The following is a 144,179-nucleotide window of genomic DNA, read 5'->3' as shown; positions in this document are numbered from 1 at the left end:
GGCAACAGCGTTGCGGTAAGCTTTTAGCCACAATAAAATTTTAACTGAAAACGTAGAGGCACCACAAAGGAATCTCAAATGATACTGGTAACAGAACTCTAGTAATGACACTAGAGTAGGGGGGGGGGGGGGGGGGGGGGCTCGAGGTAGGTAATGACACTATAGAGGGCTAGGGCCCCGGAAGGCACCCTCCCCACCCTCCAGAAAACTCCCGTGGAGGCTCGGGCTCCGCAGCCTCCCTTGTAGTCATTGGCTGGCTTCGGAAACCATTCACTGTAAAATTGTAGAACGTCTAGTTATATAGTACTTAGACCACACGTAAATTGTGCACAGTATAGCTGGTATTGTTTTGTTCTCATTTACCTACAGCATCAGAAGTGCCTCATTTTTTGTTAGGTAAGGAGATTTTATTCTTAAGTTTAGCACCAAGTTGTTCGCATTAGGAAAATAAATTCATTTCATTCGTGCAATAATCCAGGCACCATCGTTGCTTCCTTCTCAATCCTTTGTTTTGATGTCATTCGTTCAGTTTACAGCCGTCGTATCAGCGGGGTTGTGTGGCGTGAAAACGCTAACCACTACCATTCTTCATTTCAAAAATATACACACAATCGAGCGTTTTCTACGCATCCTAATTGTTCTCTCAATTGTAACATCAATGCTCTGCATCGATGTAAAACTCTCATCAATAAAACTTGCCTATTTCGTTGAAATGTTGTCGGTTTAATGTACTAGCCAATGAACGAAATGTTTTTCTTTATCGAACCTAACCATTTTATAAATATAAACAGCACCGGATTGGCTGCTTATAAAGTTTTTTTTTACAGCCTGAGGTTCACATTAAACGTATAAAACATAAATAACACTTTGGATCCACCGAATTATCCAATAACCCATCGATTCTTCATTGAAAGCGTTAGAAAAGCGTTCATATGTTACTCATTGTATTGGCAATATTATTACTTTCTCGGGTATCTGGTATTGGTAACTATTGTTGTGAATAATTCGCAGGTTGCAGTACTTTTCGATTTACTTGGTATTAGCTTTACTACGACCGCAATTATGCGGATGCTCTCACTGCACTCGCACTTTCGGTGCTGGCGCCATTGTTATGTTCCACTCAGTTATGTTCCACTCCAGGTCAGAGGTACTGCAAAAGACACTGACTGTTTTTAACTACAGAAACGACCCGGTGCAGAGGACGAATCATAAATTCTACAGCAGGCCACTCAAACGCCGTGATGTTGGAGCCAAGCAGAGTGGGACGGGGGTATCCTGTTAGTGTCCACCTTGCGGACTTTTAATTTCGGCTGCTGCTGAAGTGCTTGTATACATGCACCGGGGTCATGCGGGAATGAGACAGTCGCCCCAAGCTTGGCTCCTCGCTAGCAGAGGTGCAGATAACGAGGGACAGCCGAAGTGAACGGTCCATTGGATGAACTCTTGCAGAATGACCCCCCCTCCCCTCCTCCGAGGACAGCATTCTGTAGTTTAATGCTGGCAGGTGCGTTATGCACGCCTGTACAATGAGTACACTAGCGTTTCTGCTGAGCTGCTGTGTGTTAGCAAAGGTCTGAGCAAAATTGACACCAAACGTCACGCTAACGTGACCTATGGTTCCTCTAGGCGCTTTCTAATGCCGAGCGATCCACGTTGGTCTCACCTCGCGCACCATCGAGGTGCGATTCTCCACATCACGCCGGGTAGCTTCCAGGTCGATGTTCCTTGTACCAGAGTCCTTCCATGTTTTTCTGGTCACGAAACTCCGCCGTCACGCTATGGGAGAGGTTCATATACTGCCCAAAAATGCCGCGACGCGGCGCCACTGTGCCACAGAGGGCATCGTTCGCGTACCGAAACGCGTGCGCTGTGCGAGGCGAGCCGAGTGATCGAGTGCGTTCTGTGCATTTGCTGCGTAATTTTTCGAATTCTGGGCTGTTTAGTTGAAGTGGCGGGGTGGGACAACGATGCTGAACACGTGTTGCAAGTAACTGCTGAAGAAGTAGAATGGTGGTATCTCTAACAAGCCATTTAAAAAAATTGCTGCATTTGTGATGCGGCTACTTGTGTTCGTTTGAGAGTTGTTTTGCCATGTGTTATAAAATGCTTATATTTTAGACTTTCTTGTTGCTAGAAACAATCGATTATGCATTCTGTATTTATTGCCATTCGTTTGCTCGTGTTTTTTTCCTGCCCCCCAATGCATATCTCTCACGTTTGATGTTATTTCTTTATGCTTATTATATCAGTGTCATGCTTTTAACATACTTCTTGCATTGTGAATGGTGGACCATTCGTGACCGGACGCCTCCGTGCTGTCTGTATTTCTGTCCGCTTATTTTAATGATAAATGAATGATCGTGCTTGTATGTTGTTTTTGCACCAACACGTTCTATTTCCTTTCTTAATCGAATTATAAAGTTTTTAACATATTGTAAATAGTTGCGCATTAAGAACCAAAATACCTAGTCTTGTCGTTTCTGCGTCGAAACCACGAGCAGCGTGAATAAGTGCTGGGCTTACTGACGCTTCTAAACAGCTGTTTGCTAAGGCAATTGCCTAATTACAATACAGCTAGTTTCAACTGCGCAGGTCCTAACACTTTACGTTCGCCTCAATCCGTTGCTAAAAGCCGCACCGAAGACATTTAGTAGCGAAGTTTGTCTTGTTATAATCCTACCTAAATCTGATTCAGAAATGGCATCGCTTTGCAGAGAAATATTAAGCGCACGGAGCAGCTCAATTTCCTTTTCTTTGTCATTAAGTATTCTACGGTAGCAGCCCTTTGCAATAACAATTTCATTTTTTTGATCTCCTTATAAGATACTGCCCACAGTCACAGTCCTTCTCTGCCACAGTTAAACAGAAAGTGAACAGCTGTGCTCGGCGAACAATCTCGCGCTATGCGCAACGAGGAGGCGCTTACTTAGTGGTAAGCGGCGGTGCAACAGCCCATATGTTTGCGTCTGGTGAAAAGTGGGACCACTGGCGCTTTGTTGCGAATGCACGGAGTTTATTCTCAGCCAAATATTAAAAAGCGGAGACCACCAAAGTGCTGAGGCGAAAGGCGATGATGTAGAAATGTGAGCCGAGACCAGCCGGCCGTGTACAGCGGACGCTTTTCGACGGGGCCGAAAGGCAAAACACCAGTTTATTTAAATTCAGGTGCATTTTAGAGACATTTAGTAGCGAAGTCTGTCTTGCATTACTCCTACCTAAATGTAATTCAGAAATTGCATCGCTTTGCAGACCTTTAGGTGCATTTAAAGACATTTAGTAGCGAAGTTTGTCTTGCATTAATCCTACATAAATCTCATTCGGATGTTTATTAACGTTTATTTAAATTCAGGTGCACTTTAAAGGATCCCAGGTGGTCAAAATTAATCCTGAGTCCCCCAATACGGCATGCCGCATAATCGTATCGTGCTTTTGGCTCTTAAAATCCCAGATGTGTTATTTTTTCTTTAACTATTACTACCTGAGATCGCCGCAAGCTCCATGTTATAAGCGGCTTTTTTTTTTCGTCCCGGGCGCTCATATCATGGCAGAAGACGCGCTCAGGCAGTAATTCAAGCATATTAAATGTTAAAAATAGTTACGTGAAACTAAAGCGATGGCTGAGGAAGTTGAGAAAGCTAGAATACCGAGGCTGCTCCACACACAACCACAGCGGTAGCGGTGTTCGCATGCCCTCTCATGCACGGTTGCGCCTCTAGCGGCGGGTGCTGGCGCTATATGAAACTGAGGCGGCAGTTTCGTGACCAGAAAAAAAAATGGAAGGACTCTGCTTGTACCCAGCAGAAGTGACCTTCGTGCCGTGTCGCAGCCACATGTCGCGCCTGCGTATAGTCTGATAACAATTGATGCAATTTAAGCGCGACGCTTAATTTGCCTGTACATGTCAATGATTTGCCCTCAAGCAATGCTGCCACTTTATGACGCAATATTCATCGAGGGTCCCGGTAAAGTCGAGTACTCTGGTAGTTTCGTCCTTATAGTATACGAATGAAAGAATTACGCCTTTTCAAAATACAGACAAGCCTAACTGGTTGCTTCACGACACCCAGGAGCCCAAGATATACCAGTCAAACGGTTGGGGCGCTTTCCGAATATTCTACCGATGTGTGGCCCAGCGAGGAGAGTCAACCCACCAGTACACTGGAACTCTTTAGCCTTTTCGGCTTGCTGTTAGCAGCCACGTGCGGTATTCTCCTGATCATCATCGTCTTCTACAACAGCATGTCCTACGACGCCAGCAGCACGGTAAGAGCAGCGCATGAATTTACCTTTAAATTTCGTTTCGTTCCAAAGGTCAGAGCGGTTTCTTGGTCAGTAAAGATGGCAGCCAGCTAACGTTAATAAATGCTCGCCGCATCACTGATGTCAATCCACAAAATTATATAAAAGGGTAGCGCTTGAACCGGTAATTACTAAACAAATAAGTATACATCATTTCAGGGAGTGGCAATTGCAAGCCTACAGGGTAACGCATGGTAGCCACAAAATATATTGAACAACGTCCATGACATTTCATGATTTTATGCTGAACTATGTTCTGTTCAGATTACCAAGTGAAAATCATTTTAAAACATTTAGCATATCTGAATTGAATATAGGTAAATCAAGAATAAAGGGGGCATGATAACCAGTTTTCGAGCTGCAATGATGCATTGCATAGTAAACGAATCGCGTCGAAGAACAAGCTGGAGAAATGTTAGCGCATTTCGTGCAGCAGAAAATTTGTATGCGAAACTTATTGCTGCAGCTGAAGCACGCATTCATCTGGCGACAAAGGCTGGTGCCAAAGTCAATCGCACCACTACCCTGTTGATAACGGTGGCGAATTTCGGTGAGAGTGCTCCTATGTATACTGAAAGCTATACTATACTGGTCGTGATGCGTTATTTTCTTAATATGCGTTACAGTGATCAGCACGAGATAGCTTCTGCAGGAACTTTCCAATTTCTGGTACTTGTGTACTGTGATCAAGTGTAAAAATTGTGGGCACAATCCAACCACAACGCCCTTGTTGCCTGTTAGGGTGCTAGACTGTGAATAGCGAGGCGTCTGGGGTGGTTTCCCTCTGTTTTGCAGCAGTCGACACCGCGCTAGCCCCGCATTTTTAGACGTCGCACACCACATAACGTATTCTCGGTCGCTGTCGATGGGAGATGCTTAAAGGCAGAGAATATAAATTCAAACTTTTAGTTAAAATTACGCTGCAAGCCAAGGTTTTCTTTCGAATTATAGCAACCCTTCTACTGCCAGATACAACGATAAACTGATAGCAGTAAAATGACCATGGTCATGGACCGTTTAATTGGACAGAAACCCACACCGCTTACGAATGCCTTTGTAAAGCAGTCCCTGTGCCTCGACGAGCTGGGGACAAAGACAAATAAATTAGCTATAGCAAGTCGCGTCACAATACTCGGATATAAAGGCTAGAAGAAAAGAAAGTTTCAAAGGAGCATAACGTTCAAAAACAGAGGAAGGCGTCAGTTTGTAGACGTCTTAACTATCACAGTGCATTGCAAATAAGTATTAGTGCAAATAAATAGTGTAGCGAGGCACACTTTCCAATTTTTTTCAAGGTTACTCGTTACTAAGAGGGGTACTTAACGTGATGAACCAGTTAAGGTATCTCAAAGCAATGGTGGTGCGAAGATCGCCATGGCTCACCATCGGCTCCTGGATTTTAAAGCTTCCCTAGTCCCGTTGTGTTCATTTCACACCCAAGAAGATCAATTGTATTTTGTCAATTGTTCTTTCAGTAAATAAGATACACGCGCTAAACGTGAGTATATTGGCTGAAAGTGGTTGACGAAGAGTGCTTCTGAAGTTACCGTTCCCGGTGCTGAACATGGGATGCCGTAACATGTTTGTACAAGGTAGGCTGTGAGATGCAGTGAACAGAATACTTTGTAAGCAATTATATATAATGTTGTGTTAGTTTCTATATTGTTCTACTACCAAGGCTAATCAACTTGCTTCGCAATGCAATCTTCAACTGCAGGAATGGAGATGTATAGCTTCGTTTGCTCGATGGCTTGCTTCTTTGTTTCAACATTCTACTGCCCCGAAGGTCTATTGCAGGAGTGGGAAGCATGAGTTACAATGCAAAAATCATGGCTCACAAAAAAAGAAAAGAATTCAGAAGGTGATAATGATCGGACATAATCAAGTAAGAGGTTCTCGCGTTCCTACATGAGCACAACTACTTCAAATAAGCATGTCAGTGCTGCAGTGGAAAGGTTATGTATTCAACACATATCTCATACAGATGTAGATTTAGCGGGTGTGAGATAGTTGCCGGCGGCAGGTAGTCGTGGAGGTATTTCTTATAATAAATAATTTTGCTGTCACGTAACAGGAACTAACGGTGTAGTTTTGTTATCTCTTCTTGCCAGGTTGAGGAGGCAACAATCCGCCATTTCTCTTTTCCGGCGGTTTCCTACCCGAAAAGTAGCTCGCGGTTGGCTACCAGCCCCCAAGCAAAGCAACCTGTCCAGAAAGTTATAACGACCACTGCCGTTTCGACGCAGCCTGGCAGCAGTGAAAGCAGCGTCAGCAGTACAGTTGGTGGTAGTACACACGAGATTTTCACTCCCGTGTGTAATACTACCAACTGCAGCATCATCGCGCAGACGCTGCAGTCTAAGCTGGACAATAGCGTGGACCCGTGCCAAGACTTCTACCGCTATGTGTGCGGCACGTTCAATGAAAACAACCAGGTTGCTCAGGTAAGAAACTATGGAATCTCCCGTTACCTCTCTTTGTCAAGACATACCTACTCGCTCAACAAGACAACGTAGTCAAACAACTCCCAAAAGCCAAAATAGGCACTGTATGGGTCGTACAGGGTTTGGACTTGCGCACCCATAATCTTCAAGAGCTCAAAGCATTTTGCATCGGCATGAAATCATTCAAACATGTCCTACATTAATGTTTTGGGGTAGTCGACAGACGAGTGGCAAGAAAAATTGCGTGGGAGTCTTCGTGTGGCGGGCCACTTTGCTGGTCTGGCAAGCGAGGCACGTGCGAGCCAACTGGCGAAGATTGTTTTATTGCTCGGCCAGCCAAACCGCTGTGTAACGGGGCGCGGCGTAGTTCGGGGGCTGGGATGATGTCATGAAGACTTAAAACCGCACGACGAAAGGCAGCCGGCATGAAGGGGCGAGGTACAGCCGACTGACACATCGCACTGATGGTCTGAGCCAGGTGCAATTTGGTAAAAAACGGGTAAAAAACGCCGCGTTTGCGACTCACGGTCTTCCGTGTGCGCCCTAGCTATACGTTCTCAGCAGATGGACGAGTGCCGAGGGATGTAATGCATGAAAATGCGTCAGCTGCCCCGTTGTCGGTGCCTTTGATGAGTCAGATATCCGTTGTGATAGCTCATATACATGCGTTGTGATAGCCGAACCTATGCAAGTGACACGTAGCTTACAAAACCAAGATAACGTTGTTTCTCGTTGCTTGCAGATACACGGAAAACCTTTTCGCATTAATTCTTGTTACACAATCAGTCTGCATTATTATTGAAGTTTTCAAATATTAGAATTAGATGATGAGTGTCAATGAGGAAATTATAGAGCTCCAAGACAAGCGCCCGATACAAGCTTTCTGTCTCTCAATACGTGCTACAGAAAGGTGCTTTTCCGAGCGTGAAAGAAGCCCGCGATATGGCCGCACGACTGGCCAATCGAATCCCGTCGCTGTGTACACGAGCGTACATTGCCACTTGTGTGGAACCGCCTTCCCAATTGTCTGTTCGACATGTGGTAATTTCTCTTTTTCCATGATTAATTCGCCACCTAGTAAAGTGAATTTCCTGGCACGTGAATTCACATTGACAGATAGTATTATCTGCACACTGCCAAATTATTATTCATTGAACCGTATACTCGTGAATTTGTGTGCTTTGTTTGTCTTCTTTTGTCTGTGATGTTATGTACAACCTTCTCCCATTAAGAATGCTTCCAAAGGTCTTGACATAATTATAAGTTCTATGATACATAAATAGTAAATTCAAATTTTGCCTTTAACAACGGATTCCTAGCTCCTCCAGCAGCTATACTACACAATACTAAAATGCCAACTGCGAGAACCTTAGAAGTAGACTTGGTCCTTATTATGACAATGGTTGCCAAACCATTCGACTCTAGCGAATTCTGTTTTCTTCTTGCGCAGCTTTCGCTCAAGATTACACAGGCCACCTTGTCACATCTCAACATTACTACAGTCCGATCCACTCGTCAGACTTCGTGGGAGAAAGTGGCTGGGCTGTTCAGGGCCTGCCTGTCTCTGGCACATAACAACCGCAGTCAGGTACACGGAAATTATATCCTATGACTAAGCCGAAAATTCATGTCAGCTGATATTTGACCTATTTCTGTGTTTACAAAAATATTCTACGAAACGGTCACTGGAATCAGCATGCCCAGGAAAAATCTTTTTCAAAGACAACGAATCGTAGTTATTAAAATCATACGCACGTGTTCTCCTTTACTTTTAAGCAGCACTGTTTGGGTTGGCGATAATGTATATATGTAACTTGTTAAAAGAGTGTTCGTATCGAAATTCTTGTTGACTGATATTTTGCGCAGTGTTTACTCATTTGTTCCTAGCGACGATGCAACCAATGCTGTAAGCTACAAGATTGAAATTTATTTTCGCCTTTCGTTTGTTTCTAGCTGGTCTGTGATAATTAGATGTTACATTTTACAAGTTTAAGCAAAATACAGGGGAGTTCGGTTTTAAACACATTTATTCAAATGGTCTCTCAATACTTAGGCGACACATTTGATCAGCTGTGGTAACTCTTAACTAGTCGAAGGAAACGCTTGGAGGCTATTCGGTCCTACGAGTTTTGAGGTTCATTTCTAGAGGAATCATAAACTGTGCGAAATACATGCGCTGGACATTTTCTACGCATGGTGATGAATTTAATCTAAAGTATAAAACATGCTGAGACTGCAGCAAAGTTATTCATCGAGGCACCTAGTACGAGCCCGTATGTCGCTTCCACTGCTAACCGAAATTAAATTATGGGATTTTACGGGCCAAAACCAGTTTCTGATTATGAGGCACGCTATATGGAATGTGGAAATTTCGACTACCTGTGGTTCTTTACCGTGCACTGAAATCTAAATACACGGGTGTTTTCGCATTTCGACCCCATCGACATGCGGCCGCCGTGGCCGGGATTCAATCCGGCGACCTCGGGCTCAACAGCACAGCACCATAGCCACTGAGCAACCACGGCAGGTCCTTCCACTACTGCGTAGAAAGTTCTTATGTGTAAAAATAATTTATTGACTAAATTGGATCACTGAACAGCATTTTATCCGTTGCCCACATGTGTCCGAATAACATATTTTAACAGTATCGAAGCAAAAGCCAGTGCGCTGCAAATAATATTGGCCTTATTTGTAGTTGCTTGCGTCTTCTCCAAAAAAAAGGAAATTGCGCTATCACCCGAAACGAAATGCACTGAGTACGACGGAATAGTATTAGGCATTTGGGCTAAGTAAGGCTACGGGTTTCACAGGCAGTATATACTGAAGTAAACACTGTGTAACTAATAAAATGGGTGCAGTGCTAAGGTGGCAAAGACGAACGCCAGCAGCACACTTGCTTGTGACACCGGTGTGACTAGGTGTCCTGGCAGCAAGAAAAGAGCGCGGTTTCCTCTATGCAAGCGCGCCGTGCTCGTTCTGCCTTCCCCATTTCAACGGTTTCGCGCCTCTAAATCTCGGCTGTGCACGTGACCTTAACACTGACTCGGGTGTGTGGGAAGACGTCGAGCAGGCAGTCAACACGCTTATTGGCCCAAGCGTTTCTCGTGACGCATATCAATTATTATTCGAGCTACAGTGCACGTGGTTTGCGCGTGTTCATTACAGCGCGTGCACATCGCCGCGGGAAGGGCTGCGAGGGCCGCGCTTACGCGCCGCACCTGATACCGCACTGCCGCAGCGGCTGTTGCGTGAACGTACCTCGAGTGTCTGTATAATTTCCATCGCTATCAGATGTTTCGAAATCCTTGAAAAGGGGGTGATTAAATTGCCACATTGACATCATTTGTGCATGACTAGCGCTCAGCAACTGAAAAGCGGGGCCGCTTCAGAAGGGCCGCTGAAGGGACAGTGGAATCATGTGCAAAGTGCGACACAACGGCAATCGCTTTCATCACGTAGCACGTTTTATAAGGCCGGTGCCCACAGCGCGCCTCTCCCCCGCCCATCTGAAAAAGAAAATAAAACGCAAGCAACCATGCGCGTCACTCATTGAGTTTGAATCGCTGAACATAGTACATTGGTGCGTGCTTCACGATTTCCGGTCATCGCAACTGCAACCTTACAATGGAACTAAAATGAATGGTAACTAGCCGCACTATAACTTATTTCTTTTCTTCATGAACCATTTAGTATGAAAACACATTTCATTTTGCTCTTCATGTCATGTCGCTAACTAGGCCCCTGAGTAATAAAAATGACTGTGTCTAAATGTGTCTAAAAAGTCGAAATGGGAAAAATAATTTTTTTCTGTTATTTATTGCCCGGTGTTTAAAAAAAATAAGCTGCGGCTCCCTTAACACTAGCTTCAAGTTATCTAAACGTTATGCTATCTTTCAATGTCGAATAGAAACATGAGGCAAAGATGAAATGTTATTTTTTCCGCAGCTATTCTCAGCTTGACAATATGCAGAGCTGCACTTTCACATTTGCAATATCACATCCCTCGTCTGCCTGTTAGCTAGTGCATCAAGGTAATATTGGGCACTCTGCTCTGTTTCTTGAGAACAATATATATTTGCCAGTCCTGCGTTTCCCGTTGGTACTAGATCCCTTCAAACCATCACTGCAGTGTTGTTTTTTTCGTGGAAAAGGTAAAAACTAATCCAGCTTACCATATTGCGACAGAAGTGCCTGATGTCACCTCTTAAAAACAGTACAAGTGTACTGGTGCATAATGGTAATACCATTCTGTATCGTATAACACAGCTCTGTCTGTGTGAAATGAGCTGGAGCTTGATTCCAGCTGGTTCGTTGCGGCATTCACGGCAGGAGAGCACACACTGGCTAAAGGCCTCACTTTTCTTGTTCCCCTTGATCCGATGAACCTGAATTTTCGGGCTTTTCATGGTTCGGATTAGTCTCGATCTACCTTCTGCTGCTTTAATGCAATGCGCTATCCTAGCGCATTGCCGCGGTTTACTTGGGGACGGTGTTCGAGAAGTGGTTTGTGGGGCGCCAGTGAAAGGTGCATGTGAACGCGGCTGCACTGTGGACCAGAACATGCGTGAACGTTTTCGTCACCTGAATAGCAAACGAATAGACATGGCTTTTTCTGACTCTCCTTCAGTTTAACATTGACGTACCTCAAAGGGGAAGCCGGTTACCGCGGACATTAGCCGACATAAAATATAGACAAAGAATTCAGTTTTGGAAGGATGTTCCAAAGATGTGCAAGGAGAGTGCATCCATCTAGTCGTTCGTCTATGGCGGTGATGTTTTGTAACGCGATATGAAGAAAAGCAAAATGCTTGAACCAGTATTTTCGTTTTGTTTACACTCCAGCGATAGCGGCCTGCAAACATGAGAAGCGCACATCTCAGGAATGGATTATACGAAAAAAATATCGTTATCAGCACACACGGTCTTCAGATGCTCCTAAAGAGGCTAGGTAACTCGAAGAGGGGTGGTCTGGAGGGCGTAACATGTTTTCGACGATATCCGCATCAGAAGAGTCATGGTATCAAAAATCTATTTGTGATAAATCTCTGCTTAAGGCGTGTATTCCACCACAGTAGAGAAAGGCAATAGCAGTCTGTGCAAAGTCCCTAACTACCGACCAATATGTCTTACTTGAGTCGCATCCGAAATTCTGAAAATAGATTATGCATCGGCGCTCTAAAGCACATAAATCAATATTAAATGTTCACGGCTCGTCAGTATCTCCTTCTCGAAGGCTGATGCTGGACCATGCAAGTGACCGAATTCACGCAAGACGTCGCGTCTGCATAAGACAATAGAAATTAGGTTGATAACACATTCTTAGACTTCAACAAGGCAAGGGAGACGGTAATGCTTGCCTTAGTTCTAAATAAATGACACCATATATTATTAATTTTCAAGTAATATCGTAAGTAGATGATTATTTAGCATCACGTCGCTACTTGGTCGTTGTTAATGGCGTCCAGTCTAGTTGAACAGAAGCAACTTAAGGCGTCCCACAAGGGAAGGTTCCAGGACTGTTGTTGTCGTTACTATACAATAATGATACAGCTGAGGGTATCGAATCACAAATTAAGCTTATTGCAGAACATTTGTAATATGTGAGAAAATCACTAATGCCCAGGAGAAAATTTGATTGCGAGAACTTATAACAAAATTATTCAATGGTACTCGCGATGTTCTAGTACATATAAACAGCTTGAATAAAGTTCACTCCATAAAGGCAAGCTTCTACTACTAATTACCTCATTTATGATATTGCAATAACTAAGGTTTCAGAATTTATGTATCTAGCACTTCAAGCTTAAGTTCAATTGGCAGTGTCATGTTGACGGCGTATTAGGCAAAGCAGCTATGAAGCTATATTTCTTTGCTAAAATGCCACGACATTTACATAGACTTACCGTAACTTACTTCATAAGACATACTTGAGATACGTCAATGAATGCGCGCGCTAGGACACCATTCAATTAGAGAGGGCGCAGAAATTAGAAGATTGCTTCCTCTCCTTACAATGTGACAGAAACTTCAGTGCTACCTCCATAAAATAGGCCCAAATTGGGACCCTTAGACAATTGTCGTCGTGTACTTCCCATGAATGTTTTCCAGAATATTTAGTATGCTACTGTTAACATCCAGGAGGTAACTACTAGAGGGAACGATATTGCCACTCTGAGCGGCTTGATTACATGTTTCAAGTAAGAGAATAATCCTGTAAAACAGAATTGTTTCGTATGTCCTTCTTTCCAAAGCTGATTCGCGATTAGAATGGGTTGAATCCTTCTTTTCATTGATTTTTTCTGATGATGATTTTTGCTCTCAGGTAAAATAACTGATTCGATAATCTGTATTTTCTGCTTGCTGTAATTGCATTTTACAGTTTGGAGTGTTCTTTCAATTTGTCGTTCATAGATGTTAATGCTTTGGATGATTTTTGCCAACATTTTTCTCAGTTTATTGTGTGTTTCTTGTTCTTTGTGTGCAGTTCTGTTGTGTCGCGTTGTCTGCTAATGTAATGTTCTCCGTCACCCTGTACCGGAAGATTTATATGAACTGAAATGGTCTTCCAGCTGGAATGCCTTTTTTTTTAGTGGGTACAGCTTACAAAAAATATAAATGCAATGCAGCATACGAGAACTGACCTCAACAAGAGTTCGTGTGATGAGACGTGTGGTGGTTTCGGGAAAAAATCATGTCGAAAGTTACGTTTGACAACAACGGGTGACTTCGTTTCCTAATACCACACCGCAATCTGGGCTTTATGTTGAGGTGCTCTCATTTTTTATATTTATTCAATACCTAAAAGAAAATTTAATCAAAAACGCCTTCTGAATTGCTTAAATGATGCCACAAACCACAGGTTTGTATGTATCATAGTTTCTTTTCATCTTGAAATCAGGAATGTTTAATATGGACACCCTGCGTATTCCGGTTCCTTCTGGAGGTTATAATGATTGGTTTTAATGATTATATAGTTATAATGATATAATGAGAGGAGTGTGCGCTCGAGTACTATTCTGGATGAAGCATCACCTCATCCGCAGCTTGCGAATTCACGTCTTGCAGACCTCAGACCTGGTGGAGTGGATGATTTCCCTGAACCTGGACCTGAAAAATGAGGCAAAGCTGGAAAGGGTAGATGCTGTGGACATGATGATGCGCTGCAGCCTTGACTTTGGAATCCAGGTCATCTTGTCGATTACATTCCACAGTGCTTGGTTCATCAACGATAAGCGTGCTATGCAGGTACGTGCAAGTCATAGCTCTTTCGATCTTTTCTTTGCCTACACAGAAACTGCTCCGTCATCCGAATATTATTAAGCTGGCGGAGAGTTAGTCCTCTTAGCTTCGTTTTCGTGTTGTTCACTGATTCTCTTTTGAAATAAAACACACTGCCAATTTCCACCTGCATTTTATACGGCTTCGTTGCGTCATCATGTGCTTGCTTGACAGTCTGTACTTGTTTCGGCGAACCTTGCGATGCATGTTCCTGAAAGCGAGAGTAGTCGCACCCATTGGTTCTTGTAGTTACTATGCCAGCCGTACTGCAGCAGCAGTGTGGTAAGTAATTCGGCTATAGGCTCCGTCCGCACGCTGCGCACTCTGTAAGTGAATCGGTTATTGTTGTACAATACCCTGAATACTCTGGCACTCTCTTCTGGGCCTATTCAATATCAATCAGCTGCCCGGAAAAGCAATGCAACCAAGGTTACTGAGGCTAATGCAGGGTGATGTTTCGTGAGGCCTGTAAGTTTCAGGCGCAGATTTTTTTACTCACTCGCCAATAAAGGCAGCGGATAAGCCGCAACTGTGGTCAATTATAATTTTATACTATCTCTCTATCTCTCACTCTATTGCCTTCAGCTTCTTAGTATCAGCAAGAAGAACTGTTGATAACATTTACTCGGAGACGAACACCATATAAGAGACATTTGCTCGTGCAGTTAGACAAAAAGGACTTGCCGAACGCGCTTCGCTAAACGAACAGAGTCACTTAACAAGTGAATACTTTTTCTGTTGAGGGAAGTCTTGTCTATGATCTTGGAAAAGTATTCGCTCCACTAGTCCCGCCGTGAATCTTGAAATAGCTACCTGTAAAGAAAAGCCCCAGCGATATATATATATATATATACAAAGAGAGAGGAAAGTACGGCATGAAAAGCACCTGCACAGCTTTAAAGGCACCGTATCAAAAGCAGAGGGCGCGCTGGCTGCACTGACTAGAACATATACTGCGAATCATAAATCATTACCATTGTCCATTATAAATGATTATCAATGACACGCTTTTGACACGCAGATGTGTTCAGGATACAATATCTAGAAACATGACCCTCACGTAAGTGCCAGCAGTTACGATGACTATGTGTAGTGAAGACAAGATGACGTACACATGCAGATACAAAGGCGTGACGTTTAGCACATGGCATCTCTAAGTGCAACCTTGAATTATCTAAATATTGACGTGTTAAGCGTACAACTTCGAGCCACAGCCACATATGTCAAAAAAGCCACATGTAAAAAAAGAGAAAAACGTTGAAATCATATATGTACACTGCGTGGGAAGTGTATATTTGTGCTCAATCTAAAGTTATAGAGTTTTCCTTTGTATTAATTTATTCCGGATGAGACATATTAAATTCGTGAATCAATTAGGATTCGCGAAGCTCGCAGTCATGAGTGGTGCGGAATCCAGACTCGAGTATTGTTACTTTGAGATTGTTCTTTGAGTGGCCAGGCATGTTGACATGTTTCGGGAGTGGTAGATTTTGTTGCTATTTGGCATGCGACCCATGGTTGTTAAAACGCATCCTGAAAGGTGTTTCATTCGGGCCTATGTATTGCATGTAGCAAGTGCTGCACTGGAGCAAGTACACTACATTACATGAATGACAGTTGAAGCTGCATTTAATGGTGAACATGAATTGACTGTCTATGCTGGTGGCAGCCACCTTAGGCGTTATATGAGCGCGGGCTTAGCAGCGTGGTTTATTACGGCGGCTGCAACAGGTCGGGTTAGTAGTGGCGATTTTTGACGACGCTAGTATGCCGGTCGTCGCCAAGCTCGCGCAAAAACTCTACAGACAAGATATGGCAGGGTCCACACCACACTATACACAGATGCCGCGCAGTACCCCCAAAAAGCAGCCATGACGGCCAGCGTTGTCGACTATAACCTACAAGAGGTGGTCTCGATGACGGTCCGCACTGCCAGCGCCCTCGTAGCGGAGGAGACAGCCATCGCCTTGGCCATCACCTCTAGTCCAACCAACGAGTACGTCACAATTATTACTGACTCCCAGGGAGCTTGCCGTAGATACGCTAGAGGCAGAATATCTTCAATCGCCCACTGACTTCAAGCCTCCCAATTCCCGGACGTTGAAATAGTGTGGACTCCAGGACACGAGTCCCTCCATGGAAATCAGCGTGCGCACGCTCTAGCCCGAGCTCATGCCTCTCGGGCGCCACAAGAGAGGGATACAGCCGCATCCACGGAGCCCGTACCTTTACAATACAATGCCACACTACAACACCACAGATTGAACAGACGACAATACCCGCCTCCACACAAGACCCTCTCACATGAAGATGCCGTAACATGGCGACAACTACAAGCCAACACATACCCCATTTAAGCACACTACACGCAATACACCCTACACTATATTCATACAAATGTCCCCTTTGTAATGATACGCCTGCCTATATCACACCACATGGGCGTGCCCCAACGTGAAGGCGGGCCCGCAAATACCCAACCCCACACCCGAGCAGTTGGAGGCCGTGCTGACTAGTTCGGACCCTCGTAACCAGCAGCAACTGGTGCGATGGGCCCGGGAGACAGCAAGAGCTGCAGGAGCCCTGGACTAAGGGCGTCTCCCGCACAAGCAGAAAGACACCTGCTTGTCCTTTTTTTAATAAATGTTGCTCCTCCTAGTATGTCATCTATGTTTTTCAAACGTCTATACACGACACGAGGTGGCTGAGGAAAAACGGCTTTTAACCTGTCGCTTTTGGTGAGAATGTTGCAGTGTTTGCGGAGTATGCCTAAAACCTTAGGGTTAGATGGGGAGTGTGTGAGTATCATATCAGCCGACTGGGAGCCACTGGGCTTCTTTGTGTCTTTAAGAAAGCCCATCCGGTCATGCCTTGCCGCTCGGTGTATCGCGTCATCGATCATCTTTTCTTGATATTTACGGTTGAGAAGCTTCTTTTTCAGTTCCTGGCAACAAGAATTAAAATCACCTGCTATGGAACATATGCGCTTAAAGAGCTGTGCCTGGCTATATGAAATCGCATATAGCCCACACACACACACACACACACACACACACACACACACACACACACACCTACACACACACACACACACACACACACACACACACACATATATATATATATATATATATATATATATATATATATATATATATGAGTAGCGTGGTGTCAGCTACTCGAAGCGAGGATAGTAAAGCATCGATTAGTATAGTGAGTTAATTCAGAGCCTCCGATGGCCTGCTTTGCTGCCGCTGATAAATTTCGCCCAGAAACCCTATGGCAGGCTCACGTCAAGCCGCACTAGATTGAATTTCGAATAGCCTAGAGCTCATTCAATTTATTCATAGATCAGGAAGTCCGCATAACTCACGTGAGTGCGAGCACAGTTAGTCCCCACTTTTTTTTTTCCCTGAACAAGCACTATTTTAGAAGAAAAATGCGCTGGCTATACCAGCCTCAGTGGTGTGCGAAGTTTCATTGTCCATTTAGGCAATCAAAGTGTCACAAACGTTTTCACTAGCCATTTGAGATAAAGTACCTGTTGCAATAGTTCAACTGGAGGTCGAAAGTAAAAAACTAATGGTAATTGAGCCAGAATCATGATGCTAGCTCCATTTGCTTGTTACATATAGGACAAACATGTTCCTTGATATTTCCATGAATTACTCAGGAATGTTTTTGTCAAGGTTCAGCTGCAATACTGCACGTGCCATAAAGCTTTAGGAAAGGACCACATATTTTGCAGCACAATTCGCAGGATGATATCGCCATAACTTCCCTTCTTATTCCTAATAGGTAACTTCCCAGATTTAGTACAAAACTATAGTTGGGGGACCAACTCCGACTTCTTTGTCTACGTACAAGTAAGGCACATAAATGGTTCTATCAGAGAAGCTGTGAAACAATGTCAACGAATGTTGTTGTGTTTAAAATGGAATGATAAATTGTAGCAACTGAGGAAAGCAGAATTTCGAATTAGGACATTCACTCACTTACAAGAAGTGGCCGAAACTCGGTAGATGTTAATAAACTGATACGCAAGGTTCACGGACTCGTAATTGTGCTTTAAAAATACACATTGTAGTTCTGTCAACTGACATTTAGAGCAATAAAATGCTTGAGGTTGGTCATATAAGCATTCAGCTCGCGTAAAGCTGTTGCATTGTTTAGTACGGTTTCCCTAATGTCCTACTCTAAATTTACTGGAGTACATTAAAGTAGTGTGATGCAGTAAATTTATTCGTCCGCTTGATGTGTAATATTCAGCGTGATTTACAGAATTGCGATATCGTTCTTGTTACAGAGTCAAGCAACTGTAAACTTGGTTGTTGTGTTCCCTGAACTTTCACAGTTTAGGAAACATTTCTAAAAAAATTGAAGGCCCATATGAAGTTGACTTCCTTCTGTCGCAAGATCTAACCTATCCTGGTCAGCATCGATGGAGTAATTGGCGATTACAATAATTTATCTATTCCCATGTGTTTAAATAGAAACCATCTTCTCTTATAGCAGCTATTGGAAAGTTGACACTCATGTTAGTCATGAAGGAGGCAATAAGTGGAACGTGTTACGGAGCTAACCTAACCCGCACAAGTTAAAGTTGTACTATTGCCCACCTCTTCAAGTTTCTCACCTGAAAGCCAAGAATAGCCATACTTGCCATCTTTAGTTTGCTTTTTGTTTGTTTGATTTGTTCAAAGTAACTAAAATTCGAGGTGCGAAAGGGATCTATATTTATCGTCATCAGGCTGCATAAAGAAATGTACGCCAGACACTATACGCTTCATGCAGATTACGATGCAAATCTTTATCACATAGGACCGAGCTTTGCCCGCCATGGTTGCTTATCAGCTATGGTGTTTGACTGCTAAGCACGAGGTCGCGGAATCGAATCCCGGACATGGCGACCGCATTTCGGTGGGGGCGAAACGTGAAAACACCTGTGCACGTAGATTTAGTTGCACGTTAAAGAACTCCAGATGGTCCGAATTTCTGCAGTCCCCCACTACGGCGCGCCTCATAATCAGATGGTAGTTTTGGCATTGAAAACCTCTCAATTTTTTAGGTACCAAGCCATGCTTTTTTGTAAACTGGCGGATTTCAGCCGCAGCGAAACTGCGTCGTGCAAGATGAATTGAAATCGGGTTTACTTGGCGTTTACTTATCTTGGTTGCTTAGCCACTAAATTGAACATTTGGACGTCCACTCTTGCCATCCTGTTCTGCTAGACGCCTAGGAGACAACGATGAAGTGCGTTGATGTGTAGTGCGGAACGTATGCTAGTAAGGCCATCTCTAATGTGCGGCAAGAATACCAGAAAACGAGGCGTTTATTTTGGTTGGTTACAGCCACATGAATGCCACCAGAGTGGGGGAAAGAATAAATTATATCCTTATGGTAAATGTAATTGTATAAATATACATTCAAACGCAATGTGCCAGCGCGGCGTGAAATACCTAAGAGGTTCTGGTCGCCCAATCCATATGCAGCTCGGTTTCAGCGAAGAGGACGCAGCGTGGATTTTCTCGCGCTACAGTGTACCCAAGAAGAAGAAATTGGATGACTACATCGAGCTACTCGGCCTCTATGGCGTGACCAGCCCTGGCGATCAACTACTTGCAGCCAAGATCATGGAATACGAAAAGCAACGTAAGCAACGCATGCTCGCGTGTTGTAGCTACGGAAAAAATAACCAGGCGAAAGACTTGGACTCTGTGGAAAGCATTGCGTCAGCACATTATCTCCAGACATACTCCGCTTTTTTCTTGAAATGTACAAGAAAAGATTATGTTTCAATGGCACTGCAGTGCGGTTCAGTTGCGCAACTTGTTTATCATTCTTTTTTTCACTATGCATAGCAGTGAAGCGCAAGCTTAGTGTAAAGATTTGAATTTCGATTTTTGTAAATACGCTTTTGCAGCGCCACTATACACACAAAAGGTAGAAGATATCACAGGCAAAACATTGAGCTATATGTCGGACAGAATGTATAAAACTACATATCCTCTGCTATACCCGTTACTGTCCGTACCAATGAATAAAAAGTATTGGAAAAATTCGCGGCTTTCAGCGCCATTGTATATATAAGCGAATTTACTGTATCCGGCCTGCACCAACTCGTGTCATTAATATCTTCTGCTTTGACGCCGCCAAAGCGAAATTTTCCTTCTCGTGTTAGCGTCCTCAACGCCAATTATTGCTTGCTTTTTGAAATGATGTGTTTGCTCAGCTTATCGGGCTTTTGACGCATATTTCTGCTGCGTATTCACAGACACTTTGTTCTGTTTTTGGTTGTCGTATGTTGTGTTTTTCATCTTCTCTGTTGCTGGATCTGTTCAACGCTGCATTTCGCGACGTTATTGAGAATTGCCCTTCGCCCATTTCGCTGTGGCGCTTCCCATTCCAGACTGCTGCCGCGTTGAGCTCCGATAACATTCACAAAATGTCGCCTGTTCCTATAGCACTGTCACATCACTCAAGAATATCTTCACATAACCTTTATCTCTCGAATGTTTGTGCGGCAGCCAACGACTACTTGTACCTTTCCTTTTTTTTCTTTTTTTGATGAAATTGTTTAACACAAATCGAAATTAGCATTACTGCTTTAATGGAGACGCTACTTCCACAGCACATATTCGAAACGTTTTGCGGTATTTGTGCTCCCTGAAAAGTGAATGGCTGCGCTGCCACGAGGCTTCAGTGGTCATGGGGGCCGACATTCGGCAGCACGTGCCCATTGGTCTCAGAGGCCATAGTACGCGCAGGACTTTTTTTATGCTCAGTATTTCGAATCATGTGCTACCAGCACCTACTCGATTGCACTGGAAGAATGGGAGTTTCTTGAGAAACTCTGCGCTTTGTGAAGCACGAAGGACAACCACTGAAGCGCGATGCCTCCGTCAGAGGGCAGTTGGCGCGGTGTTCTTGTTGATGGAGTTGATAAGAGCAGCTTGAACTCGAAGCAGTTTCAGAAAGTGGCGTAATACTCACATCCATAATTTTCATATGCACTTCCAAGCGCGTGCATTTTCTGTGTCAAAACTTTGATAGGGTCACAGAATCTATTCAACCCAATATTAAAGCTTCAGGTTTATTTCAAGAAAGTTAATACAGATTGTAGGCAAACACTGCATGGAATTGTGTCGAATTGAATTGTTAACTCGTTATCGTTACACTTCATGCTGCTTGCGCCCTCTCAGAAGTAGTAAAATGCAATGGTGGACTAGAAAGAAATTTGAACTCTGGGGCATGCAGCCTGAGAGCAATGTCGCATTTCGTAACATGAGCAAATATTCGCGCTTTGTGAACTGGTTATCTAACTAGGATCCAGCCACAGGAAGCCTTACCTGTCGGGTCCGGCTGCGACAGAGCGCGCTAATTCCGAAATGGCGAATGCTCCGAGTATAGAATTTCTTTTTTTATTTCGCCTGTAAAGCTTTACACAGCAGCATCTATGTAGCTTTTAATGTAGCCGGCATTTAAAAATTCTGTACAAAATTCTGAGCGGCATCTGTGCATTTGATTTGTTTATTTCGCTTTCCATTTCACTTTTTATGCACTATAATATATTCATATTTGAATGTAACTTAGGTTTTGCATATGTGGCCAAAGCTGTTCTGCGTTTCTTCCTCTTTTGCTCATTTGGTGTGCTCGCTCACCATTGTATAATGCCTTCTAGTTAGCTCTTAGTTTGTGAAAATATTTTAATTGATAGAAGATAGCACTAGCTCTATTCTAAATAAAATGTTCTTACATGCCACGGCTACTGTTCTTATAAGTAACAATTAAGATTTGCTCCTGGTAGAAACTTCATGATATTACTAGGACTCTCAGTAATCAAGTACCTAATGAAAAAGCGTGACCGCTGTTTCAAAATATTTGAGGGTATTTATTTGTGAATAAGCTGGTTATCGTAAACATCCTTTGTAGCAATTTTCGAGACGTACGTGCTAATCATCAGTGCTTTTGTCATGGGGATCTGATGGTGGTCAGCTGCATCAATTCACCTTTGCAGAGTTGTGTAAAGGTTGCGACGCTCCTCCGTTCCAGCCTGCATGACACAGCGACTGGACTAATTATAGGCATTTTCTCTTATTTTTTCTGCAGTACAAAGAACCACCCTAAAGTCAACTCCCCATGAAGCCCGTATTCTGCACGTAACCATCAGTAGCATGGGTGAAATGACGAAGCCATACGTGAAAGCAGGTATGTAGCCCATAGTTTCGCTTTTCACCACTCTCATCAAGCACACTCCTCTGTCAAACAAGCGCATCCGTATAAGACTAGGCCATTAGTTAAGATGTTTAACATGCGGAGGTGTATGTCCGAATTCGTCGACAAACGGCCTTGCCGAATCGTCAGCCAAGACACCGGAGAAAAGTGACTGCGCAACCGCCAACCAATCCACAATTCCTCTCCTTGATACAAAATTAACCTGGGGCCTCCACAAGGCTTTCGTGGGAAAACATGTGCCCTTAAGACCACATACTTGTCGAACCTCCAAAATTCCGCTTGCTTTCTAGGCGCAACATCACATATTTTTGATGGCCTTGCCGTGCGGACAGACGAGTTCTTGACGCGCAAGCTAACACATACATAACGAATTGGTTTTTACTACCTCTACAAGTGTGGCGGCGGCCGCATTGTCCCCTGCAGAATTAGGCACTGTAGCAATAAGCGGTAGCTAAATATTCTTAATAGAACAAATACACGCCTTCAAGCAAATCATTCCTGTATTAAAGCAAAGCTTTCGTTTCTTCTTTTCCGATCTTTTGGTGTGCCTGCATGATAGGCTTGCCATCGAGCAAGAGCGCATTCACGCAGCTTTCATCCGCCTCACCCCTCCACCGTCGAACTACCGGTTTTTGTTTGAAGAAAAGGTCTTCTCTGCTTCTCTCAGAAAACGAGATGCCAACAAAATTCATGGATGCCCTATGTCTCCGCTAAAAACCTATTAATTAAAAGATGAAGAAATCGTCGCTAAATGTTCCGATTCTTCAAAGCAGGAGCTGGCAACTGCCAAGGTTAGCAGGAGTACTGCACCATTATAGGATAATTTCAGGCTTGTTCAGAACGAATATAGAGTGAGGTACCCAACGCTGTACAAAAGTATACTGCAAAAGGCGTTAGCATAAACAGCTTTGTAGAAAGAATTTAACTTTTTCATGAGAGATTCGCTTTAGATAGGTTTAAAATGTGCGTTGTTTCTCAATAATTTATGCTTTCCTCTACATTAAATGCTCCTTTATTTGAGTGGTGTACGAGATCTATGGAATCTGGCCCGGAGCTGTGCGTTCTCATTCATGCCGTGATTACACTGCCGATTTGGTGATACGAAGGAGGCTGCGTTGATGGCTGTTCGTTGACATATACTTGACATCAACCACGACTCCAGCGGCGTTCATCCCCACTACACAAAAGTCACCGTGAATGTACCCCTAGCACATTTGCGGTAAATGACATAAAGTGACAATAGCTCTTTTGCGGCGGGCACACACAGTTACACACTACCAAGAAACAAAAAAAGATTGCGCTGCACAGAGTTACGCAGTAGCATTGAGATATGGGGCGGTGTTATGAAGTAGCAATCTCGACAGAAATCTCGAAGCGAAGAGCGGTAAGTGTAACTTATCGCTATCTGTTATCTTTACTGAAGCATTGTATTGCACTTGTGGCGCGCTCTCTAAAGAAAGGCTGAGGTAGTGTGAAGAAAACGCCAAAGGTATATTAAAGGGACCTTGTAACACCTTTCCAGTAATAATGCAATGGCCTCACAATTAAGACGCCTCGCAAGCATCATGCCACATAAATTTTCGGAATACTTCAAGTATCAGTCTACTTATCGCAGAAATGGCCGGCTTTCTCTTCTCGTCCCCACTGGCGCATCAGAAAGTACAGAGCGCAGAAGACAAGAGGCCAAATTCCTGCCTAATGCTGAGTGTCTCGGCGGCGAAAGGACTCGCTGCCATACGCTCTGGCGCCTGTGGTCGACGATGCTACGCACCACGAGACACAGCTATAACGGATGACTCGTGCAGCCGACGCATCTACGTGAAACTATCACGCGCACACTGGCAGTGCAACGACGAGTGGTTTTTCGATCTTTTGGAGATCAGATAAATATATATTTTTCATTTATTTTACTCCAAATGCAGTTACATGTTAGCGAGATTGTTCTCACGTTAACAGAATCAAGCATTAGTGGCTGATGGTTTCAGCTGCTTCCGATCACGCTGCATGACGACATTGCAGAAGAGAGAGCAAGCTATTTATTTTTCTCTTCTCTGCATGACATTGCAAATGCGCTGCTGCATGCACTGCAATAATTATTAGCCGATATGTTCCAAGGTGCCCTTTGTACAGATAATCAACCCTTCTTTTACGATATATTGAATGCTCTTTTGGACCCTTCAAGAAGTCATAAATTAGTCGCGCGTTTAGGGAATTTCCCTTGCAATGCTTAGGCTGTCGTACATGACCCATCAATCATGAACACCGAGAAATCGGAACCAGTGCTATCTTTTCGGTGACCCCTCAAATGTAAGCATCGCGTCACTGGCGCTTTCATCAAGAGAGTTGTTGTATATACGCAACCGGCGTAGTGGAGTAGTCATGACACAACAAAATAACACTTTTGTTATGTTTGATGTTTATTAATTAGCTGTCTGTGTAAACATTAGCTTGCTTCAAATTGAACTGGAGCTAGACTTAAGCTCCTGGGATCACCCAGTTCTGTTAGGGTCGACCTCAGGAAGTACACATGTACACATATGACACATATGTACACATGTACACATATGAAAGCGCACAAATATGGCTTCCAAGATACCACACAGGCGAAGCATACATGAGAAATGTGCTCCAAGAAAGGTACTACTTACCAATTACCGTGCAATAACGGAATACACATATCCTTGAAAAGAAATTCGTTAGTTTTGGTCAGATTGGTGACGAGTGCGAATTCTTTCGCTCGAGCACGCTATCGAGCACAGCTATCGCCCACACTGAGATCTGAACTCGCCAACACTTTACCGCTTTCTGTCCGCACACATGTATGTGAAACTGCTATCAACACTTTGATGAGCACAGTGTTCATCTAAGTATCTTATGCTCTTGGTGATGTCAACTCAATCACAGTGAGCTAGACGCAAGGCCATCAGAGCAACGAAAGCGCAAAGATGCACGCAACGGTTCATTTATTCCTAGCACAGACCATGGGGCCAAAACAAAGGCTTATCAGAACGCGAACGCATACATGTAAATGACGGCCTAAAGCGAGCAAACACACGCGCATGCAATTTATAGGTGAACTTTTCAGTTGCGCCTCTGTGGATCCTTAAGGAGCTGCATTGTATGGCGATTGATGGCGGCGTACGCGCCCCCTTTTATAGCGGGTGCTGAATAAAAGGTGTTGATTGTTAATGATACCCAAAATGAGCGTTGTGTTTTTCTTCCCTTGCCATGCGTATATAACATTGATTAAGAATTTTATGTATCCTGAACTAAACCAACCTGTGCCTCGTTTTAATCAAGAAGTGCTTTTTTTTTCATCACAGTTGTTCCCTCCTCACATATAACAGCCCTTGCTAATGTCGGTGAATATTCGTTCTGGACCGTTTTTCGCGCACTTCCTCGCGATCCATTTGGATCGACCTTGGCGGAGTTCTCTTCATCAATCACATAACGAAAGAGACGTGTCAGTGACACGGCTCTTTGCCATTTTCTTGATAACATACGCTTCCAGGGCCTCTCGTTCCGCTGCATCTTCCCTTTTGCCGAGAATCCTAACATTCCTAAATCGTGTCTAGCACCAACAATTACTTACATGCGTGCAAAATTGCATACAATCCCAGCTTCTCACATTATGCGCATGCTCTCTCATGTGATCATTGTAGCAGCGCGATCGATTTCACCGAAGCACACCTTGCTGCAAGACAGCGCTATCTCGTGCACTACTTCCATGGAACATTTTACAAAGGGTTGGCCGTGCTCCTTGCCACATTCTTTTTTGACACTGCTTACGTTGCAGTTACAGCGAAACAAGTCTGAAGGCTTCACTGGGGCACAAAATACAACCGGAACACCGTGCCCGCCCGTCAGCTAGATTTAATTGTGGCTTTGCATGTGCAAATAGGGCACCACTTCACGGCCGCTTTAATGTAAACCTATTCCCATCTTCTCGTTTCCGTTTCTGCAATGAGCCCAACACAACTGGTCAACATTCTTTCCAACCGTCTCCAATTTCTTTGTTTGTTCCGCAATGGAAGGAAAGCTGCAAAGGCCCCCGTAAGACGTGTATACACTAATTGTGGATTATTAGACCGAAAAAAAAATAATAATCTCGGACTCTACGCGTCTTCACCAACAGCCCTCCGTAACCGATCATAAGCTTTCGGTCAGCGCCCACTTCGCCTGTCTCTCAGGCAGCGTCACAAAACCGCAAGAACTGCGTCAAAGCGGCGAGTATGCGTTAATTATGCATTTATGCGCCGAACAAAACTGAACTTATTTCGGAATTGCTGCGGACCACACCTGTCCAAAATGAATATAAGATGGCTGTCCACCTATCACTCTGGCCATGGATACTCGTAGCTGCCGGGGAAAATGCATTGATTTGTGTCTATAAAAATTTCGCTTGCGAGTTTAACACTGTTGAACCCTTCCAGCACGTACACACCATCACTCTGCCAAATTTTGTTCGCTGACAATCCTTTATAGCTGCATCTTTACCTTTAGGTGGAAAGCCCCCGCTATTTCCTACCAGATAAAAAAAGCTAAGCAAGAAGAAGCGAGTAGGTCTAAGATACTGGCATCACCCTCCTTATCAGGTTACCTACTTTCACCGCACTAGCCAGGTCCAACCGAAATACTTTCCACTTCAGTTTGGTCCTCGCCTCTGGTCAGCCAATTAGATCAGACAAACATGTTAAGTAAGGCAGTGCTTTTTCTTTGAAAATAAACAGGTATGACCTATAAACGAAAAAAGCGTTTGATTGGTCTGTCCAAACAACGCTGTCAGTCACCACCCGATGATTGCGTGATGGCTACGTAAATTTGACGTCAGGAGGTTAGATTAAACACAGATTGGAATAGTTTTAAGTCATGAGGCCCCTGTTCCCAATTTCGTAGAATGAGGTTTGCTCTCCATCGCTACACGTGGACATTTGTAGGAGTGTTTATCCAAGTGCGAAGAGGACCGTATGAGGGAAGCCAGCTGATAAAAGCCTACTAAACTCAATGTTAAAAGAGGAAACCGCCTAATGCGGCTGCGGTTTGTAAAACGCGGACTCAAGTCAAAGTGAAGCTGTCCCATTTTTACAGTTGTTGAATGCGCTAAATTTCAAAGCAGCAGATCTTTTTTTTTTCTTGCGCACGCGCTATACCTCCACCGCACATGTCGCTTCAAGAACTCGAAGTTTACAACTAAAAACTGAATGCGCCTCTCGATCAGAATTTCATGTCTGAAGAGTAGGCACTGGCTGTGGTCACGAAGAGCAGCTCAAACCACGTCAGCCATAGCCTTTTTCTTCGAATTGCACACTTTAAAAGATATCGAAAAATCTTCCATATGTCTGAAAGCCGTTCAAGTGCAGTCGTGGGTTAATTTCTTTTCTATAACTTGATTAAGGTAAGCCCGAGAAATATTTTTTAACTGGGCACCGCGCAGAAGCCAACCTTTGTGCTGCAGGTGAAAGTTCGGCTGACTGCAAAGACGAAAGAAAAGGGGCTGCATAGTTACTAATAAGCGATTCACTCATCAGTCATGAGCAATATCATCATCATCATCATGATGATTTTTCTTTTAACCACTGGATACAAAGTGAAAAATGAAGAGTCGGAAAAAAAAAACAAATTTCTTCGGCTTCAAAAAGCTCCGGTCTCCCAGACAGGCACAGTAGCGGCTGGTGTAGCAATACACTCACGCATAAAGTGTGGATATAACAGTATTTTCAACACAAGTACATGTAGATACTTTCATGCTATAGAAACTAGTTATAATACAGTTGCGTAAAATAACTCCCAGTATACAATTGTAATCTGTTATCTGCCCTATTATTATTTACCACAGACTGAATCTCACATATTACAAGAATTCAAAAGCAGTACACATACATACATACATGCATGCATGTACACACACACACACACACATATATATATATATATATATATATATATATATATATATATATATATATATACACTTGAAGATAACAAATTTTAGAGAAGTGCACAAGCAACACCAGTTACCACCAGGAAACGTTGTTTTTTTAGAAATAATTTTACATACTTGCAAATGCATATGAGCATCTATGTTAAATAAAATAGAAAATCAAAATCTGCATATAGGCTGCTGCTTTCCCGACAGACACGCCGGCAACGTAGCCGAGGGCGTCATCACACCTCGAATTTTAAAAACGCGAAGACGCCCTTTGCAGCATTCAGTTGAATACGCAAGCACTGTCAGGTGGCCCAGGCATAATCACTGCAGCGGAAAACTGGATTCTAGAAACAGTTGTTACAAGTGTGAACGTATAGACAAAACGAGAGTATATGATAAGTTCTGCAGAACTATTAGAGCAGTCAACAATACACATCTGTGAGAATTAATTCAATATTTTAGTTTTGTTTAGATATAACACATCAACATTCTGTTGGTTGAAATAGTTAAGTATGTAGGGTAGTGTATGTTTAAGGAGTTGACAGCCATAATTAGTAAGTGAGAATCCTGTACTTGAAGAAAAAATAACTTTTTTTTATGTTTTGTGATAAATGATCTATGTTTTTTTTTCTTTTATTAGCATGTGGCCAGAACTGCGAACATAGTAAACACTGAAAAAATCGTAAGAAGTTTTGAACCGTCGATAGGAAACCACGACACGCATACAGCACTACGTGGTTTACTGTTAATTGGAGAGATACGCTCTGTGAAGAGTAAAAACGATGGTGCAATAAAGTAAATAATCTAGGCAAGCTAAACACAGGCAGGATATTTTTTTTTTCACTAAATTATGCGGTCACAAAGGCAGTGCTCTCAAAAGATGGAGTCTCCGCAATAAACTGAAGTAAATATTTTGCAAGTTTCTTAAGCTATATATTCTGCCATATGCCAAAGATTCGCAAACGCCACCTCGACGATATCTCTGTCCTTGAATCTCCAGAGAAGTGGTCTACCGTCTTTGCTAAGTACACCAGCAAAATCTACAGCGGCAGCGATACTGTTGTGTACCAGGAAGACGTCTTGCCCATTCTCGTAAAGCTCATCAAGTCGAAAGCTGTGGGGTTCACAGGGCTTCGCAACCTGATCGCCTGGAGCCTATTCCGGCAGATGGTGCAATACACGGAACCGAGGTACTTTGCACCCACAAAGTCCATGAGCGACACCTGCTACGATCGTGTCCTCAAGGTCATGAAGCTGGCGGCCGTGAACCCTTACCTCCGAGCAAGTACGCCTGCCTACTTGCGTTCTACGCCAACACATTTCTTTTGCGGTGAATTTTCACTGAACTATCTACAGGGGAAATTCGCCAGAAATTTAAAAACCTATCTTGATCTGATATCGTTAAAACAAAATGTGACGTGACGAGGTTTACGCATATGCGAGTAATACGTGGAGCCAAGCGGAGCGAAAGAAAAAACAGAACAAATGGGTTAAGTATCAACCACCTCGAGAGAGTGGTCTTGCGTGAGACAGGCGTGATGTATGACATTTCATTTTCATGTGGAGGATGCTAGGTTAGACAGATTACTTATTTGGTTGTCGCGTAATATTGTAGATAAATTTATTTTGTTTATTTGATATTATTTTATTTAGCCATTCGGAATGTGTAACTTTTCGGTCAATCCTTCAAAATGGCTATATGCCAATTTGACGCAAATATTTGTTTTAAATTTATTTGTGCGTCTGTAGTGCTGCCGTGCACATATTTCTGTCATCGCCAATCCACCCTTACCAAGCAACAAACATTTCTTACCTACTCACGCCCTTGCTCTGTAGACATGTCGCACGGTGCATCAGAATGATTTTTATTTTCTTGAAATTAGGCGCGCCTCCTACGTGGCCTAGGGCATAAATATAACGGCGGTGCGACTCTTTCGCCAATTGCGTTCGCATTCCACACAATGCACAACGGCGCCTACGGCATACCTTGTCGTTATTTTCGCGCTTGTAACAAAGGACTTTTCGGCGTTTCCAGCAAGTGGCTGCCGTGGCGCGGTCAGTCCCAGCGGTCGTCGCTGCTGTTGGAACAGCCAGGGCAGCTGTAATTAGACAATTTAGAGTGCTCGAAAATGCAGCTGAGAGGGTCGAGCGGCGCTGTGTTTCCCAGCTGAAGCGCAAAATAGCGAAAAGTAGACTGAGGGCGCTGTAAGCGAACTGAATATAGCGACGCGCGCACTGCAGCTGGTTCAGTTAAAGGGCGTCTCTGCCCTAGGCCGGTATAGCGTACAGCTATTGCAATCTGTTGGTATGTCAACATGGGCAAGGGCTACGCCATTTTGACATATCACGAAGGGTAACGGCGGATTCAGAATAAAACAGATTGAAATAGTTTTACATGATATGGGAAGTTAAGACGCTTTGGCATCGCCCTAGTCTATTATACTAAAAGGGCTTTGAAAAAGTCACACTTTCGAGTGAAACACAAAGCATCGATAGCGACAGCAAACTAGGAGACAGCTATAAAAATAGGGATAGTAGTTTTACCGGCCTTATAAACTTGTAAACATTCTCTTACAAAATTAACAAACATGGTGACACGTGCGCACAAACAAACGTGAACACATCTCACTAGATCACCGGGCGCACTCATTCTTAAAACGCTGCAGTGAGGAAGTGCGGCAGCAGCAACGAGCGAAATGGCCTACTTGCTGCCTCTCGCTTCGACGCGTACTGAGCGACGAAAACACAGCGCCCACGAAGCTATCATCATTCGCAACGTGCGCTGTCTCCATCGCAGATCGCATTAAACAAAAGGCCTGCCCGGTCATGCCAGACGAAGCAGCCGCCAGAGCAGTACGCACCCCCCACCCCCATTCTCCTCCCCCTGGTGCTTTGCACGCGACGGAACACAGCGCGCATTCTCCCCGCGTTTTTTTCTCGCGCGCGCGAGATTAAGCCGCCATCTGCGGCTCACCGTCGCACGACACAGCACGCGGCGCGGGGCAATGATGTTGTCATCCTTGGGCTTTATAAAGAACACCACGGCGATTTCGACGACCGCGACATACATGGGCCTGGTGTGCCCATGTAATTGGTGAACCACAGTAGTAGATAATTCTCGCTTCTCCGTACAGTCTCCTGGTGAAGCCCATTTCCAGGCAATTCACCTACACTGCCGAGACATAAAACAAAACGGTATTTATAAAAAAAACGTCTTGGGCGACTTTTCGAAATTTCGGACATACTAAGGCTGAATTCATGTTTTTGTGATCATTACAACAAATTATAAATCTACAGGCAGTACAGGCATAATTCGCATGTACTCTACGGTTGAAGTACCGGCGTATTCTGCGTCCAAACTCAGCTTAAGACGTTGCATAAGGCAGCTGTAGAAATGTGCTTATGCTGGGTTATTCTGGGTCGTCGTGGCCTTGAAGTGCGCTGCTTCGAGGCCACGAACTTGAGACTAACCGAACTTCAGACTGACCTGTTACATATTACTCCAAACTGCAATGTTTACTGTTCAAAGCTGCACCAAAATACTATTTTGTCCACTCCAAACTGCTGCAAAATGAAATTTTACTTGCTCAAAAAATTACTCTAAAATGGCTTTGGGCAGTCCCACCCCTATAATGTAGAAGTTCACGTGAGAGCAACACAACTAAAACAGAGGCCGCAAGCTGTATAGCGCACGATGAACCGCTTCACTAGAGATTTGATGCAAATATAGATCAACATATCAGTTGAAAACTGCAGCGATTTTTTTTTGCACAGTATCTCGCACGATACGCAGCTGCAAGTGTCCTTTGACACTGCTGTTTACAATGAAAACTCATTTATCGCAGGTTGAACTACCTAATTTCCCCCTGACATTGACTGTAGAATTTATGGCCTCCAAATTAGGTAATATCCTGCCGGGGCTTTCAAAACAGCTCATCTGGACTGAAAACTATATCATAGCGTTCAAAATGCTATAAAATGCAATATAGTATAATATTTTTCAGTGTATTGTTACGTGATAAATCATACAGAATAAAATAATTTATTGCGGCACTATATTTCTTTAAAATTGAATTTTGCAGCTCACAAGGAATTGACAGAGTGATCTCCCTAACAAGGTTTCTTTCTTCTCTTTCATTTATCGAGAAAATTTCAATTGGTTTTTGAAGCAGTATTTCAGGTGTGTAATTCGTAGGGCACCTAATTTATTTTCTTTAATATTGTGCAAGAAATCTCTACCCTGCACCCGCCTAAAGCCGCCCATACATAAGAATGAGGGGACCGTAAGTGCTTGATTTATTTTTAGTTTCCAACAGGCAACAAGAACCAAAGAAAGTATGAAAGATTATGACTGGCTAGCGCTGAGTCACAGTGTACACGCATTTACTCCTCACGACCAGCTGTCACCCCGGAAATGCTCATTGAGGCTGAAGAAATGATGGTCGCAATTCTCGGCGCCTTCCGAACGCTCCTGGTGTCATCGACGTGGCTCAAGGGCACGGCACGAGTGGCTGCAATTCGAAAGCTGTTCTACTTGCAGTACCACATCGGGGGCCCGAGCAGCCGACAGCATGACGCCGCCCACGTAGAAAAGCTTTACGGTGAGTGGTCCTCTCTTCTTTTTGTGTGTTTTAGAGAGAGACAGGGACGATGGAGACGTTTCCTAGGAAGCCACTTTGCGCGAAGTTCAGGATCTGTGGAGCATGCTGTCTTCCAATTCAATAATGAATAACGGTACCAGACTTCAAACACTGCAAACACAACAGGTTCGATGCTCACCGCTAAAGCTCATCAATTATATATCATTAAAGATTTCCTTCGCTCCCTATTGGGCGCAAGATATAAGGAAATATTAAGACACACAGTAAAGCATGTGACTGTTTTCACATATGCACAACCGATGTCCATGTGCTCGTCCTTACACTAATTGTGCGGCTATATCAATTTTATCCAAAGCTTCCACTTTTTAAAATAATTATAATAATATTATTTGGGGTTTTTCGTGCCAAAACCACTTTCTGATTATGAGGCACGTTCCACTTTTTTTTTTAGCAGACTTGATACACATTGGTGGGTTTATACGTAAAGATCGAGCGCGAACGTACAAGCAACGCATCACGAACAAGATAGAATTTATTGACAGGAAATAGAGAGAGGTCGACCTGAGCTAATGTGCTCTAGCCTGCTACTCTGCCCTGGGGAGGAGGGTAGGGGAGTGAAAGTATTGGGATGGGCGGTGATTATAGGAGAGCTGGTGAGTGCTTATGTATGTTAGACAGTGGCCTTACTAGAGCCACTCATCTAGCTTGGTGTCTTCCTGAAAGATCAACAGTGTATTTGACGCCCCCATTGAAGCTGCAGTGTCAGACCATGCGGCGAGGATAGCGTGCTCCCACAGCGGTTGCCTGCGAACGCTTGCTTGGAAACTTTCTAACGAGCTGCGTTCCATAATTCTGGACGATAGCACACAGTTGGCCTTGTGCCTGGTGGAGCAATGAAAATTGCTGCTGATAATGCGAGTTCCTGCTTCAGCAAGAAAGAGCCATTTTGTTAACAGCAAGATGGTTTTATCAGTGCGAGGTACTTATCGAATTCCGTTGCAATGCGTGGTTGGAGCTGACAAACAGCAAAGCTAAAGCGATGTCAAAAAGCGAGACACATGATCTTTATTTTTTGTAGCCAAGCTTCCCAGCTCACGCACTTTAATAACTCGGCATTGTACAGCGTCACTATTGGCGATTTTGCCGCTCTTTTCGCAGTCCTTGTTGTATTTATTTTAACACAGAATCTGAGTTATAACCTTAGAATGTCAGGCGTCTTACATCAGGATGGGTATACTACAAACAGTATCCAAATAATCATACTCTACAAATCTTGACATTCGCTTCAGTCACGTATACATGAATCACAGCATGACATCAAGAAACCAGATTACCGGAAGAAGCCTTAATCTTGCAGTGTACAAAGACAAATTATTTTCAAATATAATGATTACGACAGTGGCGATCAGCGAAAGAAAAAGAGCAAAGCAACCATCTTCCTTCATTATTACGATAGTGACACTATTAATCTGTTAAAGTAGTTACACTTGCCTTTTCTTACTGGCTTCCTTGTACTCCTCTCACATAGGCTATATCTTTGGAACCTTTGCCTAGGCGATACACGTCTTCATTAAAAAAAATTATGAGGTTTCCGTGACAAAACCACTTTCTGATTATGAGGCACGCCGTAGTGGAGGACTCCGGAAATTTCGACCACCTGGGGTTCTTTAACGTGCACCTAAATCTAAGTACACGGGTGTTTTCGCATTTCGCCCCCATCGAAATGCGGCCGCCGTGGCCAGGATTCGATCCCGCGACCTCGTGCTCAGCAGCCTTACACCATAGCCACTGAGCAACCACGGTGGGTGCACGTCTTCATTGTTTCTTTGTTCATGGATGACACGACGGTTGTAGTGTTAGCGAAACGACTGACCAGCACTATTATACATAAGCAATCATCCGTCGGCCGTCTAGGGAATCTTCAAGGTGTAGTCCTCGCTTGGAAAAGAAGACATCTCTTCTTCAGATCTCTTCCTAACGAAAGCAAGGCTTTCCCAAACGCTAACTCTGGCCTGGGGCCTCAACTCCAGTCTCCCGGACGGCATAATAAATTTTGCCATCGTACAAAATTCGTTTCAGTGTTATGCAATCAAATTAAGGTAATGAAGCTGCGACTTGAAAGACGTAGAACACGATAGTAGAATAAATTTACTTGCATGAAATTTTTAACCATGCTTTATTCTAGTACTTATAAATAAGCGATTACCTTCAGAGTTAAAACGAAATTTATGTAAGATACTGTTTCTGTTACTTAAAAAAAAATATTGTCGCAGTACAACGCGGACAGTAGACAGGGCGATGTTCAAGGGCCGCAGGACAACTTGTTCAAATACAAAACAGGCCAGAGACACCTGTTCTTCGTCCTCGCCGAATCTCACTGACCCACTAGATGAAGTCCGTTAATGTCCCTATCTTCGTTGTCGTCTGCATAGAAGTATAGACGCATCATTGGTCCCTCACTGAAAGAGCATCGTACGGATTCTAGACCAGAAATACCACTTGCGGAAGTAAGGGTCTCTCGCGTAGTTATTCGCTCACATACGGCTTCACGCGGACAACGTGCACAAGTTAAGGACGGGGCGTGCGGCACCGCGTACACTTCGGACTATCGGGGACGACCTCGTACGTGACGTCACTGAGTCGGCGCAATGCTCGATATGGTCCGAAGTATCGCCTTAACAGCTTCTCGGAGAGGCCTCGTTTCCGTATGGGTGTCCAAACCCACACTCTGTCGCCGACGTCTTAGATTACTATTCGACGGTGAAGCTCAGAGCGCCCTGCGTCGTAGTCTTGCTGCTGGGAGATCCGCAAGCGCGCTAGTTCCCGAGCCTCTTGAGCGCGTTGCGAAAACACAGCGGCGTCCCTATTAGTGTTGTCAAAGTCATGTGGAAGCATAGCATACAACATCGTTTGTACATCCCGCCCATGAAAAAAAGGGTGAACGGAGTCATGCGCACCGTCCCTTGTTTCGCCGTGTTACATGCAAAGGTGATTTACGGTAGGATGTTGTCCCAATTTTTGTGTTCAACACCCACGTGCATGGAGAGCATGTCTTCAATTGCCTTGTTTAAACGTTCTGTTAGTCCATTGGTTTGTGGATGGTAGGCGGATGATTTCCGATGCGCCGTTCCACTTAGCACCAAGACGTCATTTAAAAGCGCAGCCGTGAATGCGGTTCCTGGGTCTTTTATTACGACGGTTGGTGCGCCGTGTCGCAACACATTGTGCTCAATGAAAAAGCGTGCCACCTCGGGCGCTGTGCTTCTGTGGATCGCCTTTGTTTCAGTGTAACGTGTGAGATAGTGGGTTGCTAGGATAACAAAGCGGTTCCCTGCTGTAGAAGTAGGAAGCGGACCCAAGATATCCATTCCAAATTGGTCAAATGGTCTTCGAGGAGCCTGGACGGGTTGCAGGAGGCCGGCTGATTTCGACGGAAGCGACTTGCGTCTCAGGCAGTCGAGGCAAGTGCGGACGTGATGTTTCACGGTGGTGTTAAGTCTCGGCCAGTAGTACCTCTGCTGCACTCTGGCCAACGTTCTCGTGTAGCCCAAGTGACCAGACGTCACCTCGTTGTGACAGGCTTGAAGTACTTCCGTACGAAGAGCTGCAGGAATGACGAGCAGATAGGGGGACGCGGTCGAAGGAAATTTCATTTGTCGAGGACGTTGGCCTGCAAACAAAATGACTGCAGGCCTCTTGCGAAAGCTCTAGGCGGTTTCGAAGATTTGCCCTCTAAGTAATTGATGAGTTGAAGCAACTCAGGGTCGTTCCGTTGTTGTTGAGCGATGGTGGATGTGTCCAGAACACAAATAAATGTTGAGTCTTCTCCGGGTGGAGCAGACCACTCTATCGGCGATCGAGACAGGCAGTCGGCATCCGTATGGCGTGTGCCCTACTTGTACTTGACAGTCATGTCAAACTCTTGCAGCCATAGGCTCCAACGCGCAAGTCGCCCCGAAGGGTCTTTAAGGTTTGTCAACCAACACAGTGAATGGTGGTTGCTCATAATGGTGAAGTGGCGGCCATACAAATATGGGCGAAATTTCATAACCACCTATGCTGCGGCGAAGCATTCCTTCTCAGTTGGAGAGTAATTAGCCTCTGTGCGTGAGAGTGTTCTGCTTGCATAGGCAAGTACTCTTTCTGCGTCGTCCTGTAGCTGCACAAGAACAGCTCCCAAGCCAACATGGCATTAGTGTGGAGCAATGTAGGGGCGATCTCATCAAAGTGAGCAAGCGCTGGAGGTGTCTGGAGACGTTCCCGCAAGTCATTGAATGCCCCTTGCTCTTCGCCGCCCCATACAAAAGCACCATCGTCTCTCGTCAGGCGGGTTAACGGCGACACAATGCGAGCAAAGTCCGCAAGAAACCACCGGTAATAGGCACAAAGGCCCAGGAAGCGCCTGACAGCCTTTTGATCGAATGGTACGGGAAATGGTGCTACGGCGGCAATTTTCTCAGGATCTGGGCGAACACCTGCGTGGCTAACGACGTGAGCAAGAAACTGTAGTTCCCCGAAGCCAAAGTGGCACTTCTCTGGCTTCAGAGTGAGGCCGGCGGACCGGATGGACTGCAGAACCGCTTCAAGGCGTTCGACGTGTTCTTCAAAAGTTGCGGAGAACACAATGATGTCGTCCAGGTACACTAAGCATGTTTTCCACTTCAGACCCAAACGCACAGTATCCAAGACGCGTTGGAATGTAGCAGGGGCAGAGCACAAGCCGAAAGGCAAGTCTTTAAATTCGTATAGGCCGTCTGGCGTCACAAAAACAGTTTTTTCACCGTCTCTCGGATCTACCTCGATCTGCCAATATCCGCTTGTTAAGTCCATTGCAGAGATGTAACGCGCGCGACGAAGGCGGTCGAGTGAATCATCTATACGGGGAAGCGGGTACACGTCTTTTTCTGTCACTTGATTTAGCTTTCGGTAGTCCCCGCAGAACCGCAACCTGCCGTCTTTTTTCTTAACTAGAACGGCAGGAGATGCCCAGGGACTCGATGGTTGAATCATGCCGTCTTCCAGCATTTTTGTCACTTGTTGTATCGCTTCACGTTCTCTGGGAGCCACACGATAAGGATTTTGGTGAATTGGTCTTGCCGAATCCTCTCTAATTATCCGATGCTTCGTTAGAGGCGTCCGTTCAAAGCTGGACGTCGACGCAAAGCAGTAATTGAACTTCGACAATAGCGTGAGAAGCCACTCTCGTTCGTGCTGCGACAAAGCAGTGCTGCGTCAACTGCAGAAGCTTGGTCTTGCGTAGGTGCTTCTTCGAGTAGCGAACAGCAGTCGGGAACATCCGCAACACCAACAAAATAAGCCACAGCCGTGCCCTTTGGAAGGCACCGCCGCTCTGTACTAAAATTGGTTAGCAACAAGTTAGTGCGCCCGTCGGTGAAATTACCGATTCCTCGTGCGATCGAATACCGTCAGTAAGCAACAACGTGGTTATTTGGTCGGCAACTCCCTCGCAATGAAACGGTGCGTCACATGCTAACAAAACAAGAGTACATGATCGAGGTGGGATGACGACGTCGTCTTCTGCTAGACGAAAGGAGTTGCGTTGCGGCGATAGGCAATGGACTAAACCAGGGCTCTTATAAAACGTACCAATGCGATCCGGAATGTTATTTACGGCGCCATATTCTTTCAGAAAATCCATCCCAGTTGTCAAATCTTTACAGCACGCACGAAGAACGTTAAAGTGGCCACGAAAGAAGAATCCCGGATGGTAATTCTAGCAGTACATCTTCCGATAGGCATGAGTAATTGCCCACCAGTCGTCCTTTTGTGTGGTCCCGTCCATGTCGTCTTTACTTTCTTCAGGCGGAGGACGAATTCCAGACTCATTATAGAGAAGTCGGCACCAGTGTCCGACTTACGCTGTCGCCGGCTGTCCATCCACCAAAACATCAATGTCGGCGCCCACAATTTCTTCGGTGCCGGGGTTTATCAGCTTCACGTCGTTCTGCGACGAGCGTGTCGGGGGTTTTTTATTGTCTTGCGGTGAACCTGCAACCCCACGCCCAGAGGTTGCCGCCTTCAGTTTCCCCCGTGTGGGCTGGGCGAACTTCGTCCTCGGAGGTAAGTAAAAGTACGTCTAGTAGGGGAAGACATCTGATGTGGAGAGGTTGACGAGCGCGAACGACGGCTGACATCGGACTGAACATGCGGCACAGATTCGTCATTCGGGTGTGCTATGGAGGTTCCTGAAAAGCAGTTTCGCCGCAGCGGAGCATGGTCCAAATGATGTGTCGCGATGCCAGCAATGATGCCGCGTTGCTGGACTGGGCGCTTATCGACGGTGCGCCATGCGTCGGTACTCCGAAATGCGGCCGTCCCGTAGTGTCATTTTTCGCCTTTGACCAAGCCGCTGTGAACGGCGCCTGGTGGTATGACTGTAGCTGCGTAACGGATGCGCGCATCGAAGCCTCCTCTTGCGGCGGCGACCAAAGAGCGACCGTCGGAGGATGGTGGTACGGCGGTGTGGTTGTAACGTGTGGCGGACATCGGACAGCGGCTGCGTAGGTCATGCGACGCAGGTGATCTTGAAGATCGGCTGCCGTAACGCCTGCCTGATTTCGTCACGCACCACTCCAGCGATTGACGCTACGGGTCTATCCACTGTCGGCGTCAGAATCTTTTGAATTTCTTCTCTGACGAGTTCTCTAATCCATTCCCGCAAGGGGTTCTGATACTCACCAGTCACTGCGGCGGCATTGATTGTGGTGCTGGTGGACAGTCGATCGTACTGTCTGCATCTCTGATGAAGGGCCCGCTCAATAGCCGTAGGCTCTTTGATAAAGTCAGCAATGGCGACTGGTGGATTCCGCACAGGTCCCGCGAACAAGTGTTTTTTTACACCTCACATGAGGTAGCGCAACTTCCTTTCTTCGGTCATGTTTGGGTCGGTTCTACCAAAGAGGCAGGCCACGTCCTCGGCGAACATTGTGATCGATTCATTAGGTTGTTGTACCCGTAACTCCATCGTCTGCTGGTCACGGTCGCGTCGGTCGGGACTCGTAAAAGTATCCGTGATTTTCTGACGAAAGCTTTCCATGTCGTTAGGCAAGCTTCGCGGTTTTCGTACCAGGTACGGCCACTGTCGTCAAGGGCGAAATCGACGTGCGAGAACTTTTGCTGCTCAGTCCACTGATTAATCTGTGCGACGCGTTCATATTTGTCAAGCCAGTCTGCAATATCTTCGAAGACTGTTTCGAGATAGCGATCGGGAACCAGAGGATAGAGAACGGCTACCTGCTGCAGACTGGAAAACCGGCTGCTTTCAGGTGCTTACTCTAGGTTGTTTTCGGCCATTGCGAGATGTGTCGAGCTCCTGGAGAGAGGTGGTTGAAGGGGGGAGAACTCCGGGGCAAGCCCTATCAGTCGACGACTAAAGCGCTGCACGGGTGTCGTAAATGGCGATAACGCGTCCGGGCTAGAGGAACGACTCCCAGAAGGACTACCGAGCATCAGGCGCTGTCAGTACCCAGCAAGATTTAAAGCGTTATATTCAGTATTTATTTTTTATTGCAATAGCGTTTACATGGACCCTCAAGGCAAACTTCTGCCGTCAGAGTCAGCGGCGCACTGACATTCCTTACGAAATGCAAGTGCGATAAAATCACGGCCACTCGCCGTATGCTCTATGTGCGAGGGAAAGCATGCGAGCGTCAAGATAGTAACATGGTAAATTGATGCGGCCGCGTCTTCTCGTGGACATCACAGGAAGGCAGGAATAGTGCGCGCCAACATTTAGCTTGATAAAGGGGGACAGGCAGAACAGCGCGCTTATCCGCTTCTACTCCGGTCACGGCTGCGCATGGAATGGCTGAGCGCGGCCGCGTGTCTTGTGTCATGGACGCGGTCGGCGGTTTGGTCGATGGTTAGCCGAAGCGAGATAGCTGATCGCTCCGTGTGCGCTGGGCTCAAGGGCGCCTGGTTTGTGTCGAAGCAAGAGGCAGCACGAAGGGCAACGCGCTCAGCCCTCCTGCCGCTCGTCATGGCACCAGTGTTCTGATAGCGCGTTCCGCAGTCATCGAATCAGAAGTGTTCTTGTTTTTTGCCAGTGCGCACGTGAGGTCGTTCTTCCTAATTTGGTTCGTAAGTAAGTGTTCACAGGAGGCTGTTGGAAAGCTACGAACTCTACTGACTATACCTGTCCAATAAATTGCCATCCCAATCAATCGTTCGAATTTCATGCATAATAGCGACTTTTTGTGCATGAGCATATCGCTGTTTATTCAAAGAATCAGCAGTTGTGTCACATTTATGGGCAGTTGTAACGAGTCCGAACGCAGTTCGGAGAGTGCATTAACAGCTTAGACGAAGGGAATATGACACTTCTGAAAATAATATCGTTTCAATAAAAGAGCGTAGCATTGGTAAGACATATGAAAATGCTAGTCCAACTTGCAACCCACGAGCAATATGTTGTTTAACGCTAAATAATATATACTTTCATTGGAATAACTTAAATATTTTATACAGAAGAAATACACACATAGGCACCTATAACACAAGACTATTCCGAATCTTCTATATTTCTGCGATCAGCCCTTCACGATTGGTTAAAACTTTCTGGAATTACCGCAGCTTCGCCACTCTGTCAAGCTACGTCAAGAAAACCGTGTATCAGATGGGGAATCTGATTTGACGTGGGCACACGAATTATACATTAGCCCGAACTAACGAAGAATAATCATTTCTGATTCCACAGAATCTCAACGGCCATAATATGGTGAACGGCCGTTGAATGGACGAAATATAAAAAAGAGCGAGGTCGAATGCAGCGAGACCAAAATTGTCAATAATGAACCTGCCAAATTCGTTCAATCTGAACCAAAGAAATTTTGGCGTAGGATAGGATAGGAATAACTTTAATAAAGTGCCGGCAAACGACGATTTAACGCCTCGTGACGCTGGCCAAGCGTCGACCCGGGGATACCCTACTCGGCACTAGCCCAGTTGGGCCTGTTTGTAGTGGGTCATGTCGCTAGTGCTTTTCGAGCGCACCCTGGGCCTGCTGGACTGCCCATAGTTGTGAGTGCTTGTCTGCCGACTTCAGTGCACCTTGAAGTTCGGGCGGGTAAGTCCTGGAGGTAGCTGCCATCGGGAATCTGGCACAGTCCCACATGATGTGTCATTGGTCCGCCGGACCCACTGCACAAACACCGCACGGCCCACTCAAATAGAGCTCTGGGTGAAGCACGTGCATCATTGCGGGGGAGAGGAGTGACGCGGTCTGTATTTGCCTTAGAATTACGGCCTCCTCCCGACTGAGTGCCGGGCGGGGAGGCGACATTGTCAGTAGAGCTAAGCGGTAACACTTGGTTACTTCGGCATAGCTGGTCAATCCGACCTTGGTTTCGAACCATCACACGGAACGGTCACTCTCGGGGGCGCTGAAGGTAAGCGCTCGCGCCGCCGAATGGGCCGTCTCGTTGGGGTTCTGTGAAGATGCACACTCGCCGGCGTGCGCCGGCAACCACTTGATATGAATGATGCTGCCGCGGTCTTGAAGTTGGAGCTTGCCGATGATGGCGGCCGCCGGCGCGCATATTCGCCGCTTGGCAAAGTTGCCCTCGGCATTCCTCGAGTCGCTGAGCACGCTGCGACACTCGGCCTCGGTGATCGTCACAGCGCTCGAAACCTCCTCAGCGTCTGTGGCGTTTGTGCACCGCACGTTCGCTGCCGTTGTCTTGGTGCTGGTAGCCGCAGCAACGATAACTGCCGCGAAGCCTTCCCGCTTGTATTCCGCTGCGTGCACGTACCGGGCGTGCGGGTCTTGGGCGTGTTGTTGGGTGAGGGCCTTGGCGCGCGCCTGTCGCCATTCTTGGTTGTACTCTGGGTGCATGTACTTCGGGATGGGGTCCACGTCTATGTGGGCCCGCGCCTTATCTGTGATCTCGCGGGGCTGGCGGCTGGGAGCTTGGCGGTTGTAAACCAGGGACGTCAGCATACAGCGGCCCATCTTGGTGGTAGAGAGGCGCTCGGTTTATGCGGTGAGCTGCGCCTCGGCTATTTCTTCTAGGTTGTTATGGACGCCGAGCTGCAGGAGCCGAGCCGTACTCGTGCTCTCCATTAAGCCTAGCGCCGCCTTGTAGGCCCGTCTGATCAGCGTGTTGATCTTGGTCCTGTCAGTGACGTGCCAGTTGAGGTAGGCCGCAACGTAGGCGATGTGACTGATCAGAAACGACTGGACAAGGCGTAAGAGACTGTCTTCACGCATGCGCGCTTGTCGTGTAGAGACACGGTGTATGAGCCGGATGGCGTCCATTGCCTTGGTGGTAATCTTGTTGGTGGTCTCGTCGTTGCGGCCGCTCTTGTTGAGCAGCAGGCCCAGGACCCTGATCTTGGGAACTTCGGGGATGCGTTGCCCCGATGCAGTCACAATCTTGATGTGGTCAGACTTATTTAATTGAAAGGAATGAAAGGACAGACAAAATTAACGCCAATCATAATCTCATAAAAAAACTGAGGGTTATCTCTGATACTTTATAAATCATTTTCAGTCGGTTTTCACTGAGACCGATAACAATGGGCCGACCGAGCGCTTTTCTGGCTAAGAGTGTGATTTAATGTGAACGCATGAGGGTGTATTGATCATGTTGCTTAATTTGAGAGATAAGAAAGCTGTAGGGCCAGATGGAATTCTCAATGCATTTCTTAGACGTTACGCTGAACACCTATCACAGCCAGTAGCGAACCTCTTTAGTCAGTCTATTTCGACTGGTGAGGTTCGGGCTGATTGGCATAAAGCTACGGTTGTTCCTATACGTAAAAAAGAAAATCCGTTACTGGTTTCGAACTACAGGCCAGTTTCTATTACCTTTTCCCGCTTTAAATTGCTTGAATATGGGGTCGCTACATATATATAAACATTTTTAACACATAAGAAAGTTCTGACATGCCATCAACACGGTTTTTGTAAAAGATTATTCACAATTACTCAGGTTACTGCAATTCTGCATGATTTTTCGAGTGTTCTGGATTTGGCAGGACAGGTTGACGTACTGTTTTTAGATTTCTGCAAGGCATTCGATAAAGTGCCTCATAGGAAAATGTTGTAAAAACTGCAGCAAATAGGGCTTACAGGGTATACTGTACAGTGTGTCCACTGTATCCACTGCTTACATCTGTAATAGTGTAAAGTTTGTTCCGATAAAAAAATATGTGTCCACAGTGCTGCATGTCAGTTCTGGTGTTCCCCAGGGAAGTGTCCTTGGTCCGCTCTTATTTATAATTTATGTGAATTACTTGGTCGATGTTGTTCTCCAGGATGAAAGCATACAAATATTTGCGGATGATTGTATTTTGTTAAAGAATATCCTCTAGAGCCTATCAAAATGTGTTACAGACAACCCCTATATCCATTGAAGATTGGTGTAGTAAGTGCAATATGTTTCTGAATTCTGAGAAAGCTGTTCTCTTACGCATTACGAGAAAGAAACATTCCGTCACTTCCACCTACGTTCTTCGTGATAATCAAGTGGCGCAAGCACGTAGGTATAAATATTTAGGCATTGCTCTCCGTAGCAACCTTAGTTGGACACCATGCATAACAAATATTTGCACTAATGTGCTTCGCAAATGGTGGTTTTTATGGAGAAAGGTAAAAGATGCTCCCCCTAGGATTAAACTTTTGGCTTACAAAACTTTCATCCTGCCTAAACTTGAATATGCTGCACTCATGTGGGAACCTTTTAAAAAAAGAAGGATACTATGGTTCTTGAAAAGGTACAATGTAAGGCAATCACATTTACTTTTAACAAGTATCGACGACTCGACCACTCGGGCAATAACATTACATTCCTTTGTTAAAAAAGAAAAGAAAGGTCACTTGTATAATGTTTTTGACCAAAATCATCTCGGGAAAAATTGCACTAGGTGTACCATGTTGTTTCCAACCAGCCTATGCTAAGATAACCCATGGTAAACATAATCAATTAGATATTTCAAAAGTTATTAGTTAATCAAGAGTTATTTTACCAGAACAGTTAAAGACTGCAACTTCTTGTGCTTCTTGTGCTTGTGCTTCAACCAAAGCAAGAAGCGGTGGCTTCCCCTCGCATAGATATTGGACGGTGTCAACGACGGTTGTAATGGGGGAGTTTTTCCAATAAAATATTTGCTCTGAAAGTGCGGAGGTTGTGCTGACGTAAATATTATAGCAGGGGTTTAGGCGACATCGTTCGTGAACAACGCGTATAACTTCCTGTAAAATCAGTTCGCACCTCGGAAGCTCTCAAAACGTAATCACTTTGCTCTCGCGGCAAGCTACAGCTGCCTCTCCACTTAATTACCTTAATAGAATATAATAGACACCAGCCTATCCTCAATGCACACTGCACCCCTTCTTGTTCTTGCCAATATCATAATCATTCTCTGTACACTTGTAATTGTAATATTCTGGTTTGTCAGGTTTCTTTACTATCCTCTTACAGTCGGCCCTTACTGGGGGAGGTAAACTACAGAATAGGCAGTAAAGCACTCCTACACGAAGTACGCAATGTTTCACAGCGTTTTACGGTGTGCGTGCCATGCAGCTTTAATTCGAATATAAAATGTCAATGCCGAACACATGGTCAAACTGCAGTTGCGGAGCATTTGAGCCAGGACATTTCACAGGTTTACGCTTTGTTTTTACTGACAGAATATGAATAAGTGGTTGGGTTTCACACTCGAAAGCAAAACATGAGCTACCAGAGATGGCCTAATGGAAATTTCTAAATTATTTGGTCAATTGGGGCACTAAGAACGCTGGCAATTGTTTACTATTCATTTCTTTTACATGGGAACTTGAGCTGAAATGTACATCGTACGTCGTGCTCAGTTGCAGTTACAGCGTGCCGTGGGAAACACTGAGGTGCATTTTACCTAAAAAGTGGAGTATTGCACTTCCAATAACAGTTCTTATTGTTATTAGCGGCGGCGCACAAACTACGTTTTAACATAAAGGGATAATAGGGTCAAAATAGGCATCAAGGAAGTGATAACCAGGAGAAAATCGAGCCTTCCGGCCATGCACTTTAATAGATTTCAGGCACCTACAGATATAATCATGATATATGTACAAACTATGTCATAATTGAACTCTTGTGTTGCATTTATTTATCGCGTTGCACAGCTCCACTACCCGACGTGGACCGCAACCGATTCTTCACGTCATGGAGGAAAGCTCTATCCTTTGCACGCCATCAAATGTGGGCAGATCAAACGTCGTGGCAGTTCGACGAGACTGAGGTGAACGCCCACTACAAAAAAAATTTGAACATCGTGATCATACCGACGGCGATACTGCAGCAGCCTCTATTTTTCTTCGACAGTGCACCCGCCCTGAACTATGGTGGAATTGGGACGGTAAGCAGCATGGAGTGTTTAACCATCACAAAATTAAATCACGAGTCCTAGCTTGGCTAAGAATATGTTCTCGCAGAATCCAGGATTCCTGGGGAAATTTTTTCGCTAGACACTGAACTACGTGCTTAATCGAGGGAGTCATGTACAAATACGTATCAGAGATACTATGAAGATCCTAGATTTGCTGTGCAACTATTGCATTTGCTCTGTGAAACTACGTTTCTGCAGGGAAATTCCATGCAGTTACGATGTTTCGACACAAAAAGCCTACGCTTACTTGCGCTGTGGTTGCCTACGTCTCAAGCCACGCGTCCCCTCACCTTGTCCGAGGAAAAGTACTGCCAGGTTGTTTAGGCGATGCTGAAATATTGCAACAACCAGAACTCCTTGCGATGGCATACTTTCGCCTGAACCACTCCTAGACTCGCCACAGATATTTATCTTCACTCACGGGGATGGTAGTGTTTTCCTGAAGGAAACATGCGATGACCACATTTCAGAGCGTTAAAGCGATGGGTGGGAGCTATAGGACGAAATGCTATGCCCAATGATTTAAATATATAGTTTTTATATGCCGATATTCTATCCGATATATCAAACTATTCAGAATATTACTAAGTTTGAATTTCCTCCAGCCTTTATTGCACGTGTCAAGCGGAAAATTTTCAAAACCCCTTCGTACTGCCTGACGCGGTGGAGAATGAGGTTGTAGAAATCGGACAACACCGTGAACAAGGAGCGGACCGAACCACTCGGAAGCACACTGCCTACCTTGTTCCAGTTATGACCCCTCGTCTGAGCACGATCAGGCAACTGCCTCTCCCTGGGAACACTCTCTTCATGTTATCACACAGAACAACTTCGAGTGGATTCTCAAATACAATATTTTGTCGAGTATTGGAGGGACAGCACCTATTTCGTGCCCATGAGCGTTAGGCGTGTGCTGTATTTCATATGCACGAACAACAACCATCCTCTTAAAGAAGAGTCACAGTTTTACCAGAAACGCGAAGCATGTATTCCAATAGCAAATTATCACACAGCTATACGCAATAAGGATAGTAGTAAGGATAGCCCCATGCACTGCCTCCGCCGAGGTAAAATACACGCCCTGCTCCTTGCGCGGGAATGAAGACGGTGAGATTTCTCTTCACCTTCCTCCATTGCACCCGCGAGATTGATCCACCAGTATCAGGTCATCCTCACAGGCTTTTACTACGGCGCGCGGCCAGGATGTTATCACACGTGGACTTCATTCGGAAGATGACGCGGATGCATGAAATGTGTCTGAAGTGTTGATACATTTCATTCGTACTACAATACAAAAAGTAGTCTCACCAATGCTGGCTAACGACCTTCTCGTTGCGCTTTCACCATGGCAGATAGTGGTGCTACAAGCCCTTCGTAAAGATGCTATTACCAGATGCCTCGGGTTTCTCGCGTACATTCGCTGCGATACGTGACAGGTATTACTGAGGGCTACTTTTCGCTGACATCACCCATGCCTTAAATATTTTTTTATTATTATGTCCTTCCATCGGCCTTCTTTGCTAGGAAAACCAGTTTCAAAGGTCGTAACCGGAAACGCATACTTCATGTACAGTAGTGAAAGAAATACGCGTGATATTTTGCGTATGGTTCCTGCGAGGAAAATTGCGGAGATTGTTCGTGTAGAGTTGTGCCAGACTGCTCGCCTAAGGCAACAGGACCTTGAGCATGCTCTGTAATTGTACTTTATTCGCCCCGGATATATCACCCACAATGTTTGCGTATTCCTAGAATATTTCACAAGAATACATTAATATTAGCCAGCAGTAAAAATTCGTGCCCACTGATGAGCGAAAATTTAATGAGAGATGGGGAGGTCACCCGAACAGATATGGCATGCTACTACAGGCCTAATATAAAATAAGAAATCGAAATCGGCAGAAACACACTCGCCGAAAAAGAACTTGCACTCGTATCCACTCATAAAGAAACTCTGAAAGGGGCAGCACTGAGCATCGCGTAATCAGAAATTCAATAATTTCTGGCGTTTTATGCCCAAACAACCGTACGATTATGACTTACGATGTAATGGGAGACTCCGAAATATTTTGACCAACTGGGGTTCTTTACCGTGCACGAGATGCGCGAAAGATTGAGATATTTGCATTGCGCCATCACCAAAATGCGGCCAAGATTCTGGACAGGATTAAATCCTGTCCGAGGGCCAGGATTTTATCCCGTGCCCTCGGGCTTAGCAGCGCAGCACCAGAGTCACTACGTCCACAGGGAGGGTGATCGGGCAATGAACAAGGTGGAAAGTTGAGCTTGATGGCACCGGCATTGAGCAACATGTTATTCACTTCTGTGGGCAGCCGAAAGGACAGGAATGGGTAGCAATTTGATTATTGACGGGGCCAGGAAGCTCCACTTTACTCCTTCAGTTCTACTAGAATGGTATATTAGAAGAAAAAAGACTGAACATCTTCAGCATCATTGTGGCATGATTTTCTCATCATCAAGGCATTTATCGCATGTAGATTCAGATCAACAATATTCACGCAGTCCCTTTGTACTCCAAACAAACATTAAAGAGCAAGCACTGGAAAAAACTGCCGAGTAGGCCGACCAAGTTATGCATAATTTATTTCTCCCTAATATAACCCGTATATAGCACTCACGCTTCAATGAATATATGAACACTTTATTCCTTTCCATGTCTTCAATTTGATAAAGTTATCCGCAGACTTCATCGCACGGGCCATAACCACCTCTCGACGCCTGACAGACACACTGCTTGCATATGTTTCACAAACATTCAGAACCATTTTTCTTGTTCCATCTTTTTGCAAAGATGCATCTTTTCAAAAGCAAAAATTTAGTTTGCCTAACGAGGAGCCCTATAACGTAAAACTATTCCAATATGTTTTTATTCCAATCTCCTGACGTCGAATTCGCGTGGACACTGACGCATGCAGCGGGCGGTTGCCGGCAGAGTTGTCTGAACAGACCAATCAAACGCTCTCCTCGTTCATAGGAGGTCACTTTTGTTTGATTGAAAAACGAATAACATTGCCTACACTGAGCGGCTTGTCGTATCTAATTGACTGACAAGAGGCGAAAAGAATGCTCAAGTGGAGAGGGATTCGGTGGGGCAGAGCCAGTGCACTGAAAAGCGATAACAAGATAAAGAGGGTGGTGCCGGCGTCTGCGATTGGTCCGCTTTCCTTACTTAGCTTGTGGTGGTCGAAAATCGCGTTGGCATGCAACGGAAGCTTAAGAATGACCCTAAAACGGATCCTGAGCAGAGAAGAGTAGGCCGAATGAGATCGTAAACTTACCGAAAGTGCTCGAAAACCTTACGCGGCCACGCAAGAAGTTTTATTATACGCAAATAAACCCATGCTCTCCGGCAGGTGCAAGTAGCCAGCGCCTGAGCTATCGGCGGCAGCCATTTTTTATTCCTTTTGGAACGGGCCAGGGCCGCTATTTTGTAGCGATGCCTTATGCCTTACTCTATGCTATTCTTATCATCCACCACACACGACCGCCTGATCCCGTTGATAATGTGGGCATACCGTCGCTCTGACGACTGGCCAAGCGCGAAAAGCCTGAAAAAGCATAGAATCATAAAAGGCATCGCTACAAAATACCGGCCCAGCCTGGAGCTATTCAGAAGAAAATTCACTTTTTTTCGGCATATTAGACAGTTTTAGTTACACACACGTAGAGGCTTTGGGTACGTAGAGCTTCTACGTGCCATCAGTGTGCATGCGTAAAACGTAGCGGGCGCGCGCGCGTCTCACGGACGTACGTGAGATTCAATTCTTTGCGTGCGTTTCTTGCGCACGTAGACAGCTTCGCGCGGGAGTTCCGCGAGATCACGAACAAGTGATGGCGGGCTGCGCGCGTGCAGACGGCTTGCATTGAAACACGGCGACAGGATCGAATTGGCTACCGCCGTGTTCACATTTCCCGATAGATGGAGCTACGGGGTCTCTCTTGGCATGTGTTGCGTACGTGTAGCTAAAAGTGTTTCAGAGGGCGTGCACGTAAGGTACGTAGGCTTTTCACGTTTGCGTACGTGAAGCCTCTACGTACGTGTAACTAAAACTGAAACGCTTTTAGCTACACGTACGCAACGCACACCAAGAGAGACCCCGTAGCTCCATCTATCGGGAAATGTGAACACGGCGGTAGCCAATTCGATCCTGTCGCCGTGTTTCAAAGCAAACCGTCTGCGCGCGCGCAGCCCGCTATCGCTTGTTCGTGATCTCGCGGAACTGCCGCGCGAAGCTGTCTACGTGCGCAAGAAACGCACGCAAAGAATTGACTCTCACGTACGTCCGTGCGACGCGCGCGCGCCCGCTACGTTTTACGCATGCGCACTGCTGACACGTAGAAGCTCTACGTACGCAATGCCTCTACGTACGTGTAACTAAAACTGTATATTAATGCATCTTTAATGCGTAGACGTTACTTTGACGGGGTGAGTTTTCGCGTTTTTGTGACGTCGCGTGACAGGCAGGTGAAGAGGGTGCAGCCCCAAAACTTTTGACCAATAGCCGGAGGGTAATGGCGGAAAGGCGTCGAATCAGGAATAACTGTTCTTCTTTTTTCGGTCAGATCATTCATAATCAGTGTGTACACATCATATCAGAAGGGGAGGTATCGCGGTTTTCGTGACGTCGCGTGACAGACAGGTGAAGTGGGGGTGGTCTAAAAACGTTTTTGTCCAATCACGGAGCGCTGATAGCAGAAATGGAAACGTTTGGAATAGTTTTACTGTATAGCGTCCCAGATTTCCACAATGTACCCCTTCGTTTAAGTCGCGTCTAATCTATGTCCATTTCCTAACTAAACTTCACAAGTATCTTGCTTCCGATGCTAAACAAATGTGTCTTACATATGTATTCCTTGGTTTTGCCGGTAAGCGGTGAATAGCCGCAGCGCCACCACTTCGCAAACGTCCATAGGGAGAGGAGTTGGCATGAAATCGATGTCAATGACTTTGACGGCACATTAGTACGTTCCGCTTCCGGAATTTATGAAAATTACAAGTTTAGCTTGTGTTAGGCACACTGAAAATAGTTTTTCGATCTCTTAGAAGTTCTGATGTCGAATACGACAGTCTACGGTAAATGGACGCACGGATGAACTGATGCTGCTGTCATTACGCATATGAATTTTTTCTTTTTTATGTGTTTCTTTAGGAATATGTGCGTTTTTTTTTTTAAAGGGCCTACTTCTAGAACAACAGGCCCATTTGATAGCCGTGCACAACAAAGCGGGGTGCATGTCTCAATGGGCGCAGTTATCAAAACTGCGACCTCGTTGACACTGCATATTACGGAGTAGTTATCTTAACATTTTAAGATTCATCAACTTCGCGATTTTAAACACTGTCCGCTGCAACTTTAAACCAAAAGAGATAATGTGTACACGTCGTTTATCGTCACTAAGCACCGATGAGCCCTGTATTTATATTGATCAAATCCATTATTGGGTGTCACCTGTAGACCTCCGTAGTTCATAGCTTGTGCTTGGTCAAGTTGGTGATGATGTATCTCCTTGTGCAAAGCACACGAGGTTGCGAATTTCGTAAATTCTGATTTCATTTTTGATTGCTCTTGTCATGATTTGAGCGGATTCCCTGTGACGAAGGCTGCGCGACTGAATGACACTGAATCCGAGCCATCGTCTATGACCTAATGAAATGAGAAAGATTATGGAACTTCGTAATGTATCCCCTCAGAATCCTTTATTTTCTGAAGCCTCGAGCAACAACTGGTTTACAAAAGAGAAGTAACAAAGTTGGTTTATAAAGCAAAGCGACACGGCTAAAACATGAAAAGCGGAAGTGGTTCACGTCAAAGCCTTCCCAAGTTCTGCGCTCTGTTGTTCATTGTCGACTCTATCACTCTCCTTTTGTTCACATAATAACAAATAATTTCTTCCCCTTGCAGATAATGGCCCACGAAATTATGCATGGATACGACGCCGATGGCACTAATTACGACGGAAAGGAAAATTTTAAACCCTGGGGAACGGAGGAGTTCGCAGCAGCATACACGAGCAAAACGGACTGCATACGACGCTCACATGAATCTGTCGTGAGTAGATGCGTTTCCATCTTTTAAATACCACATGATTTTTTTACACTCTCCTCAAAACGTGTCTATATCAAACGAATTTATGCTGCACAAGGAGCCAATAGCTTGTTCTGCAAGAGCCTTAATGTTACCATAGGAATTACGGCGATACCCACACTTGGTGACGACTGCATGAAGCATATTTCTCTACAAATAAATATTATGGCTCCTGGTCAGTGCTCGCGTGTGTCATCTGCATTTGCGTTGATCTAAACTTATTTTGCTTCGTCCATGTTTTGGAAGTGTCTTGCACATAATGATTTCTGCCCGAAATCTGAAAATCCCGTCACAAATGTCATTTGATTGGCTTCCTTGCCCTGGAGTGGCAAGTACAAATACTAACTCGTTACTCAACGGAATAAAAGAAAACACGTACATGCGACTATTGTCGGAATCGTAGAGGATTTGAAAACTTCGGTTCCAATTCTGCAGTTGCACTACGCGCAGCGCCGCCTTCTCACGACTACTATAGACCAGGTGTACTCGAGACTCCCTTCACAAGCAAAGATGCTTAGCTCAGCGCCATTTTAGGCACTGACCAAAAATAAATGAGAGTATCACTGTAGCTCCTCAAGTCAACAAGTCTCTGCAGCAGTTCTCAGGATCGCTTAGTATATTCGTATGTATGTGCGCAAATATATTGCTATTTGTCTGTCTTGCCTTCTCCTTTTCGTGTCTATTCCTTCACCCCTACAAATTGTAGCAAACCATACGTGGACCAGAATAACTTGACTTAATTACACTCTTCTCTCTTTCCATCCCACTATGGTGTCTCTCAAAGGCCGCGAAAGCCGTTAGTACGCTAAACCCCAGTCTTTCTTTTTGTTTTACCCCAACGACAAAAGGAGTCGAGCTGGTAAACTTACTCGCACACCGACCATTTTTTCAACATTACTTGCAGGCAAACATGACGCACCCGCAGGAGAAACTGGTCGACACGATGAAGTCGGAGAACTTGGCCGACTTTGTGGGCACCATGACTGCGTACAAGGCTTACTATTTGTTGCCAGATCACAAGCGGACGATGCGGCTGCCCGGCCTTGACATAACGGCCGAGCGTCTTTTTTTTATCAACAGCTGCGTCAAATTGTGCGAAAAAAAGCCCACGGCAGCGGGGCGGTACGCGTCATCCGCTTCCCGCTGCATCGTGCCGCTCATGAACATGCCCGAATTCGCGGCCGCGTTCGGCTGCGCAATAGGGACCCCCATGAACCCCCGGGTGAAGTGCACTTTCTGGTAGCGAAAAGCGCACGCGGCAGCCACGTGGAGCATTTCGCGCCACGGTCCTGACTATTTTTGTTTACCCTGACGTCACTGCTATAAACCTGGCATTACTGTCGCAAAGCTACAGCAAAAACCGTGCAGCTTTACGTTTTTTTTTTTCGTCCTGCGTTACACTCATCGCAAACGGGGCGCACAGAATAAATTTCGCTCTGTATGAGCTCATGCGCTTTCTGAACCGAGAAGTGACCTAACTCGTTCTTTGTGAAAACTTGCCCATATTGGACAACCGACACAAAATGCGACGATGACATGGTAGGCACATGAGCCCGCGCTCATGTAAGCCTACATCACTACACCCATATCTCATTTCACATTTCATGCACGATGTTATCGTTAAGATGAACGGAAAGCTGAACGAAGGGAGGAAAAGAAAAGGCCACTGAGCCTTGTAATCAGATCTCGAGGCTGCCTGCAGAAACTTATGGAACGGTACGAACACGCTCCATTGGATACCATACCAGAGCAGATTTTTCGATATAAACAATACCTACGCATACTCGCAGTTTCTCTCTAAGACGTGCCTCATAAACATATCATGGCTTTCGCAGGTAAAGCGGCATAGTTTAATTTCATTTGCAACTTCGCTTCGCACCGGCGAGGTTGAGCGGAGCATTGAAAGGGCCCTATTTTGCCCGCTATTTATTGCAACGTTTCTTCTACTTTCGTTGTCCGCAAATATTGCCCGTTGTCGTTCAATAAGCAACAATGCAAGCAACGAACAAAGTTGTTCACTGCTTTCTAGTTGCTTTTTACTGCGTGCATTGCGGAATATCTTCTCAATGCCAAGCATTCGTTGTGAACATTCAGACATTTCGAATCTATCTATCTATCTATCTATCTATCTATCTATCTATCTATCTATCTATCTATCTATCTATCTATCTATCTATCTATCTATCTATCTATCTATCTATCTATCTATCTATCTATCTATCTATCTATCTATCTATCTATCTATCTATCTATCTATCTGTCTGTCTGTCTGTCTGTCTGTCTGTCTGTCTGTCTGTCTGTCTGTCTGTCTGTCTGTCTGTCTGTCTGTCTGTCTGTCTGTCTGTCTGTCTGTCTGTCTGTCTGTCTGTCTGTCTATCTATCTATCTATCTATCTATCTATCTATCTATCTATCTATCTATCTATCTATCTATCTATCTATCTATCTATCTATCTATCTATCTATCTATCTATCTATGTCTTTCCGCATCGTCATGTTATCGCGGTCGTTTCTTTCACTAACAGGCATGCGGTGGCATGACATGCATGCATACAAAACATGAATAACAAGTCATGACAGCAATGAGATGCCATATTTGTCATGGCGTGTATATTTTGACGTAAATGATATGAATAAAATGACACCGTCGTCGTCGTTTCTTTGACTCGAAATACAGGTGGTTTCTTTTTAGACAATACAGCTTTTCTATAAAAAGGCAATAAGAGCAGCAAGCATGGCATTCTGCAGTCTATAGGTGAAGCAGAACTACTTTGCCGCTAATAACATGATCTTCAGACGACTAATTATTACGAATACGTTATTTACCTTGTCTTAGTACTGCCTCATTGGCAGCTTAAATAGGGACATTGACGACAGTTACATTTCAATGCACCATCATTTTCCTTGTTGGGGACACTAAAGGTCCCCAGCAAGGAAAACAGCGTACGTTGACTACGTCGACGTACGCTGTTCAAATTCCTTTCCGAAAACCTCGAAACCCTTATTCTGTGCCAAGACTTCGTTTACGCGAAGGGTCTATCGGAAGGTATGGTATGAAGAACTTTATTTAGGTCCTGAGGGATCAGTCTGGGACTGATGCGGGCCGCTCCCACGTCGGTACAGAGAGGCCGAGCCCCTCTGCCATCACACGGGCCCTCTGGACAGCCCTGAATTGGTCCTCCAGCACTTCACTGTGCAGCATTCGCTGCCACCACTGTTCACCTCGAGAAGGTCCGAATAGCTTTTCCAAATTCAAATCTACCACCATCCAACCGGGGGAGTGGTGACGTTGCATAAGCGATCACCGCCCTTTACTGACGTCAGTGAGTAAACCATGGCCCACAAGACGGCCGCACCAAGCCAAAACAGAACGGCGGATTCCCCGCTGCAACTGCCTTTTGATCAAGTGGCGTAGACCGTTCGGGTATCCCGCGAGGTCACATGGACGTTGACTTCTCTGCTACTTGCAGTTTGTGTGAGTTTGGCGAGCCAGCAAAACCAGTGCAGCAGTGTGCTATCGGGGAAAGTACTGGAACGCGAAAGCGTGGGTGGTGCACAGTTGAGCGAAAACAAAACATTTCGAGCGCCCGCGTCGTTGTCAACGGTAATTTCAATGAGTTCTTTCTAAACATGAAATGGAACTGGACTATCGCATTTTATTTCATCTTATAACACAATACGAGGATGTTTTTTTGCAGCGAGTGGTTTAGTACAAGTGACATAATTTAACTGAGGAGTTCTTCCGTTATTGAGCTTGAATATCCAATCATTTACCTCGGTTTCTCAATTGTTTAGACTCTGTTCGCGATAATATTGACGCCTTGGAGATTCTCGAGCACTAATCGATCACCTTAGCCTAACTTCGTATTTCCCTTTAGTGTCACTTAATCTTGAATGTTATTCGAAATATTTATCGTCGAGTTTCAACGGTCAGTCCAAACAATGCTGAAACCGAGCGCCGCGGGAACGCATGAAATCCGACACCGCTATAATATCAGACCGAAACATTGCAAAAGTGGACCGAAACGCTTGCAAAAGTTGCAAACCAAACATATTGGCCTGCCGCAGCAGCTACTGATGCGGCATGCTTCGCTTGACAAGCGTGTGCGGCTGTGTGTCGAATCGCGATTTGGTGCGGCATCTTCTCTTTGAAACTTCGCCTCGGATTTCTTTATGCGGTGTTGCCATCTGACGCACGGTGTGACGCCCTAAGTCTCGATATTTATGCAATTGCTGACGATCACGTTCTGACACGGCTGTTATTCATGTGATGCATCTCATTTTATTCATGTCATGGATATCCTTACATATATATTTTTTTAGAAAATGAAACTGACATGACATGAATGACATGCGACCAAATTAGATGACTAAATAGATTGAATGACGCGCCATGCATTTCGTTACCTTGATGCATTTAAGCTATGCCTGCCATGGCGAATGTGTTAAAATGACATGTCACGTCATGTATGCAACAAAATTATTTTAATAAATGCCATCATCTATATATGTGTCAAGCCATGGCATGATTCCCACGTATGTCGCGTCACGCATGCCAATTATGCGTGCGGGCACGGCATGACTTTATCATGGCATGAGCTTATGCCACCCCAGTGTGTAGTAACTTAGACCATTGGCTATATGCTCGCAATTGTGATGCCCTGATGGTTGTTGGATCGCCATTCCAGCTTTGTAATCCGACACTGGACTCTTATAATTCGCGCCATCTGTGATTTGAGTCAGGTGGCAAGCGTAAGAAGATCCCAGCCTCTCGGCAGCAGAGCGTCGATTGGTGGTTGCATCCCTTCAAACAGAGGTTCAAAAGCAATGTTCGCTCGGACGTTGATTTCCAAACGCCGGACAGAAACGCGCCACCCCCTGGCCCGTCTCAAAGCTTGTACCGGACTATCAAGGGCGTTCATGTCGTTACCAGGCTCCTTAATAAAACATCGGGCCAGGCTATTTTCTGGCGCACAGTGTCCGAGTACAAAAACACTGCATCGAATTCCACTATGATAGCGCGATCACGGCTCGTCAAAGGCGAGCAAAGTCCGGATGGCAGTATAAGGATTCGGGATTCTCCTGGTGCTGCAGTATCGCCGTCAAGTCACGAGTTTGTGTCTTCTGATACCGCGTGCGGCCGTCAGTGAGCATTTAGTTTCTACGTTTCTCACCCGTCTCGCACCTGCATACCCTGCGTTGGCGTCAATTGGATAGCTCATAGAAATTGTGCAGTCGTCGATACCGTCGTCGTCGTCTTGCTACTGCAGTCACGCCGATGCGCTCGCATTCAATATAGTTCAGTGTACCCGTATCACACACACAAATACTATCGTAACGAACAATTAAGGGAGTCCAGATACAACTATTTATTGTGCCCTGGGGTAAATAAAAAGCACTGCCGCGTTCTAAACGGGAGATCAGGAAAGCCTTCTTCTTCTCTCTCGAGCGTCGCTTCACCTCGTCTTCTTCTTGTAGACGCCGACAACGGCCACCTGCGATGCGAGTGCGTGCGGCGAAAACACGTTCCATTATTTCGTCGTCTTTTCCTTCAATACGCCGTTGTCGTCTTGAGGGGGCGCACGAACCTGCGCGCGTTGTTTAAATGTTTCTGCCTCGTATCACTATGCTTACGCAAACATATTCGTCAGCCTGGTAACGCTTTGCGGAACCCCAGACAATGCCGCACAGCCGTTTGCCTGCAAGATGCATTGCATTTGCAGACATCGATTAGCAGTGGCAAGTAGACAGGAACGTCAAAGTTTCGCCACACTTTGCACATAACAGCTCCCAAATTTTAACCAAATTTGAATTTCGTACCTTCTATAGCTGTTTTAAGACGGTGCGAATCATTGGGGGTAACTACAGTCTGACTGTCTAGAACGCTTGTAAATGGAATTTTTTACTGATGGTGGAACTGTCTATAAGCAATCCGCATTTATCGCTTGTCACTCACGATTTGCTACCTGTTTCAACGGAATCTAAACAACGACCATGCATAGTTCTCCTCAGGGACCATAAAAACCAGCTACGTGACTCGTACAACGATTCAATATTGAGAGAATAGTATTCCGTAAATATTTTGAAAGCGCGCGTTTAGCCTACATAGCTCACACTTTCGGTACACATGGCCCATTGATTGGCTTTTTTGCTGTAAACATTAACTTTTTGGTGTTTTTTGTATCCTCTCAAAGAAGCGTTTTTTTATGAGCGTTTCACATAACCCATATAAATGTGACAAAAAGCAACGTTTTGGCAAGTTTTTTTTGGCTGTTATTTAACGCGTGCACATGAAAATTTATCTGCATAATGCACCTAGCCTTCCTCTAATGCACCAAGAGCTAAACTTTGTGAGTTTTCTTGTCAGAAAACCTCGCAAATAAGCGTATTTTAACGCTTCTGTGTGGAAGAATGATACATTTTTGTGGACTAATTGGTTCCTACTTGAATTATTAACCTGCTGCTCAAGATGCTCCGTTCATGTGCATATTGCCCAGCTCGGAAACAGTTCTCTGTGGAGGGTCTGGGTTAGGCTCCCAACAAGGCTAAGTTATCTTGTCTTGCTCTTTTCCTCCCGTTTACGTTAAATATTCTTCACTTTACGGAAGAAAAGAACGACTGATTTCCACGATGCTTTTTGCCTGGCGTATAACTGTACACTTTGATATGGTCATAACTAAAAAAAATTGGGCACTAACTCGATGTCCATTTTCGAAATTGTGCCATGATAGTAGCATTACCAGCATCATCATAAACCATTCAGTGCTATGCACTGTATGATTAGTAGCACACCTGGTATGCACCACCTTCAGACGAACCACGTGACTTGCATATCATTACCAGATATCTCCTAAGTAAAGGTTAAATAAATTCAGTAAATGTTTTACACAGTATGTGGCCAATTAAACTGTTTCATTTATGAAGAGAATAATTTTTTGTGAGCAATCACACAAGCGTAAGCACAACGAAATGTTCTGCATGAATATATCAATAAATAAACTACAAAATCCTTCGGCTATATATCCCGCGCAAAAAAAGGAGGATCACTAGAACGTGTCATTGTTGGATTGGCAGGTTTATCCGCAATGACAACATGCTCTGCAGCTTGCCTAGAACTTGCATTGTAAGTGATGCCCATAAGATGCGCCCAGCGTTTTAATAATATCACACAAGTAACACACAGGCCGTCACAGGCATTGACTTGCTGTGTAAGATATCAATATCAGAAATATTTTGTTACGAAAACAATATATTTTCTTGCGCTTGCAATAACCACAAGCTCCAGCGTCGCTTTTTGCTGTTCGTTTGAATTACGACCTTGGTGCCCACCATCGTCGAGATAAGCCAGATAAGCCATAAGCTGCGAGATAAGCCAGATACCTAAACGACAAGGCTCATTACGTTTAAATACATTTTTTCACATTTACAACAAATGCGTGAGCCGAAGTTTTCTTTCTTACGTGCCAAGGGACATGATACTCGTGTAAATGTTTAACAAATTAAGCAACTATATTAGGTGAAACGCTTCTTTTCATGCATTTCATGCATGAAAAGCATTTCAGTTCACATTTACTTCTGCCCTTAGCTTCAGACTGTGGTGTACGTAAGAATAGAAATAAAATATTACTAAAGAACATAAATTCATATCGCTATATAGTCGCACGAGAGCACTCATAGGAAAATAGTAATAATAATGAAATCATGGCTTCATTCTCACCCATAATCTTTTGTAGTTTCTTTTATGAAAAATCGCAGGTTCATTCCTTTCGAAACCGCAGTGGAATACTATTAGTCAAATGAATCCCCCAAATGATGTGAGCTTACAGATCTCTTATTTGGTAAGCTGAGGTATATGTAGGACTTTCCCTGTTCTTTTCCTTCACTGCTCAATTCATGTTCTTTTTTTTCTCTTGCACGAGTATGCATAGTGCCTATACCGAAGGCAGTTTCTGGGCAGCGTCTCCTAAGTCTTTGTTGATTTGTTTACTTTATTTTAAATAGGAATAGCAGTAGGAAGTGGCAACACTGCCAAGAAGCATATTGTCACGTTGTAGTGACACTTACGAGCCAGACAACGAAGCACTAGTTAAACATTGGGACACTAATTGAGCGCTTTATTTGGACGACTTGCGCTCAGAAAAATAAGTGGCACTCAAAGCGCAGGGATACCAGCCATCGCAGTCATTCGTTGACGAAGGCTGACATGCGAGCCTAGGCTTTTATTCACGACTCATCGTAGACGGTCGAGTAATATTTGATGCCTTCGCGCGTTTCCGAATGTACACTAATATTAGCGTTGGGCATGTCATCTGATTCGACAGGATTTTTGCTCTACGGTATCGGCGACAACGATCGAAAGAGTTCCCATATATTAAAGCCCGTTCTCCACCGAGCTGTGGAGAACGAGCTTTAACAGCTCGTTCAGCACCGAGCTTTAACAGCTTTAACAGCACAGAGCTTTAACAGCTCCACCGAGCTGTTAAAGCCCGTTCTCCACCGAGCACGCGACACATGCACAATCAAGTATTGGCTTCTTTTATCTACACAAAAATAACAAAGTAAGGCGCAGATGTAGTATGGTTGCAATGACATAAGCGATAATGTGATAAGACGTTTTCGTTTTATGTGGTTTTGTCAACCGATTACCTACGCTGAACGAACTGAAAGACATGGCACGTCAAAACTGCGAGTTGAGCCCCTATGTAAACGTACAATACAATTCTGTATTATAGTAATTTGTTTAAAGAAGTTTTGAACTTGCGGTTCATGCAAAAGCATTCCTGGGGGGGGGGGGGGGGACCTACCTTACCACGTACACAAAGCTACAAATGAACAAATGACAAAAAAGGCATTTGCTAATTAAACTATTTTGTGTTTTTTGTGTTGTTGCGGGGCAAAAGCTTAGTATGAAATTAAATATAGGCATCCAAGCACGTTTCATGGGCATGCTGCTATAACGAAATACCCTTTTTCTTGGAATGTTTCAAATCGCACATAACTGAATATTCCTCAACAAATTTCATTGCTCAATCCAGGCTACATTAATACCGAGCGCACCGGAAGTGCAGAACACACCGGCTCAACCTGCAGCGAATTCAGAAAGTTCGTCAAAGAAACTACGTGCTTTCTTACCATAAACATGGTTCGTGCACTCGCCCGTGTGGACACTGTGTCAAACAAAGCAAGGTGCACGCAACCTGCTCGACCTTCAATAATCAGCAACTTGAAATTAGTGATGATGTTAAAAGTCAGTAAATAGGTTTATTACTAGTGCGCCATTCAAGGTTCCTATTCCCATTTTCTTTTTATAGCTGTGCGATCACCAGAACAAGGCCGCGGCTACCTGGAATAGAGTGGTCACCCATATTCGGGCATCAGCAGCTTGGTCTCTCTAAAAAAGGTTTGTTCACCCAATCTGCGCGATGGATCCAAAATATGTCACCCACTCAGTGACTGGTTCTACGCTTTGTATCTATCTGTTTAAAACCACACATGGTTTTCATTGAACCACAAGAGAAAACGCGAAAACATCACGTTCCGCATTAGAAGAGCATCACCACTGCAATATACTAGCCTAATGAACACGGCCAAAAATAAATTAAGCGAGACGATATTACGTGTTGCCGTTCCCGCAATAAAAGTTGCAGTATCGGCGAATCAAACGTCGCCTGCATTTCTCCGTTATACTAAGTGTCAGGACGAATCACGCATAATTGCGAAAGGAAAGTGCTAATCAGCACTCGTAGAACATTGGCTCGGAATCGGCTTGAAATAGCAGTTGACAAAGACAGTGCGCCCAGTCGTAATTTCCAACACGCTATGCAAGTGGCGAACGAGGATCACTTGAAATACCATGACGCTGCATAAGGCATGTGCCCATATTGATCTCTTGCAAGCCCCAATATGCAAAAGCAGGTCTGCTGAATTGCTCGTGCCGTAGTATTCCGCTACCTCCCACAGTAATATGTTATTTCATTCTTTCCATGCATTTCAATACGTCAAAAGCCAAGTTCGTAAGCAAAAAAAAAAAAACTCAAGAACTGTTACGTTTGCACTTTCTTGCAGAAATAACTACGTCTCTTTGCATAGCTTACTGGTTGGAAACTGTAACGTGAACGGGACAGATCACATTATTTATATAACGCATTTCAGTCAAGCCAACCGAGCACCTCACAGATGGCTGCACAATTCCTGGAGGCCCGGCGCATTGTAAACAAAGACGCAGCAACATGAAGCGGCAGCACCTGTAATGTCAGCGCTATTAAATTAGGTCATGTTCTATGATTTACTTAAACAGTGGCGATTTGCCTACCTATTTCCTATTTTCAGAGTACGCGTTGAGGATGGCGTAACGAGATCGCTTCTAATGAAACTTCTATTGAGTTCATTAGTAAACACACGCAGAATTAAAGTTCATAAGAAAATTGTGCCTTTATAATACTTGAGCAACTATTATTGCGAATAACTTTAAATGTAACTATATGTAGTAAAGTGGAACAATCCAATCAAAATACAGCCATACGGCAACTTGTCAGGCGGCTACTGCCAAAAGTCGCACTTGTTGGGCGGGTTCATAGGTGTCCCACGCCCGCAGGCGAACGCGTCCGAGAACTCCACCATGTTCATCAAGGGTACTATGCAGCGGGAGCGTCCTGGAGCATAACGGAGAGATGGGGGGTGGTTGTATTCACACCACTTGATGCAGTTACTTATGAAGAACAAGCGCTCGGCCGTCACGTTGAGGTCTGGGAGCGTGATGTAGCGCTGGAGACCCGGCAGTGAAGTTTAGGCTGTGTACCCAATCCTTGTGCCGACCAAGTCGCATATATTCTCCGAGTCCAAAGTGTCGTTCACCGTCGCTTGTCGGGCAGTAATTCTTTTCTGCGAAAGGCCATGAAAGGAGATGTCACAAAATTTGAGCCTAATTTTGATGCTCTGTTGATTAGTTCGCAAGCTGACACGTTATCTTCATTTGATTCGTGTAGGCAACAAGGGCGCTTTTATGCTGAGCCACAATATTCGGGTGCTCCTGCCAAGAGTGGATGCTAGATAATTTGAGGATTGTCTGAAGAATTATACGATAAAGAACACCGATTTCATACATGGTAAAAGTAAGGCTGAGTCCACTGAAAAGCCTATGTCACCCTCAAAGCAAATTCCAGGAGTGATGCTTGTTTCGACATATGCAGATATATGCAACAGAAAACATTTCCTGTAGTAATTTTTATAGGAGCCATTGGAGCCCTTTGTAGGCATATAGTGTTTGTATCACAGTTGCAAGTACATTTTTGCAAAATAATTTTTGGTATAGACAAAACTGCTATATCTGTTTTATAAGTATGACAGGAAAATTTCACACCATGGGTCATTATGAAATCACGTTTTGCTACGCTGGTGCAGCTAAGTGTAACGTTGAAATATCTTTTGATACGCCAAATATGTAGTGTCTGGCGGACACTTGGAGTCACAGTGCACTATGTGTTACTTATAGGTGGCTTCTCACAGAGAAGTTCTCTACTTACATATTTTTGTCAAGCCGTAGAATCTTCTTGAGGTGACCTACGCCATATTGTTAGGGTCTAAGAGTCTATGGGAGCTGGACGAATGCACTCCACCTAACCCATTTAAAGGCCGGTAGTGTACGATACCACGGTATAATATATTGGACCAGAAATAGGTAAATCTTTGCTACTTGTCATTACAAAAGGAAATCTCGAACTTACTTTTCAGTAAATATGGCAAGGAAGAACCTTTTTGAGCCGTACTTCCCAAAATGTAAACAAAACAGAAGCTAAACAAAACGCCTAAATTTAAGTTTAGGGCAGAACGAATAATTGTTCTTATTTCCCAGTATTCAGATTTATGTGAAGTGTATAACAGCTGTGTCTTACCAGTACTCACGTACGGGGCAGAAACTTGGAGGCTTACGACAAGGGTCCTACTTAAGTTGAGGACGAGGCAACGAGCTATGGAAAGAAGAGTGATAGGTGTAACGTTAGGGATAAGAAAAGAGCAGATTGGGTGAGGGAACCAGCTCGAGTTAATTACATCTTAGTTGAAATCAAGAAAAATAAATGGGCATGGGCAGGACATTTATTGATGAGGGAAGATAACCGATGGTCATTAATTCTTACGGACTGGATTCCAAGGGACGGGAAGCGTAGCAGGGGGAGGCAGAAGGTTAGGTGGTCGGATGAGATTAAGAAGTTTGCAGGGACGACGTGGCCACAATTAGTACTTGCCCGGTGTAGTTGGAGAAGTATGGGAGAGACCTTTGCCTTGCAGTGGGCGTAACCAGGCTGATGATGATGATGAGATTTATGTGACCCGTGGACAGGCTGTCATTGTAAGGGGAACTGTCATCATATTGCTCAACGTGGCATTGTCTGTGGTGATACGCAATATCTCAAACTTGAATCTCAATTGCTTTCGACTTGCAGGCTTGGCTTCCAAGTCTACCACCGAATTCACGTTGCCTTGAAAGACACTTGGTATTACCACAAGGAACAATGTTGTCTTGAGCTCTCTTGAAAACAAAATCCTCCATTTAATTTCCATGGCATCAATTTTTCACATTGAAGCTGCAGATCACGCCAAACTGTTTACTGCATCACAAAAGCCTAATGCACTTCGACAAACTGTGAGTGAAGATAAAGACCATGGGACACGATGCTCACCGTGATGCACATCACACTGAGAGGAACTTTTCAAACCATTAGTATTCTGCCAGTTACTTCGCTCAGGCCGCATCCTCGGCGACATGTACCAGTCTCCCCACCGTGTTTGACTTCAATAACAACATTGCAATTGGAAGTGCAAGTGGAAAGGCACCTAGTATCTTTCAATTCGTAAGACGCGAGTACGTATAAAACGTTTGGAAACAGCTTTATTAGGGAAATCTAACACCCTCTCTGCGAATTTATTTTTCTCTACACGCACTCACTAAGCGTTTCTATTATGAATGAAGGTGAGCAGTCAAGCTTTGATAAAAAAGACATCTATGACCTAAATTATTCCTAGGTATGCAGGGTGCCTAGAAATTTCTCTCCTGTTCTCGCCGTTCATAACAGCGGTCTGTGAATGCACCAACGTGGTGCATCATACCGCTGTACTTGACAGACGTCTACATAATACGGAGCTGTAATACCAAAACTGCACCTATACTTGAAATCCGGCCATATGGACTGCGTTTCTTGCTCATCTACACAACTATTACTATATACCGCATATGCAAATAGTTGTTTAGACTGAAGACAACATTAAATGTCCTTGCCACCATTAAAAACTCCTTAGCTTCCTGTAACAAAATTAAACGAGGATAAAAACTTGCTTCATGTGCGCCTTCAATAAAATTTATGCAGCATGAAATCATTTTAGAATACAGAGACAGCACATGTTTGTAAGGACAAGAGATTCAAATAAAAATGAATGAAAAAGTACAGTTTTAATAAATAATATCCACCAGGAAGCAAGTCAAAACAATAAAGCATGCAGTTCCATTCTAGCGAATCCCGGGCTTCAGATATGGACCAAGAACAGCAAAGCACTGAATCAGACATTATTAAAGTTGATTTTATTGGCCACCACTAAATTCGGCCACGAGGCAAATAAAAGGACGAATTACTAGTGTGAAACACTATATATCACGTTGAACTGGCTGATGTATCAGAATTCATTACAATAAAATAAATGAGAGTCGATTGTTCATAACAAACTATTCTGTAAGCGGCAAACGTCGGAGGAAGCCTCAAATCAGAAAGAGGTTTGCTTGATATTTTTAGAAAGGCGACGCATCTAGTCAAAGGAAATGTAGAATGTCATTAGCCAATATTTTATTTTTAGGGCCACCAAAAGAAACTATAATATGTAGTTCTCTCAGCAATCTTTAGATGCGATTAGATATTCTTGCAAAGAAGCCACTGAAGTTACAAATGTAATTACATATTCATCAGGTTACAAGGAATTTGCAGAAAGGGGTAACGTTTTTAACATACCCGGTATTTGACACTAAGGTGAAGACGCAGAGTAGGCCTACGCATGTGCAACGCATATCGCTTTAAACTCAGAATATGAGAACGCATAACAAGAAAAAGTAGAAACGCAAACTTTGACGGCGAAGATAAGGTTCTTTCATCATAAAAGTACATTTCCAGGCTCTGCAAGGATTCGTAAAGACAACAGTTACTGAGCATTTATGCAAGAAAGCCTTTCGCTCACATAGAATTTGAGCAAGCTTATGATGATGGCTTTTTTTAGCTGTTGAAGGTACACGAGGAATGTCGCTAATATATCAAACTATTCTGCAAACACCCCAACTTCTTTATTGCAGTGTCTGTCCGTCATAAGTATTGTGGTCGTACACTCCAAATCCCAACTTCACTCGAAAGACGTGAATGTGGGTTACCAATTTCTTTTTTTTTATATATATTTTATATGGCCTACATATGGACTAGAATATATGGACTAGAATCAAAAGATTCCTGGCTTTCTCGCAATAGAGATTAGATGTAAGCATGCAATGGGAACCGGCAAAGCAGATTGGTTGGAAACTATAGTAGCCACTGTCTTCAAACGGGTGCAGCGCGTGTTCGCAACGCCACAACCTATCAACGACACCGCACCACACCACATCACGCCTTACCGTGCACTGGTACATATGGACGCTCCCAAGGTATAGCAAGAAAACCGATTGAAGGCGATGCGACCGGTAGCAAAAGACGCCAGGGAAACGGAGCGCACGGCCCAGCAAGAAGAAAATCGCCTGAAGGAGGCGCCACGCAGCGTGGCGCCATCTCTCGAGACGACGCAAAGCACATGCCGCGCAGCTAAGGGACCGCTACGGCTCAAAAGAGCACAGGCAACCCTGTATCAGCGCCAAAGATCACAATGAAGTGTATGGTGCCCTGTATCTGTCGTTTGAATGCCGCTATTCGAAGTGACAACTAAACCTTTAGCCAACTAGAAGTGACAGATAGCTTGAGTGATATTTTGAACAGACACTATGAAGAACTCGCAAGCAATACATTTTTTTGTAAATTGTTTGGGAAGTCAATAGCGTATGGAATGGGGTCCTGTCCAAAAAGTCGGTGGCCAGAGACTGTATTTTCCTACATTTTGAGTGGTCGCCCGGATAATCCCGTTTTGTTCTCGCGACTACCCGATGTTCCCCTTTGGGTGCCGGATAAGGGCAGTCGCTTACGAGACAAAGTCACTCGAAGGTCACTGACAACGCGAGCTCAAAGCATTTCATGCTTAATATTGCACAGCGAACATTACATCGGTGTCCTTCGAAAACAGAAGAAGCCACCGGATTTTGAAATCCTCGCTTTTCAGCACAGTGGCTAATTTATCTTTATTGTTCGCCACCCTGGGTATCGGTTCTGGTAGGTTTTCATTGGCTGAAACTGCGCTAAGGTGCACGAAATAACTACACATTGCGCACTATTCCAGGTAACTGCATCCTAAACACCACTTGTGATAACTACCGCAAAGCAACAAATTCTGTCATTTTGGAACGCCGTAGACTCGAGAACGTGAAAACGTCACGTCACCTACACGGAGAGCGAAAACATTACAGCGCACATCGTCGTGTCATAAGAGCGGCATGTATTTCAAAAGTGTACAGCTATGCTAACGTTGAGGCTATGTTGCCCTTGAGTGCTCGAACACATTTGCTGCAGCGTTATATGCCAAATCTGCGTTTTCTTGGCACTAACCACTGAAAAAATATATGTTACAAGATAATAATTTAGGCGCCATCACTGTAGCGTAGCTAGAGGTCCCAATGTTGCGGTGCACTCTGCTGTCTTCAATTTAGCATGGCAACTAATTGCCGCTCCCTTAGTCGGTTATTTCGTTTTTCTTGCCTGCATTCACTATTCTTTGCAAATGCCCTAAAATAGCGGGCTAACCCACGCTCTCGGGTTGTGAACTCACGAGCGGACGAAGTCGGGAAGAATGCGGGGGGGGGGGGGGGGCGGGGGCAGAGGCAGCTGGCGGCGTTTTTACAGGCAACAATTTTTACGTGCATCAAATTTCAGAATGTTTGTTGCAACGTGTATCCGTTTACAACAAGACAAGTACAGTATAGAAGCCTAACTGACGCGGCTCCCTAGGCAGATCGAAATACCGGGAACAGATTAGGCCTAAAGGCCTAAATAGCACTACAACGACGACAAATACGAAACCGCCTTTTGGTTCCTGAGTATGCACTAAAGACTTTGCAAAAGATGACAAAGAAAAGAATTTCGAAACGAACTTCCAGGCATTATATATAGCGAATTTGTTCGCTTTATTGCTTTGCCGTAGAAAAAAAGAAAAGTTGGGATATTCCACCATCTCGGCTGCACTCTAAAAACTAAGAGAGTGCCGGGCACTCCCTTTGAGGGAGTAGCGGCTTGTCCCATATTTCACTCTCTTTTCGAGAGTAGATCGACCCTCTTTGAGAGAGAGTAGGTCAACTCCTGTTGACAGAGTTTTGTTACTCCGCCGCAAGGGATTGCTAGTACTCTTCTGCAGAGTGATAATACTCTTCCCACAGGGAGTGCTAGTACTCTTCCGCAGAGTGGTAATACTCTCACCGTAGGGGTAATGGCACTCCACCAGACCGAGTACTTCTACTCCCTCAAACATAGTGCAACTACTCTTCCCAATACCCTCTTAGCGAAGTCCTGGCCACGCATGCAGGCAGGAAATCAGATCAAATTAGGGTCGCTGATACACCGTTCTCTGGGCGGCTCCTCAGACTCAGTGGCCCAATTCCAAGCGGCCTTCAGAATAGGCGTGAGCAATGTTATGCAGGATTTTAAAGTCATTTTTCCTGGCTATTTGCTGCCTACCATGAGTCGTGACGGCTCGTAATCGGCCTATGCGTATGTGTCCCGAACGCCACTGCGGAGAAAAAAAGGCTAATTCACATTTAATCCGCAAATATTTTCGCATATTTCACAATCAGGAGACACATAATCTAATTAGAACACAATAGTCGACGGAATCACACACTTATGGAGAACCACATTGCTCTATACATCACGTGGATTCGAACCCACGTACACTCGCATCTATACAATTCAAAGCACACATCCTAACCATTATACCACAAAGCCACCACGCTCAGTCGTGTTGTTTTAGAGCTTATATACATAACAAATGTATTTGAGGAATCGGCTGCGGTGGTTGGAGTTTCTCTGCAGTGTGCTGTGCTGTTGTGTACTGGAATACGTTTGCGTTTGCATCATTTCCATTCCTTGCTACGACTAACGGAGGAATACAACGTAGACGACGACGTGAGAACTATTCACGGCTTGTCGTCACCCCAGGAAAATAACAAATGTGCCGTTCAGCTCACGATCGAGTGCTTTTCCAGTCCATGCATTATATGTTCTCCGAAATTACGCGGATACAAAGTATCGTGCCAACCATCCACGTATGTGAATTTAAGTCGCGCGTATACTGGTGAGCATTTCTGTTTATTTTTTCCGCCAGTTCCATTCGTATGTGGTCAACTGCGATGCCAGTACCAGGCATTTCGACGTGCCTCACGCTGCCGTGTAGGCGTTCTTTTCAGGTGCATTAGTTTAGAGTTTGGTTCAGTCCGCTGTGAGCTGTTGTCCTGCATTAGCAGCGGATCGTTAGCGTTTTGAAGAGCACGCATTCCAGCATTTGGAGACTGCTTATGCCGATAGCCGCGTCACATGCATTGGCACGCATGTTTAAATGAGTAATGTGTCCACTTGTTACGCGTGCACTGCTCGTATCCTGTGGCAGTGCTCGTTCTAAAAGCTTCGAAGACCATCTACATTCATACGTGTGTTCAATATATATGCACAGGATAGACTTGCCGGCTAGTTGGTTGAGCATTTTAGAAGAAACAGCGCAACACAAGGACGACGCAAAAACATGGACAACACCACGAAGCGCTGGTGTGGTCGATGCTTTTTTTCGTCCTGGTGTTAGCGCTGTTTCTTCTTCCACGATACACGCACACCACAGGTACGCGAAAGTTTAGGAGTATAGGGCGTTAACTTTGTTTTCCCCGTTTCCTCTCGGTGTCAATGGCACAATGCGTTGCCCGAAATAGCGCACGCTTACCCCCATATTCAGAAATGCATCATAACTTGAAGCCCATGCTTGACTTGATCTAAATGACGCAAGTCGTGAACGCACCAAAAGAAAGGCAGTGAGCGTCTGGGGGACGTTCGCACCAGGCGTCGTTTATATAAAGTCAAGCATGGGCTTTGTATTAATATACATTTCTGAATACGGGGGTTAGTCATCTACTTCTCACAGAAAATGTCGAAGAAACGCCCACCAAAACCAGGCACATTCGTAAACCTAACTAGGCAATACGAAGCTCCATAGAAAAAGAGTGGTATTAAAAGCTTTCAGTATTTTTCTTTACTCCAAAATGGTTGCGCTCTCGTGGTTTCAATGTACAGAGATGATGCAGCGTTAGCTAAAAAGCATGAATTTCCGAACTCCATGCCAAAATAAGCTTGTAAAATTATTTAGGTGCTAGAAACCAGGGTTTGTAGCGATCCTGGAAAACCCTTTATTTCTAAAATGCCATTTTCAAGGCATTGAAAAGCCTGGAATTTTTAGAAGTACTGGAAAGTCCTTAAATTTGTACACTTGGCTAGACATAGCAGACATTGCCAAGTGTTTTTTTTCCCCTTCTGTGACATTCTTCGCATGTCACAGAGAATTGTCTGTGGAGGTAATAGAAGGAAAGCGACATCCTTAAAGTTCAAATTACAAAGGAGCTGCAGATACCAGTTTTAGGCACATGGAACCGGCGACAAATGTACTTGGAGGAGCAGAAGCAGGAAGCTCAACGGTTGAGGCATTCAAAGAAAAGCCGTGATGAGTAAATTCAGAGCTACAGACACAATAAAAGATCACCTTTCTCCGGTGCTGTGTTGTTCCGCGATCTTGAGCGCGCACGCGCGCGGTGGAGAACTCCGAGTGAAAAAGTAGAGCGCTCGCTACGCGTTCCTTTGAACTGCGGCGGCCTGTTCTCTTAGAAGCAAAACGATGTGTTCTTTGCTCAGCGTGCATGAATGATACATTGCCATGTTCGGGGCCAGCCACCTACAGTTGAAGCAGAAGATCACGCTACGTTTTGTTCTCTATTGCCGCAAGAGTAGAACTACTCTCTCTCTCTGAAGGGGGAGAGTGAAAAGCACATTTCACTCTCTCCTTGGTGAGAGAGTGAACAATGCATTTCACTCTCCTCGACATTTTGCGAGAGTAAAACGACGCTTTGAAGAGTGAACCGGCCGCTTCACTCCTGCGATACCCTTCCTAGTTTTTAGAGTGTGGGTGAAGTGGGGACACGAGACATTTAGTATAAAATCCAGACTGTTCCACTAAATTCGGGACGGTTGGCAAGCTGAACATCATCAGGACGTAACTTAGGTATCAGAGAAGCAGCACGCATGCGCATCACGGTAAAAAGCCAGGGGGCTAGAAGAATTCCAGTCTCCAAAGGTGCCCTAATATAGCGCCGAACGCGAGCTTTCCGTACTTGCTAATATGTACAAGGCCCGTAGTTCACAACAATTGCGTGGGATTGTCCACTCGCCTGCTCACCTCAAGGTGGCACCACTTAACGAAGCACTATGCGCTTGAAACCGACTTCATGGCAAAACGTCGGAGATTTCCTAGGGGAAGAGATCTAAAACAGGGGCTCTATAGGCGTAGAAATGATAGCAGTACCCTTCAAAGGGGGAAAAAAATGTCTGCAGTTATGCTGCAGAGTTTCAAGTTACGTAAACTATCTGGCCAAAATATTTATCCTTCAGTTGCTAATAGCTTCCGTAAAAATTTCTTGCACGTGATGTCACGTATGCATTTTTTCACTGTGTAGGCACTCAAACGCGTCAGTTAGGATGACGTCGTTCTAAACCATCTACATTTAGTCGATGATCGCGCGGCGCCATGAAATTCTTGGAATATTCCCATGACACTTGCGAGTCGGTTTCTTTGCTTTCAGATGGCTGTTTCCCATTTGACCTCAACTACCGTCTAATGGGCTCGCAAAATAATACTTAATTTACAATATATTGACGCGTGTACTTATCTTTATCGGGCGACCACGTTTGACCGCCTAACAAATGTAATCGCACAGCGCGGGACGCGCCTGCATGTATCTGAAGTTTCTGGAAATTTATCGATGCTTCTACCCGGCTGTCTGTTGTCGCCGAACCTTGTGCTATCAGATTTCATCGCGTGACGCGAATGGTGTCGACCTTTGGGGAAGGCACGCGGGTCCCAACGATTAGTCTGGAACGTTCGACGGCTGTTGTATAAAAGCCGACGCGCTTGACCCGCTGATCAGATTTTTCGACGATCGCCGAGCGTGTTCGCCGCTATCGTTGTGCTATCAGTGTAGCCTGTTTTGTGGGCACAGGTTCGCCCAATAAAAGTTAGTTTTGTCGTTCACAGTATTGCTACTGTGTTCTTTGACGTCACGACCACGTGACATCTGGTGGAGGTGCTCGTGCGTTCATGTACCGAACGCCCCCGCACAGCCGCGATCCAAGCCCGAAGCCCGAGGACAAAACCGACATCGGCCAAGACCAGCGTGCTAGCCGCCGACTGCAAGGACTGCCCCCAGAGCACGGACTTCTACCTGAGACGAGCAGGAAGATTGCCACCAAGTCCACCCCAATGGCAGCCCCAACGTCCCCCGTCGTGCTGGAGCAGCCCAGGGAGCCTCCGACCTTCCGCGGTTCAGCTTTCGAGGACCCGGAAAGCTGGCTTGAGACGTACGAGAGGATCGCTACGTTTAACAACTGGAACAGCGACGACAAACTGCGATATGTCTTCTTCACATTGGAAGATGCGGCCAGGACGTGGTTCGAGAACCGAGAAGCCACATTAACAACCTGGGAAATTTTCCGTAGCGGCTTCCTGCAAACATTTACAAGCGTCGTGCTAAAAGAGCGAGCCCAAGCTCTATTGGAGACCAGAGTGCAGCTGCCGAATGAGACGATTGCGATCTTCACTGAGGAAATGAGCCGTCTGTTCCGCCACGCCGACCCGGAAATGTCCGAGGAGAAGAAAGTCCGCCTGCTGATGCGTGGTTTAAAGCAGGAACTTTTCGGCGCAATGACACGAAGTCCACCGACGACCGTAGAAGAGTTCCTTCGCGAGGCCACGAGCATTGAGGAGACACTCGAAATGCGGAACCGGCAATTCAACCGCCGCACGAGCTCGACAATCTACGCAAGAGTTCAGTCACTGGCCACCGACGACCTGCGCGAGACCATCAGGGCAGTCGTACGAGAGGAGCTTCAAAGGATCTTTCCATCGCAACCTCAAGTGGCCACAGTCACCGAAATTGTCAAAGAAGTTCAGCGATCGCTCGGAGTTCCCGAGTTACAACCACAATCATCGCAGCCCCAGCCAGAAGCGATGACCTACGCCGCCGTCGCCCGCCGTCAAGGTCTCCCTCCGCCACCGCGCCAGGGCCCTGTAACGCCACAACTGCGTCGTCCGCCGCCGCCGCCACCAGCGCGCCCACCCGTCGCCCACCGCACCTACGCGAGGAAGACGGACATTTGGCGAGCCCCCGGCCACCGCCCGCTCTGCTATCACTGCGGTGAAGCCGGCCATGTGTACCACCGATGCCCATACCGCGACTTGGGACTGAGAGGGTTCGCCGTCAACGCGCCGCGTCCACAGCTTGGCGAGTGCCCACGTTACATCGCCGACTACCTCGCCGCCACTCAGTGGAGCCCTCGACGACCTTACCGTTCACCGTCACCAGGCCGCTACCTATCGCCGCAGCGCCGACCATACTCTGGCCCAGCCCGGGGCCGGTCCGTCAGCCCATATCCGGAAAACTAAAAGCAGCAACCGATGGAGGTGCGGTTGCTGTTCGTCGAACTGACGAAGATCCTCCGCCGCCGACGAAGACGACGAAGCAACCATCTCGACGACCTAATGACGACACGCCGCCGTCCCGGCGAAGTCAGGAAGCCAAGACTACACCGACGAAAGAGGACTTGACAACGCGACATTCAAGGTTCAGTTCAACACGACGCAGCCGTGACCCGACGCCAAGACCTAACTGCAACGCCAGACAAAGAACCACCGACCTCGACGTGCTTCTCGACGGCCACGCAGTTACCGCCTTAGTGGACACAGGTGCTGATTACTCCGTCATGAGTGGACACATCGCCGCTCAGTTGAAGAAGTTTAAGACTGCATGGGAAGGCCCTCAAATTCGCACCGCTGGAGGACACCTGATTACGCCGACTGGAATCTGCATGGCAAGAATAACCATTCATGACCGGACGTACCCTGCCACCTTCATTATCCTCCAACAGTGTTCACGAGATGTCATTCTCGGTGTGGACTTCCTGAACCAACACGGCGCAATTATCGACCTGAAGTCGAAGTCAATAACGCTGTCGGAAGATAAAGCGATACCGCCCGAGAGCCTTCGTAGTCACCACGCCTTGATTGTGCTCGAAGATCAAGTAAGCATCCCGCCTCGCTCCAGCATTGTAATTTCGGTCGGCACTAAAATACCCTCTGACGTAGGTGTCATCGAAGGCGACCAACGTCTACTGCTAGACCGTGAAATTTGCGTCGCAAGAGGGATCGCTCGACTGCATGGAGGGAAAACTGAAGTGTTGCTGACAAACTTCAGCCAGGAGTTAAAGCACATCAACAAGGGCATGACGATCGCGTACATCGAGGAAATTCCGGAAACCAGTAATGCGTTTGTCCTCTCGGATTCCGCCGCGTCTACCCCGACGATCATGGTTCCCGAATCAGACTACGACAATAATCCAAGTCTCCCCGTGATTAAGCAACATGATCTCAGAAGTCTGCTCCGACGAGACAAAGGCTGCTTTTCGACGTCATCGAGGATTCGACAAACACCAGTCGCCAAGCATCGCATAATCACCGAGGAATACGCTCGACCACTCCGCCAGAGCCCTTACCGAGTTTCACCACGAAAACGCGAGGCTATAAGACAACAAGTCGACGAAATGCTGCGCGACGACATCATCCAGCCGTAGAAAAGCCCGTGAGCAACCCCTGTTGTCCTGGTCAAGAAAAAGGATGGAACCCTACGTTTTTGCGTCGATTATCGTCGTCTGAACAAGATCACGAAGAAGGACGTATACCCCCTCCCACGGATAGACGACGCATTGGATCGGCTCTGCAACGCTAAATACTTCTCCTCGATGGACCTCAAGTCTGGCTACTGGCAAATAGAAGTCGACGAAAGAGATCGCGAAAAGACCGCCTTCATCACCCCAGACGGCCTCTACGAGTTCAAGGTTATGCCATTTGGACTGTGCTCGGCGCCTGCAACGTTCCAGCGCGTGATGGACACGGTTTTAGCAGGATTGAAGTGGCAGACCTATCTCGTTTACTTGGATGACGTTGCTGTATTCGCCGGAAATTTCGACGATGACCTTAGGCGGCTTGCCACAGTACTAGAGGCCATCAAGTCATAAAGGCTCACTCTGAAGCCAGAAAAGTGCCGCTTCGCTTACGATGAGCTTCTGTTCCTAGGCCACGTCATCAGCAAGTCTGGAGTCCGCCCTGACCCGCAGAAGGCAGCTGCCATCGCAAAGTTCCCGCAGCCCACCGACAAGAAGGCAGTGCGTAGATTTCTTGGCATCTGTGCCTACTACAGGCGATTTGTCAAGGACTTTTCGCGCATCGCTGAGCCGCTGACACAGCTAACTAAATGTGACGCTGAGTTCAAGTGGGAAACGCCGCAGGGCGACGCATTTCAAGAGCTAAAACGACGTATGCAGTCGCTGCCCGTACTTGCGCACTTCGACGAGCACGCCGATACCGAATTCCACACTGACGCCAGTAGCCTAGGCCTCGGTGTTGTCCTAGTCCAGAGAAAAGATGGACATGAACACGTGTTAGCTTACGCTAGCCGGTCGTTGTCAAAAGCGGAAGGCAATTATTATACAACCGAAAAGGAATGCCTCGCCAACGTTTGGGCTACAGCGAAATTTCGCCCTTACCTATATGGCAGGCCATTCAAAGTGGTCAGCGACCATCACGCGTTGTGTTGGCTAGCTAACTTAAAGGACCTTTCAGGACGGCTGGCACGGTGGAGCCTCAGACTACAAGAATACGACATCACTGTAACATACAAGTCTGGACGAAAACACTCAGATGCTGACTGCCTATCACGCGCCTCCATTGACCCGCCGCAGCGAGATTACGAGGATGACGACGCCTTCCTTGGAATAATAAGCGCGGAAGACTTCGCCGAACAGCAGCGAGGCGACCTGGAGCTGAAAGCCCTAGTCGAGTATTTGGAAGGGCACACCGACGTTTTCCCTAGGGCATTTAAGCGTGGATTGTCTTCATTCACGCTACAAAACAACCTGCTCGTGAAGAAGAACTTCTCACCAGTCGGCGCCAGCTACCTTCTTGTTGTACCGTCAGCGCTGTGTCCAGAAATACTGCACGCCCTACACGACGATCCCACCGCTGGGCACCTCCGATTCTCCCGAACGCTGCGGACAATACAGTAAAGGTATTACTGGCCGCGTCTTACCGCCGACGTCGCCCATTACGTCAAGACATGCCGAGAGTGTCAGTGACTAAAGACACCACCGACAAGGCCAGCAGGATTACTACAGCCGATAGAACCTCCTCGCAGACCATTCCAGCAGATTGGGATGGATTTGTTGGGGCCGTTTCCGATGTCAACATCCGGAAATAAGTGGATCGTCGTGGCGATGGACTATCTCACCCGCTTTGCTGAAACTAAAGCCCTACCAAAAGGCAGCGCAGCCGAAGTGGCGAACTTTTTCGTCGAGAACATCCTGCTGCGACATGGTGCCCCAGAAGTCCTCATCACCGACTTAGGAACGGCTTTTACAGCAGAGCTCGTTCAAGCCATTCTGCAGTACAGCCAGACAAGCCATAGCAGGACAACTGCCTACCATCCGCAGACGAATGGTCTCACGGAACGCCTGAACAAGACCCTCGCCGACATGCTAGCAATGTACGTCGACGTCGAGCACAAGGCCTGGGACGCGGTCCTGCCGTATGTAACCTTCGCTTACAACACGGCGGTGCAAGAAACAACACAGATCGCGCCGTTTAAGCTGCTTTACGGCAGGAACCCGACAACGACGCTCGACGCCATGCTGCCCCACCTCACTGATGAAGAGAATGTTGACGTCGCTAGCTATTTACAGCGCGCCGAAGAAGCCCGACAGCTCGCCCGTCTACGGATCAAGAACCAACAGAGGACCGACAGCCGACACTAGAACCTCCGACGACGCTTCGTCGAGTACCGGCCCGGAGACCGTGTTTGGGTTTGGACACGGATACGCCGACGAGGACTGAGTGAGAAACTATTGCGCCGCTATTTCGGACCCTACAAGGTCATTTGACGTATTGGCGCACTGGACTATGAGGTTGTACCAGACGGAATTTCTCATTCACAGCGGTGCCGCGCACGATCTCAAGTGGTCCACGTGGTGCGTCTGAAACCCTTTTACGGACGCTGACGAACTTCCTTATTTTTTACTTTGCTACGGGTGTTTTTCTTTATTACTTTCATTTGTATGCAGCATCGGGTCGATGCTTTTTAAGAGGGGGGTATTGACACGTGTACTTATCTTTATCGGGCGACCACGTTTGGCCGCCTAACAAATGTAATCGCACAGCGCGGGACGCGCCTGCATGTATCCGAAGTTTCTGGAAAGTTATCGATGCTTCTACCCGGCTGTCTGTTGTCGCCGAACCTTGTGCTATCAGATTTCATCGCGTGACGCGAATGGTGTAGAACTTTGGGGAAGGCACGTGGGTCCCAACGATTAGTCTGGAACATTCGACGACTGTTGTATAAGGCCGACGCGCTTGACCCGCTGATCAGATTTTTCGACGATCGCCGAGCGTGTTCGCCGCTATCCTTGTGCTATAAGTGTAGCCTGATTTGTGGGCACAGGTTCGCCCAATAAAAGATTGTTTTGTCGTTCACAGTATGGCTACTGTGTTCTTTGACGTCACGATCACGTGACAATATTCTTTCTTACGCCAGTGGGACTAATTACAATTGAGCAAAAAGAATGAAAGGTAAAATATTGCTCTGAACTGCGGTCTCTTTGTGCCCAGAAGAAATACGAATGTACTCACTGCAGCACTGTGGGAGTTACGCAGGCAGTGCGCCTTCTCCGCGTACTTCGTCGTAAATTCCCGCGTCCCCCACTGTCGCTCCTGGTTGTTATCGTCATACTGCCTGCCAGAGACGTCGTAGCCATGCATCATCTCGTGGCCAAGTAGCTGAGATGTAAGGGCATCCGCAAAGAAAAAGCACGTACAATTCTCATATGACAACAAAGGAGAAAACTCGAAAATAGTAAACAATTTTGTGGTACATAGCTTCAAAATTCGGATTCTCTGCCCTACTGAGTTCAACGTATCCACTTTCGTTATTCTTCTCTGCTCAGATTTATTTATATGTTGCTTTCTTTTTTTCGTGCCGTAAGTACCTGGTCTCAGAGCTTTCATGGTATACGCGTGATGCATTGCGTTTGTGCCAGTATAGGGCTCCAGTTCTAATGGAGGTAGGCTCAGTGTTATGAACTTTGGAAATGCATGCAGAACATTTTGAAATGATTGCAACTGACGCGGAACCCATAATAACACCATTTAACTCTTTCATTACCGGGCGAAAAAAAATGATCTATTCGTTTGACAGCTTATCGACAGGTCCTTAAACAATGCCTTCGGAAATCTTCCACGAGTAACACTATGCACCGTATCAAACGACAACTGCACATGGGCTATTGGCCATATTTTACAATGTTCGCAACAATGGAGAGTTTCTAAAAATAAAACTTTGGCAGGCAGTATAGAAATTAGCCTCCACTGCTCTGAACACATCTCCATCCAAACCGTGCAAAGCTTCCGTTTTAGTCAACTCGATATTAATTGGGCAGCAACAGTAAAGAAAAAGAGCTTTCAGATTTTCTAGTTGTCTAATCCCACGTCTACGCAGTCCTAATGGTGTCCGAAATATAAACACATGCTCAGTAGTACACGTTTGTTTGATCTTTTTGTCCGACTAATATCTAGCGTAACTTATTTTTTTTCCCGTGGGCTGCTTTTAACGATCAGCGTTTCGACAACATATGTACAGTTCATTACGAACAATCCTTCGCTTCATGTGGACTTTTCACTTACACAAGTGCACGCAGTTTATTTCAGACCAACCTGCGGTAGAAGCTTTACTAGCAGTTTAATCAATTGCTTTGGTAATCTTAATTGCGAAATACTGTGCACTGTAAATATAATAGAATACACTGCACAATATATGTACAATAACACTGAGCATTACTGTTCAGTATTGTGCAATTACTGTTTAGGGACATGTTGGCTCCAGCGCCATTCTCTGCACAAACGGCTGACTAAACCTAATAGTCAAGTATGAAGAAGCATCTGCATGCTACCTGACCTGACAATCATTGCCTCTAGGCCTTAAAATGCGGTGACAAGGATGCAGGTGTTTGGCTGCGATGAGTATAGGCAAATGCACCCGGCACAATACGCGATTTTTGGTTTTCACATTTGCGAAGCCACCGCTTTCCCGCATAGCATATCATCGCTTTGACTAATATTCACACCACCAAATCTGCCAAATATGTATTTTTTTAGTGGCCTAACTTACAGAAATTGGAAACTGGAAATAAGGCTCACAATCAGTACACTTCATATTTTTATTGTTTATATATATACTAAAAATAGCAAATTATTGCTTTAATCATGCCTCTTGACTTGTCTGGTGGAGTATAACTTTAGAATTCTCAAGAACTCTCAAAGCAATTATTTTTACTTAAGTTCCATTCCAAAGAAACTCATCAGGGTATAACTCGATGCATCACGGTATACGTTGCGATATGACTTAAAAGGAGAAAAAGCTATAAAAGTTGTCAACGTTTCTAGCGCAATAGAAAAAGTTAAGCCTTTCAGTCAAGATTGATGATGGACTGTCAGTGAATGCGTCAAAGTTATATCAACTTAATTTTAAGACGCTCTGTATCAATCGAAAGGATCTCAGCATGGTAGCGTGGTAATTTGTTTGTTTACGGGTGGATCCTTCTATATAGGTAGAGAATAATTACCTATCGATTTATTTTAGTATCAAATGGTTCCAGTTGTCCACTAATAAAATTCATTCACCAGACCGAAGGCCACACAAAACTTTTCGCTCCCGGCAGGCTATGTTAGACCGGGAAACGAGAATAATTTGTCAAATGAGGGAAGCAGGTGCGTCAAGCATGCAGTCAGTGATGTCGTGTGGTGAACAAATGGAGCCAAGTTGAGTACGTGGTGGGTTCAGTTTATCCGAAGCTTAATGTACAGTCGCGGACAGAATATTACGGACCATGAAATTTAAGAAAAAGCTGAATATCTCCGGAACCTCACAACGCAATCTGGTATTTGCATTTTGGACGTCGACTGGAATATGCTAACAACGTTGTCGTGGGCAGTTTTACTGGTTACTGCTACAGGTTGCTCGGGAATTGAACGTTTTCGGAGATCCCGTGGTCCATTTTATTCTGTCCGCGACTGTACGTTTTTCTTTAGCTCGTCACTGCATGAAATAAATAGGAAAAGAGATTGCCGTGCAAGAGAACTGTGTGCGCCGTGAATGTAGAGCTGCAAAGCCTGCACCAAATGGCGCTCACCCAGTGCCCCTGGCTAAGTGTGACGCACCTGCGATGCGGTGGACGTCTGTGCGACGCGCTTCGCGATGAGAGACGCGGAGGCAGGGCGGATGTCTGACCATGTCGGACATAAGTGTACACTGTGGAAATTGTAAGCTGCGCGTCGACGTTACGCGGTTGGCACATAAACTTCTGGCACGGACGCTGAAAGTAGTTAGTTTCGTTTTTAAGCATATGTACATGCAAACACTGCGGAATTCTGAATTTGAAAACAGTGTTATACTTCCAATATTAATAAATGAAAAAAGTCGCTTCTTGAAGCGAAAAATGAACTATGCTTAAAAACAAGGATGAAGGACCCGCTAAGCGTGATCTAGCAGCATTGCGTTACGTACAAGGAAGCGAGCATTTTCTGCAGCCCACGACACCTGGGCGGATCTCTAACTCCTAATGTAGTACTACCCACTATATTCTTGTCCCTGACAAAGTCACCTTGTTTCTCGCTCAACACAATGGCAACCAGCTTGCCTCCAGACTTGGACACTATCGGGGCACAGAACCGCTGCGACTGTCAACGCACTGAGATGGTCGCTGCACGAATTATTGGATGAACCTAAGGCTCCATCCACTGAGAGCAGTCTTCTTGGTCTCAGACGTGCGATCGCACTCATCAGCCCCCACGATGCAGATTGATAGATCACCCCCATCGCCACTGTCCCCCTTCCAACCTTAGCATCTTCCCAAACCAATTCACCGCAGCCCTTTAAGGCGGAAAATGTGAATGCAGACGTGTAAACAACAACACTTTGTGCGCGTATGGTGTGGCAGGGGCGTACTCAATTACATCCACGCAACGTTATGCGCAAGCGTACAGAGACGCGTAAACCGTGCTCAGTGTTGATGGGCCTTAATCTATATAAATAACGATCGACGATTCAGTTCACATGAAATAGTGACGCAACTCAGGCGGGACAAATCTTGCTGCTAGCACCTCGTCTGCGATGTCCTCGTGTGCGGCGTTATTATAAGGAACATGGGGCCGTATAACGTGAAACTATGCCAATACCTTTTTATTCCAATTTCCTGACGTGAAATTTGCATAACCGCCGATGCAAGCATCGGGCGGTCACCCGCTGGGTTGTCTGAACAAACCAATCAAAAGCTCCCCTCGTTCATAGGATATCACTTTTGCTTGCGTGAGAAATGAATAACATAGCCTGCACTGAGCGGCTTGTCTCATCTAATTGGATCACAAGAGGCGAGGAGCCCGCTCAAGTGGAAAGGGATTCGATAGGGCCGAGCCACTGCACTGAATGTCGATAACCAAATGATGAGGGTGGTGCCGACGTCTGCGATTGGTTCGCTTTCTCTTACTTAGCTTGAGGTGGCTCGTCGACAATCGCGGCGGCATGCAACTGAAGCTTAAGAATGACGCTAAAACGGATCCTCAGCAAAGAAGAGTTGGCAGAACGAGGTCGTAAACGTTCTGAAAATGCTCCAAAACGTTACATGGACACGCAAAAAATTTTATTACACGCAAATAAACGCATGCTCTTCGGCATGTGCGAGTATGCAGTGCCTGAGCGATCGGCGGCAGCCATCATTTATTCCTTTCGGAACGGGGCAGCCTGCGGCTATTCAGAAGAAAATTCGATTTTGTTCGGCATATTAATGCATCTTAAATGCGTTCACGTCACTTTGACACGGTAAGTTGCTGCGGTTGTGTGACGTCCCATGGGAGGCAAGCGAAGTGGACGGAGCCCGAAAACTTTGGACCAATAGCCGAGCGCTAATGGCAAAAAGGCGTCGAACCAGAAATAACTATCTTTGTTTTGTTCTGTGAAATTATGCATAATCAGTGTGTTCACGTCATATCAGATGGGGAGCTATCGCGGTTTTCCTGACGTCGCGTGACAGACAGGTGAAGTGGGGGTGGTCCAAGAAAGCTTTTGACCAACCGCGGTGGGCTGATTGCAGAATTGGAATAGAAAAGTTTGGAATAGTTTTACGTTATAGCGCTCATGGTCACGTCACACCGTTAGTCCACAGAATTCCGTCGTGTCGGGAATAGATCTTTGAACAAGGCGTTGACTGGCAATCGCATAGTCCGATGCACGCCTGTCGACACTCCTCACCGCTATCACGCTCATGAATGCGTAGTTCACTTCACTAGGCACGCGTGGTTGCGAAAAACAGGGCCCTTGTTCATGAAAAGCTGTCACTCTAGATTTCCTAACGGCAAATTGCACCAAATCCAAATGTTAGAGATGTCATTAGAGAAGGCAGGTTTCGCTTATAGGCAATAAGCACTTACGGGGAAAGCTTTGCAAATAAGCTCCCAGTTCTATCAGGCCCCAACTTCTTGTACCACGGCTACCTGACTGCAGCCGACAGCACGTAGTAATGCGTGAAGTAAGTTGTCTTCTTGGATCTATGAAAATGAACTCATGCTAGTGAACTATCTTATAAATTGCAAAACAATTAGGCGGTCGAACTGACAAAGGTTTTCATTTGTAACTGTCTTTTTCTGTAGACGGTCGCTTCGCTAAATGTATGTCCAGCTTGATGATTGGCTTGAAATTGCTCTTACGAACAATCGAAGGACACGTTCATTTGTAAATACCCACCAAGTTCTTTTATACTTTGTAATGAAAAATACTAGTAAAACTGACAGACAAAATACGCAGTAAGACATATCTTTACCATGCAGCTTACATAAAAATCTGTGCAATTTGCACAAAATTATACATTTATTACTAAAAGGCCGATCAATTTTGCACCATACTGAACGATATCCCTGTGTTTGTAGGTGATTTCACCATCAAATTATTGAAAAAGAAATATTTACCGCTTTATTTATTTATTTATTTGCGATACATTATATGTTGCCCATTCTCAGGGTCTCAGATGTTTTCTTTGTTTTTGTATAGAGAGACGCGCAGCTGAAATAATTTTGTGAGATGTAATGTTGCCCTGGTAAAGTATATTTATGCTGTCTTAGTCGACGAAAGACTAGTAGTCGAATTCTGAGAGTAGAAAAGATTGTAAACCTGCAACTCACTTTTGTAAGCACCCCATCGCTAGCCTTCTCGGTAAACAACTTTATTTTCTGCTTGTTAATAGTTCGTAGGTTGCCCGGTTGTTGTCTAATCAGTGTATAGGTAACGCGTGCTTCGGCGTGCTGCAACAATTTTAATATGTTCTTTTCACCACCGATGTTTTTGCATTCTTGCATTTTGCTCTGTACAGTGTAGCATCGCCAGAATTTATTCCACAAATAGCCCACCAACTCGTGCTAAGATTGCATCATGACGGTGGGATATACACTAAACAGTGTTTGAAGCGGCCTTCACGTAAGTACCCGCGTAGTGGGAGAAATGAGCACTACGAGAACCAGTGACGTAGCTTGCCATAGCCTGCTGCCAGTGGTATCATTTATACATAAGGAATCTCCCAATTTCGCCACCAGGTGAGTGACAAAAAATCCCTAGCTTGCAGGAAGAAAGACTCATTCAGCTAGCTGCTTTCAGCCTTATGGGCTATTATTTTGGATATTTGAAAGATGTTAGGTCAACTTTATCTTTTTGGTAGTCGTGCTATAAGCCCAAAAATTGAAAGCGTGCTAGTCTTCATCGCAAAAAAAAAAACGATACCTCGTTTTCAATGAACACAAAAATGGCAGTGTTAGTGCACGTTTTTACTTATGCAAGATACTGAATACGGCTAGACAATGTTTATGGCACCCACAGAATGATATGATTGCCTGAACACCCCCTTATTATGTACATTCTTTGAATTCTCTTTCAGTATCCTACCGCCACTGATACTTCTTTGAATATGACTTCTGCCTACGATTTAACTGCGTCAGAGACACCACCATTAGTTGGGTGTAGTGGGCTAGCGCGCTTCGAGAAAGCATAAAAGTGTATCGGTCAGCTTCATGACGCTCTTTTATTTTTATACCTAGGTAAGCGCTTATAGCACTGTTCGTATTTGCTCATTTATAATCAAACGAAGGACTCCACCCTACTTGCTTACCGTCGCAAATGCACCGTAGTTGAACGCAGGCGGGCCTTCGGTGAAAAAGAAAGGGGGGTGAAGGAGACCTGTCGTGACGACTATCTTGTTATACTTGAAAGATAATACGCAGTCACGTCAGTCTCGTCATAGAACCAGGTCATTTGATCGGCCCACATGTGATGACGTGAAACAGACAGTGCCTTCCTCCATGCGGTAAAGAATGCGCCATTGGACACATCTGGAACGCCCTCTGTAGCGTGAGATAAAAAAAAATACATACAGTACTGGTAAAACAGCTGTTCACTTCGTTCTATGCTAGATGAAGACGGTGCGAACGCAGTAAGCAATATTGAGTATACTCTGGATTATTTGTAGTGTGCGAACCGACGAAGCTACGATGACTCATGGAAAAATTGTGTGAGCGTGCACAATGTGGTGACCAAAACTTTTGCTGAAGAGAAGTTTGCGCAATGCAGTGTCGGCAGTGTAGGGTGCACACAAAATACATTATAGACACAGCATTCTCCTCAGCCCTTGAAAGAGTTCAGGGTGGTAGTCGCTTTTTGAGTCGCTTCTAATTACTGTCGCATATGCTATGGACGTCAAAAAAATGTTTACTTATCCACCACTGTCACACGAACAAAGCTAAAATTTCCTCATGCTTCCTGGGTAGCAACTGCTTTTCTTTGCATAGAGATGAAAATGCAGCAACATGCGGAGCGCTGCCTAGCTTACCCTGCACTCTAAATTTGATGCTATTGCAGGGTATTTGAAACACCATAGCAGCACTTTCCATCGTCTGTGGCGGCGCGGCGGCCTGTATACAACTAGTGCCACTTTCTTCGAAAGATGGCGATAAGAAAGTGAAATAAAGCTTTATTTTACTTCGGCATGGAGTTGGCATCATTTTTGGGGGGTAAATATTTACTTTATTATTATTTACAGCATACTGCAGACCCTAACTGGGCCCTAGCAAGAGGGGCAACGCTAAAAGAACGACAATGATAACTGCAAAAAAGCACTGTAATATGTAATGCAATTTCTTGGTAGGTAATTTTGAAAAGCATTGAAGGCAGTGTCCCATGTTCTGCACAAACATTCTCGCGAGGATAATTTCACTCCAAGGACAAGTTTTCCGGTTCCAACGGAAGTTTTCTGCAGCCCTCGTGGACGCTTCACTGCACTTTCTAACAGCGCACCGTGGCACAGCTGTTGCGTCGAGGCCGTCGGCCAGTTGGAGCTACCACTGCAAGCAAAATCCCATCCAGAATGAAGGCTTCCGAGCTACACGAACATGTTTTGTGGTATTGATTTCTTTTTGTGCAGTAATGTCGACTGATGTGTGGTCATATATTCAACGATACATGATTACTCATTTGATTGCAGCCAATAACAAGAACTTTAAGTCAATTCCTTTAAGCGTCGTAAAACCTTCAAAAGCAATTAAAGAGCATTTCTACTTCGCTCCTAATACATCCACAGTCTTGAAATATCTCCAGTGTAGTACTCCTAACGTACATTATCTTGCTACAGATTTCGATAGCAACTTTCAGGCTGCAAGCGTGTTTCTCTCCAAACAAACATCAAGAACCCCCAAGACAGCGGAAATTTGTCAATATCAAATGACGTCCGCAAAGAACCTACAAGTTTGAAATTTCCTAATTGTCTTTCGCCACACCACTTTATTTATTCTTTTCAAGAACGATTTCCATAGGCCTGATAGATCTGAAGAAGCAGTGTTGGAAATCTCATACAGCTTAAAAGAGCAAAAAGAAGCCACCTAATTTCCCACAACATTTTAATTACCACAGAACACTTCCGCCTTAGCCAGCAGATCGCGGTTCATATGCAAAATATTTCTTCGAAATTTTGTAGCACGCTCTCTAATCACACGCTCAATGACACCAATTGATATTTCGCTAGAACGGCTTTAAAAGCAAGTTTTCAACGAACGTGAACCAGCGCAGGTAGTGGCAGTATCAGGGCAAATTTGCGCCGCCAATTAACACAACTTGCCTAACCGACCACGAGTGGCGACTTGCGAGTGACTCACGGTGACCGAGCTCCTCACCTGCCCGTCAGCACACCCAAATGTCTAGCGAGTGATGTCGTTTTTACTCACTAGCACCACCATCCGCACGCAAAAGAGGCTTCAGTGAGTACAGACGTCCTGCTCCTGTATCACCGATTGATTCAGCAGCTTTGCGACTAGAGTGCCACAACTGCAAAATTGAATAGGGGGTTACATATATAAAAGAGCCGCTCTCCGATCAAAGCAACCCCCATGATCGGGCACACAAATTCTGCAAGTCGCTGATGTGAATGAGCCCTAAGAGCTTCACTTTGAAATTTCATACGCAACACCACACTACGCAGGTCGCCCAAAGTCATAGTTGAAGCTGTAGATTCTTATTCAAAATATGACGAGAAAAGGAAAAAAAAAACAGCTAATACGATAGAAAAAGTCCTTCGGAGTGCAAAACGCGCTCACCATAATATGTCTGTAAGAGGGTGGTATCCAACCGGCCGGCCGGACTTCCGACATGGGCCTTCAGATTGTTTAGCTTCCGGATAGCGACTTCTCGCACTTGGCTTTTTACCCAGCTCGACGATTCCAGGGCCTTCCGGAAGGCTTTGCGAACGTCTTCGACCACAGCCGCAGCCCTGTCAACCGTCTTCTGGCTTACCACTGGCACCCAGAAGAAAACGCGCGCGCACATATTAGAGCTTCCACATAGGCCGGTACCTTACAGCGTATACAGTATTGCGAAACCGTATTGGAAGAAAATAAATAGTGGTGGCCACGATTTAAACTGCGCCTCAGACAGGATACTCCTTTTTCATAAGGTGCTCGCCGTGACCACTTAACTACAAGAGTACGAAATCAGAAAGAAATTAAATTATACGTTTTTGCGTGCCAAAACCACTTTCTGATTATGAGGCACGCCGCAGCGGAGGTCTCCAGAAATCTCGATCAACTGGGGTTCTTTAACCTGCACCTCAATCTAAGTACACGGGTGTTTTCGCATTCCGCCCCCATCGAAGTGCGGCCGCCATGGCCGGGATTCGATCCCGCGACCTCGTGCTATGCTGCCGAACACCATAGCCACTGAGCAACCACGGTGGGTAGTACGAAACCTGAGTGACGTCAGTTAGTTCGGCATTCTACAAATTCAAGTGTCCTTACGGTAAAAGAAACCAGTGTTTTCTCAATAACCTTAGCAAACCTTGCTTGTACAGACCAAATGTATAGACACAATAAAATGAGCCCACAATGAGTGCGACAATAATATCTACGCCGTATGGCAAAACATTTTCTGACGAAAAAGAAGCAGCACGCGGTCCCTTCAAGCAACTGAAGCATGCACAAGGGGCATTTGGGATGTGGGGTTGGGAGGAGGGGAAAGGGGGGAGGGGTCGGAGGAGGCGGCGGAGGAGCCTAGATGGCAAAACTTCGCACCCTTTTTTCATATCTTTACACTTCCTATTCTCACCGTATTCTAGCTCATGAGATCAAGTGCAGTGGAAAAATGTGTAACATTAGCACTTATATGTTATTCGCAGCTATTTATACGCGGTACGCCAAATATGAAATGTCATCCCTTCCGCAGTGGTATAACCGATAACTTTTGAAATTAAAACAGAAATCTGCTACACTACAACTAAGATGCTACTGTAAATTTTCTCATTAATAGAGCGAATTTGAAAAAATAGCGAGGAAGAGCAGGTGAGCCTACTTTAAATAAAAACTATAACACGACTGTGATGAAGGTACTGTGGAAGCAGTGCGCATTTTCATTATGACCACCACAGGGTTTTCTGTTGCGAGGTTTTGCGAGGTTTTCATTATCTTGTACCGCTTAAGGTAATGCGAACGAGGAAGAAAATGGACAAGTGAAGCCCCGCACCTGAGCTTAAGTACTGGTTTAGGAGTGCCAGGTTCATGACCTGCTGGACGTGCTTGTAGCAGATGGCACTGGCGGTTTGGTTCCGCACCAGAATCGTCGGCTCTGTGTAGTGCACCATCTGCCTGAAGACGCTCCATGCGATCAAATGGCGCAGTCCTTGCTGGCCCATAGACTTGAACAGCTTGACGAGAACGTCGAGTACGTATGGCTTATAGGTGATCTTGTGTATTTGGAAAAGATGGCAGCCCATTTTCTGGTGAACATAGAGAGACACATGTGTATAGTAAGCAGTGGTGCCCAACCCAGAGTCCATCGGATGTTTTACTTGCACATGTGTGTATACAGGGTGCTTTCAAATAAAAAGACACTTCGGAGACCTGCCATGAATTGTGCCGACCATGGGGTGAGGTTTTATACAAGATATTTAGGGAAAATACAAAAATTATTTAGCCCATTTCATTTATGCGGTTTCATCGCTACAGGAAAATGGAAGCCAGACCTCTGTTAAAGCCATATGAACTTTTGAATCTTAAAAAAAGCCATTACACGTAGACGCGACGCGATATGGAGGAGGGAGAAGAGCACACGCGATAGCGGTTGTAGGCCGCTCGGGTAAGTGCCTCGCGAGCGCCACGGTGACCACGGGACACACGGAGGCGGCCGAAGAAGCCGCGATAGCCCTAGCACTCGTCGCGGTGCCGAACGCTGTGATCGTGATCAGCGACTCGCAGGCGGCAATCCGCGGCTTCGCGCGCGGTCGTGTCTCGCGGGAAGCGGCCCGCATACCCCAAATTTCTGATGACGGTGACTATTCATCGCCCTCGCAACTCCAAAATTCTATGGTCTTCCTCCTCTGGACCCCGGCACATACCGATGTTCCGCTCGCGGGCAACGAGGCGGCCCACACCACGGCTCGAGGCCTCCGCCCCCGAGAGCGGGGCATCGGATCTGCCGGATCGGGACACTACAACAGAAACACAACAACAAGAAGCACACTGGGCGTGGGGCGATCGCCTAACCACGTTCAGAGACCTCACCCAACACTACAGACTGGAAAGACGCACTTTCCCGCCACCGCACAATAAATTGAACAGGAACGAGGCCGTAACGTTACGCTTGCTCTAGACACACACCTACCCTAGCTCCGCTATCTTACACCACTGCTCTCCGCGTTTATATTCAACAGACGCGTGTAAAACATGCGGACAGAGAGCAACGCTGTGACACATGCCCTGGGAGTGTGCCGGCGACAACGGTAATCAAACCAGCTCCGTTGGCGACGCGTCCATAAACGCGGCCGCTGCCAGGGTAGGAGAAGGCTCGAGCTCGCTTCTTCCCGACGCTGCCCCGGATGCGGGAGCCGGCGGAGACCTTCTCCGTAGGCGTCGCCGCCGCTGGGAGGCGGCTATCAGAAGTTCAGAGCTGGAAGACCAGCTGTGGGCCGTCCGGCAAGCCGAAGATGCCGCTCGAGTCCAAGGACTTCTAGCCGTCACCTGAGGCCCCCACAGCAAGAACTGCCGGACTATTCTTTATCAAAGTTTCTTCTTCTTCTTCTACACACGAAATTGTGGCTTGACAATGCTCGGCCATCGAAACGAGACCTTGGAGGCTGCAGTGCACGCTGGCTTCACCCCTCAATAATTTGCTGACTTAAATGAGCCGGCCGAAATCTAAAGAAACGATGAGTAAATTAATAAACTTTGGGTAGTAAGCTAAAAATTACCGCATATAACTCGTCACCTCATGGTTCACATGGCTAAGGGTATTTCTCCGAATGAATGATTTTTTTTTTCAAGAGGGTTATTTGTTATTATTACTAAAGGGCTTCGACAAACACCAAACAGACAAGATGTCCAAGTTACATGAAAAATACAGTGGTTTGCTTCGTCACGCCCAAGAGAAAATTGGACATGCGGAGAAGCTTTCTTATTTGCTTGCTGTTATGAACAGTTTAGCCCCGGTATCCAAGTGACCTGTCGTGTACTTTTCTCCTTAATAATTTGGCGCGCTTGCCGTTGAGCGCTTGACAAAACGTAGCAAACAGTTTGCCACAATAAATAACCTCTTTAAAGTGCATCTTAGCCTCTTACACAGGCGCCCCCTGTACCTGAATATAGTGGGGCGGAGTCGAGTGCCCGCGGTTATGATAAATAATTAACTGCTATTGTGTCACACACCGGCTGTAGAAACAATTTTTGCAGTCATGAGTAACGACAAGAAAGCCCGCGTGAAGAAGCTTCTTCGTTCCTTATATATCGCAATTCGTATAGCTAGTGGCTTGATAGTGAAAACGCAAGTTTGTTCTTGTTAGCAAAGAAATGCCGGTTCCACTGAGCCTTGTACCCATTACAATACATGTTGTACAGTTGCCCATACGTACCAACAGCCGCAAAATTTCACAGTTTATTTAGAGTTACAGCCAACAAAACTGCCGTGTGATGGTACTGTGCGCACAGACATATGGTTGTCATTCCCATTTTAAATGGCCTATGGAGAAGTAAGCGACGGTATAGAACGAAATCACACCGCTTTGAGGCCGCGGAGATGGGCAACATGGCGTTACCTCTGGAACGCTCTCCTACACTTTTGAGTAGATGTTCGTTCTAGTTACGCAGACAGGACTATGTATACAACCACCGCACACGATGACGGAATCGCCACGTTGTGTAGTTTTGTGTGACAAGAAAACTACGCAAAGCCAGGTGCACAGAAGCACTTGCTTTGCGAAAGCAACTGGGAATGCAGGATTCGGCAATATGTCTACGACAGAGCGTGATCTTTATGTTCCTTACCAAATTTTAGAATCCTACAGAAGCAAGCATGGGGCGTAGATCACGTGGTGATCATCGCGTCTGCAATGCATACACTGTTATAAGCCGCGAGAACAGGAACCAAAAATTTAAAAACAATGCGAGCGCTGTACATGCAACAAGCGGGTAGAGTGCTTTCTCAGAAGAAGCACAGGACCCGCCCATTGTATTACGTTCCACGCTAAGCTCCACGAATAGCCAGCACCAGTGCAACCTGGGTGATATATGTGATACTCACAGAAAGCTGTATATCCTAAATTTAAGATCCACAAAAAGAAAATAATACAAGGAAAAGAAACGAGGATGTCGCTGGGATGGGGGTCGTGATAACTATCAGGATGAAAGTCGTGGCTAGTGTATTAAAAAAGGCAGGAAAGCAAAATTGCTTGCACATATTCTGTTGCGGGGCCCGCCACTCGCACGTTGGCCTCTGATGTTCACGTGTTTTTATTTAGGCTACTACAAAAGCCTTAACAGACATTCTTGCGGGGCACTCGCCGTATACGCTCTCTTAATTCTCTAAGCGTATAACCAAACTTTTTATTCTGGTATATCAGGCGCCCCTTAGGAATACCTGACTGAAAAATGACAGCATCTCACTCCATAAAAAGCAACAAGCTTGCTTTACTTTTTTTTTCCTGCACATACAGGGAAGTGTTGAAATTGTGCTAACCATTCCTATACTTCAGAAACATTTCTCATTGAACCACGGCACGCATATTCATAGTGAAAATCACAGAGACGGGTGCCAGAAAGGTTGGATGAGGTGACACATTTATTTTTTTGAAAGCTGCCAATATTTCTGTACTACTAATTCAGGAAATTATAATCGTACTTTATCGCAACGTTCCATAGATGAGCTGCAACGCACTAACGGTTGAATATGTTTTGTAACAGCAGAATTCTCAAGGAATCACTGCAGAATAAACATAAGTGGTGACATCAAGGGCGCTATAGCGTAAAACTATTCCACACTTTTCTATTCCAGTTCTGCAATCAACCTTCCGCGATTGGCCAAAAGCTTTTTTGAGCCACCCCCACTTCGCCTATCATTCACGCGACGTCACGAAGACCACGATAGCTCCATATCTGATATACCGTATATATCCTAATTATGCATGATTTGACCGAAAAAAAAAACAAAAAAGATAGTTGTTTATGATTTGACGCCTTTTCGCCATTAGCCCTCGGCTATTGGTCAAAAGTTCTCGGGCTGCACCCACTTAATCTACCTGTCACGCGACCTCATAAGAACTCAAAAACTCACCGCGTCACAGGTACGTCTACGCGTTAAGGATGCATTAATATGCCGAACAAAAAATGAATTTTCTTCTGAATAGCCGCAGGCTGCCTCGCTCTGAAAGGAATAAAAAATAGCTGACGCCTCTCGCTCGGGCACTGTCTACTTGCACCTGCCGGAGATCATGTGTTTATTTGCATATACTAATACTTTTGCGTGGCCGCGCAACGTTTTCGAGCACTTTCGGCAGATTTACCACCTCGTTCTGCCAACTCTTCTTTGCTGAGGATCCGTTTTGGTGCCATTCTGAAGCCTCCGTTGCATGCCGTCGAGATTTTCGACAAGATATCACAAGCTAAGTAAGGTACAGCGGACCAATCGGAAACGTCGGCACCACCGTCTTTATTTGGTTATCGATTTTCAGCATGGTGGCTCGGCCCCAGCGATACCTCTCCAGTTGAGCGTGCTCCTCGCTCCTTGTCAACCAATTACATAAGACAGGCCGCTTATTGCAGGCACTGTTATTCGCTTTTCATGCAAAAGAAAGCGTACTCCTGTGAACGGGGAGAGCGTTTCATTGGTCTGTCCAGGCAACCCTGCGGGTGAGCACCCGATGCTTGTGTCAGCGGTTAGGCAAATTTGACGTCAGTAAATTGGAATAAAAACATATTGGAATAGTTTCACGTTATAGGACCCCAAATTTGCATTGATTGCATGTATTGAAACATACTCCCCACAGATTGCTAACTAAACAGATATCGCAATATCACAATTAGGAAATTGACGGAACAGATTAAAGCATATAGTTTGTAAGTACGAAATACCGCACTCCTGAAAGAAAGAACACGTTTTTCGTATTATAAAGTGTAGTATAATATGTTTGTGCTGGTGAACATCGACAATAGCTGGCTGAAATTCCACATTCCGCTTCTATTTATCCAAGACCACATTCTTGGATAAATCGACGCATAGATTTCAATAGGCACTCTTTGATGTGTCTTCTTTGCGTACAGAGCGAAGATTCGTACAGAAGAATGTGCCTCGTCCTTCACTCTAACACAGCTTATCCTATCCTCGATAATCAGTGGTGACCAAGCGAAAACAAACATGAAACTCTTGGTGAACGCAAAAAGTACACTCGCTTCACTCCATACAGAAGCTGAAAAACCATGAAACCTACATGTAACTGCATGTGCCTTTATGGAGCATTATGAATACCTGTGCACGGTAGTATAGAGAAGTACATACCTCCGGTGACATAGGGTGTTGTCTTTTTACCCATGTCACTGATCAACACAACAGGGCTAGAAACTGCTAGCGTCATTGTCTTGAAGACAATATCGACAACTGAAACAGAAAACAGAAAGAAGGAGTTATGAAATAGTAAGCTTGCTATACAAACTTACTCTGATTTTCAGCGCAAGCGGATCAATAGAACGCTGCAGAAGTACATTATCTTCGGCACACACAAAAGACTGACGGTTTTCGAAGCCCGATTGCTTGGAAAGAGAGGATTTGCCTCCAGCTTTGATTCTTAGACCTGCTGTTTTAATCGCACAAGAAGACGCGGCACTTTCGATATCATTACAAAGCACCCGCCAAAGCCATCCGCACGCCTAGCTTGCAAGAACAATAACAGTTGTGACATCGGCGTTCTTCATTGGTTAGGTGCACTTCTCTCGAAAAGATTTATCACAGTAGATATCGCAATCATCACCCAGCAGCTGGAGTAGCCTCTCTGGCGAGTAAGCAAGCAAGCCCCTCGAGCAGAATAATAAAACTTGTATCTGTCGCTCTCGAGAGGCGAAGTGTTCTTGTGTAATTGAAGCAATTCGCAGTAAAACATCTGTTTCAACAAGGCTGGCTGCCCTAAGTACGTTTTTTTTTTCAGTATTTTGGCAACATTTATTGCAGTTTTAAATTATAATCTCAAGAATATATTGAACATAGACTGTGATGACTATGCGTTGCCGCAGCCTTGTGTTTCCTCAGCGACCTTAACTGTAAAATTCTAGAGAATTAGGAAGGAACAGCGCCAATTAAGACGACCGCGAGAGAGAGGGTGACACAGAACACGCACCAACTTCCTCTATATTTATTCACCGAAAAATCAGCAAGTATGAATTATAGTTATAATTATAATTCCTAATTCAAGTATGCACCATGTAGCCCAAACGAATGTTGTTCTGAACTATGCTCGAGAACGCCGGCATGTATAATAGAACTCCCCATTAACTCATCTGCGTTTATTCGTGTCATGCCCGTTGCCTGAATTGCCTTCCATGTTAATTCTAATTCTCACCTCATGGGTGCATTTACACAAGCCAGACGTCTCGAATGTGTACAAAAGGTTCGCCAATACGTAGCCTGATATATATGTCACATTATCTCCGTTGCAGACAGATGCCGTTCGTGGTCTGAGCCATGCGTTTACGATTTCTAGCTAATCAATTTTTTTTAAATACCAATCGTCTGCCTAACATTTGCTAATCGGCCGGTGAACTTATTGCTTGAGTTGTAGAGATAGAGCCTTCGACATGTCCATGGACGTGTTTGTTCTTGCAGCAGCTAGGACATGTACAAGCTCATGCGCTATTACACCTAGATGACTGTTATCTAATATTCCGTCATCTTCATTATAGTGCAATACTCTGCACCTAATTAAGAGAGTAGCCTGTCCAGCACTGGAATTGTAGACTTTGGGCAACACTGAGTCAATCGGTGAAAACAACTGAATCTTATATGCATTTTGATGATGTGCTACGGTGACATACTGATGGCGAAAGCCTCAGCTGTAAAAAGACTTGAGTGGTTGTTTAGCATAACTGACAAAAAAATATTTCGTTCTTAAACAGCTGCAGCTAGGTATTTGCAGCGAATATATATCGCGACTTCTAGCACACCAAAACGTTATATGTCACTCTTCACCATTTCTATGAATAAGCTTTAGTATCCCTTAAGTTATAGCTTGATAAAATGTGTGAAATCGTAAGGTCAATATGCAGGCAATAATTGAAGCTTGTGTCTTGTCAAGAGTTCAATGATAACTGCTAAATCCTCATTTCCGGCCAATTTAGAGGCGCTATTTAACGCACTTAAAAGATTTTCTCACTATGTTGGGAGGACCAAATATCGGCAGAAATTAGTTTTTTGCAGGAAATTGCAGCCATAGTATGTGCGACGTTAGCCGAAAGTATGAAGTGTGCAGCTTAATTGCGTGCCTTCAACATAACTATTCAATGCTCTTCTTGAAATTTTTATTCGTTATTTGAGGGAAGTAATTGCATGCCCCAGCTCTTCCTAGTGCACTACGCGAGGTGCGGTGTTTATATTTAGAGAAAGTAGTAAGCATGTTGTCACTGAGAAAAGATGAATGTTTAATCTGTGTGCGTTAACTACAGCTTTCCTAGAAAGCTAGCTATTAATGCTTCTCGAAGCGTGATACGGCCATTCTTTACTGCGTTTCCAAGAGTATCATAACTATACAACACGCTGTCGCGGTCTCGGTGCGGGGACAATGTCTTCCCCGAAAATCAGATAGTTCGGCGTTTGGTCCTTCGTAAAGCTGAATCAAGCACACGTAGTGGATGTTACGGCGTTACGTGAATCAAGATCGCGACAAAAGAACTGGCGACCGCGACAGGATCTATGATGGAAAAGGGAGCTTGGAGAATGGAAAACCAGTCTTGGTCAGCCCTGCACAAGCATGCGATATTACACTGAGCTGTCTTGTCCTAGAGCAGCGAGTTCATGTATTGAGCGGTTGTGTGTGGTTGTCGATAGTTCACATTGAAAGCCAGTGTGGGCATTTAGAAAATCTTGTGCTGTTGGAAGTCAACTCAGGTTATCGGGCACTGAACTGAAGAAAGGGATAAAGCAACAGCAGGCGAGGCAGTGCGAGCCGGTAGTGTTAGCTGTAGTAGTAGCGGAGAAGGAGCATGAGACCGCGTAGGAAGCAGGAAAGTATGGGGTTCATCTAATGCATTTCTATGTAGGGCTCGACTCAGTTGAGAACGAAGTACGGGTCTGAGGGGACTGCAGAAGCAGAGCCGAAGAGCATAGTTTCTGGTTAAACACAAAAAAACTGTTCCTTTTCAAGATAAGAAAGGATAACTTAGGTTGCTTGTATTGCGAGGTTTCAGAGCATGGCGTAAATTCAAAAGTTGCTGGAGAGCCAAGTTCAATACAGATTTCTACGTGCTTAAATTGGGCAGTACTAATTCTTTACAGCAGATTGCATCTGGGTGATGCTGCCGATTATGGCAACGTGAAGACGGAACAATTGAAGAATTTAGGTTCTACGGCAGAGCGGGCTTCCGAGACAAACTTACTGCAGGAAAACCACTGGATCACGAGACGGTGCCACAGTTTCCGTGCCGGCTTACAGATTATTTCGGTGGTTGGATTGAACTTTCGAAAAGGGTAACAGAGTTAGCTTACCTTTGACAGCTACGCGTACCAACCTGTCACTGATGTTGAAAGCGAGAAAAGTGAAATATCTCGAGGACATAATCTATAAATGTTGTTAGCGCACCCCTTTAAACGAGGATAAAGAAAGAACACACAGAAGCGAGCTTGTGTCTGTCGCTTCCTAGCCCTTGTGTCAAGCGGTAGGCAAATAACCTGTGTCATGATTTGCTACCAACTAGCGCAAACCGGTTCCCTTCTAAGACATGTTGGAGTTGCCTGACCAACTTGTCGATGCTAAGGGGGCCACCAACCTGTCAAAAGCAAAGTGAGAAAGCCCTTAAGACAACGAGAGGCCTGAGTGCGAGAAAAACACAACAGGTCGTATCCACTGCCTCGGTGTTAATTGTATGACCGACTCGGGCCTGGCAGGAAAAAAAAAACTTCTGTGGCCAACGTAGTCCCTCCAGCTTCGTTTTTCGATTGGAAATACCGCAAGGCAGATGTGTGTACGTAAGGGGCTAAAGAGGTAAGCTGCAAGCCTCATTTTCTTACCCTGTTGCGACGAGAGTGAATCGGGAAAGCATACGGGAATACTGCCTGCCGCTGTAGTCACTCTCAGAAGTTACTGCCAGCACATCTACAAGCCCACTGGTCACCTGCAAAATTCACTCCTCATGGATTAGCTTTCCTGGGTGCACCTAAATGTAGATTTGTGGTGTACGCCTACGCACACTCCTTGGACAAGCAGGAGCTTGCGCACTGATGACTAGGTATGAAACCTTAAACAAAACCAATATCAGATACCTATAAGCTCGGTTTGTGCTGAATTCACGGTTCATTGAACATGTCATGCAGTTGTCGACAGGAAGGCCCATGTCCCTGATACATTAAGACAAAGACGAACTGGGCCCTTCTCGGCTATTAAGGAGATCTGAAACGCGTACTAAGCCCGTTATTTTGCAAATACGTTTACAGCCTGATAGCACAGGTGTACCGACAGCCTCGAACGCAGTGAATTCATAATATTTACCCCACTAGGCTATCCACAGTAGACTCGCATGTATACCGCAAGCGAGCTTCCCAGATGACTCCCAGTGCGACTTCCTCCACTTAAAGATGTCGCTTTGTACAGGACCGCATTCTGCATTGTAGCGGGAAACATCCAAGGTGAGCTAACCTTCGTTGTGAATGTGGTGTTGCGGAGGGTCAAGGAGCAGAAGCCGCACTCATGCTGTCATTTATGTTTTGCCAGAGCACCTGAATGAACTAGTTAGGCATATTTGCCCGCTTTATTTGGCTTCCAGCAGCTTGTGCAGATGCTGTAGCTTTGCCCTGCTTTAAACAGACCCGTTGCCGAAATGTGCGAGTATTATACCTTCATCCCACTAGACCACCAGAATATACCACAGGGCTTCATACCATTCAGCCCTATTGATCTATCTAATTAAAAGCGGCCTGCGTGGTATACAAAACTGTTTATGTCTACGTTTCCAAATCAGAGGAAGAAAATAGCTTGCTACATTTGACATTCCCAACACCATTAGGCTTCTTCGTTCTGACGCATCAGCGTGCAGCATTTCGCACATCATGAAACCATATCTAGCGCCTTGCTCTTTTCAACCCCATCGTGCAGCACTACTATTAGACTCTGCCATATATAGACTATAAAGAAATCAAAACAGTCTCTCACGTTGCTTCTCGTATTTGATGATTTCAGAAGCAAGCGAAAGCGCCCGAGAGATTTCGATACCATAAAAGCCGAGCAGGTAAGCATGATCCGCCAAATTATCCTTAGCAGGAATCCTCCGGCGACTTTGCTGCCATTGAGCCTCTTCCCTGCTGTAATCTAGCTGCAGAAAAATCGGGGATCGAGAAAGACGTTTGCACTTCAATGCCGCGGTTACTCAGGAAAGTATAATCTTGTTGCACATCATGCAGCACTGTACAAATGAGCGTCCCTTAGACTGGAGGGCAAGCATACGGCAGAGACAAATGTTAGGTCCACCACTATTACCACTTGGTGCTAAATATGGGACTAAACCACGTGGGTGACGCGTAAGAACTGACAGTCGGCTGAGTTGGTATAATAGTCAATTGGGATATGGCGCCATAAAAAGAAAGAAACAGACACGCGATGGCACATTACCAGAAGTACCGACCCCCCTCTCGAGGTCGCCCATTTGCTACAAACAAAGGATGTTTTAATAAAAGCCACGAAGAAAAGTTACCCGTTCAAGAATTGCGCAACGGGGTTGAAGGAAAACCGATACATCTATCTCTATTACGGCGCATGTGCCCCACCTCAGTAATATCCGATATTTCTTGGTTGCGATACCCTGCGACCTATCTGCTTCGTGCGTAGCTAGTATTGCAGAATTTGGAAATGTTTTCAGCACTATGGCTGAAATTTTTTGGCAGTACCATTATTTTGCGCGATTTTGTTCAATGACAAGAATTGGTGGGGCACAAGTAGAGCGAACAACTTCGTAAAACTTGCACGAAGAGCCCTTATGTTAAGCATAAGGTTTATGTTTTTACTCACAAGAAGCTGCCATTATTGGTAACCAGGGCAGCCCTGCGAGACACACAAACTGATGCAATCGTCTCTTCAAACAACCGCATCTGAGCCATCGGTGATAACTCTTCACTTTGAAGTGACTCAGCTTACTAGGATTACGTAGTAAACATATTATATTCATTGTGCTGCACTTCCGATCACTGTAGTGAAGGCTATCTCTGATAGGAGCGACAAAAATGTTCATGGTGGTGAGGCACCTAGGCGTACAAGATGGCATTTGGCCTATTCGAATCCACTCGGGACTGAACTCGGGGTACACAACACGCTCGAAGAAATAGCCGAAGCGCAACGGACTTCTCAACTAGAGCGGCTGCCCACGACCAAAGCCAGGAGGGAGATACTGGACGACCTGGAAATAGGAGGCTCGAACGAGGCAGAGATGACGCTCCCCGTCCCCGAGGACGTACGATACCAGACCAGAATCGACCCCATACCCAAGAACACAAATTCCGAGTTCAACAAGGGAAGAACAGCGGCGAGGGCCAAGGCTCTCATCGACCTGCAGGCCGACGACGAACACGCGTGGTACCTGGACGCGGCCGAACACCAGCGGAACGCCGTCGCAGTGGTGGTCATATAGGTGTCAACCGGCGCCACGAAGACGGCACCGAGTGTGAGGAGCGCCGGAGCGTACAAGCGGAGGAGGTGACCTGGCCGAACGCCTTGGTGGCCATCGCCGACGCAGACTTCCAGACGGTGCTGAGTGACTGGACACAGGCGGTGCGAAACTTCGCCAAAGGCGAACTCTGCAAGAAGGACGAGCGCGTACTGCGAGTGGCCAAACTGCAAGACAGAAAAGCAAGAATCAAGTGGTTCCCGGTGCATGCGGGTGACGCGTCGGAACGCACTGAGAACCACAATGAGACGGCACACGCAGCCGCGCGAGCGCTAACCAATCGCGCCCCGTCGACAGACCGTCCAACGTGGTTAGGAGCCAAGGACACATGACGGACTACAACGACATCACGAAGGCCTGGCTCTCCTGGCTCGCCTGGCTCACATGACTCTCCCACCCCCACACCCGAGGCTGAGTTTGCGGAGCGGAGGCGGTACTACTGACACAGCTCCAGACCGGGCCGCTACCGAGCCCGGGGTTGATGCATCGCATGTACCCCGAGACATACCCGACCGATAAATGCAGGTCGGCCGGAGGGAGACGGCAGATTACACGCAGATCTTGTGGGACCGCATCACAAATCTAGAGGAAGCAAGATCAAGAACAATCCCGCCGCGGCTCGAGGCAGCCGCGAAGAGCTATCACCTAGACAAACAGCTCTGGGCCACCCAGCAGGCCCTCGGGGCGCTCGAAAAGCAGGGACTCAACGAGCCGGCAACGGCGAACGCCGAGTAACGACAGCCTCGTAGACAACGTAGGCCATCCTCGGGGTGCGCGAGCACCCAATTGCAGGCACAAATAGTTTGTTCCAATCCAACCCAATAGGCAAATGCTAACTATAGAGGTAGAGGTAACGTGGCAAAGGGATAAGCGGGAAGAATAGAATCAAGTGTAACAATCGTCGCTGCCTTGAACACACAACACAATAGCAGTAATGTTGCACGTGAATGGCAATCGGGGCCAGTGACATCAGTGTCCCTTCCCTGAATACCCACCCATTGTTACAGGCTTGGTATTATATTCTACCTAATTATTTCCGCACTTCATTTCCCTTTCTGCTATACGTCGCCGTCCTACAGAGTGCCGGGGTAACATGGCATGGCATGGCAAGAACTTTATTTTGGTCTAGCGAAACTCTGGCCCTAGGGCAAAAGCCCCCAGGCTAAGTCGGTGGCTTCGACCACGTAGGCACCGGCAGGCCAACGGCTTTCCCAATGTCATGAGCTCTCCGGACGGCCAGAAGTTGATCTTGGAGGCCTTCGCTGGATATGCGCCGACTCCACTCCTCCTCACTGTTGATATCCGAAGCCCTTTGGTTGGGCCACAGCCAGAACATATGAGCAAATAGACACAGAGTGTGTCTACAACTTTTACAGTCCGCGGGAAAAACCTGGTCAATTTTGTTAAGCATAAAAGATGTGTGATAAGATTTGGTTTGAATCATTCTGAATGTGACTGCCTGGGCTCGGTTGAGCTTCTGGAGAGAGAAAAAACCTCCAGATGTCCCTAAGTGTGAGGTGCTCTCGCGAAAAGTACTAAGTGGGTCTTGTTAGATATGGAGCTGGTTCCTGCGATTACTTCGAGTTCCCCAGACCACATCGGATTACAGCACAGCTAATTGAGGAATGCAAAAGCAGGAAAGCGCATTCCAGAGAAGCGGCCGAGGCAACAAGTTTACGTGCCAACAAGTTCCTGCGCCGCCGGGATTAGCAGGTGGGCATCCGACAATGAAGCAGGTGCACGAGCGCCCCCCCGCTCCTTCTCCAGCCTACAAGTGGATTGCCAGTCTGCGTGGCAAGACCGCAGAGAGCCCCGACAGGTGTGCCACGCGACACGGGCGCCTACCATTGGCTGCAAGTGGCGTCATCGGAGTGGACTCTCCCATTGGTCAAACATGACGTGACTTGCAGTGCTCGAAGGGCTTATAAGAAGCCTTCCAGAGAGACCTGAGCATTCTGGGACATGCCCTGATTCCCTGATTCACCTCTCTCGAACTTCTTGCCGCGGGCCGCAGCGTCCGAGTTGCTGCCGGCCCGTAATGACTGTACGAATGTTAATTGACGCTCACCTCTCTGTACATAATGTAGAATAAATCACCCCCAAGTTTGGGTTTTCATCCCGGAGTCCGTCCTGTCAACCCCTACATCTGGTTGGCAGCGGTAGGATCGCCTCCGAATACATCAGCTGGTAGCAGCGCTACGGATAAACCTTCGTCAAGAGAGATCCTAAGGAACCGGGAAGAGCGAAGAAGAGAGAGCCTTCGTCGAAAGAGGTCCGAAGAGACTGGGAGTATCGAAGAAGGAGCGAGCCTTCGACCCAGGGAGTCCGGAAGGAACCGGCAACAGCGGACGAACGAACCGGATGGCAGGGTGCTGCAACCGTAAGTGAGCGCGTGGTTTTTTTCCTTATGATTCGCCAGACTCAAAGGTTGTGTGTTCAATTTTGATAGTTCTGGGAATCGGGAATTTGTTGCATTGTGTGTTTGCACAAATTAATTAAGGAAAACAGTTTTAACCACCTGTCGGGGCAGCTGCCATGGATCTTAGAAGGTTGACGAGGTTAGACTTGTTGTTGGTGTGCGACGATTTGGGAGTTGAGGCGGACGAACGGATGGAAACGCCAGCTATCGTAAAGGCGATTCAAGATAGTGGCAACGATGAGAAAAGCATTGAGCTTGCTTGGGAGGTGATACAGGAGCCACAGGAGCGTGTGCGTCGTGTACGTTTGCGAGAGCGTCGTGAGCTTAGGAGTGAGCGTCAGCGTGAAGAACGCGAGAATGAACGGAAGCAGGAGCTTCAAGAACTTACTCTGAGGTGTCAGCGTCACGTACGTGAGAATGAACGCGAACGGGAGTATCAGCAACGTAAGCTTGAGCGTGAGGAAAAGTATGAGAGAGAGAAGGCAGCACTGATCAAAGAGATACAGTATTGTGATCAGTTATTGGCACAGAAACAACGGCTGTCTGAGAATTCTGTAGGTAGTACAGAGCGAAAGGATGCGGAAGCATCGAGCGGATTTTCGCCAGAAGCCGACGAAAAGAGTAGTGCCTGTGAGATTGGCTGCCGATTCATAAGTGAAGGGAAAAGGCTAGCTGCTAACGATGCCTTAGTGGCAACAGAGGCCGTTAAAGGCCGCAAGGAGAGCGACGAGGTGCTGTGCCAACAGATGACTGTAGAAACAGCTAGGCCAGCTGCGAACAAATTGGCACAGTTACCGCGTGTGTGCGTCGCTGGTAAGGTTAGCGAGGTTGCTAGCGAGGAAAAGGGTACTGCTGACCAGACAGAAGCGAGCACCCATGTAGAGCCAGATGTGCGTGCAGAAATGAAGTGCGAGCTGGACGATGCAGTTGAGAATAGTTCTCGGGGTGGCGAGCTCCGTAGCTCACGAGAGAACAACTGCATTGTTCAGGGATCGGTGCGGCTCTCCGCCAGTCTAGATAGCCTAGAGAGGGATGGTTCAGTTAATAATCATTCGGACTGTGCGCGTGAGACAGCGATCGATACCGACGGGCTGTGTGCCGATGCACAGCGTGCGCTGGGCAATGTAGTAGAGGGCAGTTCGCAAGAGTGCGAGTTGTCTTACTCGAGTAAAGCCTGCTGCATTGTGCCAGAGTCGGTTGAGCTGTCCGCCAGTCGAGGCAGAGAGAGTGTTGATTTAAGTGAGAATGACTCAGACTGTGCGGGTAAGAGACCGATCCGGGCCGACGAAATGTGTACCGGCCAGCACGAGGCACGAGAAGGCGACATGAAAGCGAGTGCAAAGAGAAAGCGCCGTAAAAAGAAGCGCGGTAGAGACCGAAAGTCGGTAATTAATGTAGCGCCGCCAAAAATGGCGAGAAACCCAAAAGGGCAGGGCGCGAGGAAGAAGGTGCGGTCGTCTAGGACGATGTTGACGCATCCAGAACGTTGGAGCCACAGGTCAAAGGGGGACCGCGAAGAATGTTCTGCACGGACGCGGACAAAGGGCACGAGGCAGTTGAGCTCCTCGTCGTTCCGTAGTTCTTTTCACAGCTCAGCGTGCAGTTCGAAGAAACGCAAGGTGGCAGGACGAGACCAGGTGGGGAGTAGCGACGCGGTCAATCGAGCTTGTGTTGAAAGCGGGGCGCGGGGACGCAAATTGGCAGGAGACCGTAACGTCTTGGGGGAGCTGATAGTGAATCAGCCCTTTTGTTGTTCCTCCGTAGCCAGAGTAGCTTTGAAACTGCGGCCTCCCCGGGTACGACTCAAAGTATGAGTCAGACGTAAGCGTTTGGAAAGGGAGGCGAAGAGCCCTTCCGTAGAAATGGAGTGTCTTGTTTTTGTTATTTTGAGCATCGGAATGTTTTCGCGATTTGAGACTAGGATTTCTTTCAATGTGTAAGGTTTGAGCTTTGTTTATGTTTTCGTTCGAGAAGCTCCGAGATTTGAAAGATGCGTTTTAAGTAAACATGTAGTCTCGCGAGATGCTCATTAATAAGTAGATAGGCTTTTTTTTGTGTGTGTGTGAGTAACCTGAGGGTCAAGGTTATTGTTGAGAGGCCTATCGTAAAGCGCGTGTGTTATTTAACCTTCTTTCTTTTTAAGCGTTTTTGAATTTTGTAAGGTTAAGCGCGTAGATTTGAGTGAGTGCATGATTTGCACGGAGAAGCGTTCTTAGTTCCATTAGCGCGTGTCCTGTGTGGACGGAAGGAAGCAGACTTTATGACTGGGTTGCTAGTGTGTGTGTGAGGGCAGCCGTGTATTCTGACTTCTTTAGTGAACGTGCGTGGAAAGAGTTAGTAGAAGACGCATCATTTTAAGAGTTCTGCGGAGTGTGTAAGTCCCGCGAGTTTAATTGTTTGTTTACGTCACGTGTCCTGTAGGACTTTCAGGGAAGAAACGTGAGTAAGCGTAAATGAAAAGTTTGCCTACAATGCAAGTACGCGTTCTGTTTAGTGACCACAAGGCTAGTGCGCTTGTGATTACGTACTTGTGAGGTTGACCAGATTGTTCAGTGGCACCATTACTTGCGATAAGTACGCCACTGCGATAGATTGGAAACATGCTGTTCGTGTAGTTAGGCCACTTATGTTATGTTCGGCTGTTTTCATTTGTTGTTTGCATCGTCAACGACCCTTTTGTTTTGCAACAACAATAGTACTCTGGTCTTGTCGGCAATCGAGGAGAAATGGATAGCTGTTTGGAAGGGTGGTTGGAACTGTTGTCAAAATTGGGGAAATAAAAGATCAGGGTTGATTTTGACTCAGTAATAGCCTGGCGAGTCAGGGGTGAAGAGCCTGCGCTTACGCGTGGTGCAGCGCTGTGTTGTTTGGTTTGTTTGACGTATGTTCTCCAGGGCCCAGGATCCGGAGGGTTGTCAAACGAGGCTCGACCCCAGTACCCTGCAGCTTCTTTCAGCGTTCCTCATGGCCAGCGAATTGAGTTCACCGGCCATTCAGAACTACCGGGGCGAGGACGAGCTGTTAGATATGGAGCTGGTTCCTGCGATTACTTCGAGTTCCCCAGACCACATCGGATTACAGCACAGCTAATTGAGGAATGCAAAAGCAGGAAAGCGCATTCCAGAGAAGCGGCCGAGGCAACAAGTTTACGTGCCAACAAGTTCCTGCGCCGCCGGGATTAGCAGGTGGGCATCCGACAATGAAGCAGGTGCACGAGCGCCCCCCCGCTCCTTCTCCAGCCTACAAGTGGATTGCCAGTCTGCGTGGCAAGACCGCAGAGAGCCCCGACAGGTGTGCCACGCGACACGGGCGCCTACCATTGGCTGCAAGTGGCGTCATCGGAGTGGACTCTCCCATTGGTCAAACATGACGTGACTTGCAGTGCTCGAAGGGCTTATAAGAAGCCTTCCAGAGAGACCTGAGCATTCTGGGACATGCCCTGATTCCCTGATTCACCTCTCTCGAACTTCTTGCCGCGGGCCGCAGCGTCCGAGTTGCTGCCGGCCCGTAATGACTGTACGAATGTTAATTGACGCTCACCTCTCTGTACATAATGTAGAATAAATCACCCCCAAGTTTGGGTTTTCATCCCGGAGTCCGTCCTGTCAGCCCCTACAGTCTTTGTAGGAGCCGTAGTCATCCTGCAGCAGTTCCTGATCTGATTCGCGGCTTGTGAGATCTCGCACAGCAGGGTGAGCTCACTCGTTAGGATTGCAGCCATTGGGGCTGACCGAATGGCCCTCTATGAGTCGGAAACCAAACTAGGTGTCAGCTACCCAGTTGCTCGTAATTATGCGCATTAATACTGTGTGTAGGTAACTCATGCGCTTCCATTGAGACGAAGCCGGCTGAGTATTTCCTAATAGCTGTACGGGAATCGGAGAAAATCGTGGAACTTCTCCTCATTGTGATTGCAATACTATGCTTCCTTCTTCAGCGGCATGAATTGAGCTCGTTCATAGTAACGCAGCGCTTATTAATTCACCGTTCTCACCGACCAAGGCAATAGCGCAGCGGTTGCCCGATCTCTGACTAGTTGCATGGACAAAAAGAGCCGAGTTTTGTTGTTACTGCAGTTTACCCAGAATGCATTTGGCCCTGGTGTCCGTTCTGCCGTTGTTGTGGACAGGATAAATATTTCTAGGTATGAGGTCCACAAATGACTGTGTCGCCACCTCCTTGGGTATTTTTAACTGAGAGAGGTCTCTTCCTCGACGCAGTATTCCGACTTCATCTAGAATGTTGCACGCTGGCATAGTGTTGGAGAGTCTTGCAATTTGTGGCATCGAATGCGCCCTAATGAGCTCATCAATAGTGTTATGAAGTCCTAACTTGTTGAGGAGTTCGGTAGTCGTTCCATGCGCGAGTCCCGGAGCCCTTTTCAGTCCGGAGCGTATAACTGCGTTTAGCTTAGCCTTCTCTCCTCTCCCCCAGTTCAGGTATGATGCAATGTACGTGACATGACTGATGAAGAATGCCTCATACGCTTCAATGAGATTGTCCTCCTTGAGGCCTGCATTTCATTTGAGACCCTGCCCAGGAGCCTCAAAGTTCTGTTGGCCTTTCCTGTGCGACGGTTTAGGGCCGTAGCATTACAGCTCTTTGCATGAATGAGAAGACCCAGAATTTTAATTTTCTGTACTCTGGGTATGACACGTCCTGTGTTGTCTGAGATTTGAATTGGCAGAGTTTCTAAAGGCGCAAGGTTCGTAACACCCTGTATCCCCTGTCTAAACAGCAGCAGCTCAGATTTACTTGATGATAGCCTGAGTCTGGTGCCCTTAAGGAAGGACTCTGTGATGTCTACAGCTGCCTGCAGTGTCTGCTCTAGTGCTGCGAGTGACCCCCTGGGGACCCATACTGCGATATCGTCAGCGTGTATGACGCGCCCCAAGCTTGGGATTTTGGACAATTCCTCTGAGAGCCTGTGCATGGAATGTTGAGGTGGACAGGGGAAAATACCGAACCTTGCGGTGTGTCGCAGTTGCCTAAATTGTATGGACTGCCTGTGACTATCTTGAGTTTGACCCGAGCTATCCGATTAGCCAGAAAGGACCTGACATAATTGTGAAATTTGCTTCCCAGGTTCAAGATTGAAATTTCATGTAGGATATGTTTATGTGCCACCTTATTAAATGCTTTGATAAGACCCACCCTAGGAGGCCCTTTACGTTCCTGCTAGAGCCGTGTATAATAGCACGTTTGAACATGAGCATGGCGTCCTGTTTGGATAGTGCCTTCCGAAAACATATGAGATTGTGCCTGAAAATCTCCTGGTTTTCTATGTGTTCTACTATTCTGTTATGAATAGCATATTCGGCTACCTTGTCAGTACAGGGTGTAGGTGATATGGGCCTGAGGTTCTCCTTTGTTACTGGTTTGCCGGGTGTCGGTATAAACGTGACCTTGGCCTTCCTTCATTCCGGTGGGCCCATCCCGGATCTCCAGTGACTGTTAATTTTGACAGTGATTATGTCTATAGCATCATCGTCCATGTTTCGCGAAAGCTTATTTGTGATGCTATCCGGACCCAGGGCAGCTCTACCACTTCAATTAAACAGCATGTGCCTTATCTCAGCTGCAGTGAAGTCACTGTCCAAGTCCGGTTGCGATATTCCGGAGCAAGGTTCGCTTATTTCTTCTTCGTTATGATATATATTTTAAATGGCAGGTACATGTTGGAGGGGTCGTTTGTGACATCTCTTGCTGTCAGCGCTATAGTTACCTGCTTATTGAGGAGTCTGTTTATGGCGAGGTTTCTAGTACCCCTGGAGAGCTTGTCATTAAGGAGGCTTTTCAATAGATTCCATTTTCCTCCTCTGCGCAATCAGTCATCTGTTTCTGAGCAAGCTTCGTCCCATAGTTGACGGAAGAGTTGATCCGCGTACGTTTAATATCATGATTGACTTGGGCAATCTTGGCTCTGAGTCTTCTATTAAGGGTGTGACTCTTCCATCTGCTTAGAAGGGTATTCTTCTCCTCCAGCATGTGAGCTAGTTGGAGTCCATTTCTGGGACTTAGATTTCTGTTGAGACTGCTTTAGTAGCTTTCTTAATCGTTTCCATTAGTTGATCGAAAAGCTACTCATAAGATTCGCCATTTATGCTGGTTTCCATACGCAACTCACGAAAGAGATCCCAGTCCACGTACTCAAATTTCCTTAGTGGTTGTAGTTGTGTCTGTACGATGACCTTAATTATGTAATGATCACTTCCTAAATTATCCTGCAGATTGTCCCACGAGCCTTCAATTCCCCGAAGGAATGTTATATCCGGGGTTGCATCTCGGGTATTGGAGGTAGCAGTGGGGAAGTTAGCATCTGCAATTTTAACTCCCTGGCTGCGGTTGCTAAATTAGTATCATTGACGCTCTGATGACCATAGCACCATTCTTTATTGGGAGCGCTTAAGTCCCCAGCCACTACGAGTGGGGCTGTATCTGCCGTATGGGAAATGCGGCCCAAGAGGGTCTTAAAATCCATTTTCCTATCTGCTGGAGAGCTATAAACGTTAGCTATAAACATGTTAGCTGTTTTTTTTCTTCAGGATTACTTCGATCATTTTTGCTTCTAGATCGACCTTCTACTTGGGAAGCTCGTGAGTTTCATAGGACGTACGCTTTCTAACCAAAGACGCTATTCCCCGATCCCCTGAATGATCAAGGTTTCGGAGCTGTAACCCAGCAGAGAGATATCCTCCTTAGCTAGTGCATCATGTAAGAGAATAACGTGCGGCTTAACTTTGGCCTATCTAATGAGGTGATGCAGGGGAGCCTTGCGCCTTCGGAAACTTGCAAAATTCCACTATGATAGCCAATATGATACCATCGGTTGACTACGGGAACACCTACACACGCGCTCGGGCTACCGTTTGTGCCTCCCTGGACTGCTGATACAGCCGCTGCGCTTGCCTTTGCCTTAATTTTGAGCCTTTCTAGTTGACCCATTCTAGCATCTAGATTAGTGATGAGCTCCATGATTTTCGCCAGAGTCCTGTGTAATGTTGCTAACCTTGCAGCTATTCTGACTTTCTTGGGTATGCGGGTGCCTCACCCTCTCCCATCTCCTCGGCCTCAGTGGTTTCTAAATCTACCTCCTCTGTTGCGCTAATGGGAACGGGAGGGGGGGGGGGCTTTATGTTTGTGTTTGCCGGCCAAGGGTTTTGGAGCCGTTGTCTCCATCTCACTACGCGGTGTTTAGGACCCTTCTTTAAAGGATTTGAAAGCTTCCCTGAGCTCAGACAGTTATTGCCTCAATTTCTGATTTTCGGATTGAAATGCAAGTATTAGGGGATTTGGCTCACGTTCCGGCTGTGCCCTACCGTTAGAACTCCTAGACCTTGTCCTTGGCGGTTGTCCTGGTATCCCAGGGCCACCGCCCTTGACTACGAGGCCCCAGGTTGCTCTTGGGGTCGACTGTGAATGGGACCTCGATCTTGCCCCAGACCCTCGGGGTTGCAAGTCGACACCACAAGATTCTCTCGACCTGAGTCTCATCATCTCATCTCATCAGACGGGTTGCCAACCGCAAGGCCGGGATGAAGGAGGAAATCTTGATTCGGCTTGTTCACTCCTTCGTAATCAGCCACGTCGCCTACGTTGCAGCCTTCCACAACTGGATGCAATGAGAAAGGAATAAAATCAACGCCCTGATACGCCGAGCTTACAAGGCGGCGCTCGGACTATTCGAGTGTACGAACACCAACAAGCTCCTGAGCCTGGGGGTATGCAATACCCTTGAGGAAATTGCGGAAGCGCAACGGACCGCCCATCTGGAGCGGCTCTCTATGACCGAAGCCGGCAGGTGCATACTTCAATACTTGGGCTTCACGGCCGGAGCGAAAGCGGCGAGTAGCGACGTTTCTGTCCCGAACGGAACCCGGCACCGGATTCGGGTGGATCTCATCCCGAAAAACATGAACCCGGAGTATAACAAGGAGAGAAGAGCGGCGAGGGCCAAGGCCCTCATCGACTTTCACGCCAAGGACGAGCACGCAAGGTTCGTGGATGCGGCAGAATACCAGGGAGACTGCGCGGCGTTCGTAGCTACCGTCATCGAGGCGTCGTCCGGCGCAACGAGGGCAGCGGCGAGCTTACGGGTCCACGAGGCGTGTCAGGCGGAGGAGGTAGCCATTGCCCTCGCCATTGCCGACCCCGGTTGCCATACGGTGTAGTGCGATTCGCGAAGTGCAGTGCGGAATTATGCAAAGGGCAAAGTGTGTGGTGAGGCTGTGCGCGTTCTCTGTGTGCTCGGCTGACCTGCACCGACAGAATAGGTATGTTAGAATCAAGTGGTTCGCCGGCGCACGCGGGCAACGATGCGTCCGAGAAGTACGATAACCACAACGAGACGGCACACGCAGTGGCGCGAGCACTAACCAACCGCGCCGCCGCAACCGACCGTCTAACGTGGTGTAGTGCCAAGGACCGCATGACGACGTTCAACGAACGTACACAGTTCCACCGCCTGGCTCGAAGGACTTTTCCACCCTCGCACCCGGGGCTGAGCCGAGCGGAGGCGGTGCTGTTCAGACAATTGCAAACTGGTTCTTTACCCACCCCAGAGTTAATGACTCATCTATACCCTAAATTATATGTGAGTGATGTGTGCCGCGTGTGCCAGCGGGAGAGGGCCACCCTGACGCACATCCAATGGAATCGCACCAAGTTCCCCAATGAAGCTTCGACAAGTACAGCGATTCCGCCGCGACTCGCGGCTGCGGCGGAATGCTACGACCTAAAAGCCAAGCCTGGGCCGTCCAGCAGGTCTCGGCGGCTCTTGAAAGACAAAGGCCGAGTGAAACCGACTGAGCGTTGCCCTTCAGGGCGACCGACCGCGGGAGTAACACTCGCTGAGAAGACGTCAGGGCCCACGTCACGGCGTCATTTAGTCATGGTGTCGTTCTGCAGGCGTCTACATGAAGCTATCTCTCTCTCTCTCGAGCTGGGTCGTCCTCTGGATCGAGAATGCCTCCTGTAGTTGGAGTGCCCTCGTCAGCTGGAGTGTTCTCTCGTGCGAGAGCGCGAGTTGGCGCCATATTCTTGCATCATCCATTTGCGCTGGGAATCGTCGCTGTCGTCGATGTCGCCGGCCACGTGTGTATAGCGCTTTTGCTGTCATTGGCGTCTTCGGTGCCTTTGTCTCACGATATAAGGGATTTCTGGAACCTTCGACTGCACTTGCGGTTCGCAGTTGGGTGTGCGCCACCACAAATAGCACACTTGGGATCATGGGGAAGTGATTCCACAGCCCCTATACTTTCTAACACTTTCCGGATTGGGACACATGGCGGATCTGTGTCCGATTTCACCACAGCCGCAGCACACATCTATCTGTCATTGGTAGATATTACAGGACATGAGCACGTTACCACAAATAACGTGATTTGGCACTCGTTGTCCCTCAAAAAGTACCACCATAGCTGTAGTTTACTTGATCCGACGTATAACTACGTAGCTGTAGTTTGCTTGATCCGTCGTATCCCGGATTTCGATGATTGACGAAAAGGGTTTTCAGTTCCGCTTCGCTAATGTCCAGGCCGATACCGTGAACAAAACCCGTGCATGTACCTCTCCTGCGGCGGTGTAGTCCGCCATTTCGAAGGGTCCATCCTTCGTATGGATATTACGTACCTTGACGTAAACTCTCATGTTTTTTACCCGCGGAGTCGACAAAACCAAAATGTTTTGACAGTTGTTCGGACAGTACGTGTCCTCTGTCGTGTCTTTGGGCGCTAAGGCTGCCGCCATGGCCAGCGCTCGGGAGAAATGTACCAAGCTCAACTTTTTAACGTCGAGGGCGCCGCGTGGGCGGACAATTATCTTGATGTGATCCATCGGTAGCATCGAGATTCTAGACGTGGTAGCAACGCCCTTAAGCACATCGTGCGAGGTGGCCGTGCGGCGACTACCTTTCCCGCCATGGTTGTATCTTTTATGGAAACGCATTTTCCGCCAGCGGCTAATGCACGTCTCCTTCGGCGAGTGATGGCTGTCATCCATCCGATATCTTCCTCCGAGGTGATCTCCATGCCTTCAACAGATAAGCAGGAGGCCATGCCTACACTCAGTCGTGCGCGTGAGGCCTGGGCCTACAACGTGAGTTAGGGGCTAGCACCTTTTCTACGTGACACGCAGAAAACAGTTTGCAAAGATCCAAAAAATGGACCCACCGGCAAAAATGCGCATCCACGTAGTCGTGGCGATAAGACGCGTCGATCGACGCCAGGTTCTCAGGGGTGGCAAAAAAATTCCACAACAAGAACATTGAGCGAAGTGCGGGCCAATGTTTGCACCACCGTACTTCTCGGCTTCTTCCGCCGCCGCAGTAACAATGCAAATTATGGTTCTCACGTCTTTTCATCAAAGTACATACGATAGGCTGATAACGGCCACTTAACGTCGCCAAGGCGGCTGCTTTTAACTGTTGTTATACAATGCCTGCAAATGCGGCGCCTGCTGTTCAACCCGTTTTCCTCGCCAGTATGTCTAATGCAAAGCGACGCATGCGACCGACGTGCAACGGCACGTCGTAAACACTCAACTTTATTATCGTTGAACGATTTCATGAACACTGCTGCTGGGCGAAATTTAGCGGAATGACAGACCAGATGACGACGGTTATTAGTAATGCATAGAATATCAAGAGAAATCAAATAACATTTATCAGCCAGCCCTCTCCAGCGCAGCATTAAAAAGAGCTTAGATTTTGCAAGGCTGTGACTGCCACTGCATTTGCCTACATATACATATGCTACATATGCTACATAACTACATAACACACATAACTATTTATGCCACGTGTCCCACGTATCTGGTGCTGACATTTAAAAATATGCAAGGGCTACGTATACATGCTAAACCAAATTAATGTTCTTTGCCGTCGCTCTGAGCAAGTCTGGCGACGTTTTAGTATTTAGCCGAATTACTTAATTAGTTATTAGTATTTATTCTACTTCTCATGCGATACATTTACAGCAAAAGTGTCAATGAGAATATTGCACACCATACTGAAAATTTCACGAACCAGCTTTTCTGCTGCTCAATACGTATAAACATTTGGCAAGCTTAAAAGAAAGCCTGCAAAACAAAAAAGTGCAGTGCGACACTTTCAAGATATACCAACACACATGATGTTATAGCGTCAGACAGGAAGGGGCGAAGTATGTGTTATTGTGCACAGTTAAGGATTTGTAGCCACTGTGTTACGGTTACCGCACTTTGCCACAAGCCTAATGCATCTCATGCGTGGTGCCGGAAAAATTGTATATGTTTTTTTTTGGTCAAAAATTTCGCACGTTCTGAATGACACCCACTAAAGAAATGATGAGTGCGTGAATGCGTCACACATCCAGAAATGCAGAACTGCTGCGTTCACTCCTTTCTATGATGAACGCTCCTGTTCAGCCTGCTAGCTTATTCTTGGGCATTAAGATGTTGAAGACTGAAGCCAAAAACATACAAATAGTAACCATAGGCTACTATTGTTATAAAAGTGAGGAATAATTAGGAAAATTACAATTACTATTTCAAACAAAGTTTCATTCAAAAGTTACAAATCACTTGCTGATAGAGAGCGAATATTTCTAAAAGAACGTTATTCAACTCTTCTTTTCGTGAACGTTTGTTGCATTGAATAAATTTGGCAAGCATTTTAGCTTGTTTTATTAACCATTTACGAGCCTTCCGGGCATTTTGTTGGTTCCTAACGCAAGCACGAATTGATGCGGAGTTGCAAGTAGAAAATTCTGGCTAATATATACGCATTGCCTGCTCATTGTGTCAAAGCATGTGGACTGCAGTGTGCGGGATGACAGAAATGTGGTCTGTGGTGTGGCCAGCATGGGCCTGCGAGCGATGACTTGTAAAATATGATTGCTGTTTTTCGCACCTGCCAAGTTAAGGATACGTTAGTTTTCTTACCTTGAAAGTGAGTTACACAAGTTCAATGCATAAAAGGGGCCGTTGTTTGCAAATAATTTCTAGTGCTTAGTTTGGCTCCTATATTGAATAAAATTAGGCTCTCAGTTTCTGTTTAAGCAACCTGGGGCGCTATAACGTAAAACTATTCCAAACGTTTCTATTCCGATTCTGTAATCAGCCCATCGCGATTGGTGACAAGCTTTTTAGGCCCACCCCCACTTCACCTGTCTGTCATGCGACGTCACGAAAACCGTGGCAGCTCCCCATCTGATATGGCGTGTACACACTGATTATGCATGATTTGACCGAACAAAAGAAAAATAGTTATTTCTGATTCGACCCTTTTCGCCATTAGTTCTCGGCTATTGGTAACAAGTTTTGGGGCTGCACTCACATCACCTGCCTGTCATGCGATGTCACAAAACTGCAAAAACTCACCGCGTCAAAGTAACGTGTACGCATTGAAGATGCATTAATATGCCGAACAAAACTGAATTTTCTTCTGAATAGCCACAGGCTGCCCCGTTCCGAAAGGAATAAAAGATGGCTGCCGCCGATTGCTCAGGCACTGGCGATTGGCACCTGCCGGAGAGCATGGGTTTATTTGCGTATAATAAAGCTTATTGGCGTGGCCGTGTTACGTTTTCGAGCACTTTCGGCAGGTTTACGACTTCGTTCTGCCAACCCTTCTTTGCTGAGCATCCATTTCAGCGTCATTCTTAAGCTTACGTTTCATGCTGCCGCGATTTTCGACCAGCCACCACAAGCTAAGTAAAGAAAAGCGGACCAATCACAGTCGCCAGAAAGGACAGATTTTCTAAAGGCGCAAGGTTCGTAACACCCTGTATCCCCTGTCTAAAGAGCAGCAGCCTCCTAAAGCCAACTTCCTATGAACGAGGGAAGCGTTTCATTGGTCTGTTCAGACAACCCTGGGGTGACCGCTCGATGCTTGCGTCGGCGGTTACGCAAATTTGTCGTCAGGAGGACGGAATAAAAACATATTGGAATAGTTTTACGTTATAGGGTCCCTGATGCCCGAATTTTTATTTCCTGAAAATGTGGCCTTTAGAGGTAATGTTGCACATACTTTGTGTGACACACACCCTAGGCCAAATACAGTAACATACGCAAGAAATATGCACATAATTCTACCAGCAAAGAATGCGTGTGACGCAAGCACAATACAGTACACGAAAGTCTACAAAGCGGTGTTACTAGCTATGAGATGATGATGATATGTGGTGTTTAATGGCGCAAGGGCCAGGTTTGGCCAAAGAGCGCCATGACAAGTGGTGATGTTGACGATGTATTATGGAGATGTGACTTGGCTGTAAAATGGCCTAAAAATTGTCGCTGTAGAGTGCGTAAAATCTACGTGCTATAAAATTATGGCGATGATTAATGACGAAGACTGCGAAGATTAAAATCCATCGTAAAAGAATGGTGCATTGTTTAAAATATGCGAGACGTTAAATTGCTTACAGCACTGCAGCCTCGCCAGAGCCCTTGAACCACAAGGGCCTAGAGGCATGTGCTTACTCAAAATAATTATCGCAGCGACATCCTCAGAAGAGAGGAAGCGCTACGAACGTGTGGGGCTAATAACATGCAACACAACATCTTTCAGAAAACCTAAGACGGTGTTGGTGTCAAAGAGTGGTTCTGGACCAAGTAACAAACAGGATGAAGGGGGATGTGGTGCCTGTATGCTAAGAGAAAATGTTTTTTTCTTTCGGGTTCGGCTTCCCGACACTCCAGTAGGACGTGGAGGACGGTCAGCCTCTCCCCGCATCTGCCACAGGTTGGAGGCTCGTTTCCCGTGAGTAAAAAGTTATGTGTGCCAAAAGTGTGTCCTATTCTTAGGCGGCAGAATAGCACATCTGTCCGGCGGCATTTTGTTACAAGAGGCCAGAAACCTAACTGTGGCTTTATTACATGCAGTTTATTATTGATTTCTTCGTCCCACATGCGTTGCCAGTGGCTTCGTAGTTTCCTTCTTAAGAAAGGCTTCAGGTCTGTGACAGGGACCGAAGCAGTAGGATTAACAGCATGCAATGAGATTGATGTGGCCATCTGGTCGGCTAGAACGTTTCCCTCGATGCCCCTATGTCCAGGCACCCAGCATATGATCACATGTTGGTTAGATACATATGCTTTGCACAGTGCGGAGTAGAGCTCATTAAATACTGGATTTTTGTGATTACAGAAAGACATCAAGGCCTTCACAACACTGAGGGAGTCCGTATATATAATTGATTTCTGAAGTTGTGATTTATTTATATGCTTTACAGCCGACAGCAGTGCGTAGGCCTCAGCCGTAAAGATACTAGTTTCCGGGTGCAGTACGTCGGATTCCGAGAAGGATGGACCGACGGCTGCATAGGATACCCCGTCGCGTGACTTTGATGCGTCTGTGTAGAACTCCGTGCAGGAGTATTTGTGCTGGAGTTCCCGGAAATGCATCTTGATTTCAATCTCTGGAGCATGCTTTGTGACTTCCACGAACGATATATCACATTGTATGAGCTGCCACTCCCAAGGAGGTAGCAGCTTGGCTGGATGCATTAGGCGAAGCTCGAGGAGTGGAACGTGCATTTCTTCGCTAAGCTCCCTCACACGCAGCGAGAAAGGCTGTCTTACGGACGGACGATTGCGAAAGAGTGTAGCACATGTCATGTCATTAATGGTATTATAACAGGGATGTTGGGGGTTTGAGTGGACTTTCAGAAAATATGTATGGCTGATGTACGTTCTCTGCAGATGAAGTGACCACTCATTTGATTCTACATATAAACTTTGTATGGGGCTCGTTCTGAAAGCGCCAGTGGCCAGTCGGATTCCTAGATGGTGGACTGGGTCTAGCATCCTTAGTGCGCTTGGGGCGGCGGAGTGGTAAATCACGGCGCCATAGTCTAGTCGTGATCGAATGAGGCTTTTATAGAGATTCATTAAGCACTTCCTGTCACTACCCCACGTAGTCTGGGATAGAAGTTTGATTATGTTCATTGTTTTTAGAAACTTTTCTTTGAGATGTTTAATGTGGGGGACGAAGGTGAGTCTGTAGTCAAGTATGACACCTAGAAATTTGTGTTCTTTGTTTACAGGTATCTGTTGTCCACGCAGTTCTATGCAAGGATCTGGCATAAGTCCTCTCTTTCTTGTAAAAAGAACACAAGAGCTTTTGTTAGGATTGATCTTAAACCCATTCTTGTCTGCCCACATTGACACTTTGTTCAGCCCATGCTGTACCTGTCTCTCGCAGACTGCGAGGTTACAAGATTTGAAAGCTATTTGAATGTCGTCCACGTAGACAGAGTAAAAGATGGCTGGTGGTAGTGAAGCACGAAGCGTATTCATTTTCACGATAAATAGCGTGCAGCTGAGCACGCCTCCTTGGGGTACACCCGTTTCTTGCGTAAAAGGACGTGAGAGTGCATTGCCGACTTTTACCCGGAAGGTACGATTTGACAGATAGCTTTTTATTATATTAAACATATTACCGTGGATGCCCATTTCTGACAAGTCTCTTAAGATTCCGTAACGCCACGTCGTATCGTACGCCTTCTCCATATCGAGGAATATGGATAAGAAGAATTGTTTGTGTACAAATGCGTTCCGGATATTTGCTTCTACACGGACAAGGTGGTCAGTTGTGGAGCGTCCTTCTCGGAAGCCGCACTGATAAGGATCAAGAGTTTTGCTATGTTCAAGGAAAAAGATGAGTCGCCGATTTATCATTTTTTCGAACACCTTACAAAGGCAACTTGTGAGGGCTATCGGGCGGTAACTTGCCACTGAGGAAGGGTCTTTGCCTTGTTTCAAAACATGGACTACAATGGCTTCCTTCCACGCGGTTGGAAGGTACCCTGCATCCCAGATGATGTTGAAAAGTGTGAGTAGTGTAAGGTGGGTGTCTTTATGTAAGTTTTTGATCATTTCATACATGATTCTGTCAGATCCCGGGGCAGAGCTCTTGCATGCGCTCAAGGCAGCTCTCAACTCGGCAATGCTAAAAGGACAATTGTATGGTTCATTCTGTTGACATTTTCTCATGAGTGGCTTACATTCTTCTATTTGTTTATATTTCAGAAAGGATTGCGAGTAATGGTTGGCACTTGACACGCTCTCAAAGTGCTCCCCAAGTGAGTCCGCCTGATCTTGTAGGGTATCGCCTTCTGTGTTTACCAAAGGGAGTGCATGTGCTTGTCGCCCTCTTATCCTATTGACCCTGTTCCAGGCTTTCGCCTCATCTCTGAACGAGTTAATACTTGATAGATACTTCTGCCAACTTTCTCGTCTGGCCTGTCGGCGGGTTCGCCTGCCTTCGGATTTTACTTTTTTAAAGTTGACTAGATTTTCTGCAGTGGGAGAAGCGCGTAGCAACCCCCACGCCCTGTTCTGTTTTTTACGAGCGATCCTACAATCGTCGTTCCACCATGGGACACGCCGTTTGCAGGCCAAGCCTTTTAATTCTGATATGCATTTATGTGCGACATCTATTACGAATGCTGTAAAAAACTCGACTGCAGCGTCAATTCCTCACGAAGACAGGTCAGCCCATGAGATACTAGTTAGAGATCGAAATTTCTCCCAATCAGCTGTCTCAATCTTCCACCTAGGAGCGTATGGTGGATATTCGTTTTCTTTATATGATCTTAGCAGTATAGGGAAGTGGTCGCTACCGTAAGGGTTGTCGGTAACTTCCCATTCAAGTTCAGGCAGTACAGACGGGGAGACTATACTAAGATCTATTGACGAAAAGGATCGGTTTGCAAGAGAGTAATATGTGGGCTCTTTCTTATTGAGAAGGCACGCTCCATAAGAGAAAAGGAACTGTTCAACAAGGCGACCTCACGCATCTAAACGAGAGTCGCCCCACAGGGAGCTGTGCGCATTGAAATCGCCAAGAACAGCATACGGTTCTGGCAATTGATCGATCAAGGAGTGAAATTCATGTTTGTTCAGTTGGTAATGCGGGGGTATGTAAAGGGAGCAAATGGTGATGAGTTTGTTTAGTAGGACAACTCGAACCGCCACTGCTTCAAGGGGCGTTTGTAGCTGTAAAGGTTGGCATGCAATACTTCTATGAGTAAGAATCGCAACACCACCCGATGATGCGACTGCGTCATCGCGATCTTTGCGAAACGTAAGATACGTACGGAGAAAGTTTGTGTGTTTAGATTTTAAGTGTGTTTCCTGTAAACACAGCACTTTTGGATTGTGTTGGTGGATGATTTCCTGCACATCATCAAGGTTTTTCAGAAGACCTCTGACGTTCCACTGTATGATTTGTGTATCCATATTTAAAGTGAATTTGTGCTGAGTTTACGGAAACAGAAGTGATGCCTTAGATTACAGAGCTCTTGCGAGGCCCTGTAACCGGGGTTCTGCCTTTTTTGGAGCGTTCGAGGGAGCCTCGCCGCTCCTTGGGCGCTTGGGGCGCCGTGGGGATAGATGTTGTGTCCATTGCCTCTTGTGAGGCGCCGGACACGCGCTCTTGAGAGCGAGAAGTTTTTCGAGAGAGTCTCACCTCGGAAGGAGAGACCCCTGCGCCCACCATCCCGGAGGTGGATGGGGCTCCCTGCGGGATTTGGCTGCGCCGGCTGTTGCCAGCGCTGGAAGGGACCTGGGAGGTTGAGGCAGCCTCGGCTGCGCCCACCTTCGGGGTCGATGATGCCTTCTCCTCGGTTGACGGTGCAGCGCTAGCTGCAACCGCCGCGGGCGCAGATGGCGTGACTGCCGACTCACTGTTTGCGAGTCGGATAGCCGCCGGAGGCCGTTGTGGCGCTGCCCCCTGACGCACCACTTCGGCAAAGCTTTTCTTTGGCAGGTATGCAACCCGCCTTCGTGCCTCTTTGAACGATATGTTCTCTTTTACTTTTATGGTTACAATTTCTTTTTCCTTCTTCCAGGAGGGGCACGACCGCGAGTACGTGGCGTGATCCCCGTCACAGTTTACACAGTGGAGAGAGTTATCACAAGCTTCAGTGGCGTGTTCAAGGGCACTGCATTTTGCACATGTTTGGCGGCCCCGGCAGCTCTGCGAACTGTGGCCGAAACGCTGGCATTTGAAGCATCTTAGGGGATTTCGCACATATGGTCTGACGCGGAGCTTGATGTACCCGGCCTCTACAGACTCGGGCAGAATACTTGAACCGAATGTGAGTATCAGGTGCTTCGTTTGAATTTCTTTACCATCCCTTCTTATTTTAATTCTTCGGACATTGACAACATTCTGCTCACTAAAGCCCTCCAGGAGCTCCGCCTCTGTCAGCTGAAGCAGATCGTCATCCGAGACAACGCCGCGGGTGGTGTTCAGAGTGCGGTGTGGAGTTACTGTCAATGGGATATCCCCAAATGATGCTAGACTGGGCAACTTTTCGTATTGTTTCGGATCATGGAGCTCTAACAGGAGATCACCACTTGCCAGCCTTGATACCTTGTAGCCTGGACCAAGGACGTCAGTTAAGGACTTAGAAACTAGAAAGGGGGAAATGTTTCGTACTTGTTTGTCGGATTTTTCTGAATGGATCACATGGTAACGTGGAAAGTTTGGTCTTTGACGTCCAAGGAACTGGAAAACTTCATCGGTGCGCCCTCTTTTGTGAGGGCGATCAGGGAGTGGAGGGAAAGAGGTTGCCATAAAGGGATTGAATTTTCGGCAATAACGCCAGCCACCCACCGTGGAGTCCTACAAGGGGACGCTACAGGGACTGTAAGAACATGTCCTGCAAACGCCAGCTGTACGTTATCACTATAACCAAATATGAGATAACCTAGGTTGGTTATTCACACAAGGTTAACCCTTGCTGCCTGGAAAAATCGGAAGTAAGCGGAAGCTAGGAGAAGACAGGAAAGATGAAAAGTGAGAGAAAGACGAAGACTAGAGGAAGAGAGAGACAGGAAAAGGCAACTACCGATTTCCCCTGGGTGGGTCAGTCCGGGGGTGCCGTCTACACGAAGCAGAGGCCAAAGAGGTGTGTTGCCTCCGCCGGGGGGCCTTATAGGTCCGAGCACCCGGCATCGGCTCAACCTCCAGGATCCCCCTTTCCCCGGACACGGCTAAGCCGCGCACGGCTACACGCGGGAGGGTCCAAGCCTCATGTGCTCGGGTCCGTGGTGTCGCAACGCACCAAACGCCTGCTGACGCAGACGCCCCTGCGGGGTAGCTATGAGAACTGCAACAACTGCGTAATCTAATGACACAATTTCCACGCTTATAGCCGTCGTTGCACACTGAAGATCATATAGGCGTAATATGTGGAATAAATTGTTGCATATAAAGCAGCATATATGAGACGTTTCAGTCCCGAATGTATCCAATTATTTCGGTGTTTGAATTACGAGTATTCGAATTACGAATATTCTAGTTTTAGATAACCTGGAGGTAGTTTCGCTTTTTTACAATAGCTTTGTGCATGCTTCCTACACAGATGGGTTTGTTGAGAAGAAAAAGCAAGAACGGGGCATTAGTCGTCTTTCTCGGTGTAAAAGCCTGTTGTTCGATCGATTAAATGTAGTCACACGACCTACTAAAGCGCGCGCTACGTTTCAGCCACACACGTCTACAAATTAATTTGGGTAGCGCATACAGCAGAGGAGATTCAACTCACCTGAAGTAATCGTTTTGCATTCGGGAAAATGCTACTGTGGATCTCGATTGAAAAGACTACTTGCACTCCGAAGTCCAGAGCACAACGTACAATCATATCAGTTGGGTCTACAGTCCCCAGCCTTGCCAAGTCGTTGAGATCCAGGTTCAAGGACCCCATCCAAGCAACAAGGTCCTGGGTCTGCAAATTAATACATATACATAATAAGGAAAGCAACCTCACATAGTAATTACCCTGCCAATTTTATTTTCGGAATGCATCAGAGACCACCGAAAGTTCGTAAAACGGATGCGCTATGTACTGACCCGGGTGCCAGTAAAGAAATTTCCGCAAAATGAAATAATCCGGGTACACGTTCGGCAGACACTTTTCAGTAGAGGACGTCATACCGACGCCCATAACATTATCTACTATAAGTATGTCGTACAATCTATAACATATATAGAAAACCGCCCAATAAGCGATAGAACGGCAAGTATGCCTGCCGTAGTGTGAGCGGATAATGAGGGCCGGGAGTGAGAAGGATCGAGAATATATAGAGGCTGTTTTATGTTAGATTAAGATGAAAACGCAGATCTCGGTAAGTGGTGCGATGCTAGTAGAATCGGCCAGGGATCTTGTAAGCGAAAGCTTTTAGTTGGGGCTACCATGACTAAAACGCGGAATTCTTCTCATTAACCTACCGGTCAACGCAACTGAGTAAATCTGTTAAAGTTATGGAGTAGAACTTACTGAACGAAATAAAAAAAATGTTTGTCTAAAAAAGAGAAGTACTATAGTTCTGTAAACTCCGCTTGCTAGAAAATTTGCAGCAGGCGAACGTGATAAATGTTTCAGAAGGCGCGGCGCGATTAAGACGGAGAGAAAGAAACGCAAAACCACGTCACAAGCACTGACACGCGCTGCGCCTTTTGTATGGCCATGAACGAACTAGCCCAGATAAACGTGTTACTGCGATATACATGCTGAGGGTCGTAGTGCTTGTCACAAAGTAATGCTACAGTTCTCTGCGTTGCTAACTATAAAATTTCTTGTCCGCTTTAGTTGTCTTAATAGTTGCAATTTACATATTTATGACAACCCGTTTAACCATTTCGTTATGTTACCGCAAGTTGGACTCATTCGGTGCTTTTGTTTTAGGATTGCGTGACTTACACCATGCCATTTTCAAAGCATCATATAGACCAGACCAATTTTGCTTTATGTAAAACTGTTCTTCGGCAATACGGGGTTTCAGCATCGTTGTAAAAATGTTTATGGTCCAAATCAAAAGTGCGTTCCCCCTGGTCGTCAGGTAAATAAAAAGAAGTGTGTCCCGAGGCCCTGTCTACTACCAGGTAAACGTGCAATGGAGGCACGTGTTGACGCATAAGCTGCTGATTCATTACGTCCTTCCCCGAGTCCACCAAAGCGTGGCATAATTTAAGCGCCTATTCCTCGAAAATGACGACCCCTCAATCAGCATTAACCGATCAAAAGCCCAAAAGCCATTGCCACGTTCTCATTGAAATCGTAATTGGCGCGTTTACATGGGAGTGCGAGACTGCGAGATTAGCGAAACGCCTTAACATGACCGTCAAAGTTGGAAGACTTTTTCGGCCATACGTGGAAGCACCCCTTCCAATTATCGAATGTGTATTTTCTTCCCGCGTCATATGCATTCAAATAGCTACGATGCAAAGATGGCATCATTTAGCACATCTCAGGTTATGGCGATCATGTTCACTTAAGAAGGCGCAAATAGCGATGACGCGCGTAATGACCCGACACTGAAATAGAATGACCCGACACAGAAATACGAGCTATAGTGCGCTAAATGTGGAATTTAAGGTGCTATTTTGTTTTCATAACAGGAGCCGAAATCAGCGTTAAAAGTTATTCTCACACCACGAATTGTTTTACCTATTGAATCTTTGTAGCCCGCTTTCGTGGCAGGAAAACTAACGTGGCCTTCACTTATGAGCTCCCAAGAGCCAGCTCCTATGTTATTGTGAGAGCAGATATATGAATACTACAAGTCAATTTTCGTCATACGCGTCGGCGTTGCCGTGGTGCTCCGCACAGATTTGGCTTTGTGTAAGCTGCATGTTTATAGCGTGCGGTGTATGCAAAGATTGCTATACTATTTAATCGTCAAAGTTGCGCAAGCCAGGTATTACATTCCTGGCTAAAGTAATGCTCAGAAATTTATTAATGGCAGCAAAGAAAATTATGTCATAGCAGGTACCATTCATGGCACCACGCCTTTATTTTCAATCTTTTGAGACTAATAAATATTAAAGTGCAAAAGAATATCCGTTCTCAAATACGAAAGTGATGTAGTGTTATGGCGCGGCTGCTTACGGGAATTCTACTTGCGCCTGTGTGAGTTCATTACAGGCGTCACACGGCGTGTAAAAGCTATTAAAGGTAGCAGAAACGTTCGCGCACCCAAGTATGTAGCATCCGCATTAGTAGGACCCTTGTATAGTTAAAACATCATCCAAAGAGTTCAATCGCAACGCTAAACCTTGCTATCGCAGTCGGTGCTTTGCTCCTTCGCATGACACTACCAAATCTTTTGCAAGCTATAACTCACAGGTCATGGCTGAGCCACTTTCTAAGAGGTCGCTTTCTGTCTGCTTCTAGCGACTGCCTTGAGATGTTGGAGGCATAGCGCGCTGCAAAGTGTTTCTGTACTCTAGACAAGACAATGCATTTTCAGAGACATTGCTTTACTTCCTGCTCGATGCAGTGTGACAACCTTGTATTTTCTTTCACGATATTTCACTACGCCGCCTATTCCCGCTATGCGGCAAATCCTCCCGTAAAAGAAATTACTAGTGTTCGGGGTCCCACTGAGTTATCTCTGCTTGTTTCGTTGGGTCCAACTGGTCCCTTCTTACATCATAAGAAACCATCCTTTGGGCCTTTCTCAACGGAACTCGATGAAGGTGTATACTTGAGTTGCCTACTACCATCGTTTTACGAAAATAGATGTTGGCCTTCCGCCGAGAAGAAAAGTAGGTACCCAGGGAGGCGAGTGCGAGGTTTAGAGATATCAACTTCTTATTGATTGAAATTGAGCCAACTAATAAATGAGTGCTGATTGGCTGTCACGACAGCGACAGTCCAATATATGACTGCGATGTAACTAGGTCAGAAGTGGTCGGGCTCGCACTAATTTTGCCGAATTCCTTAAAAGCGTATCAGATCGACAACCGCAGTTACAACCACCCAAAGAATTCAATCACACATCCTCTTCAGGTCACCCTAATGCATTGATATATATGGCAGCATGTGACCTATCACAGGTCGGCGATCAAGCAGGACCGAACTTCCACACGTTGCTCTTCCTATATAGAGCTATAGCCTGTAATAGCCGCTCTACAGCCGCTCTGCCTGTGACGAGAAAATAGAAAGGGTTGTACTAGGCTTATGGCATCATGACACATAAGAAAAGCTTTCTTGCGGCTTTATTAGAGCAACGGCATCGACACCAATACCCTGTAAGACAACTCGTACGCACATGCGTATTCGCAAATGACGTAAAAGCCACAGTAAAATTCGTTAACCATGGTGGCAAGAGCAAGCCGTTCTGGATTGACTTGTCACGTTTTCATTCCTTTATGTACATTATACCTATATTCGAGGAAAAATATTCGAAATTCTGCACCAAGTGATGAAAATACGAGCTAACGCTGCATAATCAAGCCGGCCTGAAAATGCTTTGCCAGCTCTGCCTACGCATTCAAACCTGTTACGCGTTTGTGCGATTGGCATTCCGGCTAATTCCCTGCCCGACACCAGAGCATCGTTGCCTCTACAATGCGCTGCCATCCGTCAAAGACTCAGAAATTGCGCACACCTCACGCACTCTGCACCGTTCGCACTGTTGAAGCTTTTGGGGATCGCGTCATTCACACGTGCACCGCGCGATCGCCCAAACCAGCCGCGAAACCACCGTTGTGTTCTCACCGTGCTAGTCTGTTGCTATCACGCTAGTCTTGTCGCACGATTGACATTATCAGCGCTGCCGACCTTACCCCTACCCAAATTGAAGGCTTTCATCAGCGACTCATTGAAATACTCAATACTTTTTATTTTAATGAGCCTTCTCTTGGCCCGACAACCACCGTTCACTCATTGCATGAACACTGCTGATCCCCTCCTCACCCATCGACGCCCGTACTGCGTGTCTGCAGCGGAGAGGAACCTTTTGCAGAACGAATTTACAAAGAACCTACCTTCGGCTTGTCCGATTATCTTATCGATCATCCTCGTAAAGAAGAAGAACAAACAAAGCTGATATTGCGTCAAATACAGCCATCTGAAGAAAGGTTACCAGGAACGACCCATATCCCTTAGCTGCCATCGATGATGCGCTTGGCTGAGTTGATGGTCCGGAGTATTTTTTCATCAACTCATAGCCTTTTAGTGCACTTACAGTTCGCTGCAAAAGATGACCACAAGAAGCGGCCCTCTATCAGGGTAGGGTAAGGTAAAAAGTTCACCATCGGTCAAAACGTGGCATCTTGAGATATTGTTGCGATGTAACAGACGCTAAAGAGACATAGCGGAAATGAATACGAAGACGAACACCTGGGCTTGGCACGAAATGGTTTCCATCCATCTCTCTGGCAGCGCTGCTCTTGTAATTACATTGTAAATAGTCTCTCTTGTGTGTGTCTTTCCACAGGTAAAAGTTTGGTAGAGGTTTGCGATCCCTGTCCTCATCACGGAGAACCGCAGTGGTCACTATATCGAAATCGCTATCATGTCCCCTGGTGATGAGCCCCCACCGGCGTCAGCTACGACTCAGCTTTCCCATGCTCGCGACCCTGGCCTCTTTTCCGGCTCGGACGGCACCGACGTCTAATAGTGGGTCAACCTTTACGAGCGCGTATGCAGCAATGACAATTGGGATGCCACGATCATGCCGCTTTTTACCTGATGCCGCTTTTTACCTGATCGGCAGCCCACGCGTCTGGTACCGAACACACTAAGACGAATTAAGAAGCTGGGACATTTTAAAGAAATTTCGTGAACTGTTCGGCGACCCCTTCGGGCGCACGGTCGCAGCAAGAAAGGCCCTTGCTACCCAGGCTGAGAGCCCCCAAGAACCCTATGCCACGTGCATACCACATGTGCTGGCTCTTTGCCACAAAGCTGGCGACAAGGTGCCTGAAACAAAGTGGTGCATATATGGATAAGGGTACCGCAGACGACGCTATCAACTTGCTCGTTTTTGGCAACGTCTGTACAATTTACATCATCAAAGAATGCCACCGCTTCCAACAAGAGAAGAGCCGGTGTACCACACCCGTCATCGTGCGCCTGCCGAATACCGCTGCTACGTCATTCGCCGAGGCAACCTTTTCGCCATCCTACTGAGCGACGCCCACGGATCCGTCCCCACCCACTGTCGCTATGGTTCAGGCAGTAGCCTGAGAGGAATTTGAAATCAAGCTGCGTGTGATATGGCCAATGTGCTTCAGCGTTGGCCACATCACTCGCCACTGCGTGTGATATGGCCAACTTCGTCTCCAACCTACAACAGTGCAGGCTTCTGTAACTCTGCACCTACACCTTTCTGTGCTTCTCGCCAGTATCGTACTGCCGCTGAAGCACTTCCTCTGAATCTTCGCTATGGCCAATCGCCTTCACCACCACAATGTCAGTCCCCATCGCTTCAGGCACGTCGCTTCTCGTCGCCGTCTTTTCTCCCCCACACCAGACCGGAAAACTAGAAACTGCAGCTTCTGGACGTGCAGCTGCGATATTGACCATGCCCTAAAACTCTCTGCTCACTTTTCCCACGAACCAAAATTTTCTTGAAGTTGACGTTAACGGTACTGCTGTCACTGCACTGAATGACATAGGCGCCCACCTCTCCTTTATGAGCTCTGCCTTCCGAGGACAAATTAAAAAGCTTTTTACTCCTGCACCAACACGCCTCGTCCGCGTTGCCGATGGCGGCACCCTTCCTGTCATGGGCATGTGTGCAGCTCTCGTCAGCATCGCTGGCCGCTACACTGATGTTCTTTTTGCCGTGATTGCCCGTTGCCCGCAAGACTTAATTCTTGGCCTTAAGTTCCTCTCAGCGCATTTGGCCCTTATTGATTGCTCCGCCAGCATCCTCACCTAGAACTGCCTATTCTTTCGGATATTTATGATGCAAGCCCCAGCCGCTTAAGCCCCATGAAGTTCGTTCAACTGCTGCCCAACTCATAATGATATATCGAACTCTCATCTTCCCCGCCCGTTCCTGATCGAGAGTATCTCATCACTCCGCTGCCCGACATCACGCTGTGGTATGATGTCATCGTACAGCACATATTTCTCACTATCACGGATAACCACAGTTGCGTCCTTGTCGTAAACTTCGGTTTAAGCAAGCAGACAAGCGGTTTAAGCAAGCAAGGGGTTAGCTTCGCCCAACTTAAGCTTTTATATTACCTTCATGTGGCGGCTTTCTCACCCGACGCTTCGCGTGAGCCTACCAGTTCGACAAAGTCTACATTTCGCGCTGATCCCAAGATTCTGAAATTCACTGCGACGGACCTTTTACCTTCACCAGCCGAATACCTCCACCATCTCTTCTTTTCCAAGAGGCATGTTTGAGACTTCGACAATCGCGCCTAACGCCAGATGCTTGCTGTCAAGCATGGTATTAATACTGGCACTGGTGCTCCTATTCCCCGCAGGCCATATCGAGCCTTTCTATCGGAACACCAGGTAATTGAAACTGAGGTTAACAAGATGCTCCATAAAACATCATTGAGCCTTCATCGAGTTCGTGGGCGCCACCGGTTATGTTGGTTAAGAAGAAGGCGGGGACATGGTGCTTCGGTACGGATTACCGCCATCTGAACCAATTCACTAAAAAAGACAGCTACTGCTGCCACGAATCGATAACGCCCCTGACTGTTTCTACGGTGCCAGCTAATTCTCCTCTATTGACCTTCGATACTGGAAGGTTGCCATCGATGATATGGACAGAGAAAAGACCGCACTTATAACACGCGATGGTGTTATACAGTTCGAAGTTATACTCTTTGGATTATGTAAAGTACGGGCCACTTTTGAGTACATCATGAGAGAAGACAGATGGCCAAAGCTGCAATGTCCGGACATGGTGGTACTGCCGAATGTCACTTTTCCACATAACTTGTCCTCGTAATGCCAATGGCTTCTCACTTTCTTGTGCAGTTTTCTCTGATTCTCACGGGCATAGATTTTTCACCTGGTTTCTACCTGCTCCTCTGGCCACCATCTCGACGTGCTGCTTTATGCGAAAAACTTTTGTTGCCTCATTTGGCAACGTAAAAGATCATGAGATAGCTTTTCGATGTAACCTATGAGATCGCTCCGACGACGCGGATGCCTCGTCGGTTGAAACAGAACTGTACGCTGTTGAATACACTCGTTGAAAGCCCTGCGTGCCAGCCTCTTCTGCCCCATCATAGCCTCCTCCAACACCAACGGTGTAGTGTTGCGGTAAAGAAGACAAAAAATGACAAGAAGGCAGAGCTCGGTCCCTTTAATTTTTGGCGGCAAGGGCCACATTCTACAAACAGTTCTGCATTTCGTGGTCTTGTTGTTTCCGCCTGTCAACAAGATTCATGCTTTCGTCAGGTTCGAAACATTATTATTGAGATATAGGAAATTAGTGTGGGAAAAAACAAACAGATGTTTACGATACCGGGACTTGATTGTTTCTGGAAAAGAAACAGATTGTTGCGATGCCGGGACCTTATTCTTTCCAGAGGGCTACGCGCACAATAATATTAGCATGTCAAAAAACAGCTCAAGTTTCATAACAACAGTAACATACACCAAGAACACCTAAAAAAGGAAAGCATGTCTTATACGACGTTTAAACCTGTGTCCGGAGAAAAAATTAAAACTTCTATGCAGCTAATATTCTCTTTTTGCACGAAAAGCGGAAACAACGTTGAAAAAAATTACATGAAATGTGGTTATTCTCCCAAAACTATGAACTACGATCTAAGGTTTTCGGACAAAATTAAGCTTCCGTAATATGGCTCAAGCATGTAACTTCCTACTTAAGAATTCAAACATCACACTTACTTCAGACCGATTGGACTGACCCAAAGAAAGGCAGGCCTGGAACATGCCAGCTGCTTTCTGCCATGAAGACTGATTTTTGGCGGGGACTTTGGTGGCGTAGGCGGCTGATATTGTCATGTTTTTCATGGTCATCTTGACCTGGAAGCAAATGGAGGCCCAACTCGGTAACCTAGTGACTGGCGCGTTACGCTGCGAAGGTGCACGTCGCAGGTTCCATCCCGGTAGCCGCAACCACTTATATGGTAGCGAAATGCAAAAACACTGGTATACTTAGATTGAGACGAACGTTAAAAGAAACCCAGGTGCTCAAAATTATGTTGCGATCCCTCAAAACGGCGTGCGTTGAAATCATGTAGAGGTCCTCGCACGTGAAACGCCAGAATGTATTTTGCATTGCCGGGAACAAAAAGGACGCGAAAAATTTGCTCTTTCAGGCGCACTCCATTTCTTTAGGAATAACACGCCACTTAGCTCATGACCTGGGTAACTGGTAAAAATCCGTAAGGGCTGTTTTAGCTGATCATTAAAGAGTTATACGAAGTTGGAATAATATATTTATCTTCTGCAAAAAAATATGAATATAATAGCTTACTAACTAAATCCCGGCAAATCGGTAATACGGAATCCCGCCGACCTACTTTTTACACCTTCGCTAACTAAATTAAGAGGCAGGTTGTAACGCGCGCACAGAGGAAAATGAACACCTCACTCAATCACCGCGAACACTCACTGTCAGAAGACTGGCACCATCAAGAGCGGCAGCCGGGCTGAGAAAATTACCCTTCGGGCCGCCTCATGCTTCAATGCGAACTTGGCGGGTGCTAGAGCGCCGCGTGCACGAAGCCATCCTTTATTTCGGGTCCTCTAACCTGCGAACCCACTGCAAATTACTAAAAAAGAAGGCGCACAGCCGCGCTCCCCCGTCGCAGCCAATGAAGAGATGCGCGTCGACTTGTACCCTTCGTCCTGGTCTTCTCACCCGCGCATATCTCGGCGTCTCCCACCCCTCCCCATCCCTTGTGCGTGTCGGAGGGCGGCGCGCACCCTCTTCTCCTTCCTCCCGGGCGCGCGCGAGAGAGCGCCGCAGTATCAAGTCACCACACTCGTCGACTCACCCTCGCAAGCTACGGCGCACGGCCGCGGTGGCACCACACTTGGAATTTTTGCGGAACGCCACGGAAACGCCGACGGCGGCGGAGTTTAGGGGGGAGTGTCCATAGAATTGCTATCGCATTAGAAAAGTACTGGAAGCTACCTGATTGAACGGATTGCTCCCCGGTCCCTTGTATGTGCCGCATACAAAACGGCTGAAGTCTTTGCATGGGTCCTCGTTGAAATCCAGTTTCGTCCGCAGCCACTGTGCCACGAAGTGACAGTCGGTTGTGCCGCAGTCGGTACTCTTGCTGGCGCTGGACGGTGCAACTACCGCCACGGCAGGTGTAGTTTCCACTGTAGGCAAAGTCCGCTTGGCAACGATCACTGGCGTTGTAACTGGCTCTTTGGTTGTGACTACAGGCGTTGTAGGTGGCCCTTCGGTTGGGACTAATGGCGTTGTAGGTGGCCCTTCGGTTGGGACTAATGGCGTTGTAGGATGCTGTTTGGTTGCGACTACCGGCGGGAAAGTTATTTGGACGGGTGCTTCCGGAGGTACGAGAGCGTTCTCTGCGTTTTCTGAGTCCAGGTTTTCCGTGCTCTGGTAAAAGCAGAAAAGAACATGACGATGTTATCAGTCCTCGCGCCAGGGTCAACTTGCTGTAACGTAAATCACTACGCACCTACTGTGGTCCACCGATAAACAGCAAAAACACAAGAACGTGGATCCTGTTTTTGATTATGAATGAAAAGCGTGTGTTAAAATTGAAACGCATAATAATTTAAAAAGAAACCTACGCTCCTTCTGAGGCTCTACACTCATAATTTCCCATCCCACGGAGCGTTTTAAAGGGGCCCTAAAACACTTTTGCCCCATTCTCAGAAAACGTTACCGATCAGTCGCTTAGAGGTTGCTGTGACCATGTTAGCTAAATTGTTACTGCGCTTGCAAACATTCGAAAATTCAGAATCCTGTGAAAAGAAACCACTAAATCGCTTGCTATGGCTTCCAGAACGCCTTCATGCTGCGTTATTGAAAGCAGCTGGACCCACCAACGCTGTTGATTGATTTAGTGATCGCGGGAGTGTCCTAAGCAATATATAATCGATAATTTTGAGCTAAATGTCTACCATTTCTTATAGTCAGAAGAATCGTTTCACTTTTCACTGCGCTGAATTCACTGAATTCAATTTTCACTGAATGTTTTCACTACGCGTAGCTGCGTCAGTTGTGCGTTGCCTACGAGATGGAGGCGCTGCGCTGGGTAGCGTAGTCTACCGAGGCCGCCGCGCGGTGCCCCGGCGAGCCTTTCCTCGCCGCGACATTCGACTTATGGTGTGCGCTCTGACCGTTTGGCATCTCCGCTGTGTAGCTTCCAGTCCGTTGGAGAAGGCTATAAAAGATACGAGCACACCTAAGCACTGCTTCTAAGCTGTGAACGCGAAAGCAATATTGTCCAATTGAACGCTGCTGAGCGGGCCTTCGAGTAATGAATTGCTCGCGGGCAAGCGAACGCGTTGAGACGCTTGGCCAACGCCTCCTACATACCACAAGGCCGGTGCGCTTCCATCCGTGACGTCATGCTACCTTGTCTTGCTGCCATAGAATTTATGGGGATGCTCTTGAGTAAGCTGCGGTGATTTTGACGTTACTTTATTCAGCAAGCTAGGCTTGGTAATGGAAATTTCGGTCCCAGTACCATGATGTGATAAAGCAGAGTGCACAGGGCCGTTATCTATGATGCGCTGGTTTGGCCCAGTGGGTAAGGCATTCGCTTTGTGAGCGTGTGGTCGTAGGCCCGAAACTCACTACCACCAATGTTTCTCCTTCCCAATTGAGTTTCTTTTTACAGCGAAGCTGTATGCCTCTACCGTAGAAGGAAACTTTCGTGTCGTAAGTGTGGTAAGCCGAAACCTCCCCAAACGTGGGCCGATCCCCACGGTAGTGCAATGCCGGGCCGACCCCCAGCACAGGTGAAGCAGGCGTTAAGCAATCCACATGCGTGGGCCGATCCCGAAGATCTCGAAGGGCGTGTTACAGGTTCCCGAGCCCACAGGTGTATGTGCCATTGAGATCACGATGCTTTCTGCGCTATCAGCAGGATCGACCCACATGATGATTTTTTCTGTTCACGGACGCCCAAAACACTACTGAAGGTTAGTCATATACAGATTTCGCTGTGAAAGGCAGCAATATGTTGACCGCCGAATAGATTGATTTATTGGCGCTTTAGGAATGTGTGTCAGTGGTGGTTGCGTGGGTGGGCAAGGGGCGGGTACGCAGCCTATGGTTTATTTGGGGGAGGAGTAGAAGGACGGACCCCCCCTCCCCTCCACCCTGGGTACGTGCTCGCAGCTGTGTGTTATAGCCTGTACGTAACAATGCTCAGTTTATTGCAAGAGAAGCCACAAAACAAAACGGCATTTTCATACAACAGTCCATCGCACGCGCATAGCTTGCCATCAACAGTACTGCTAAACAGCAAGGGTAACAACAGCGTCATCAACGTACATTAATGTACAACGTACAGAACCGTAGATTTAAGCACGGTTCTGCGATGCAACGAAGGCCGATATAGAACAGTCTCCATTCATAGCCTTTAAATTTGTCCGGCTTGACGTTCATCGCTCAGATACATCAGCGAAATATCCGCATGTGTAAGAGACAAACTTGGTATTCAGAAATAATTTCCGAGGTCTTGTTCTGACAGCTTTCTGGAATTACAAACTCTTGTTTTGTAGGTATGCACTGAGCAAAATAGGAACGTGCTTCCAATTGCTATACAATGTATAACCAGGTGTAATGAATTCCCGTTTTTGAGCAGCGCTCCTCATTTCAATTGACGATTCCTTCCCGCTTGGAGCAATTCGGTCTCTTATATATCTTGTGGCCCATATTATAAACAAAATTAGATAAAAGCCGTACCTGCAGCAATGTCAATTGGAGTCCGCCTGCCCTACTTCTTCATTAAAAGTAAATTTAACCTGTTTCAACAAATATTTCAGGGGATTCTGAAAATCATTAGTTATTACCTATGTTCGTGCAGAAAATGAATGCCGTCTTTCCGACTTAAGTCCAGTGATTTTGAAATTGTCTAGAGTTTTGTATAAGCAACATTAGCGCAGGCTGCTCGCATTATGACCCGCCTGCTTCATTTTGGGTGCGTGAAGGTCATTCTGATTCTGATGACTTGGCGTGATTTAACTTTACTATGTCCTCATCCTGACACGTGATAATTGCTTCGTAGGCTTCTGCATGCTTGAAACAAAACTGATTGAAGGGTTCACATCCGTAGTAGTTACTCCTAATGATGTTTGAAAAAGCAGTCGATAGATTACGCGATTACGTCCCATCTTTACGCAAAATTACATCGTCTTGACGGTACCGCTAACGTCTCCCAATAGGAATCGGTGTTTCTTCTTGTGGGAGGTGCTCCATGCATTCCACGCTCTCACCGTGGATTCTACCTCCCATTGTATCCAAGTGAAGGCGAGAAGCATAGCCATGATCATGGTAGTGGCTATTACCGCGATCACGCCGTCCACGCAGATCCACGTCAGTACGTTCCATTGTCGATAATTCGAGCCGTTCCACTCTTCGGTTCTGTTTTCCGAAAATTGTACAGGCACGTTTTGGTCGAAGCCAGGCTCCTCGATCACATAGGACTGAAAAAAAAACGGCCCGTGAAAGAACAATTTCTTCCCAAAAGTGCAGCGCAAGGAAGATTCACAATGATGAATTAATTTAGCTCTAATTTACAACTGAGCTGCTTCTTCCAATGCCTATCACGTAAACTAGGTGAGAACAGTGAGCGCTGTCGGATGCAGTTTCTTGTCCTGATATTCGCGATGTCCGGAAACATGCCTGATAAATTGGGACAAAAATTACATGGTCTCTTACGATCTATTTCAAGAAATGAACGGCGAAAGCCTACTGTTCCTGCTCTTATCTTTCGCCTCTTTCTTCTCTTTCTCTTCTTTCTTTTAGTTATAACTGCCCACTACTAAGCATTTTGAGTCATTTGTAATCAATTGTGGGCGTTAAAAGCCAGCGTTAAACATGTTGGTCATATCGTACTCATTACCAGTCATTACAAGTGATTTCGGTCATTATTATGATGAGCAAAACGAAAACAAGGTGAAAGGTGTTCATCGTATTGAATTTCCACCTCCCGCATTCCCCGCGTTTTCCTTCGGTCATTATTAGTCATTTCTCGTCATTACTAAGCATGTTTGGTGGTTCTTGATGAATTGTTGCCGTTAGAAATAGTCCTTAGGCATATTGCTCATTTCCTAGTTATCACTAGTGATTACAAACCATTTCAATAATTTTTAGTAACTCTGGTGATTACGAAGCATTATTAGTCATTCCTATATAATTGCAGTCGTTACAATTCTTCGTTAGGCATACTTGTCTTTTCGTAGTCATTAGTAGCCGTTACAATTCATTTCAGTCATTACTATTCAATACTGCTCACTAGTAAGCATTTTTAGTCATTTTTAATCAATAGTGGTCCTTACAAGCCATCGCTAGACATATTGGTCATTTCGTAGTTATTAGTAGTGATTAGAAGTCATTAGTAGTCATTATTGGTCATCACTAGTCGTTGTTAACCTCTACCATTTTCTGTTATAACGTTATCATTCGCTAACTGTCATTATCAATCATTTTTCATTCTTTAATGCGTCTTTAATCTGTCTTCATATGGCGTGATGACGCTTCGTTGGACACTCCGGCGGTCAGGTCTGCTTACCCAAACTTCACGATTAACCTAGAAAGGCTTTCGCCTTAATAAACCTGCGTTATCAACAGGATCTCAGAAGTTGTCAAACCAAAGAAAAGCCACCTGCGCCCTAGGCCACTAACATTTTTTCGTGTGCCACTATGCAGGTGAGTCTACAATTCGGACAACAGGAGAAGGACAACTTAAAAAAAGGAAATTCACCCTCGATTACGATACTGCCTGAAGCGAAATGCGAGCGCAACACTGTACGTTTTGTCATTTCGCAATATGTTGGCTGGCAGGCACAATCGGTCTCAAACGGCGCAGTGCAAACGGAGCGCAGTGTCGCACGATTGCCGCGCTAATCGGGAGATCGCCAGAGACAGCGCGTGGGTGACACGCCGGCGCGATTCACAGCAGCCGCTGCACACAGACCTACGCTCATGCAGCGATTTCTTTTCTTATATGGTACCGGTGGACGCGCCCGCCGCATGCCTTATCGACGGCGTCATTGGTGAACAGACGATGGAGCACTATTCTTGCGTTATCTCGTAGCGGTCGTCGCCACAGAGCCCGTCTTAAGTGGCACTACGCTTTTATACTCACGCTTTCGCCATACTGTTCTGCTCCGCTTTCGTTCTCGCGCTCTCTTCCTTATCGTCGTCTTTCAAACCCGCTCCTGCTCGTGTTTGCTTTTTCATCCTTTGCTGCTGTCATCCTTTGCTGCTGTCAGTACGCCAATGCTCCACGCAGGGACAGGCGCCTAAGTACTATCCCACGTATTTGGGAATAGAAGTTCAGCAAAGCATTTTGCAGGCAGCTCGCTATGCTTTCGACCGCATGGCAGCGCGCCTCGACCAGCTCTTTGACTCTCTCGATGACTTCGAGCAGACGCCCGTTGCGGAGTGTGTACATGCTGAGGGTGTGGAAGAACGTGCGCTTGCATATGTGCTCTATCAGTACGAACACTTTGCCCTTCCTCAGCACCCAGTGGTACCCCATGTTAGATATGGAGCTGTTTCCTGTTGTAGCTGTTCCCCAAACCACTTCGAGTCGCAGCACAGCTAATTGAGAAATGCCGAAGCAGGAAAGCACATTCCAGAGGAGCGGCCGAGCAAACAAGTTTAAGGCAACAAGTTCACGTGCCAAGAAGTTCATGCGCCGCCGGGATTAGCAGGTGGGCCTCGGACAATGGAGCATGAGCAGCCCTCCCCTTCTCCTCGTTAGAAGTGCATTGCCAGTCTGCGAGGCAAGATCGCAGAGAGCCGCCAGGTGTGACACCGCGACACGGGCGCCTACCATTGGCTGAAAGTGGCGTCATCGGAGCGGACTCTCGCATTGGTCAAACATGACGTGACTTACAGTGCTCGAAGGGTTTATAAGAAGCCTTCCAGAGAGACCTGAGCATTCTGGGATTCCCTGATTCCCTGATTCCCTGATTCACCTCTCTCGAACTTCTTGCCGCGGGCCGCAGCGTCCGAGTTGCTGCCGGCCCGTAATGACTGTACGAATGTTACTTGTCGCTCACCTCTCTGTATATAATGTAGAATAAATACTCCCAAGTTTTGGTTTTCATCCCGAAGTCCGTCCCTCAACCCCTACATCTGGTTGGCAGCGGTAGGATCGTCTCCGAATGCATCAGCTGGTGGCAGCGCTACGGATGAACCTTCGTCGAGAGAGATCCTAAGGAACCGGGAAGAGCGAAGAAGAGAGAGCCTTCGTCGAAAGAGGTCCGAAGAAACTGGGAGTAGCGAAGAAGGAGCGAGCCTTCGACCCAGGGAGTCCGGAGGAACCGGGAACAGCGGACGAACGAACCGGATGGCAGGGTGCTGCAACCGTAATTGAGCGCGTGGTTTTTTTCCTTATGATTCGCCAGACTCAAATGTTGTGTGTTCATTTTGATAGTTCTGGGAATCGGGAGTTTGATGCATTGTGTGTTTGCACAAATTAATTAAGGAAAGCAGTTTTAACCACCTGTCGGGGCAGCTGCCATGGATCTTAGAAGGTTGAAGAGGTTAGACTTGTTGGTGTGCGACGATTTGGGAGTTGAGGCAGACGAACGGATGAAAACGCCAGCTATCATAAAGGCGATTAATGATAGTGGCAATGATGATAAAAGCATTGAGCATGCTTGGGAGGTGATACAGGAGCCACGGGAGCGGGAGCGTCGTGTACGTTTGCGAGAGCGTCGTGAACTTAGGAGTAAGCGTCAGCGTGAAGAACGCGAGAATGAACGGAAGCATGAGCTTCAAGAACTTACTCTTAGGTGTGAGCGTCACGGACGTGAGAATGAACGCGAACTTGAGCGTGAACAAAAGTATGAGAGAGAGAAGGCAGCACTGATCAAAGAGATACAGCATTGTGATCAGTTATTGGCACAGAGACAACGGCTGTCTGAGAATTCTGTAGGTAGTACAGAGCGAAAGAATGAGGCAGCATCGAGCGGAGTTTCGCCAGAAGCCGACGAAAAGAGTACTGCCTGTGAGATTAGCTGCCGAGTCATAAGTGAAGGGAGAGGGCTAGCTGCTAACGATGCCTTAGTGGCAACAGAGGCCGTTAAAGGCCGTAGTGAGAGCGACGAGGTGATGTGCCAACAGATGACTGTGGAGACAGTTACCGAGCGTGTGCGTCGCTGGTAATGTTAGCGAGGTTGCTAGCGAAAAAAAAGGGTACTGTTGACGCGACAGACGCGAGCACCCATGTAGAGCCAGATGTGCGTGCAGAAGTGAAGTGCGAGCTGGACGATGCAGTTGAGAACAGTTCTCGGGGTGGCGAGCTCCATAGCTCACGAGAGAACAACTGCATTGTTCAGGGATCGGTGCGGCTCTCCGCCAGTCTAGATAGCCTAGATAGGGATGGTTCAGTTAATAATCATTCGGACTGTGCGCGTGAGACAGCGATCGATACCGACGGGCTGTGTGCCGATGCACAGCGTGCGCTGGGCAATGTAGTAGAGGGCAGTTCGCAAGAGTGCGAGTTGTCTAACTCGAGTAAAGCCTGCTGCATTGTTCCAGAGTCGGTTGAGCTGTCCGCCAGTCGAGGCAGAGAGAGTGTTGATTTAAGTGAGAATCACTCAGACTGTGCGGGTAAGAGACCGATCTGGGCCGACGAAATGTGTACCGGCCAGCACGAGGTACGAGAAGGCGACATGAAGGCGAATGCAAAGAGAAAGCGCCGTAAAAAGAAGCGCGTGAAAGACCGAAAGACGGTAACTTTTGTAGCGCCGCCAAAGTTGGCGAGAAACCCGAAGGGGCAGGGCGCGAGGAAGAAGGTGCGGTCATCACTGACGATGTTGACGCATCGAAAACGTTCGAGCCACCGGTCAAAAGGGGACCGCGAAGAATGTTCTGCACGGACGCGGACAAAGGGCACGAGGCTGTTAAACTCCTCGTCGTTCCGTAGTTCTTTTCATAGCTCAGCGTGCAGTTCGAAGAAACGCAAAGTGGTAGGACGAGACCAGGTGGGGAGTAGCGACGCGCTCAATCGAGTTCGTGTTGAAAGCGGGGCGCGGGGACGCAAATTGGCTGGAGACCGTAACGTCTTGGGGGAGCTGATAGTGAATCAGCCCTTTTGTTGTCTCTCGGCAGCCAGAGTAGCTTTAAGACCACGCCCACCTCGAGTCAGACTCAAAGTATGAGTCAGTTGAAAATGCTTGGAACGGGATGCCAGGAGAGCTCCCGTAGAAGTAAAGCATGTTGTTTTGTTTTTTATTTTGAGCATCGGAAAGTTTTCGCGAATTGAGACTGGGATTTCTTTCAATGTGTAAAGTTTGAGCTTTGTTTATGTTTTGGTTTGAGAAAGCTCCGAGATTTGAAAGATGCGTTTTATGTAAACATGTAGTCTCGCGAGATGGTCATTAATAAGTAGATAGGCTTTTTTTGTGTGTGTGAGTAACCTGAGGGTCAAGGTTATTGTTGAGAGGCCTATCGTAACGCGCGTGTGAGTTATTTAACCTTCTTTCTTTTTAAGTGTTTTTGGTTTTTCTAAGGTTAACCGCGTAATTTTCAGTGAGTGCATGATTTGCACGGAGAAGCGTTCTTAGTTCCATTCGCGCGTGTCCTGTGTGGACGGAAGGAAGCAGATTTATGACTGGGTTGCTAGTGTGTGTTGAGGACAGCCGTATTCTGACTTCTTTAGTGAACGTGCGTGGAAAGAGTTAGTAGAAGACGCATCATTTTAAGAGTTCTGCGGAGTGTGTAAGTCCCGCGAGTTGAATTGTTCGTTTACGTCACGTGTCCTGTAGGACTTTCAGGGAAGAAACGTGAGTTAGCGTAAATGAAAAGTTTGCCTACAACGCAAGTAGCCTACAACGCAAGTTCGCCTACAACGCAACGTTTTGTTTAGTGACCACAAGGCTAGTGCGCTTGTGATTACGTACTTGTGAGGTTGACCAGATTGTTCAGTGGCACCAATACGTGCGATAAGTACGCCACTGCGATAGATTGGAAACATGCTGTTCGTGTAGTTAGGCCACTTAAGTTATGTTCGGCTGTTTTCATTTGTTGTTTGCATCGTCAACGACCCTTTTGTTTTGCAACAACAATAGTACTCTGGTCTTGTCGGCAATCGAGGAGAAATGGATAGCTGTTTGGAAGGGTGGTTGGAACTGCTTTGTCAAAATTGGGGAACTAAAAGATCAGGGTTGATTTTGACTCAGTAATAGCCTGGCGAGTCAGGGGTGAAGAGCCTGCGCTTACGCGTGGTGCAGCGCTGTGTTGTTTGGTTTGTTTGACGTATGTTCTCCAGGGCCCAGGATCCCGAGGGTTGTCAAACGAGGCTCGACCCCAGTACCCTGCAGCTTCTTTCAGCGTTCCTCATGGCCAGCGAATTGAGTTCACCGGCCATTCAGAACAACCGGGGCGAGGACGAGTTGTTAGATATGGAGCTGTTTCCTGCGATTACTTCGAGTTCCCCAAACCACTTCGAGTCGCAGCACAGCTAATTGAGGAATGCCGAAGCAGGAAAGCACATTCCAGAGGAGCGGCCGAGCCAACAAGTTTAAGGCAACAAGTTCACGTGCCAAGAAGTTCGTGCGCCGCCGGGATTAGCAGGTGGGCCTCGGACAATGGAGCATGAGCAGCCCTCCCCTTCTCCTCGTAAGAAGTGCATTGCCAGTCTGCGAGGCAAGACCGCAGAGAGCCGCCAGGTGTGACACCGCGACACGGGCGCCTACCATTGGCTGAAAGTGGCGTCATCGGAGCGGACTCTCCCATTGGTCAAACATGACGTGACTTACAGTGCTCGAAGGGTTTATAAGAAGCCTTCCAGAGAGACCTGAGCATTCTGGGATTCCCTGATTCACCTCTCTCGAACTTCTTGCCGCGGGCCGCAGCGTCCGAGTTGCTGCCGGCCCGTAATGACTGTACGAATGTTACTTGTCGCTCACCTCTCTGTATATAATGTAGAATAAATACTCCCAAGTTTTGGTTTTCATCCCGAAGTCCGTCCCTCAACCCCTACACCCAGCAGTGCGCTAGCCTTGAGCTGGTCAAGTAAACCACCGAGAACGCAATGCTCCAGTTGACATGTAAAAGGTGAATTCGTATTTCTCCACAACCACTGCAGCAAATTTGACGAGATTTCTAGCATTTAAAAGAAAAACTTCAAATCTAGTGACTGTTGGTTTCGAGTTTTCGATTAAGGCCGTCAACGTTTTAGCAAGAATTGGCAAAATAGTAAATTTTCAGAAAAACAGAAGTATCAAGTTTACAACTGTGTAACTCCCCAAGGAGATAGGATATCCCAATTTTGTGAATTTCATCTAATAGTACATATAAAGCGGACAAAATTTATATGTTACGCACGAATCTAAAAAAAAATAGTAATATGTAAATACCGCTTTTGCAGAACCCTTGTACACAACGCAAGGAATTCACGTAAGGTGTAAACTGAGATGTCGAATTTTCCGCTTTCAGTGATCTAATGGATGCCGTGTACAGAACCACGATGCCTATTCTGGATGCACAGCTATTACGTTGTTAACTTGTTGCTTTTATTTTTTCGAACTTGAAACATTTTTCAACAAAATTCGGACACCAAATCGAAGTTCCGCTTGCCACATTCACTAGAATTTAGCTTTCTCTTTTAAATGCAACAACTTTCATTCAAATCGGTTCAGGGCCTATTTCACGAAAGCACTTTTGCATTTTACATGTATCTGAATAGGCCGCGTCGGCGTCGGGCGCGAGCTAAAGGTTCCTCTTAACCCCTCCGTCGAATATTTCTACCATTTACTCATCCTTATAACACCACCAACACGATTCTGCGGACACATTGAAAATATGCGAGAGACACACAGGCTAAGAAAATTTTGGTTATCTAGCCAGCACTTCGGAATGCCTTCGTCGTCGATATTCGCTGCGCCACGGGGAACCGATACAGTACCTCTTCAGTAGCTGTTGAGCTCCATGCGGTCGGCATTTCCTCCACGGCCATTGTTGTTTGCGAATACTCGAGTTATCCAACGCAGATAAAAATGTAGAGCATATCCAACGCTTTGCGCTAGCCAAGATTTCTTCTTCTTTCATCTTCTCGAAACCTAACCAACACGACGACTCTAACGCGAGTAGCACTTCAAGAAGGCTTAAGCGAGTGAAACTATACCTGCCCACCACCCGAAAAAAAAAAAAAACCATTGCAGAAAGGGTGGACTCCAGGCATGTGCGAAAATCGAGGGAATGCGAGTCCGTCTTTCGTGTTCATTGAATTATCCACACTTCACTTCTTTTTCTTCCTATTCACTTCATGAAGTTCAGTGCACGTCACTGAATGCACGCTCTGGTGTCATTTCTCACTTGGTTTTCCGAGCGCGGGCACTCCTGTTGATGATATTTTCATTTCCCTGTAGCTCACCGCACCCCACGGTGCAGCGAGTGTTGACATAGATTTGTTATTATTTTTATATGTAATTTATATTTTTTATTTGTGGATCGAGTCATTAACATAAAGGAAGAGGCAACACCGCCCGGGCGCGCTGTTGCCCGATACCTGTTTTTATTCGAGTCAGTTGCCACAATGAACACAATTCTCGTGGGCGCTTCTATTACGATGGATCTACTTAGTCTATAATGAAAAGCAAGCGGAATTGCGGCATGTACACCACTTGTACATAGTCACAATTAAAAATAAAACTACTGTTTTACGCGCTAGAACTAGAATCACATGATGAGAAAGGCCGTAATCAGTGGCTTAGGATTATTTTGGTCCCCTCGGGATCATTAAGCTGTTCCCAATTTAACCTGCTCCCAGGAACGTTCTGCGGCACCAACCTAAACGTGGAAGACTGTATCGCCACGTATGAGCCTGTAAGTGTCCGCAACAAGTGGGATCCGAATATTATGTTGGCTAACATGGCCATCAACCTACAAGGCACAGCGAAGGTGTGGTATGACAACCACGAGGAAGAGCTTAGCCACTGGGACACGCGCAAACAGAAGCTCAGGGACTAATTCCGTCATCCCGCCGGGCGGAAGGGCACCGCTAAGAAAAAACTATCAGCCCGCGCCCAGACGTCCACAGGACCATACGTTTCTTACCTCCAGGACGTGCTGGCTCTGTGCCGTAAGGTCGACCGCGATATGGCTGAGCCACACAAGGTTGGGCACGTACTGATGTGATTCGCTGACGATGCTTTCAACCTGCTCACGTGCGTAAATTGTGAAACATCCATAGAGATATATCAAAACGTGCTTTCGTGCTTACATCATTAATCTGCTTTCTTCCTTTTCATTTACTCTGCCTTGTTTTTATGCTGCGTTGGCGCTATTTCCTTAAACATTATGGAGATAAAATCATATCAGAATG

General features: G+C 46.3%; 2 protein-coding genes across 7 annotated transcripts in view; one reads left to right on the top strand and one right to left on the bottom strand.

Annotated features, from left to right (window-relative positions):
• The window catches only part of LOC135902756 (neprilysin-1-like), a 63,898-nt gene extending 10,157 nt beyond the window's left edge, over positions 1-53,741 (top strand). Inside the window, exons 3-13 of the mRNA XM_065432977.1 lie at positions 4,068-4,263; positions 6,411-6,743; positions 8,194-8,331; positions 13,809-13,988; positions 19,514-19,673; positions 22,131-22,229; positions 29,186-29,470; positions 32,586-32,786; positions 45,913-46,145; positions 52,097-52,243; positions 53,184-53,741. Coding sequence (XP_065289049.1) covers positions 4,068-4,263; positions 6,411-6,743; positions 8,194-8,331; positions 13,809-13,988; positions 19,514-19,673; positions 22,131-22,229; positions 29,186-29,470; positions 32,586-32,786; positions 45,913-46,145; positions 52,097-52,243; positions 53,184-53,522 — 2,311 coding nt within the window. The 3' untranslated portion in view covers positions 53,523-53,741. The remainder of the gene's footprint in view (positions 1-4,067; positions 4,264-6,410; positions 6,744-8,193; positions 8,332-13,808; positions 13,989-19,513; positions 19,674-22,130; positions 22,230-29,185; positions 29,471-32,585; positions 32,787-45,912; positions 46,146-52,096; positions 52,244-53,183) is intronic.
• An 8,949-nt stretch (positions 53,742-62,690) lies between these two features.
• LOC135902757 (uncharacterized) lies at positions 62,691-142,904 on the bottom strand. Of its 6 annotated transcripts, XM_070532983.1 has the most exons (12): positions 142,761-142,904; positions 135,109-135,318; positions 131,816-132,253; positions 130,561-130,698; positions 122,488-122,667; positions 99,033-99,192; positions 94,181-94,279; positions 88,883-89,135; positions 87,466-87,663; positions 84,993-85,224; positions 81,004-81,158; positions 78,421-78,567 (listed from the first exon to the last, which is right to left on the bottom strand). In XM_070532983.1, exons 1-8 carry the CDS (start codon positions 142,809-142,811, stop codon positions 89,092-89,094), a joined length of 1,320 nt encoding a protein of 439 aa, XP_070389084.1. In that variant the 5' UTR covers positions 142,812-142,904; the 3' UTR covers positions 78,421-78,567; positions 81,004-81,158; positions 84,993-85,224; positions 87,466-87,663; positions 88,883-89,091. The 6 variants fall into 6 exon arrangements, with proteins under 6 accessions (XP_065289053.1, XP_070389084.1, XP_065289050.1 ...); XM_065432981.1 differs by lacking the exons at positions 78,421-78,567; positions 81,004-81,158 and adding an exon at positions 62,691-63,159; XM_065432978.1 differs by lacking the exon at positions 81,004-81,158.
• Positions 142,905-144,179: the final 1,275 nt, after the last annotated feature.

Source organism: Dermacentor albipictus, chromosome 2, assembly GCF_038994185.2.
Source record: "Dermacentor albipictus isolate Rhodes 1998 colony chromosome 2, USDA_Dalb.pri_finalv2, whole genome shotgun sequence".
In the NCBI taxonomy this organism is placed as follows: Eukaryota; Metazoa; Arthropoda; class Arachnida; order Ixodida; family Ixodidae; genus Dermacentor; species Dermacentor albipictus.
This window is presented reverse-complemented; position numbering and strand designations above follow the sequence as displayed.

Excerpts from the sequence above, each read along its gene's own strand:
- LOC135902757 (XM_065432981.1), bottom strand. The coding sequence starts at position 142,811 with ATGGCCGTGGAGGAAATGCCGACCGCATGGAGCTCAACAGCTACTGAA. Across the intron at positions 135,319-142,760 it reads GCTCAACAGCTACTGAAGAG|TCCTATGTGATCGAGGAGCC; the intron begins GTACTGTATCGG and ends TTTTTTTTTCAG. Across the intron at positions 89,136-94,180 it reads AACACCCTATGTCACCGGAG|AAAATGGGCTGCCATCTTTT; the intron begins GTATGTACTTCT and ends TATGTTCACCAG.